Here is a 119658-nt window from a genome sequence, read left to right as displayed (position 1 = left end):
AGCTGCAGGTCCGAGCAGCTGGAATGTTTCTCCATAACAAATAAGCTGGGTTTGACAGTGCAAAAGATTTTTCTTCCTTTATTATTTTCTTGTTACATAGTGGCACACAGACAAAACAGCCAGACGCGTTTCAGCTGATAAACGGCCTTTCTCACAGCTTAACAGCACTATCACAAATGCAAACGCAAAAACCTTTAAAACCAAGTGCATGTCTGCTTTCAAGGAGTTCATTTAAATAAATATGCACACACCTTCTACCCCCGCCCTAATCCAGTACCATACATAGACACACATTGGTTTCAGATTTCAGTGCATAAAGGCAAATAGAATCTACTTTAGCTTATTATGAATGAAAAAATTTGCACACAGTTCATACCAGTGTATTAGATGGATTATCACCTGTTGTGAACCGCATACATATTCGCGGAAATATCCCAAAAATATTGCATTGATATCGCACAGAAATCATAAAGTTGACGCATAGCTGTTCTCTGCAAACAAAAATAACACAAATATTGCATAACGATCGCAGAACGATCATAAATATGCGCATATATCAGCTAGTAACGTATATAGACACTTGTTGGTTTTAGTGCATAAAGACAAACTGAATCTACTTTAGCTTATTATGTATGGAAAAATATGAACGCATTACAATTCAGTGTCTTATATGGATTATGTCCTGTTATAGACCACATAAATATTCACAGAAATATAGTTTTGCGATAGTAAGCCACTGATAAGACACTGACTTTAAATGTGTGCATACTTTCCCATTTATAATAAGCTAAAGTAGATCCAGTTTGTCTTTATGCACTAAAACCAATGAGTGTTTATATACGGTACTAGCTGATGTACCAGGCTTCACACGAGTTAATTTGGTACTGGTTTTTAGGTGTTGTTAGCATGGAAAATTTTTTTAAAATCATGGTTACTTTAAAGAGGAATAAACTATGTACACACATAGAGGAGCGTTAGATTCTTCTCAGGCTGCATGTACCGATGGCCATCTGCAGAATGTGCCACCCCTCCCACTCTCCTCACTTAGGACCTAAAGAATGCTTGCGCCAAATTTCATGCTTATACAACAACGGGAAGTTAAATTACAAAGGGGTGCACTTACTTTTGCAATTAGCATTGAATAATCGAGTAGTGACCCCTTTACTTTTCCTATTTAGGACTTAAGGAATGCTCCTGCCAAATTTTACGCTTGTACGACACAGCGAAGTTACATTACATAGGGGTGCACTTACTTTTGCAATTTTCATTGAATAATCAAGTTGTGAGCCCTCTACTTTTCCTATTTAGAACTTAAAGAATGGTCGTGCCAAATTTAATATTTGTACGACACCGGGAAGTTAGAGAATTAGATTAGGTCCATTACATATGGGGTGCCAATACTTTTGCAATTAACATTGAGTAATCAAGTTGTGACCCCCTTCACTTTTCCTATTTAGGACCTAAAGCATGGTTGTACCAAATGTAAGATTTGTACAACACCGGGAAGTTAGAGAATTAGATTATATACATTACATAGGAGCGCCAATACTTTTGCACTTGGCATTGAATAATCAAGTTGTGACCCCGTTACTTTTCTTATTTAGGACCTAAAAAATGGTCATGCCAAATTTGATGTTTGTATGACACCAGAAAGTTAGAGAATTAGATTAGGTACATCATAAAGGTGTGCCAATACTTTTGATATTCGCATTGAATCTAGTTGCTCCTGCCAAATTGTACGCTTGTACGACATCGGGAAGTTACATTACATAGAGGTGCACTTACTTTTGCAATAAGCTTTGAGTAATCGAGTTGTGAACCCTTTACTTTTCCTATATAGGACCTAAAGAATGGTTGTGCCAAATTTTACACTCATACGACCCCGGGAAGTTACATTACATAGGGGTGCACTTATTTTTGCACTTAGCATTAAATAATTGAGTTGTGACCCTTTTACTTTTCCTATTTAGGACGTAAGGAATGGTTGTGCCAAATTTCACGTTTATACAACACCGGGAAGTTAGAAAACTAGTGCCATTCAGTCAATCACTGAGTGAGTTGGTCAATGAGGGCTTTTACTATATATATATATATATATATATATATATATATATTTATATTTATGTGACAGTCGTGCGATATCCATGCATATATTTATAATCTTTTTGCGATGTTTATGCAATATTCACGCAATTTTTTTTTTGGGGGGGGGGGGGGGAGAACAGCTATGCATCAATTTATGATCTTTGTGCGATATTTATGCGATTTCTGTGCAATATTTCTGTGGATGTGTATGTTTTATTGCAATCCGTATGTGAAATTTTATGATTTTTGTGCGATACCTATGCAATGTTTTTGTGATATTTCCGCGAATATGTATGCGGGTTACAACAGGCGATAATCCATCCAATACACTGGTATGAACTGTGTGCAAATTTTTTCATTCATAATAAGCTAAAGTAGATTCTATTTGCTTTTATGCACAGAAATCTGAAACCAATGTGTGTCTATGTATGGCATTGGATTAGGGCGGGGGTAGAAGGTGTGTGCATATTTAATTAAATGAACTCCTTGAAAGCGGACATGCACTTGGTCTTAAAGGTTTTTAAGTTTGCATTTGTGATAGTGCTATTAAGCTGTGAGAAAGGCCATTTATCAGCCGAAAGGCGTCTGGATGTTTTATCTGTGTGCCACTATGTAACAGAAGAAAATAATAAAGGAAGAAAAATCTTTTGCACTGAGAAACCCGACTTACTTATTTGTAATGGAGAAACTTATCATAGCAGAGCTATATACAGTCCCCTATATAGTTTCTCCTATCACATCCATATAGCAGAAAGGCGCCGAACAATTTTCTGGCAACTTCTCACCTATGGAGATAGCCAAGACAGCGAATACCTACAGCTAGGTCGTGAATGCCTGTGGAATCAAACTCCACCTATGCTTCTCTTCCTCCACCTTACTGTCATTCCTCTTATCCAAATAACATTTTTCCAAAGGGAGGAGGGAGAAAATTTTCACGTACTCATCCATCCAAATTTTTTTTCACCTCCTTTTTCAGGTGCACCCCTAGCTGTCCCTCAAATCACCCATAGATTTTTCAGTTGAACCACTACCACCATGCCGGGTTTGTTTCTGTAGTGGCCCAGAGTTCATGGGGTCCCCTCCAGAGTTTCGGAGAGGTGGTCTGTTGTCCATGCCTGGGCCTAGCCTTAGCTGCCAGCTCCAAAGAAGTGAATGTACCCAGACTGAGAGAAACGCACGGAAACTGAATGAGTCCAGAGAGAGAGCAGAACCGATGATAAGGGAGAGAAGTGTGAGTGAAAGAGAGAGTTAACTCCTACAGGTAGCTGGGACTGTAAGGTTACAAAAACCCGGTGAGTCCTCTCTGCGCCACTATTGTAATAACTGTTGGACTGTTGGGGTTGATACCTGTTAAGTAAATGAGCAGAACTGAATGTTCCTGGTCCCTGTTCAGAAAAAGTATACTTTGTGCGTGGACTACTTTATTTCCCCGGAGTCAACATTGGAGGAGTCCACGGCAGATATCAGAACATTGGCGTCACGAGTGACAAATTGGACTACAGGTAACCATGGTTACTATCCATGTCATCTCCCCCAGCAGTAACGAGGTTAGGTCCTGAGCTACACTTAGGGAGGAGATGGTAGAGCCCGATCACAAAGTTAACAACTCTACCCCACTGTCTCCTTGGCTGAGGGTCTGTTCCTCGGACGCTGCACTTCCCCATCCCAACAAGGAAGGACCCACCTCTGCCCATCTTTCTGCTTTGCCACAAGGGGCTGCACATGCAGACACTGGAATTGGGCCCACAGATACCTCAATTCTACATTCACAATATTCAAGTAATTCCCTGATGCTCCATACCAATTCCCGCAAACCTTCGCTTCCTAAACCCGCCTCCTGCATTCCCATACTCCCCATTCAAATCCTGACCTAACCCACTCCCCCACAAAAAATTCTGGACAAACAAAGGAAACTGACAAACCATGGAGCCATGTTCATCAGGCTGTGCAGGACCTGTGAGCTAACCAGATGGACATGTAGAATCTGTAAGAGATTTGCCTACAGCAGTGTTTGTGCCAGCTGTTACAACCGTAACTTCACCATCCCTGAAGTCAGAATAGCCCTACCCTCATTCAGGTCTGATTATTGAGGAATCATTGTGTACATCAGGGGCCCGCTAAGGAGGACTATCTGAGGAGAACAAGTCAGCCATCTGCTGCTAGCTGAGAAAAGCCAATGCACCACTGAACTCAGGGCCAGAAACTGCAATCCTATGTCATTGACCGCTGGTGGAGTGTGGTCCCTCACTGGAATACCACCAGGACAGCCTGCCACTGATGTAATTGCCACTGAAGAACTGGTGAACACAAGCCCTGGTTCTGGTCTGCAACACGGCCCACCGTTAACTGTTGGATTTTACCGCTTGACTGGATTCCTCTAAGTCCGGGTTCGTCTTCAATTAGCCAGATGAACTTTTGGAAAATTACAGTCACAGTTTTTATCCATAAATGACAGGATATTCATAAAAGCAAAAATAAACAAAAAAAGTTTCACCACATAATGCCTTTGAAGGGAGTTGCATGCTACTGGCCTATGTTTTTTTTTTGTTTGTTTGTTTTTATGAATATCCTGTAATTCATGGAAAAAAGCTGTGACTGGAATTTTCCAAATGTTTCTTTGGCTCATTGAGGACCAACCCGGATTTAGAGGAGTCCTATCTGGCGCAGAACTCCTCTGTGAAGTAAGTTCTACTATCAATAACATTTTTTCACTATTCAGTCACCAAGAAGCACGGGAATTCCTACTGCGTGTCTCATTGTGTTTTACAACCGAGGTTATCTGCTCCTGCGGGTTTCCCCGTAAGGCCCATTTACACAGTATGAATGTTGGGCAAACAGATGTCTGACACTCGTCCCTGTGTGTACTCACTCCCGTGCTGTGGCACAGGAGCGATTATCACTGGCTCGCTCACAGAGCGGCCAGCAAGGAGCCGGAGCAGCTGGAGGAGATTTCACTCCTCGCTCTCCCCTGCCCCTTTCCATTCACTTTAGCAGCAGCTGTTCAGTACTGAATGGCCGCTGTGTTAAGTGAATGGAGAGGAGTGGGGGAGAGCGAGGAGTGAAATCTCCTACAGCGAGCCAGTGATACTCGTTCCTCTGCAGCAACCCGAGAGCGAGTACACACAGGAATGAGTGTTGGGCATCGTTTGCCCAACATTCGTTCTGTGTAAATAGAACTTAAAGACACGCTCCCTATGGAATAGAGATCCGTGTATTGGACAATACTTAAAGGGGTTGTCTCGCGAAAGCAAGTGGGGTTCAGCACTTCTGTATGGCCATATTAATGCACTTTGTAATATACATCGTGCATTAAATATGAGCCATACAGAAGTTATTCACTTACCTGCTCCGTTGCTAGCGTCCACGTCTCCATGGCTCCGTCTAGTTTTGCTGGCTTCTTGCTTTTTTAGACACGCTTGCGCTGTGCGGTCTTCTGCCTGGTGAATTGGGCCGCTCGTGCCGGAGCGCTGGTCACCGCGTCGTCATCGTAGTTCCGCCCCGTCACGTGTGCCGATTCCAGCCAATCAGGAGGCTGGAATCGGCAATGAAACGCACAGAGCCCATGGTGCACCATGGGAGAAGACCCGCAGTGCACCATGGGAGAAAACCGCAGTGCATCACTGGGAAAGGACCGGCGGCCATCTTTGGGAGAAGATTTTTTAAAGTTCTTATTTCGTCGGATCGGTGAGTAGCAAGCGGTTTAAAAACCGCTTTAATTTGCTATTTTATGCCAGGGGGGTGACAGGGGGAATGGGGTAAGGTAAATTTTTGAGGTTTGCCGCGAGACAACCCCTTTAAGGCCTCCTTGGACTGATGGTGTGAACGCCTCACTATAAATGTTGACTTATTTTCCATTGATTGGAGTGTGTATCCATTTATTTATATATTGATGTCTTGCTTAAAATGGGTTACTGCAAAAGGACATAAACTTAGTTCCTATGGATCACCGAAGGGAAAGACTAATCTAAAATATAACCTTTAATAAATAAATTAAAATTTCGGCGAAGTATATATCACACAGACACACATATACTCCACAGTGTCACTGTATCTACAGTGAAGAATGAGTGATTAATGGAGAGGTTTTTAGTGTAGAGACACCACATCAGTCCAAGTTTGGCTATTCACCCATATATTAGGGGGACTCTACTACATCTCTCATGCCTCTCATTAGATGATAGATCTCTAAGTAGTACACCTATGGGATGACTTCACTATTCGCTTAAATGATTCCTCAGCCTCCTTGATGGCTATCCTGAAGTCAGTTGTTGACTCAGCTATACTGAAGAGTCTGGGCTATTATGTCTAGTCACTACGTAATTATGCCTTCAGATAAATGAGAGAACTCCTAGATGATAAAAGCTATATAGATTCATCAAGCGACACATTAGGCTTAACACACTACCTCCTAATACTGATACTATGATAACACGTCCATGTCACCACATGGATGTCTCCGATGACCTAATTAGTGTGATCTATCAAAAAAGTGCATAGAATTCAGTGGCCTCCTGAGGATTATAGAAGTGGCCTGATCCTCAGTTAGGTAGTGGTATATAGTCGCGCATATTATATACCATAGTGGCTATCATTTAGTAACATAGTAACAGAGTTCGTTAGGCCAAATGAAGACAATGTCCATCTAGTTCAGCCTGTCTATCCTACTGTGTTGTTGATCCAGAGGAAGGCAAAAAACCCCAAGAGCAGAAGCCAATTAGCCCTTTTGGGGGAAAATTCCTTCCCGGCTCCCTAATGGCAATCAGACTAATCCCTGGATAAACCCCTAATAGTTCCTACCTGTCTGTATACCCAGATTAACAGTTACCTAAGATTTATATCCTGTAATATCCTTCCGCTCCAGAGAGACATCAAGTCCGCTTTTAAACTCCTCTATGGATTTTGTCACCACCACTTCCTCAGGCAGAGAGTTCCACAGTCTCACTGCTCTTACAGTAAAGAATCCCTTTTCTGTGTTGGGGATGAAACCTGCTTTCCTCTAGACGTAGCGTATGCCCTCTTGTTACCGTCGCAGTCCTGGGTATAAACAGATCATGGGAGAGATCCTTGTATTGTCCCCTCATGTATTTATACATGGTTATTTGATTGCCCCTTAGCCGTATTTTTTCTAGAGTAAATAATCCCAGTTTTGGTGCCTCTCTGGGTATTCCAGTCCCGTCATTCCATGTATTAGTTTAGTTGCCCTTCTTTGAACCCCCTCCAGCACTGTAACATCTTTCCTGAGCACATTTAAGCCCATCAGGATGAAGCAATCTTTGTTTAATTGATTGCGGAAACGCGTTGAAGGAGCAAGGGGCTAGAAAGGGGACAACATATTAGATCTCCAACAAGAACTGTTAGCTCCGTATATAAATTCTAAGAGGAATATAACGGTGTCTCCTATACATAAGAGGAACATATGTGGTTGGGCTTACATGTGCTGGGTTATCTATCCCTGAGCACAGTACAACACCATGACATCCGACGTCTTCTTGTGAATAGAATGGTTGTCTTCTGTGTGAACATCATCTAAATGATAGCCACTATGGTATATATTATGCGCGACTATATACCACTACCTACCTGAGTATCAGGCCACTTCTATAATCCTCACCAGGCCACTGAATTCTATGCACGTTTTTTGATAGATCACACTAATTAGGTCATCGGAGACATCCATGTGGTGACATGGACGTGTTATCATAGTATCAGTATTAGGAGGTAGTGTGTTAAGCCTAATGTGTCGCTTGACGAATCTATATAGCTTTTATCATCTAGGAGTTCTCTCATTTATCTGAAGGCATAATTACGTAGTGACTAGACATAATAGCCCAGACTCTTCAGTATAGCTGAGTCAACACCTGACTTCAGGATAGCCATCAAGGAGGCTGAGGAATCATTTAAGCGAATAGTGAAGTCATCCCATAGGTGTACTACTTAGAGATCTATCATCTAATGAGAGGCATGAGAGATGTAGTAGAGTCCCCCTAATATATCGGTGAATAGCCAAACTTGGACTGATGTGGTGTCTCTACACTAAAAACCTCTCCATTAATCACTCATTCCTCACTGTAGATACAGTGACGCTGTGGAATATATGTGTCTTTGTGATATATACTTGGCCGAAATTTTAACCCTTTGCAATCCAATTTTGGATTCAGGGTTTCCCAGGGGGCTTTCTCTTTCTGCCATTATACAATGGCGCCATCTGCTGGATAGAGCCAGTACTGCGGTATGGGACATGCTGGAGAGGCCCACGATAACAGAGCGACCAGTAATATGCAGTAAAAATACCCTGACGGATGTCTTTCGACATCGGAGCTGTACAGGCTTCAATCAAAATGTCTTCAGACGTCAGAAAGTGGATTGGAAAGGGTTAAATTATTTATTAAAGGTTATATTTTAGATGAGTCTTTCCCTTCGGTGACTTCTAGTTTTCCATTTTGGGAATTTCTCTGCCAACGATGACTAGTTCCTATGGATGGCTCAGAAACTGAGCCAGCACCATCCACAGCGTAAGCCAGCTGGTACTGAGAGCGGACTTCCCACTGCAGCAGTGGAGATCAGCAAGAACACAGATCCTAGCTGTAAACCCCTGGTCACTTCCCTCTGTGACTTCATCGGCCTTCTACCATGTACTTGTAGAGGGTAATGGATACCACGGCAACTAGATGCCAGTCAATGGCCTGTGATTGTAATGAAGTACAGAAGTACTGCAGTGTACTATAAGAGTGATCATAGCATTGCACAGGGGCATAAAAAATGTAAAAAAGCAAACACTTTTTGCGAACTTTCCCCTCTTGTTTAAAAACAAGTACTTTCCGGTTCCCCAAATTCCCCAGTCTTGAACTCAATTGAGCATCTGTGGAACCACCTTGATTAACATGTTTGCTCTCGAGATCCTATGCCATACACGCACCCTCCAGCAACTGTAGCATGCGCTGCAGTCAGGATGGCTCCAGATTCCTGAGACCACCTACCAGCACCTTATTGAGTCTCTCTCAGTCATTTGCTGCCTGGCGGTAACTCTGCATATTAGCTGGTGGTCAAAATAATGTACCTATAAAAAAGCCCACTGAGTGCAAACACTTCAAGACCAAAGTCTACCTACAAAATACAGTAATGTATATGTATAGCCAATGTTTTTTTCATTCATGTCTTGAAAAGCCCTTTATTTCATCAAAAGGGTTGTCCCATTTCTAGTTTTGCTGCTGCAGGAAACAGACAGCTCCGTATGTTGCACAGTGGCTGGGGTTGGTAGTGCAGTCTGTGTCCCTTTCACTTCAATAGGACTCAGCCTGCAGTACCAACCTTGTCTACTATGCAATGTATGGAACTGCCTGTTTCCTGCAGCAAAACAGCTAGATGTGGGACAACTCCTTTAACCTTCACTAGATTGTACCAATCCAAAACCAGGTCCCAACAACTTGGGGGTCCATAATGCATCCAACCATATACATGGTTGCTATCATAAGATAAAATATATTTTATATATACACAGTACAACTTTTCATTATGTATGGTAATGCATGAAGTCAATGGTGGATAGGTGAAGGATCCACAAGGAGCTTTCATCCCCAACACCTAGCGTGTAAATGTTACTCCTCTGTATGTATAAATGTCTGACATGCAACACCCAGCTTTTCTCCCCTATGTGCTCCACCCAAGACTAGAATAACCTGTAAGATTTGCATCTGGTAGCTACTCCTTTTTTACTAATTTACATGTGAAAATGGAGCTAATATAATAATCTTTATTTGTATAGCGCCAACTGATTCTGCAGCACTTACTGTATGATTACCACTGTTCATCACAATTTGTCATTAGTACTACTGCTAACTTGGTGTAACAGATTCTTCCTTAGATTAAGTCATCTGTGAACCAACTATATATTATAGGTTAGGTGACCAGATTTTTCCAGGGTCAAAGTGGTACAGAGGGGTGTGGCAAGGGGCGGGGCTTATCACACCATATGATTTTACCTGTGTCATTCTAAAATGCACAGGGCCATTTAAAAAAAGACAGAACAAATTTCGCAGCATTTCCGCAACCAAAAAACAGTCGAAATTTGTACCATTGGTGCGGATTTTGACTGGAAATGAGCTGCGTACCCGCAGCTGATTTCATACTATGCATCACTCCCCTCACCTCCTCCAAAGGCTTCCCACTGTCAGCGCTCCCCGGCTTCCGATTGACAGCGACCTGTAGTGGCTTCGCCTAACCAGCGGCGCTGGAAACTAGAAGTCGGGGAGCGATGATGTAGTGGCCCAGAGTTAGAGTGTCTCTTTATGTTTGCCTCTTTCTGGTGTCTTGTAATTGCATCCATGTACGTGTATTCATGTCTATCTATGAGTGTATGTTGTTTTGGTCTAGTTTGGTTGTGTGTCTTGTCTATATAACCTGGTAGATGTGTGACGTGTATGATTGGTTAGGAATGTTGGGGGAGGAGTTAGTGCGTGAGTAGTAGTCGCGACTTGAAGGAGAAAGGAGGTGTGATGTGGTGCTTCGGTGGTCTACGTTCCTGCAAGAGTGGAGATGTAGTTGGTAGCAGAGGACATGTGAGGAGGATACAGGAGATCTGGAGCTGGTCCTCAAGCCGAGTCTCGGGCCTATCCCCGTGGCTATGGGATATTACCCCTGCCTGGAGTGCAGATCCTGTTTTCCTGGAGTCGGTGAAGGCAAGTGTCTAGGTCCTCCGCATTACTACCACTATGTTAGGAGCGAGTGAGATATGAATAATCATGTTCACAAGTGTGACTGAAGTGGCAAAAAAAAGAATGTGTAAGGCAATGGAAGTGTATGTGGTACGTTCGCTGCAAGTAACAGAAGCACCCCTGGAAGTTGTCCGACAGATAACTGAGACTGCGGATGTTTAAAGGTTAAGAATGGAAAGAGTGACTTCTGGATACAAACTTGTTGAGGGGAGAAGAAGTATTAACGGGTTTGAAATGTCATGCCTACAACTGTTGTAATACTCTGTAATGTTAGAACTTAAGTTAATTTCACAAGTAAAAGAAAACTGTGTGCCTCCAGTTTAAAAACGATTCCTTTGACTGTGGACTTTGTCTTTGCGACGCCAGTGCCCCTTTTTTCCACATGCAAACCGAATAAGAAAAAGTTAATACAGTTATTCAGCACAGCTGCTGTTACCGGGTCCTGTATGCAACTGGGCCGACTATACTTTGGATTTTTCAAGGGGGGATGGTAAAGTCACACATAGCATAAGGTTTTACCCCAGCATCTTTCTCGGCTAAAGAATGGACTGAGTACGCTACACTGACAGCATGAAGATTTTGGAGGAGGTGAGGAGGAGCGCCGCATAATATGAAACCTTTGTAGTGATACCTCGGTTTTCGTCAATAATCTGTCCAAAAACAATCAGTGAAATCCGAAACCTACGAAAACTGATGCAATTATTTCCAAATGAATCAGCCAATCAGCAGCATTATAGAATACTGCAGGTTAGGTTGTTCTTTAGGTAATCCATTGTGATTATTCTGTAGCGGAGTCATGGAGCTCTAAAAGTCATACATTATTATGTGATAGAGCGACATAAGCAGTGCATGCTTGAAGCATACTTTATAAAAATGGATGAGAAGAAAAAATGATGTCAATATTCAAATGAATACTTGAAATATGGATTCATCTCTTCTTCTACAAACAAACAGCTTCCCTTGTGCCTCGGTTGTGAAAAGGCATTTTCAAATAAAGCTATGAAGCCCTTGAGACTGAGTGATCACCTTACAAAAATGCATTCAGACAAATCGGGTAAGTCAATTTCATTTTTCCATGGTTTAAAGTCAAAGTTAGAGAACCGCAGCACTGTAGGCAAGCTATTTAGAAAATCAGCTCTCAGTGCTGATGAAGGCCTCCTTGCTTCCTATTAGGTCTCTTTATTAATAGCACGCTGTGGCAAATTGCATACTATTTGGGAAACACTTGTATTAATCACAGTTAAAGAGATTGCTAGTACTATGCTGCAGCCTGCTGCGTATGGCATGGTGAAATCGATTCCTTTGAGTAATGACACTGTTTCAAGAAGGATTGATGAGATGGCTGCTGATGTTGAAGAAACGCTTTTGGACATGTTAAAGAACACAGAATTAATAATGCAAATTGACGAGTCAACAGTTAGAGCCAATGAAGCATTGCTGCTAGCTTACGTTTGTTTCATTAATCGAAATGAAGAGGTAGTGGAGGAACTGTTACTTACCAGAAATTTAACCACCGACACGAAAGACTCATCTAAATACAAAAGAGTGGAAGAATTTTTCCAAGAAAAAACATCACTTAAACAAATGTACTTGCTTGTGCAACAATGGAGCTGCATCCATGATCGATATCGCGGATTTATAACCAATTTAAAATCTGCTATACCTGACATAATGGCAGTCCACTGTGGGATCCATCGGCAGCACAATGGTTGCTAACCATTTATGTGAGAGATTGCATGATTCTCTGTGCTATGTAATTAATGCTGTAAACAAGATAAAAGCGCACTCTTTGAATGAACGTGTTTTCCACAAGCTCTGTCAAGACCATGACGAAGAATTTGAACGTTTACTCCTACACACCACTTGGACACATTGTTTTTGAACACACCAAAGTAAGGTGGTTGTCAAGAGGAAAGTGCTTATGACGCTTCTACAAACTTTTTGACACAGTAGTCGAGTTTCTTCAGCCGATTTACCCAAGCCTTTTTGATGCAATCGAACTGTGACATCTTGATGTTGCCTATCTTGCAGCCATATTTGACAAACTCAATGAGGTTAAAACAAAGTTACAAGGAGACAAAATGAATTTCATTAGGGCTAAAGGTATAATCTCTTCCTTCATTGCCAAACTGGACCTTCATACCAATAATCTGAGTCAATGCAAGCTCTGTCAGTTTCTGAGTTTTCAAGAAACTGCACGCAAAGAGACAAACTTCAAGATAAAGACTTAGACGTTTTTTGCTCACACCTCAAACAAGCCAAAGAAGACAGGCAAACTAGGTTACATGATCTATGTGCCCTTGGAATATAAATGTGGGTACTCAATCCATTTTCAGCACAGGCAGGAGAATTTCATTCCCCAGATTACAAGCGCAGTTGATCGACTTGAAACACGATAGCGAAGCCCAAGCACATTTTTTCAGCAATGTGGCTATGAATGTTTTGGGGTGAAAGTGAAGAATTCCTATCCTGTGGCAGGAAGTTAAGTTGCTTGTGTTTACCATATACATACTTAGTGGAGAGGGGCTTCAGCGCGGTTCAGCAACTCCTGACAAGAGCGAGAAATAAACTTCATATATGTGTAAGGGGAGACTTGAGACTGCGGTTGACGAAGATAGAACCACATATCACGAAATTGACGTCCGCTCATCAAGCCCAAGGCAGCCATTAATGACACAGATTGATTGTGGCAAACATTATTATTATTAGTCGAATTTCATTGTTCTTGCATCTTAATTAGTTATCTGATCATTAAGGATTAAGGTGTATCCTGCATTTTCCTTACATTCCTACCAAGTGTAATTCGTCTCTTGATCTCAGGTCCAGATTGCCCATCAAGGGACAGATTCTCAATTCTTAAAATTAGGATTCACTAATAGGGTAAATGATAAAAGAATTGCTACACCTTTAGCCCTTTCCAATCCATTTTTGCATTAAGGCACTACTTGGGCACTTGCTGTTTCTGCCATTATACAATTCAGTGGTTATGGCAGAAGACGTCTGACAGTGGATTGGAAAGGGTTAAAGGGGTTGGACCACGATTGCAAGCTATCCCCTATCCACAGGACAGGGGATAACTTATTGAATCGTGAAGGGAGTCTCACCGCTGAGATCCCAGGTGATCTGCAGAACGGGACTCTCATTTCCTATTTTGCCTGTCACTGTGGAAGTTGCTTCTTTACTCCACAGTAACGTCACTATGAATGGAGCGCTGGCCAAGCATGTGCTGTCAGCGCTCCTTTAATGTCAATGGGGGGTGCACTTGGCTATCTCTACACTTGATGGAGTCTCCTCCTCACTGTGGGGGGTGCAGTAACCCCGCAGTGAGGAGAAAGGGGGACACAGGACCCTTGTTCTCAAGATTGGCAAAGAGCTTCAGCAAGTTATCTCATATCCTATGGATATCCTGTGGATAGGGGATAACTTGCAATTGTGGCGCACCCCCTTTAAGAGAGACTGCCTGTATACAATTATTATTATAGTCATGTACTATATGGCCGCATTACAAGTCTATGGGACCATACTACATCTCTGTATGTGTCAAATATGAAATCCATATGATCTAAACAGGTGCAATGTCCCATCAGATGACGTATTATGGAGATGTTCTCCTAGGGAGCACTGCATCCAGGGTAAAATACCTTGGCAGAATGAAGGCATCAGGTAGAAGTACAGAGAGTGCCTATGGGTCTATAGTACAGAACATCAGGGACTTCATGTCCCGCCATGACGGACTTCAGTTGGCTTTACGCACGGGATCATAATGATATCTTTACATGGAAGTAATTACTGGTTAGGTTTGATGGACGCACACTCTGCAATAAATCATCATCTCGCATGTTACGCTGACATGCCGGAACATGTAATTAACGGGGATTATAAGTTTGGACCTCCGCCAGTTCCCATGCTGAACAGGTTACACTCAAGAATCGAAAACTCATACAAGTCTTCGACTCAAGTGCTTTCAGTCAGAGAGTTCCAGTCTTTCATTTGAAGACGTTCAAATATAGGACTTGAATCTTCATTTTGGGAATTGGCGGGAGTCTAAACTCAAGATCTGACTATAAAGACATTCGACCATCGTCATCGATACTATTGGAGAGTGTGAAGGACAACAATTGTTCTTGAAAGATGTCTCTGGGCGTTAAAGCACAGGGGCATTTTTTTTCTTTCCAATCCTAAAAAAAAACACTTTTTTTCAATCCCTTAGTGACCAAGCCTGTTTACGCCTTAAGGACCAGGCCAAATTTTGGAAATCTGACGTGTCACTTTAACATAGAATAACTCCGTAAAGGTTTTGCATATCCAAGTGATTCTGACATTGTTTTTTCACCACATGTTGTACTTCATTTAGGTGGTGAAAATAGTCTGATAGAAATTGTGTATATTTATTAAAAGTGCCAAAATTGGGCAACTGTCATTTTTTTTTACATTTTCAACTGCAATATCTCAAATAAGCGCAAACATATTATAGAAATTTTTGATAAATATTTTTCCAGCTGTTTCCTTTATTTTAGGCACAAATTAGAAACACTTTTGTTTTTTTTTTTAACCATTTAGGAGACGTACAAATGTAACATTAATTATTAACATTTTGAGGAACACTTTGTTTTCCTCCACCAAGCCAAGATTGTAACGCTCATAGGTGTCAGAATGATAGATACCCCTACAAATGTCCCCATTTTAAAAACTACACCCCTTAGTGTATTCACTGAAGGGGGTCAGGAGTATTTTGACCCCACAGTTTCTTTTCAGGAATTAATGCAATTTAGACAAAGAAAAATAAAATTTTATATTTTTGCAAATATGTAATTTTAAACACAGGATTTTTTCTATAGTGCACATGAAAATGAGAATTTGCACCCCAAAATAGATACCCCCGTTTGTCCTGTGTTCAGAAATATACCCATTGTGGCCCTAATATTATGTCCGTATGCACAACGGGACCCAAACCGAAAGGGGCAAGGGGTGGCTTTCAGATCAGACATTTTGCTTGAAGGTGTTTTAGGCCCCATTGCTCACTTGTAGAGCCCTTGAGCAGCCAAAACGTAAAGAATCCCGACAAATGACCTCATTTTGGAAACTAGACCCCTTAATGAATTCATCTAGGGGTGTACTGCGTATTTTGGCCCCACAGTTTTTGAATGAATCTAAGCAACACAGAAGTAAAAGAATTACGATTTTTATTTTTTTTAGCAATTGTGTCATTTTAAAAATAGTTTTTTTTGTACAGCACACATGGGAATGAAGACTTTCACCACAAAATAGATAACCACGTTTGTCCCGTGTTCAGAAACAAACCCATTGTGACATGTGATCTTATGTTTGTATGCACAACGGGGACCCAAACTGAACGGAGCATCAAACTTTAGCTGTCTTTTAACTTTTACGTGATCGCCATTATCCATGGAGAATGGCGATCATGTGACCAAGGAACACTCACCGCAGCCCCCATAGCATCTCCAAGCTCTCGGCTACCTTTAGTAGCCAGGATCAAGGCGATTTAAAATTTCCTCTTGCCCTCCCCAGCTTCTACGCTTGCGTCCGCCACTTTGGCGATGGGAGCATGCACCAAAGCTGGGGAATGATCCATGGATAAGGATCCCGTCGGGGGACATCGCTGGTGGCCTTGGTTAAGCAATATCACCTCCCCTCATAGATTGGATCTATGATGGTAGGTGAAACTTTAGCTTTTTTTAACTTTTACGTGATCGCCGTTATCCATTGGACACAACCATGTTTGTTGGTGTGAACAGAGATGTGTGTTATATCTGTGCAGGTGGCCAGACATGGACTGTCTCTGCAGCCCTGTTCTATGTGGTATGTGTAACCTGTTCTTTATGGTGTGTGTTGGTGTGAACAGTGACATGTTCTATTTGGGCAGGTTGCCAGACATGAGTGGTGAAGTGTCCTGTTCTGTGTTCAGTGTGTGTGCGAACAGTGTCGTGTCCTATGAGTATTTTGTACTTGTCTCCAGGTTCCTGATCAGGAATAGCTAGGTCCCAGATAAAGACAGTGGGGCCAACCTTATCAGGAGAATTACCCTGCTTTTAGGCAGGGGTTCCCCACTTTCCCTGATTAGTAAGGGACAGAGGTCCTTCCATCATTGCCTGGAGAGGTAAAATTGGTCCTTGCAATACTATGAGTGAGTGTTTGCGGTTTTAAATTCTTGCATCTGCATGGAGGCGTGGCGCTTTAGTGCGCTGAGCGGACAGAACACCTGGTCTCTTCTTCAATCAGATACACCAGACCTTTAGGAAATTCATTTGGAACAAGCATAAGTCACACCTGGCCTTCTCATATTTGGTTCAAAAAAGACAGCAGGGAGGTTTTGGCCTTCCAAATATACTGCTTTATTATAGAGCAATACACATTTCTAGATGGATAGCGTTGGTGGATCCTAAACTAGATTCCCTCTTGAGAGGTTCTTACCTTATCCAAATAATCATTTCCTTAAAGGGTCCAACAACTCATTCCCGAGCATGGCTCTAGTAATTAGCCCAATCACAAAAGGCATGATCAAGGTGCCCAGGTCCATACGATTAGAAGCCTCTGACCGCCTCAATGATACCTTGTATTTTGGTTGACAAACTGCTAAGTACAGTAGGCATGTGGTCAAAATTGAAGTCATTAATAGAGTTGAGCGAACATACTCTGCCGAGCTTGATGCTCGTTTGAGTATTAGCGTACTCTATGGTGCTCGGCACCCGGCATCCCACATACAAAAATGCTTGAGTCTCCCATTGTAGTCTATGGGGTTCATTACTCGAGTAGAGCTCTCGAATCTTACGAAAAGCTTGACTCGAATAACGTGGACTCGAGCATTTGTGTGCTCGCTCATCTCTAGTCATTAACAATTTACAACACCATTAAGAAACCTAGAATAAGTAGCTCAGAACAAATTGCCACCCTCGTCCCTAATAGCCAACTAAATTTTGTAGAGACATCTACTATTCTTTGAGGAAATTTCAGGAGACTGGTTAAAACAGAGTGAGAGACCCACTCTGGACCAAAAAAACTCATGACACATGTATGTAAGGAACTGCTGCTAGATTCCTCTCCGGAGAAACCATTGTTCCTAAGGGAGTGGGAGAGAGACTTTGGAATCAAATATGGTAAGGTGGATACAAAAAATTTGATGCAATTCGCATGGTTTTTCCAGATGCACTCCCATACAGGGGAACTCCTATAAGACACTTAGAAGGTGGTACAAAACCCCAGCCTCATTATCGAGAGACACCCTTGAGGCATCCGATGTTTGAGGAGTTGTGAGTCCCAGAAGGACACAATACTGCATATCTGGTGGCAATGCCGAAATATTATAGGCTTCTGACAAATAGTCTCAAATCATATAAACAAAATTTGTTTGTCCTCGTATTCGTTCACACCTGAGGAGGTGCTATTATGGAAACCCTCAGCTAAGTTTAAACCCTCGAAACATTCCCTGCCCACCATTTTAATAACCGTCGCAAGACTGCTTATCCCTTTATACTGGAGAAAGAAAGAAATACCCACATTGCATCAATAGAAATAAAGTGTCTCAGATATTTCGATTGAAAGAAATCTCTGCTTGGGAATTAGGTAATAGATCTAAATTTTTGACACTTTGGTCCCCATGGTTAGACTATATAAGAAATTAGCTGGTACGTACCATGTTTCCCCAAAAAATAAGACCTATTAATTTTTTGCCCCAAAAGGCACTAGGTCTTATTTTATTTACCTAGCAGGAGCGTCCCAGGTCCTCCTGCTGCTCTCTGGAGCTTCAGTGCATCCTGCAGTCCTTCAGCTACCCACAGAAGATCACTTCCTGGTTACAGGATGCATAAATCCTGCTTCCAGGAAGTGATGGCTCTGATTGGTCCTTGAGTGCTACTCATATAATCAATGCAGCTCTCATTGAACCAATCCGATGGCTGTGATTGGTTCATCCTGAGCTGCATTGATTGACTGAGCAGTGCTCGATGAAATCACAGCCATAGTGTTGTGGAGGCAGGATTTATGAATTGGCTAAGCCATGGCAATGATTAGTCAATTCATAAGTCCCGCTTCCAGTACACGATGGCTGTGATTTGTTCTTCGAGCACTGCTCAGCCAATCAATGCAGCTCTGGGTGAACTAATCACAGCCATCGCATTGGTTCATCAAGCCCTGCATTGATTGGCTGAGCAGCACTCGAGAACCAATCAGAGCCAATGCTTCGAGGAGGTGGAATTTAGAACCCCATAACCAGGAAGGGATCTTCTGTGGGTGGCCGAGGACCGCAGGACGTGCGGTGAAGCTCTGAAGAGCAGTGGGAGGACCCAGACCGAGCCTGCTAGGTAATGTATTCCTTTTTTTATGTAATGCAGCTAGAGCTTATTTTTGGGCTACAGCTTATATTTCAAGCCTCCCCAAAAAATCAGAGTAGGGCTTATTTTTCGGGATAGGTCTTATTTTCAGGGAAACAGGGTAATAGTGCGTTTAATCCCTCAGTGTAGTTCCACTACGTTAATCTTTCCTGAATTACAGCCTGCTTTAAGAAATATAACAGTTTTTTTCTACTCTAGAATGGACACCTAACTTTCTGCTGCTGTATCTTGACAAGGACCTGCGTGTCCACCAGCTTGTTTGTTCTCAGGACCATTTGTACGATTCACTATTTCTGTGCGATAAAAAGACATTGATTAAAAAAACATAGTTGTGTGAGGGCTTATTTTTTGTGGGATTTCTTGTAGTTTCCATTGGTACTGTAATGGATTGTAATCAAGTAAGATGCCTATTGCAAATATGTGACTCTCACATATTTACACTACTAACACAGCTTCCTGTCTGAAAGTGCTGACTAACTATTCTCTCCTCACCCCCTTCCACCGTGTCTCTGACATTTTGCTCAATATGGCGCATTCATCATCCAAGATAAAACCTCAGCTTCTGGAGAAAGAGACCCTTATAAGGGCAATAACCAATCAGCTACAGATTCATACTTCATGACCAGAGGTGTAACTTAAAGCTCCTGGGCCGCAATGCAAAGCCTGTAACATGGCCCCAACTATAATGCTTTATTCATAGTACTGGGCTCCCTATATGGAGAAAAGAGGCCTTATGGGCCCCCCAAGGCTCCTGGGCCCGGGTGCAACCACATCCCCTGCATCCACTATAGTTACGCCTCTGTTCATGACGTATTAACTAGAGATGAGCGAGCATACTTGCTAAGGGCAATTACTCGATCGAGCATTGCCCTTAGCGAGTACCTGCCCGCTCGGAAGAAAAGGTTCGGCTGCCGGCGGCGGACGGGGAGCGGCGGGGGAGAGCGGGGAGGAACAGAGGGGAGATCTCCCCCCGCCCCACCCCCCTGCTCACTGCCCCAACTCACCTCTCACCCGCGCCGGCAGTCGAACCTTTTCTTCCTAGCGGGGAGGTACTCGCTAAGGGCAATGCTCGATCGAGTAATTGTTCTCAGCAAGTATGCTCGCTCATCTCTAGTATTAACCCCTTAGTGACGGAGCTTTTTTGCTTTATTCCATTTTCGCTTTTTCCTCCTCCCTTTTAAAAAATCGTAACTCCTTTATTTATCCATGGACGTCGCTGTATGAGGACTTGTTTTTTGCGGGACGAGTTGTATTTTTCAATGGTACTATTTATTGTACCATATAATATACTGAAAAACTTTTAAAAAATTCTTAGCGGAGAGAAATGGAAAAAAAACGACATTCCACCATCTTTTGGTGCGTCCTGTTTCTTCGGCGCACAAACTGCAGCAAAAATGACCAAATAACTTTATTCTATAGGTCAGTACGATTATTACGATACCAAACTTACATAGTTTTTTTTTTGCTGTACTACTTGTAAATTTTTTTAAAGATATTTAATTTTTTAAAATTATTTTCTGTCTCCATTTTCTGCGCACAATAACTTTTTTATTTTTCTGTCGACATAGTTGAGTGAGGGCTCATTTTGTGCAGTGTGTCACTTCCGTTAGTACCATTTTCGCATAGAATTAAGTTTTTGATTGCTTTTTATTACATTTGTTCTCTGAGATAGGGTGACCAAAAAAGTGCATTTCTGGCGGGTTTTTTTTTTTTCGGACCACGTTCACTGTGCGGGGTAAATAATGCATTACTATGATAGATCAGACTTTTACGGATGCAGCGATACAAAACACGTATTTTTGGTTTATTATTTTGATTTTTTATTGCAAATATGGCAAAAGGGTTTTTTTTAACTTTTATTACTTTTTTTTAATAATTACTAAAACTTTATTGATCTTATTTTTACACTTTCTTTTAGTCCTCCTAGAGTACCACAACCAGCGATGCTTTGATCGCTCCTGCAGTATGACGTAATGCTATAGCCCCCGGCTGCCATGACACCTGTACGGCTCCCCCGATCTCACCACCTCCATAAAGGGTTAACAGCAGCGATCGGCCGATTGCGGCTATTGTCCGTGGGTGTCAGCTATCTCCCTCCATACACGTCCTGCAACAGCAGGACGTAAAAACACTATAGGACCGTCACTAAGAGGTTAACCATGTCCACTGTCTATAAAACCCCATGCAGCTTGATTAGAATAAAGAAGTTTCTTTTAGCTGAGCGTGATTCTTCCATGCATGCACAGGCCTCGGGCCTCACACCTTCTAATCAGGAAGGGGGCAGATATTCATCATTAGGTATATTAGTACCAATCTATATCAGTACCATTTTGTAGTTCATGTGACTATTTGACATCCTTTACACTCACGCACGACCCGAAGGTTGCAGGTTCAATTCCCGGTTCAGGTAGCGGCTCAAAGCCGCTCAAGTTCCCTCCTTCTGAGGTTGATAAAATGAGCACCCAGCTTGGTGGGGGGGTAATAAATAAATTACCTGAAAGCCCTGTGGAATAAGTTGGTGTTACACAAATAACGAGATTTATTTTTATTTTACAAGTCATACTACGTTAAAAAAAAGTATAAATTTGGTATCATTTTTACTGCCCCGTGAACGTTGTAAAAGCAAATGCTCGCCAAAAATTACGCACTCCCCACTTTTATAGCTTTCCAGTACATTACATGGTACATTAAATGGTATCATTGAAAAATACAACTTGTCCCGCAAAGCAATTTCTTCTGCAGCTAAATGACCGGATAAACAAAAGAGTTATGATTTTTTAAAAATGGGGAAGAAAAAAAAAAGGAAGTGAGAAAACAAAAAAGAGCCGCAACATGAAGGGGTATAATACTATACTAAGTATATTATGGTGTTTTCTAGTATTTTTTTTCTGTAGGTTGAGAGATCTCTCCTGTTGTTCTGGATTGGGGGAGTAGCGCCATCTGGTGGTCATTACCTACATCTACAGATAGCAAACCTGTAAGTCATTGGTCAGAAACGCTCTTTTCTCCTTAGGGAGAGCAACTATATACTATAAACTAAATGAGGAGACTCAAATGGCCACGCACGCCCCTCTGGGTAATATGCAAATAAGGGAGATGGAATAACTCCTCCACAGTGCCACCTATTGAAAGGCAGCGTTCCTTCGAGTCAAAGTGGGACTTTTTATACAAGTCTTGTTACAATGACTGGGAATCAAAGGCAAAGCCAGACTCCATGTACATACAGCTGTTTCCGGGTTATTGCCCATCATCAGTGTACAGTAGGAGTCTGGCTTTTGCTAGTGAGAGGCCAGGGACAGGGGTCAGAAACGCTCTTTTCTCCTTAGGGAGAGCAACTATATACTATAAACTAAGTGAGGAGACTCAAATGGCCACGCACGCTCCTCTGGGTAATATGCAAATAAGGGAGATGGAATAAATCCTCCACAGTGCCACCTATTGAACAAGACTTGTATAAAAAGTCCCACTTTGACTCGAAGGAATGCTGCCTTTCAATAGGTGGCACTGTGGAGGATTTATTCCATCTCCCTTATTTGTAAGTCATTGATCGCACCATACAAATCCTGTAAGAGCATCGCCTGTGACCTGAGCCCAGAGGGTGTGCGTATGTGCCATAATACTTTATGACTTTCTTCTCCATAATGTATGCCAGTGTTTCCCTTGGATGATATTTAACTGTGTATGAATTTAGGGTTTTCGTTTCTATAGAGATGACATTTTTCAGCCTCCGTTTGCTCCTGTCGCCACAGAATCTGATTTCACTTATACCTCACACGTTACATAGAATAATTAGATGCATAAGTATCCACCCCCATTACTATGATGGAAGGGGTATTTCGATGTGATGATGCTATGACATATCAATACTATTTAACTATTGGTGGTCCCATCATGGGCCAGACACTCTGCCGGAAAGTCAATGAGGTGCTATCGCTTGAATCACTGCTTAAGGCCGCTTTCACACAGCCAAGAAAATTGCACAAAATCGTTATGCGTTGCATAAAACTTCGCGCGAATATGAACCCGATTCTTTTAAATTGAGTAAAAAATATGAGCGATTTTCAAGCGCATCACCCATTGTTTTTATTGGTACAGTCACATGGCGTGTGAAGCGCACGCGAGTACAATGCAAGATTTCCCATTGAAAACAACGGAGGATCGCAACTTTACTGAAAGGATGGGAGGCGATTTTGCATCCCCGTGTAAAATGCACGCTGGCGAGCGCGACATCGGGCTGAGCTTCTCGGCCCAATATCGCGTTCGCCTGTGTGTAGGTAGCCTAAGGGTAAAATAAAAGGGTATTTTTAGTTTTACAGTCCTAAAAAAAATCAACCATTTTTTTGGTATGATTTTCACACGATTTTTACGCATTTCTGCAATTTTTCGGCACAACTTGCATCCGATTTTTACCTGCATAAAAAAACCTCACGATGAGATTCTGCACACTAAAAATGTACTGCAATCACATCAAACTAGTTCAGGGCCTATTTACACAGCCGCAAAAATGCGCATATACGCCGAGGCCGCAATGCCATGGGGCCTGGAGAGACATTCCCCCTTCCCTCACCGGGTCACCTTCTCTCTCCTCCCCTCCGGCCGTTTGCAATGGCAGAGGGTGGGACGGGTGTGGAGCTAAGCAACATGCTCTAATTTGTGCAGATTTGGCCCCCATAGAAGTGAGGTGCACACTCATGATCCGCTGCGCAATTCCACTGGAAAAACAACAAATCTGGGTCTCATTAGGCTAAATAGCTTTTAATACCATGGCGGTGGTGTGTCCCGCGCCCATGTGCACTGGTCCTGTGAGCGCAAAAAGTACAGCAATGTGTGCAAAAACATTTTCGGGAAAATGCACTGTTTTGCGCATATGCTTGTATGAAGGAGCGATTATACATTGTAGGAAATTAGTAGAAAGTTTTGTGTAGCTGCTGCTGATTTATTCAAGGGTGCATTTACATGAGCGAGTTTCTCGGACCAATATCGCGCTCGCTCGAGTAAATGCACCTCTACTAGAGATGAGTGAGCACCAAAATGCTCGAGGGTTCGTTTCGAGTAACAAACCCCATTGAAGTCAATGGGCGACTTGAGCATTTTTGTATGGGACCGATGCCCCGCATAGCTGATGATTTGTCAGACACCAGAAAACATCAGAAAGGGATGGAAACACCACAGAAACGGATAGGGAAGGGCAGGGGCAGCATGCATGGCTGCATCTGAGGCTCCCAGGTCCCACTATTAAGCCAAAATGGGGGCAAGAGCCTGGCAGTCACCCCCCTAACAATTTACTTGGGACAGACCCTCATTAGCAAGGCACACACGCTGGCACACCTTAGCTAAGCACCACACTAGCTGCAACCAAGGACAATTATTGCCTGCGGGTGACACCGCTGCCTCTTCTCCTGGGTTACATGCTGGCATTGCTGTCCAACCCCCCACACGACCCTGCGTCCACAGCGCACCCAAAAGTTTCCCTGCGCATTTGTAGCCACTTCTCGGCTGGAAGCAGAACTAGCTGAGTGCCTCTGAATGTTCTCATTCACTAATGGCAAAGTGCTATACAGAGAATGCTGAGAAACCGGTAGAACATACTGGTCCGAATTTGAGTTGGCCACTTTTAAGGGAGTCTTTAGAACCCCCCCCCCGTCCATAAGATATGATGGGCCATGTGACAAATATGTCATAATGCCGCCTCCATTGAAACACAGAGGCGGACATCTATTAACAGCTTTATGCCAGAATTATGGTGTTGCTAATTTTTGCACAAGCCCCGTTTATGTAAAAAGTTTTCAACTTTTCATGTTTCGGCACCAGCCTCACCTAGCCTCACATAGCAGATCCTGGTGACAATTATACCAGAAATGTATGCCAGGTCGGACCTGCTGTACATTTCTGTGTAGGCACACAGGTGAAGAGGCTTAAATAGGGTGTCTACTTATAAACTGTTATGGCCTATACTCAGGAAAGGATATCTACAGTTGATTGGTGGGGGTCTGCCCCCCAGAACCCCACTAATCAGCTGTTCACCAGGTAGATGTGCTCATACACTGTTATGTTTTCTGCAGGAAGCAGACAGCTCCATTCTTTCCGCAGTGGCCATGCTTGGTTTTACACTTTGCCTGTAATACTAAGCCTTTTCAGATATTACGCACACCTTTGCTTCTCTGTGCGCCCACTCAAAAAACTATACCAGCTAGGAGCTGACGTAGATGTCTGGTATAATTAATGCCAGTCTCTGGAGTAAATTATACATAAATGTGTTCTGGTTAGCCACGCCCATCCTGACAAACCACTCCTTTTTTTAGGTTTAGGTGGGTCTAAACGATGTCCGTCTTACGAACCAAAATAACCCATTGAAGTCAATGGGAATGCGCAAATACATGGGAGCGCATGAAATCAGTGGACCCTGCTTGCATTTTTTTTGCGCACGTAAATACGCAAGCCAAAAAAATGCATGGGGCTCCAAATACTCAAGAAATCAGCAAAGTTTAGGCCAATGAATGCACTGCGCATTCACGGACCAAAATCTGCAGATGCCCGTGTGAACAATCCTTCAGGCTTCCTGCACAGGAATGGGTCGGAATCCACATTTTTGCTTCCTTTTATGTGTTAAAATCGCGGATGCACTGCGTTTCGAATGCTCCAATAGATACCGCGTTTCACCGAAAATAAGACAGTGTCTTATATTAATTTTTGTTCAAAAAGGTTTAACTTTTTTACATGTATAGCTGCCTGGACACTATTTAAATTGACTTTTTTTAATTAACTGTTAGCAGGGCTTAATTTTGGACTAGGGCTTATATTTCGAGCATCCTCAAAAAGCCTGAAAAATCATTTTGCATCCTCAACACTTTTGGGAAATCATGCTATGTCTTATTTTCAGGGTATGTCTTATTTTCAGGGAAACAGGGTATCAATGCAGCCGTTCGCACGGAATTCATGCAAATCAAAGCATACTGAAATTCTTTTTCCGTGCAAAAAAAAAAATCACAATTCGCGTTCAATGCCTTCCAATGGGTGAATATTACAGCGGATCTTCTGCAAGGGTGCCGATCACGGATTCCAAAATTTCAATCCGCTCCTGTGCAGGCGGCCTTAAAGTGAGATTCTCATGTATCGACTCACATTCCATCCAGCCTGTGTACTGTAAACCTCTCAAACATTTATCCAGCACAGAGCGGGTTAACACAGCAGAGGAACAGGTCTGATGAGGCTGCGGGTTCGGAATGAGGAGACTCGGGTGAGACGGGTGACGCTGCGCACCTGACGATCTCTCACAAGGACAGGAGGCGTACTGATTATGATCAGTCGCCATTGTAGTTCCTGGACTTAAAGGAGCAGCAGTGATAATGTCCCCTTCGGGTTGGGGGGCCACTGACTAAGACAACGACATGTTTAACCCACTCAAGAAAAGGATAAGCGCATGGGCTGCGAAAGATCAGTCAGCGGAGGAGAAGACGGAGCTGATCCAGAGGAAGCGGTAGGTTGCAGGGTTCCCGCTCGTGCTCTTATATATGTTTTTTGTTCGGTCTTGTTCACACGAGCACGTCGAATATTGGTGAACATCGGACTAATTTTAATCTGTGTGTGCCGGTGTTGCATGCGTTCATCTTCCACTTACACATGTAGTCCGTCATACTTGTTGGAAAAAAAAACGGAAGGAGGTCCATTTTTTTTAGTGCCACTTAGTAACAATCCGGGAAAAACTGAGCACACGTAGATGTGAATCCGCGGGCATTCTGATTTTTGAATGGGCAACTGTCATCCAAAAAATTGAACAGGGAGCAATTTTTTTTACATGGACTGTCAGTGTGTGTAAAAAGAAAATGGCGTCTGAATGGCGCTATTGACTGTAATGGGTCTACGTGCTGTCAGTAGCGCAAATGGATGAGGCTTTTGTGAAGAAGCCCTTAGTAGAACGGGATGAGCTGGCGTATTTGGCACAACCGCTTGTACGGACGCGCCCTCATAAAGGGGACGGAGCACCACAGACTCATTGGTGGGAGGTGAGAGGTTAAAGCCCCAATAGTCAAGCATTGATAGTCTATCAGTCTATGATCACATGGCATTTCTTCATATAAGAATGTTGCCACGTAAGTCGCAGCAGAAACCAAGGCAGAGAAGCGGATTTTCATTCACAAATGCCGTGGAATACACTTTTTTCTAAAAAGAGGCCCAAAATCGGTGCAGGCACGGCATGGATTTTGCACAAAAATCTGCATCAAACTCCACCATGTGAACAAGAGTTTAGGGTATGTTCCCAAAACGGATTCTACCATGGATTTTTCCACCACAGTAGGTTGTGTTTTTGCCCTGGATCGGGACGCTGATTAAGCCCAGTCAATGGGAAACATCAAATTTCTGACGCGCTTCTATGCGGGTGAGCTTGAAGAGTTGATATGTCACATTAGTCTAATTAGCCATTTCATTGGCTGATAGCATCAGTGCAGATTTTTTTGAGGATTCATAGAGGCTACTCTTGTTGTGTGTAGTGACTCTTTTTCCACTTGTGTTGACCTTGTTGACCACTAGACACCCCTACAACGAGTCTGAGAGGGGCGCATTATTGGAATATTAGTAGCTGGATGGTCGTATCGATGAATCGTCCCCACCGGGCTGTTCTTACCAGACTGCTAGGAAGTGTTGGGTAGGGTAGCCTATAGAGATATGGCAAAAAATAAAGTGGCAGCCATGCAGCAAGACTCCTTCCCAATTTGTTACATCTGCTTATAGTAATGTTAGGGTAAAGTTTTAGTTTTAAATTCTACTGCAAGATGGCGCTCAAAACTGATGTATATTATGAGGAATGGCGCTTACGCACAAGATTTCCAATTACACAAACTGCAGGATTACTATTAACAATTTGGTTTTGAAAAACAACCTCTATACTTTACAACATTAAGTACTGACAGAGGCATTTGTCATGACGATCTACACATTTGTGCTGCTCCAACAAAAATACCTGAAAACATATGAAAATAGTCAAAATTACCACACAAATACTTGTCAGTCAGTGCCTAAGGACTGGACAGCAGACATCTTGGTAATGTGTCTTGGAACAGCCTTGCGATTTGCTTCCATGACTTGAAGCAGCAGTTGTTTTTCTTCTTCGTCATTAGTAAGGCCTCCTTCCCACGAACGGATTTCCGCCGCGTAATTCGCGGCGAAAATCCGCTGCGTTGCCCGCAGCTATTAGGTTCTATTGAACCTAATAGCACAATGCTCACGATGCGTAATTCCACCGCGGAATTACGCACCGCGATTTCTCCCGTCCTCACCCGCAGCATGCTCTATTTTCTGCGGGTGAGGACGGGCTGTACGCACTGACGGCTTCCATTGCAGTCAATGGAAGCCGTCCATTCACGCTATCTCCCGCTGTAACCAGCGGGAGATAGCGTGAAAAAACGCTTTCCCGCCCACCGCCGAGCGTCATATGACGCCAAATGACGCGGTCCGGCCGCGTCACGTGACACGGCCGCCCGTGCACGTGACACGGCTGGTGACGCGAGGGCGGTGGGCGGTGACAGGCGGTGACGCGCGGCGGTGGGCGGGGAAGCGATTTCACGCTATCTCCCGCAGGTAAGTATAGGGGCTCTGGGGGGCGCCGTAACGGGCTTCGCAGCGGAATATTACGCTGCGGAGCCCGTCACGCTCGTGGGAAGGAGGCCTAAAAAGTGTGAAAATTCTTGGTCTTTGAGCACAACCTTGTCGTAGACGTAAGAACCTGAAACTATGCCCCAAATAAAGGAACAAAACTAGAGGGTTTATTGCTTTGTAGTTGAAAGTTGAGTTTTTTGGACCACCCTAGTGTTAGGAACAGTGGATGTGTAAGGACACACAAGGCAACTGGGCTCAGAACCCCCGAAAGACCACCAGTACAGAGGATCATCTGATCATCCGACAAGCACAAACAGCTCCAGCTGTTTTGCTGTCCAGCATCCAGAGACAGGTGGCGCCATCGTTACATGTCTCTGTGTCTGTCGGATCCATTTCCAGGCACTTGGCTGAAGGACATTTGGTCTCGCGGTGCCCATTACATGTACGGCCTTTGATACCCACCTAATGTCACCTTCGTTTGCAGTGGAATCATGAACAATGAAACTGGGCTGTTGCAGTGGAACCTGGTTTTCTTACGCAATAAATCCAGGTTTAGTTTAGGCACTGATGGCAGCCGTGTTTGTGTCTGGAGATCTAGGGACACTGCCCCCACTGCTGGTGTGATGGTCTTGGGGGCCATCGCATGTGACAGTCGGTCGCTCCTAGTAGTGGTACGAGGGACAATGACAGCTCAGCGATATGTTCAGGACATTCTGCAGCCACGTGTTCCTCTCATGGCAGCTTTCAAGAGGCATTCCCAGCTAGATAAGACAAGAGTGTCACACGAATGCCTCCCAACATTGTCACATTTTTGTGGGTCCCCAGTTGCCAGATTTATTGCCAATAGACCATGTATGGGACCATCTGGGACATCAATATCTACAGATTACGAGTTTGCACGATCTAAAGTCTCAGTTACATCAAATGTGGAGTGATGTGTCGCAGGATACCATAGATAACCAGTATGCCTCCATGCCTGTCCATATGACATCTTCTATCAAAGTAGAGGCGGTACTAGAGCCATCATGCCTGCCTGTATCATAGCTTGTATTCAAGCTAGAGGTGGCCCAACAGGGTACTAGAGTCTCCATGGTCCCCAATATCACATCTTGTATCCAAGCTAGAGGCAGCCTAACAGGATACTAGAGTCTCCATGGCAACCCGTATTACATCTTGTATGGAAGCTAGAGGTGGTACAACAGGGTACTAGAGCCTCCATGCCCACTCATATCACATCTTGTCCGCACCAGAGAGGGTATAATAATGCACTTCCATAACATGCAAATGATGGTCCCCAAAAGCTGATCATTATCTCTATTGTGCAATTATAGGGCACTGACTTTAGTGCCTTTTCATAATCATCTCCTGCAGTAGGGTAGCTCATCAATGCAATGGGGCATAGCTGTGATTGGTGAATGCAGCTGAGCTGCATTGTCTGTTGGAGGTAGTGTTAAATTCACCACCTCATCAGAGGATACCGCTGCTCCAGTGTCCCATACCTATGCTTTACACTGCAGCTCAGCTTGTTCAGATTGGCTACTGAGTATATTCACAAGACCACCACAAACTCAATAGGAAGTCCTTGCATGTGGAACAGATTTCCATTGCAACTTTTAGAGCGAGCCATTCACTGCAGTAGATGAATGTTAGAGATGAGCGAGCACCAAAATGCTCGGGTGCTCGTTACTCGGGACGAAATTATCGCGATGCTCGAGGGTTCGTTTCGAGTAACGAACCCCATTGAAGTCAATGGGCGACCCGAGCATTTTTGTATATCGCCGATGCTCGCTAAGGTTTTCATTTGTGAAAATCTGGGCAATTCAAGTAAGTGATGGGAACGACACAGCAACGGATAGGGAAGGCGAGGGGCTACATGTTGGGCTGCATCTCAAGTTGCCAGGTCCCACTATTAAGCCACAATAGCGGCAAGAGTGCCCCCCCCCCCTCCCAACAACTTTTACTTCTGAAAAGCCCTCATTAGCAATGCATACCTTAGCTAAGCACCACACTACCTCCAACAAAGCACAATCACTGCCTGCATGACACTCCGCTGCCACTTCTCCTGGGTTACATGCTGCCCAACCCCCCCCCCCCGCGCGCGCGCGCGCGCGTGCGCACGACGCAGTGTCCACAGCGCACACCAAAGTGTCCCTGCGCAGCCCTCAGCTGCACTCATGCCACACCACCCTCATGTCTATTTATAAGTGCGTCTGCCATGAGGAGGAACCGCAGGCACACACTGCAGAGGGTTGGCACGGCTAGGCAGCGACCCTCTTTAAAAGGGGGGTGATAGTCCACAATGCTGTACAGAAGCAATGAGAAATCCAATCCTGTGCCACCTCCATCTGGAGCTGCACACGTGGGCATAGCAATGGGGAACCTATGTGCCACACACTATTCATTTTGTCAAGGTGTCTGCATGCCCCAGTCAGACCGCGTTTTTTTATAAATAGTCACAGGCAGGTACAACTCCGCAATGGGAATTCCGTGTGCACCCACAGCATGGGTGACTCCCTGGAACCCACCGGCTGTACATAAATGTATCCCATTGCAGTGCCCATCACAGCTGAGGTAACGTCCGATTAAATGCAGGTGGTCTTCGGCCCACACTGCATGCCCCAGTCAGACTGGGGTTCTTTAGAAGTGTACACATGGAGTTACAACTCCGTGTGGACCGACAGCATGGGTGGGTGCCAGGAAGCCACCGGCGGTACATAAATATATCCCATTGCATTGCCCATCACAGCTGAGGTAATGTCATGTTTAATGCAGGTGGGCTTCGGCCCACACTGCATGCCCTAGTCAGACTAGGGTTCTTTAGAAGTAGACACATGCAGTGACAACTCCCTGTGGACCCACAGCATGGGTGGGTGCCAGGAAGCCACCGGCAGTACATAAATATATCCCATTGCATTGCCCATCACAGCTGATGTAACGTCAGCTTTAATGCAGGTGGGCAAAAAATTAATTGGATTACACTGTAGGCGAGGGCCCAAAAAAATTGGTGTACCAACAGTACTAATGTACCTCAGAAAAATTGCCCATGCCCAACCAAGAGGGCAGGTGAAACCCATTAATCGCTTTGGTTAATGTGGCTTAATTGGTAACTAGTAGAGATGAGCGAACACCAAAATGTTCGGGTGTTCGTTATTCGTAACGAACTTCCCTTGATGCTCGAGGGTTCGTTTCGAACAACGAACCCCATTGAAGTCAATGGGCGACCAGAACATTTTTGTATTTCGCCGATGCTCGCTAAGGTTTTCATGTGTGAAAATCTGGGCAATTCAGGAAAGTGATGGGAATGACACAGTGACGGATAGGGCAGGCGAGGGGCTACATGTTGGGCTGCATCTCAAGTTCCCAGGTCCCACTATTAAGCCACAATACCGGCAAGAGTGGGCCCCCCCCCTCCCAACAACTTTTACTTCTGAAAAGCCCTCATTAGCATGGCATACCTTAGCTAAGCACCACACTACCTCCAACAAAGCACAATCACTGCCTGCATGACACTCCACTGACACTTCTCCTGGGTTACATGCTGCCCAACCGCCCCCCCTCCCCCCCACAGCGCACACCAAAGTGTCCCTGCGCAGCCTTCAGCTGCCCTCATGCCACACCACGCTCATGTCTATTTAGAATTGCGTCTGCCATGACGAGGGACCGCAGGCACACACTGCAGAGGTTGGCACGGCTAGGCAGCGACCCTCTTTAAAAGGGGGGTGATAGTCCACAATGCTGTACAGAAGCAATGAGAAATCCAATCCTGTGCCACCTCCATCTGGAGCTGCACACGTGGGCATAGCAATGGGGAACCTATGTGCCACACACTATTCATTTTGTCAAGGTGTCTGCATGCCCCAGTCAGACCGCGTTTTTTTATAAATAGTCACAGGCAGGTACAACTCCGCAATGGGAATTCCGTGTGCACCCACAGCATGGGTGACTCCCTGGAACCCACCGGCTGTACATAAATGTATCCCATTGCAGTGCCCATCACAGCTGAGGTAACGTCCGATTAAATGCAGGTGGTCTTCGGCCCACACTGCATGCCCCAGTCAGACTGGGGTTCTTTAGAAGTGTACACATGGAGTTACAACTCCGTGTGGACCGACAGCATGGGTGGGTGCCAGGAAGCCACCGGCGGTACATAAATATATCCCATTGCATTGCCCATCACAGCTGAGGTAATGTCATGTTTAATGCAGGTGGGCTTCGGCCCACACTGCATGCCCTAGTCAGACTAGGGTTCTTTAGAAGTAGACACATGCAGTGACAACTCCCTGTGGACCCACAGCATGGGTGGGTGCCAGGAAGCCACCGGCAGTACATAAATATATCCCATTGCATTGCCCATCACAGCTGATGTAACGTCAGCTTTAATGCAGGTGGGCAAAAAATTAATTGGATTACACTGTAGGCGAGGGCCCAAAAAAATTGGTGTACCAACAGTACTAATGTACCTCAGAAAAATTGCCCATGCCCAACCAAGAGGGCAGGTGAAACCCATTAATCGCTTTGGTTAATGTGGCTTAATTGGTAACTAGTAGAGATGAGCGAACACCAAAATGTTCGGGTGTTCGTTATTCGTAACGAACTTCCCTTGATGCTCGAGGGTTCGTTTCGAACAACGAACCCCATTGAAGTCAATGGGCGACCAGAACATTTTTGTATTTCGCCGATGCTCGCTAAGGTTTTCATGTGTGAAAATCTGGGCAATTCAGGAAAGTGATGGGAATGACACAGTGACGGATAGGGCAGGCGAGGGGCTACATGTTGGGCTGCATCTCAAGTTCCCAGGTCCCACTATTAAGCCACAATACCGGCAAGAGTGGGCCCCCCCCCCTCCCAACAACTTTTACTTCTGAAAAGCCCTCATTAGCATGGCATACCTTAGCTAAGCACCACACTACCTCCAACAAAGCACAATCACTGCCTGCATGACACTCCACTGACACTTCTCCTGGGTTACATGCTGCCCAACCGCCCCCCCTCCCCCCCACAGCGCACACCAAAGTGTCCCTGCGCAGCCTTCAGCTGCCCTCATGCCACACCACGCTCATGTCTATTTAGAATTGCGTCTGCCATGACGAGGGACCGCAGGCACACACTGCAGAGGTTGGCACGGCTAGGCAGCGACCCTCTTTAAAAGGGGGGTGATAGTCCACAATGCTGTACAGAAGCAATGAGAAATCCAATCCTGTGCCACCTCCATCTGGAGCTGCACACGTGGGCATAGCAATGGGGAACCTATGTGCCACACACTATTCATTTTGTCAAGGTGTCTGCATGCCCCAGTCAGACCGCGTTTTTTTATAAATAGTCACAGGCAGGTACAACTCCGCAATGGGAATTCCGTGTGCACCCACAGCATGGGTGACTCCCTGGAACCCACCGGCTGTACATAAATGTATCCCATTGCAGTGCCCATCACAGCTGAGGTAACGTCCGATTAAATGCAGGTGGTCTTCGGCCCACACTGCATGCCCCAGTCAGACTGGGGTTCTTTAGAAGTGTACACATGGAGTTACAACTCCGTGTGGACCGACAGCATGGGTGGGTGCCAGGAAGCCACCGGCGGTACATAAATATATCCCATTGCATTGCCCATCACAGCTGAGGTAATGTCATGTTTAATGCAGGTGGGCTTCGGCCCACACTGCATGCCCTAGTCAGACTAGGGTTCTTTAGAAGTAGACACATGCAGTGACAACTCCCTGTGGACCCACAGCATGGGTGGGTGCCAGGAAGCCACCGGCAGTACATAAATATATCCCATTGCATTGCCCATCACAGCTGATGTAACGTCAGCTTTAATGCAGGTGGGCAAAAAATTAATTGGATTACACTGTAGGCGAGGGCCCCAAAAAATTGGTGTACCAACAGTACTAATGTACCTCAGAAAAATTGCCCATGCCCAACCAAGAGGGCAGGTGAAACCCATTAATCGCTTTGGTTAATGTGGCTTAATTGGTAACTAGTAGAGATGAGCGAACACCAAAATGTTCGGGTGTTCGTTATTCGTAACGAACTTCCCGTGATGCTCGAGGGTTCGTTTCGAACAACGAACCCCATTGAAGTCAATGGGCGACCAGAACATTTTTGTATTTCGCCGATGCTCGCTAAGGTTTTCATGTGTGAAAATCTGGGCAATTCAGGAAAGTGATGGGAATGACACAGTGACGGATAGGGCAGGCGAGGGGCTACATGTTGGGCTGCATCTCAAGTTCCCAGGTCCCACTATTAAGCCACAATACCGGCAAGAGTGGGCCCCCCCCCTCCCAACAACTTTTACTTCTGAAAAGCCCTCATTAGCATGGCATACCTTAGCTAAGCACCACACTACCTCCAACAAAGCACAATCACTGCCTGCATGACACTCCACTGACACTTCTCCTGGGTTACATGCTGCCCAACCGCCCCCCCTCCCCCCCACAGCGCACACCAAAGTGTCCCTGCGCAGCCTTCAGCTGCCCTCATGCCACACCACGCTCATGTCTATTTAGAATTGCGTCTGCCATGACGAGGGACCGCAGGCACACACTGCAGAGGTTGGCACGGCTAGGCAGCGACCCTCTTTAAAAGGGGCGGGGCGATAGCCCACAATGCTGTACAGAAGCAATGAGAAATAGAATCCTGTGCCACCGCCATCAGGAGCTGCACACGTGGGCATAGCAATGGGGAACCTATGTGCCACACACTATTCATTCTGTCAAGGTGTCTGCATGCCCCAGTCAGACCGGGCTTTTTATTTCATAGACACAGGCAGGTACAACTCCCTATTGTGAAGTCCCTGTCGACCCACAGCATGGGTGGCTCCCTGGAACCCACCGGCGGTACACAGAAATATCCCATTGCATTGCCCAACACAGCTGAGGTAGTAATGTCGTGCTTAATGCAGGTGGTCTTCGGCCCACACTGCATGCCCCAGTCTGACTGGGGTTCTTTATAAGTGTACAGATGTAGTAAAAACTCCGTGTGCACCTACAGCATGGGTGGGTGCCAGGAAGCCACCGGCGGTACATAGAAATATCCCATTGCATTGCCCAACACAGCTGAGGTAGTAATGTTGTGCTTAACCCTTTCCAATCCAATTTGTATATGGTTTTCCTAGGGGGCTTACTGTTTTTCTGCCGTTATACAACGGCGCTATGTGCTGGCTAAAGCCAGTACTGCATGAGCTGACACGTAGGATAGGCTCCGACAGCAGAGAGGCTGGCAATATACAGTAAGAGAACCCCGACGGACGTCTACCAACAACGGAGCTGTACAGCCTTAAACCCTAATGTCTTCACAGGTCACACAGTGGACTGGAAAGGGTTAATGCAGGTGGGTTTCGGCCCACACTGCATGCCCCAGTCAGACTGGGGTTCTTTACAAGTGGACACATGTAGGTTAAACTCCCTGTGGACCCACTGCCTGGGTGGGTGCCAGGAAGCCACCGGCGGTACATAGAAATATCCCATTGCATTGCCCAACACAGCTGAGGTAGTAATGTCGTGCGTAATACAGGTGGGCTTCGGCCCACACTGCATGCCCCAGTCAGACGGGTTCTTTAGAAGTGTACAGATGTATTAAAAACTCAGTGTGCACCTACAGCATGGGTGGCTCCCTGGAACCCACCGGCGGTACACAAAAATATCCCATTGCATTGCCCAACACAGCTGAGGTAGTAATGTCGTGCGTAATACAGGTGGGCTTCGGCCCACACTGCATGCCCCAGTCAGACTGGGGTTCTTTACAAGTGGACACATGTAGGTTTAACTCCCTGTGGACCCACTGCCTGGGTGGGTGCCAGGAAGCCACCGGCGGTACATAGAAATATCCCATTGCATTGCCCAACACAGCTGAGGTAACGTCAGCTGTAATGCAGGTGGGCTAAAAATTAATTTGATTACACTGTAGGTGAGGGCCCACAAAAATTGCTGTATCAACAGTACTAATGTACATCCCAAAAATTGGCCATGGCCAGCCAAGAGGGCAGGTGAAACCCATTAATCGCTTTGGTTAATGTGGCTTAAGTGGTAACTAGGCCTGGAGGCAGCCCAGTGTAACGAAAAATTGGTTCAAGTTAAAGTTCCAATGCTTTTAAGCGCATTGAAACTTATAAAAATTGTTCTGAAAAATTATTTGAGTGAGCCTTGTGGCCCTAAGAAAAATTGCCCGTTCAGCGTGATTACGTGAGGTTTCAGGAGGAGGAGCAGGAGGAGGAGGAGGAGGAATATTAGACACAGATTGATGAAGCAGAAATGTCCCCGTTTTGGATGGTGAGAGAGAACGTAGCTTCCATCCGCGGGTGCAGCCTACGTATTGCTTACGTATCGCTGCTGTCCGCTGGTGGAGAACAGAAGTCTGGGGAAATCCAGCCTTTGTTCATCTTGATGAGTGTTAGCCTGTCGGCACTGTCAGTTGACAAGCGGCTACGCTTATCTGTGATGATTCCCCCAGCCGCACTAAACACCCTCTCCGACAACACGCTAGCCGCAGGACAAGCAAGCACCTCAAGGGCATACAGGGCTAGTTCAGGCCACGTGTCCAGCTTCGACACCCAGTAGTTGTAGGGGGCAGAGGCGTCACCAAGGATGGTCGTGCGATCCGCTACGTACTCCCTCACCATCCTTTTGCAGTGCTCCCGCCGACTCAGCCGTGACTGGGGAGCGGTGACACAGTCTTGGTGGGGAGCCATAAAGCTGGCCAGGCCCTTAAAGACTGTTGCACTGCCTGGGATGTACATGCTGCTCGATCTACGCACATCCCCTGCAACATGGCCCTCGGAACTGCGCCTTCTGCCACTAGCGCTGTCGGCTGGGAATTTTACCATCAGCTTGTCCGCAAGGGTCCTGTGGTATAGCAACACTCTCGAACCCCTTTCCTCTTCGGGAATCAGAGTGGGCAGGTTCTCCTTATACCGTGGATCGAGCAGTGTGTACACCCAGTAATCCGTAGTGGCCAGAATGCGTGCAACGCGAGGGTCACGAGAAAGGCATCCTAACATGAAGTCAGCCATGTGTGCCAGGGTACCTGTACGCAACACATGGCTGTCTTCACTAGGAAGATCACTTTCAGGATCCTCCTCCTCCTTCTCCTCCTCCTCCTCAGGCCATACACGCTGAAAGGATGACAGGCAATCAGCCGGTGTACCGTCAGCAGCGGCCCAAGCTGTCTCTTCCCCCTCCTCCTCATCCTCCTCATGCTCCTCCTCCTCCTCCTGTACGCGCTGAGAAATAGACAGGAGGGTGCCCTGACTATCCAGCGGCATACTGTCTTCCCCCGCCCCCGTTTCCGAGCGCAAAGCAGCTGCCTTTATGGTTTGCAGGGAATTTCTCAAGATGCATAGCAGAGGAATGGTGACGCTAATGATTGTAGCATCGCCGCTCACCACCTGGGTAGACTCCTCAAAATTACCAAGGACATGGCAGATGTCTGCCAACCAGGCCCACTCTTCTGAAAGGAATTGAGGAGGCTGACTCCCACTGCGCCGCCCATGTTGGAGTTGGTATTCGACTATAGCTCTACGCTGTTCATAGAGCCTGGCCAACATGTGGAGCGTAGAGTTCCACCGTGTGGGCACGTCGCACAGCAGTCGGTGCACTGGCAGCTTAAAGTGATGTTGCAGGGTGCGCAGGGTGGCAGCGTCCGTGTGGGACTTGCGGAAATGTGCGCAGAGCCGGCGCGCCTTTACGAGCAGGTCTGACAAGCGTGGGTAGCTTTTCAGAAAGCGCTGAACCACCAAATTAAAGACGTGGGCCAGGCATGGCACGTGCATGAGGCTGCCGAGCTGCAGAGCCGCCACCAGGTTACGGCCGTTGTCACACACGACCATGCCCGGTTGGAGGCTCAGCGGCGCAAGCCAGCGGTCGGTCTGCTGTGTCAGACCCTGCAGCAGTTCGTGGGCCGTGTGCCTCTTATCGCCTAAGCTGAGTAGTTTCAGCACGGCCTGCTGACGCTTGCCCACCGCTGTGCTGCCACACCGCGCGACACCGACTGCTGGCGACAGGCTGCTGCTAACACATCTTGATTGTGAGACAGAGGAGGAGGAGGAGGGTGCTTTAGTGGAGGAAGCATACACCTCCGCAGATACCAGCACCGAGCTGGGGCCCGCAATTCTGGGGGTGGGTAGGACGTGAGCGGTCCCAGGCTCTGACTCTGTCCCAGCCTCCACTAAATTCACCCAATGTGCCGTCAGGGAGATGTAGTGGCCCTGCCCGCCTGTGCTTGTCCACGTGTCCGTAGTTAAGTGGACCGTGGCAGTAACCGCGTTGGTGAGGGCGCGCACAATGTTGCGGGAGACGTGGTCGTGCAGGGCTGGGACGGCACATCGGGAAAAGTAGTGGCGACTGGGAACTGAGTAGCGCGGGGCCGCCGCCTCCATGATACTTTTGAAGGACTCCGTTTCCACAACCCTATACGGCAGCATCTCAAGGCTGATGAATTTTGCGATGCGGACGGTTAACGTTTGAGCGTGCGGGTGCGTGGCGGCGTACTTGCGCTTGCGCTCGAACACTTGCGCAAGCGACGGCTGAACGGTGCGCTGAACTACACTGCTGGATGGGGCCGAGGACAGCGGAGATGAGGGTGTGGGTGCAGGCCATGAGGCGGTAGTGCCTGTGTCCTGAGAGGGGGGTTGCATCTCAGTGGCAGGTTGGGGCACAGGGGGAGAGGCAGGGGTGCAAACCGGAGGCGGTGAACGGCCTTTGTCCCACCTTGCGGGGTGCTTGGCCATCATATGTCTGCGCATGGTGGTGGTGGTGAGGCTGTTGGTGTTGGCTGAGCTTTGCGCGACAAAGGTTGCACACCACTGTTCGTCGGTCGTCAGGCGTCTCTGTGAAAAACTGCCAGACCTTAGAGCACCTCGGCCTCCGCAGGGTGGCATGGCGCGAGGGGGCGCTTTGGGAAACACTTGGTGGATTATTCGGTCTGGCCCTGCCTCTACCCCTGGCCCTGGACACCGCACTGCCTCTTGCAACCTGCCCTGCTGATGCCCTTGACTCCCCCTCTGAAGACCTGTCCTCCTGAGTAAGCGTTGCACACCAGGTGGGGTCAGTCACCTCATCGTCCTGCTGCTCTTCCTCCGAATCCTCTGTGCGCTGCTCCCTGGGACTTACTGCCCTTACTACTACCTCACTGCAAGACAACTGTGTCTGATCGTCATCGTCCTCCTGACCCACAGAAAGTTGTTGAGACAGTTGGCGGAAGTCCCCAGCCTCTTCCCCCGGACCCCGGGAACTTTCGAATGGTTGGGCATCAGTGACGATAAACTCCTCTGGTGGGAGAGAAACCGCTGCTGCCCAATCTAAGCAGGGGCCCGAGAACAGTTCCTGGGAGTGCTCCCGCTCCTGAGCAGGTGTTATTGTAGTGGAGTGAGGAGGCTGGGAGGAAGGAGGAGCAGCAGACAGAGGATTCGGATTGGCAGCAGTGGACGGCGCAGAACTGCGGGTAGACGATAGGTTGCTCGAAGCACTTTCTGCCATCCAGGACAGGACCTGCTCACACTGCTCATTTTCTAATAACCGTCTCCCGCGTGGACCCATTAATTGGGCGATGAATGTGGGGACGCCAGAAACGTGCCTCTCTCCTAATCGCGCAGTAGTCGGCTGCGACACACCTGGATCAGGAGCTTGGCCTGTGCCCACACCCTGACTTGGCCCTCCGCGTCCTCGGCCACGTCCACGTCCTCTAGGCCTACCCCTACCCCTCAGCATGCTGTATTACCAGTGATTTGATTTCACAGGCAGGAAATAAATTGGCGCAAGACTGCAGGCCAAATATAATTTTTGCCCTTTTTGGAAAACGAAAGGCCCCACTGCCTCTAGTGAATGAATTATCTAAGTTTAATAACTGTGCTGTGTCCCTGCTTATGTGTCACAGAACGTGAGGGTAGCAGAGTTATTATAACTCTGGCAGAGCAGGTATTTTTTTCCCAATTAAGGAAAGCAAATGGCGAAGCCAGCAGTAAAGCGTAGCTGGGTGCGTATGATTTAGCAATGTTTTTCACGCAGCTCACACGTCTCCACAGGCGTAAGGACGGACAGAGGCTGGACAAATAGATTTGTTTTCAGTTTTTTCCCACCAACAGGCAGCACTGCGTATATTCAATGAACATGAGAAGTTTAATAACTGTGCTGTGTCCCTGCTTATGTGTCACAGAACGTGAGGGTAGCAGAGTTATTATAACTCTGGCAGAGCAGGTATTTTTTTCCCAATTAAGGAAAGCAAATGGCGAAGCCAGCAGTAAAGCGTAGCTGGGTGCGTATGATTTAGCAATGTTTTTCATGCAGCTCACACGTCTCCACAGGCGTAAGGACGGACAGAGGCTGGACAAATAGATTTGTTTTCAGTTTTTTCCCACCAACAGGCAGCACTGCGTATATTCAATGAACATGAGAAGTTTAATAACTGTGCTGTGTCCCTGCTTATGTGTCACAGAACGTGAGGGTAGCAGAGTTATTATAACTCTGGCAGAGCAGGTATTTTTTTCCCAATTAAGGAAAGCAAATGGCGAAGCCAGCAGTAAAGCGTAGCTGGGTGCGTATGATTTAGCACTGTTCTTCACGCAGCTCACACGTCTCCACCGCCCGTAAGGACGGACAGAGGCTGGACAAATAGATTTGTTTTCAGTTTTTTCCCACCAACAGGCAGCACTGCGTATATTCTATGAATAATAACTGTGTTGTGGCCCTGCCTATACAATTCTTTCCCTGCAGTATCAATGGAGGGTGGAATGCTCTGCAGAGGCGATTTTGAGAAGCCCAAAAAAAATGCAGCACAGCTAACAGCAGCCTGGACAGTACTGCACACGGATAAATATGGCCCTAGAAAGGACCGTTGAGGTTCTTGAAGGCTACACTCACTCCTAACACTCTCCCTGCCTATGCAGCACTTCTGTCCCTAATGCCAGGTGCAACGGTCTGCAGAGGCGATTTTGAGAAGAAAAAAAATTCCCACTGCTAACAGCAGCCAACACACAGCTATCAGTGGCCCTAATAAGGACCTTTGGGGGGTCTTGAAGCCTACACTAACTACCAATTCTTTCCCTACAGCAGCTCCGGTATAAACAGCACTGTCCCTCATCTAACTCACACCGCATCTGAGGCGAGCCGCGGGAGGGGCCGACTTTTATATTAGGCGAACACCTGATCTCGCCAGCCACTCACAGCAGGGGGGTGGTATAGGGCTTAAACGTTGCAGGGGGAAGTTGTAATGCCTTCCCTGTCTTTCAATTGGCCAGAAAAGCGCGCTAACGTCTCAGGGAAGGAAGTGAAAGTAACCAGAACACCGCATGGTGTTCGTTACGAATAACGAACATCCCGAACACCCTAATATTCGCACGAATATCAAGCTCGGACGAACGCGTTCGCTCATCTCTAGTAACTAGGCCTGGAGGCAGCCCAGTTAAAATAAAAATTGGTTCAGGTGAAAGTTTCAACGCTTTAATGAGCATTGAAACGTATAAAAATTGTTTAGAAAAATTATATGACTGAGCCTTGTGGGCCTAAGAAAAATTGCCCGTTCGGCGTGATTACGTGAGGTTTCAGGAGGAGGAGGAGGATGAATAGAATACACAGATTGATGAAGCAAAAATGTCCCCGTTTTTGATGGTGATAGAGAACAATGCTTCCATCCGCGGGTGCAGCCTACGTATTGCTTAGGTATCGCTGCTGTCTGCTGGTGGAGAAGAGAAGTCTGGGGAAATCCAGGCTTTGTTCATCTTGATGAGTGTAAGCCTGTCGGCACTGTCGGTTGACAGGCGGGTACGCTTATCCGTGATGATTCCCCCAGCCGCACTAAACACCCTCTCTGACAAGACGCTAGCCGCAGGACAAGCAAGCACCTCCAGGGCATGCAGCGCGAGTTCAGGCCACGTGTCCAGCTTCGACACCCAGTAGTTGTAGGGGGCAGAGGCGTCACCGAGGATGGTCGTGCGATCGGCTATGTACTCCCTCACCATCCTTTTACAGTGCTCCCGCCAACTCAGCCTTGACTGGGGAGCGGTGACACAGTCTTGCTGGGGAGCCATAAAGCTGTCAAAGGCCTTGGAGAATGTTCCCCTGCCTGCGCTGTACATGCTGCCTGATCTTTGCGCCTCCCCTGCTACCTGGCCCTCGGAACTGCACCTTCTGCCACTAGCGCTGTCGGATGGGAATATTACCATCAGTTTGTCCGCCAGGGTCCTGTGGTATAGCATCACTCTCGAACCCCTTTCCTCTTCGGGTATGAGAGTGGAAAGGTTCTCCTTATACCGTGGGTCGAGCAGTGTGTACACCCAGTAATCCGTTGTGGCCAGAATGCGTGTAACGCGAGGGTCTCGAGAAAGGCATCCTAACATGAAGTCAGCCATGTGTGCCAGGGTACCTGTACGCAACACATGGCTGTCCTCACTAGGAAGATCACTTTCAAGATCCTCCTCCTCCGGTCATACACGCTGAAAGGATGACAGGCAAGCAGCATCTGTACCCTCAGCAGTGGGCCAAGCTGTCTCTTCCCCCTCCTCCTCATGCTCCTCCCCCTCCTCCTCAACGCGCTGAGATATAGACATGAGGGTGCTCTGACTATCCAGCGACATACTGTCTTCCCCCGCCTCCGTTTCCAAGCGCAAAGCGTCTGCCTTTATGCTTTGCAGGGAACTTCTCAAGAGGCATAGCAGAGGAATGGTGACGCTAATGATTGCAGCATCCCCGCTCACCATCTGGGTAGACTCCTCAAAGTTTCCAAGGACCTGGCAGATGGCTGCCAACCAGGCCCACTCTTCTGTAAAGAATTGAGGAGGCTGACTCCCACTACGCTGCCCATGTTGGAGTTGGTATTCCACTATAGCTCTACGCTGCTTATAGAGTCTGGCCAACATGTGGAGCGTAGAGTTCCACCGTGTGGGCACGTCGCACAGCAGTCGGTGCACTGGCAGATTAAACCGATGTTACAGGGTCCATAGGGTGGCAGCGTCCATCTTGGACTTGCGGAAATGTGCGCTGACCCGGCGCACCTTTCCGAGCAGGTATGACAAGTGTGGGTAGCTTTTCAGAAAGCGCTGAACCACCAAATTAAAGACATGGGCCAGGCATGGCACGTGCGTGAGGCTGCCGAGCTGCAGAGCCGCCACCAGGTTACGGCCGTTGTCACACACAACCATGCCCGGTTGGAGGCTCAGCGGCAAAAGCCAGTGGTCGGTCTGCTCTGTCAGACCCTGCAGCAGTTCGTGGGCCGTGTGCCTCTTCTCTCCTAAGCTGAGTAGTTTTAGCACGGCCTGCTGACGCTTGCCCACCGCTGTGCTGCCACGCCGCGCGCCACACCGACTGCTGGCGACGTGCTGCTGCTGCTGACACATCTTGATTGCGAGACAGAGGTTGCGTTGGAGGAGGAGGAGGAGGAGGGTGGTTTAGTGGAGGAAGCATACACCACCGCAGATACCAGCACCGAGCTGGGGCCAGCAATTCTGGGGGTGGGTAGGATGTGAGCAGTCCCAGGCTCTGACTCGGTCCCAGCCTCCACTAAATTCACCCAATGTGCCGTCAGGGAGATATAGTGGCCCTCCCCGCCTGTGTTTGCCCAGGTGTCCGTTGTTAAGTGGACCTTGGCAGTAACCGCGTTGGTAAGGGCGCGTACAATGTTGCGGGAGACATGGTCGTGCAGGGCTGGGACGGCACATCGGGAAAAGTAGTGGCGACTGGGAACCGAGTAGCGCGGGGCCGCCGCCGCCATCATGCTTTTGAAAGCCTCCGTTTCCACAAGCCTATACGGCAGCATCTCCAGGCTGATAAATTTGGCTATGTGCACGTTTAACGCTTGAGCGTGCGGGTGCGTGGCGGCGTACTTGCGCTTGCGCTCAAACAGTTGCGCTAGCGACGTCTGGACGCTGCGCTGAGAGACATTGCTGGATGGGGCCGAGGACAGCGGAGGTGAGGGTGTGGGTGCAGGCCGGTAGGCACTCGTGCCTGTGTCCTCAGAGGGGGGTTGGATCTCAGTGGCAGGTTGGGGCACAGGGGGAGAGGCAGTGGTACAAACCGGAGGCGGTGAACGGCCTTCGTCCCACCTTGTGGGGTGCTTGGCCATCATATGCCTGCGCATGCTGGTGGTGGTGGCTCCCCAGCTGATCTTGGCGCGACAAAGGTTGCACACCACTGTTCGTCGGTCGTCAGGCGTCTCTGTGAAAAACTGCCACACCTTAGAGCACCTTGGCCTCTGCAGGGTGGCATGGCACGAGGGGGCGCTTTGGGAAACAGTTGGTGGATTATTCGGTCTGGCCCTGCCTCTACCCCTGGCCACCGCACTGGCTCGGCCTGTGCCCACACCCTGACTTGGGCCTCCGTGTCCTCGCCCACGTCCACGTCCTCTAGGCCTACCCCTACCCCTCAGCATGCTGTATTACCAGTAGTGCAGAAACAGAACGCTGTAATTAAATGTGCCGCTTATTGGCCTGTGGTTGGAGGCTGACTTCGCTTACAGAACGCACAGCAGAGGCAGGAAAGAATTTTGTGCAAGCCTGCTGTAACACTTAGCTGGCTGCGTATGAATTAGGACAACTACCCCCAGCAGAGACCCAGTACACTTGTGGACAGGAATACAGCGGTGATGTAAGAGGCAACACAGAGGCAGGAAAGAATTTTGCGCAAGCCTGCTGTAACACTTAGCTGGCTGCGTATGAATTAGGACAACTACCCCCAGCAGAGACCCAGTACACTGAGGACGGTCACAGGCAGCCCAAATAGATTTTTTTTCCAAAATGTTTTTGGAAAGGCCCACTGCCCATATACACTAAATATGTCTTCTGTCCTTGCCTCACCACTACTGGCCCTGGACAATGTAAAATTACTGCAGGACGCAATGCTCTGCACGGCCGATATACAAAAAAAAATGCAACACTGCAAAAAGCAGCCTCCACACTACTGCACACGGTTAGATGTGGCCCTAAGAAGGACCGTTGGGGTTCTTGAAGCCTAAAATAACTCCTAACGCTCTCCCTATAGCAGCTCCGGCATCAGCTGCACTGTCCCTGATCTCTGTCAGAATGCATCTGTGGCGAGCCGCGAGAGGGGCCGATTTATATACTCGGGTGACACCTGATCTCGCCAGCCACTCACTGCAGGGGGGTGGTATAGGGCTTGAACGTCGCAGGGGGAAGTTGTAATGCCTTCCATGTCTTTCTATTGGCCAGAAAAGCGCGCTAACGTCTCAGAGATGAAAGTGAAAGTAACTCGAACATCGCGTGGTACTCGTCACGAGTAACGAGCATCTCGAACGAGTATCAAGCTCGGACGAGTACGTTCGCTCATCTCTAATGAATGTCTATCAATGAGATTGGTGTTCATCTAACGAGTCTTAACAAAGGTAAATTCAAATCTAATAGGGGATAGAGTTCATCCCATAGAGGTTCATCATTGCCAGCAGCACTGCCATTCACTGGGAGTGATGTGCTATCGACAACGATCGTTATTTTGTGCCTCATAAACGATGCAATTGTTGGGTAATTGGCCGCCTATTCACATGGCCCGATGATCCTAGGAACATCATTGCCCGATCATTGGCCTATGTAAAACAGGCAAAAAGGGTTTTACCACTTTGATTCAAGGCTCCTTGCCCCGAGACCTGTTCTCAGCATAAACATAGATAGAGTGTGGACCAAAGATTGATCTCTGGTAACCCCAAGGAACCCAGATAGACACTGTCAAAACAGGAGCAAGTGCAGATTCCGTAAGTCTTCCATCCCTCCATAGACTAGGTTGCTTGATATTTTTTACCCATTTATGAGCAGTGAAATAATACTAATCCACTTTTTATCTAAGGATTCAAGACCTTCCGCTCCTACGAGCTGCAAAGAAAAATGATATTCTGCAATTAAAGAAACTTCTACAAGATGAGAATTGCGATCCATTCCAGAGAGGTGAGTAACCGAGAAATGAAAGAAGGTGGACTCTACAGTGACCAGTGCCAGATTCGAGTCAGGAAGGAATTTTTTTTTTCGTAAATGGGGAATATTGAGGGTCATAGGCAGAACTGGATGGACAATCATATGTCTTTTTTCAGCCTTATATACTATGCTACTGTGTTACCCGGGACCCCTGGCAATGAGCTGATCGTCTGTCCCGCTGTCAGTCATATTGAAATCAATGGAAGCTGAAGCCGGCTATTACACGTCCAGCTCTTCTGCCTTCGACACTGGAAGGCGGAAGGCATAGAAGTATAATAGACTGTTCAGCTCCCATTTATTAACCCCTTAAGGACCAGGCTGTTTTGTACCTTAAGGACCAGACACTTTTTAGGGATTTTGCCCATGTGGTAGTTTTACTATCCTATTTTTTTTCTTTTAGCTACCAAAATTATTTTTGCTGCGATTTTTTTTCCCATGACATAAAGGGCTATTTTTTAATATCTTTTTCACTGACTTTTTTATCTGTTTTTAAGTTTTATTGGGGGTAAAAAGCTAAAAAAAAATTTTTTAACATTTCTATTTTTTTTATTAGTATACTTACGCTAAAATAAGGTATGGGTCGGGTTCCTCATTTTGTTTTGGACATTTCGATGTATAATATGTATAGTTTTGGATTACAGAGCGCTTATAGCGACGGTTTTGGTTGGCGTCGGCTTTGGGTTATTTTCTTTCTTATGTATATATTGTTGTTTTATTCTGTAATTTTTTTTTTACTTATGTATATAATTATGTTTTTTTACTATCTATGTCCCCTATGATGTCATATAAGACCTCTGGGGGACATCCACTTGTTTTTTATTTATTTTTTATTTGATACTTTCCCACTGTAGCTGGGGCATCCATAGGAGCCCCAGTTATAGGAGAAAAAATCCCCTGTAATGACATTAGTCACTGGCAGAACTGATCAGGGTCTATTTCAATCCTGCAGCTCTGCCGTAGCAGGGAATCCCGGCGGTCACGTGACCCCGGGCTACCGTAGTGGAAGACACACTTCCTCTTTCACTTTAGTACACAGCGCTCATTGAGTGATGTGTACTGAAGAAAGGAGGAGGCAGAAAGGGTTAAAACCCACTTCTCCCTTCTCCTCCGGGTTATCAGCTGTGACTAACAGCTGGCAACCCGTTCTGCTTCTGATTTATTACACAAGCAGGGGGCTTTAATCCCCGCTATAATTTTACATATGGCTGGGCTTAAAGCCTGGGACCAGGCACCATATATTTACAGCGCTTGGTCCTAAATGGGTTAAAAAAGGAGTGAAGCCAGCTAGAGCACTTCCTCTCCCGTTTCCTATGATGCATGCCCAGCGCCCTGCGTTGACAGCAGGCTGAACGATCAGCTTATCAGCAGCAAGTACCCAGATATTAACTATTCATGACCTAGTCTGGGAATTCTATTGATATCTCCATCTGAAAGTCAATGAGTATCACATTTGTCCAGTATTTTGTGCAAAATTAATTGTACTCCATTAAAGTTGTTTAACATGGGTATTGAACTCCCTCTGAAATGTCACATGACGTGTGCAGATTTATTGCATATGGTCTTGGATTGTGTAAAATTGTGTGAATTTTGGAATGGGGAACTAGAGATAATTTAAAAATATATAGCTTGCTGATAATGGTGGTAAAACCAGAACTTGTATATTGGGTATTGCTGATGGGTGTTCTCTTATGGGAATTCGGAGAGCATTGTATCAGGTGCGGAAGCTGATTACTGCTCATTGGATGTAGCCTGCACCCCCAGGAGTAGGAGGTTTTGTTGCAAAGATAAGGGAGGTGATATCTTTGGAAAAGGGGTACATTAAAAAAGAGGCTGTTTGACTAAGTTTGAGGAAATTTAGGGAAGACGGTCTAATTTGATTATACATAGTTATGATTATTAGCACGGTTTGGTGGGATAATGATATGCTTTATGTATATTTTGCTTATGCGTGTATAAATAGGTCGAAATTAAGGGGTCATTGAATTCAAAAATATAATTTCAATAAACATGATCTGATTTAAAAAATAAGGTGTTTCACTCGAAGTAAAACCCAGAAATGTTACGACATTTGTGTTCAGGACAATGATATCTCACAGGAGTGAATAGCGACACCCACCTTGGTTCTTGGTGGAGTTTGAAGGAAGTGGCCACCGATGACCTCCAAGCAGTTCTGAACCCACAAGGACGGTCCAACTGCTTAATAGTTTTGACATGAGTTATCACTAAACACTGGACTTCTTAATATGAGTACAGTTCTACACAACCTATGAGCCGACATAAAAGTTAAACACTGTAACACACTGCAGGTTACTGGGTTCGCTCGCCTCATTTTATATGGATCCAGTAAATGTTTTATTTGTTTACAACTCTGGATATTTCAGATCGTAAAATCCTTATCTTCAAAGCCCAAAATAGCTTCCTGTAGAGCCAGTTTTATTATGATTTCTTCCTAAATCACAATTGGTTGAAGTCAAATAATTGCACTCAGCCTCCATTGTCTCCTACATGGCAAATAGGACCCCATTATATAAAGCACATCATGTAATATAGTTATAGGTCTAAATCGTTCATGACCCTGCCAGCTACACATCATATATGACTATGAAAGCCGGCAGTGCATGAGCAAACACAAGTGCACAACCTGAAGCCACGGACGACACAGTTTGACAGCCAAACTAGCTGCCGCTGGGATTCCACACTGCAATAACTCCATGTATTCTAAAACCCCACCCAATAGAAGCACAATTTTGAGGTTGAAAGGCAAGATTTAAAAACCAATCATGTGACCATTGACTGCCTCAGGTGGATGGGGTTTCAGATCAAGTATTCTTCTAGAACAATACATTCCATTGTAGATGTTTAAAGGGCCTCTCTGGTGAAAACACATTTGTCCATCCCTTACCCCTCATCTGATTGCCCGTCACATTCTGGAGGTCTCTTCTGTGTATTCCAGCCATTTCATTGCAGCGCAGCCTCCTGTCTGATGTTTAGCAAGCACCATCTTGATGGCAAGAGATTTTGGTTTCACTTTCACATCAATCCCATGATGCATGAGCATAGAATTAGCTAGAGGCTATACCATTTCTGCCTGCTGGGGAGACAGTTTAATTAAATCATTACTTTCTATATTCACATAAATAAGCTACAGCCCATAATTATCCTGTTAGGGGGATGAGCTGTGATCTCCATTATTATAACTGTGTGACAGGAGCTGTGCGATCATCAGCAGTCACATGACCATCTGAGGAAAAAGAAGCCAGGCGTTTTTTATACAGAAAGAAATAACTAAGCAACGTAACACCAGTATATATGTATATATATGTATATATATATATATATATATTATATATATGAAGGATAGCTACATAGTGGGAGAAAAAAAATCACCCGAGTGGCACTTTAATTAACTTTGGCCCTACAAATAGTTTTTTGCAATACCCTGTCTTTGTACCTTAATACATGACCACATAAAATTGCTGAACATGCATTTGTATTCCTCGCTTATCTTACATTTCAATGATGTTTGCTATTTATCCAGTTAGAAGAAAATTCACACCATCTGCTTTCAAATTATAAAGCGTTTGAACACAAAAACTTCCACAGAAACTACTTTCTGCAGTACTGTGAACACACTGAACGGGTCGGTCCACTGTTTACTAGTGATGACTAGAGATGAGCGAACGTGTTCTTCCGAGCTTGATATTCGTGCGAATATTAGGGTGTTCGGGGTGTTCGTTATTCGTAACGAACACCATGCGGTGTTCTGGTTACTTTCACTTCCTTCCCTGAGACGTTAGCGCGCTTTTCTGGCCAATTGAAAGACAGGGAAGGCATTACAACTTCCCCCTGCAACGTTCAAGCCCTATACCACCCCCCTGCTGTGAGTGGCTGGGGAGATCAGGTGTCACCCGAACATAAAAGTCGGCCCCTCCCGCGGTTCGCCTCAGATGCCGTGTGAGTTAGATGAGGGACAGTGCTGTTTGTACCGGAGCTGCTGTAGGGAAAGAATTGGTAGTTAGTGTAGGCTTCAAGACCCCCCAAAGGTCCTTATTAGGGCCACTGATAGCTGTGTGTTGGATGCTGTTAGCAGTGGCAATTTTTTTTTTCTCAAAATCGCCTCTGCAGACCGTTGCACCCGGCATTAGGGACAGAAGTGCTGCATAGGCAGGGAGAGTGTTAGGAGTGAGTGTAGCCTTCAAGAACCTCAACGGTCCTTTCTAGGGCCATATTTATCCGTGTGCAGTACTGTGCTGGCTGCTGTTAGCTGTGCTGCATTTTTTTTTGCTTCTCAAAATCGCTTCTGCAGAGCATTGCACCCTCCATTGATACTGCAGGGAAAAAATTGTATAGGCAGGGCCACAACACAGTTATTATTCATTGAATATACGCAGTGCTGCCTTTTGCTTGTAAAACAAGTGAAAATAATTCTATTTGTCCAGCCTCTGTCCGTCCTAAGGGCTGTGGACACGTGTCGGCTGCGTGTGCAACCTGTAAAAATCAGACGCACCCAGCTACGTTTTACTCCTGGCTTCGCCATTTGCTTTCCTTAATTGGGAAAAAAAATACCTGCTCTGCCACAGTTAATAACTCTGCTACCCTCACGTTCTGTGACACATTAGCAGGAAAACAGCACAGTTATTAAACTTCTCAAGTTCATAGAATATACGCAGTGCTGCCTTTTGGTGCCAAAAAACGGAAAATAATTCTATTTGTCCGGCCTCTGTCCGTCCTAAGGGCGGTGGACACGTGTCGGCTGCGTCTGCAACCTGTAAAAATCATACGCACCCAGCTACGTTTTACTCCTGGCTTCGCCATTTGCTTTCCTTAATTGGGAAAAAAAATACCTGCTCTGCCACAGTTAATAACTCTGCTACCCTCACGTTCTGTGACACATTAGCAGGGACACAGCACAGTTATTAATCTTCTCATGTTCATAGAATATACGCAGTGCTGCCTTTTGGTGCCAAAAAACGGAAAATAATTCTATTTGTCCGGCCTCTGTCCGTCCTAAGGGCGGTGGACACGTGTCGGCTGCGTCTGCAACCTGTAAAAATCATACGCACCCAGCTACGTTTTACTCCTGGCTTCGCCATTTGCTTTCCTTAATTGGGAAAAAAATACCTGCTCTGCCACAGTTAATAACTCTGCTACCCTCACGTTCTGTGACACATTAGCAGGGACACAGCACAGTTATTAAACTTCTCATGTTCATAGAATATACGCAGTGCTGCCTTTTGGTGCCAAAAAACGGAAAATAATTCTATTTGTCCTGCCTCTGTCCGTCCTAACGCCGGTGGACACGTGTCGGCTGCGTGTGCAACCTGTAAAAATCAGACGCACCCAGCTACGTTTTACTCCTGGCTTCGCCATTTGCTTTCCTTAATTGGGAAAAAAAATACCTGCTCTGCCACAGTTAATAACTCTGCTACCCTCACGTTCTGTGACACATTAGCAGGAAAACAGCACAGTTATTAAACTTAGATTATTCATTCACTAGAGGCAGTGGGGCCTTTTGTTTTCAAAAAAGGGAAAAAATTATATTTGGCCTGCAGTCTTGCGCCAATTTATTTCCTGCCTGTGAAATCAAATCACTGGTAATACAGCATGCTGAGGGGTAGGGGTAGGCCTAGAGGACGTGGACGCGGCCGAGGACGCGGAGGGCCAAGTCAGGGTGTGGGCACAGGCCAAGCTCCTGATCCAGGTGTGTCGCAGCCGACTGCTGCGCGATTAGGAGAGAGGCACGTTTCTGGCGTCCCCACATTCATCGCCCAATTAATGGGTCCACGCGGGAGACGGTTATTAGAAAATGAGCAGTGTGAGCAGGTCCTGTCCTGGATGGCAGAAAGTGCTTCGAGCAACCTATCGTCTACCCGCAGTTCTGCGCCGTCCACTGCTGCCAATCCGAATCCTCTGTCTGCTGCTCCTCCTTCCTCCCAGCCTCCTCACTCCACTACAATAACACCTGCTCAGGAGCGGGAACACTCCCAGGAACTGTTCTCGGGCCCCTGCTAAGATTGGGCAGCAGCGGTTCCTCTCCCACCAGAGGAGTTTATCATCACTGATGCCCAACCATTCGAAAGTTCCCGGGGTCCGGGGGAAGAGGCTGGGGACTTCCGCCAACTGTCTCAACAACTTTCTGTGGGTGAGGAGGACGATGACGATCAGACACAGTTGTCTTGCAGTGAGGTAGTAGTAAGGGCAGTAAGTCCGAGGGAGCAGCGCACAGAGGATTCAGAGGAAGAGCAGCAGGACGATGAGGTGACTGACCCCACCTGGTGTGCAACGCTTACTCAGGAGGACAGGTCTTCAGAGGGGGAGTCAAGGGCATCAGCAGGGCAGGTTGCAAGAGGCAGTGCGGTGGCCAGGGGTAGAGGCAGGGCCAGACCGAATAATCCACCAAGTGTTTCCCAAAGGGCCCCCTCGCGCCATGCCACCCTGCAGAGGCCAAGGTGCTCTAAGGTCTGGCAGTTTTTCACAGAGACGCCTGACGACCGACGAACAGTGGTGTGCAACCTTTGTCGCGCAAAGCTCAGCCGGGGAGTCAACACCAACAGCCTCACCACCACCACCATGCGCAGACATATGATGGCCAAGCACCCCGCAAGGTGGGACGAAGGCCGTTCAGCGCCTCCGGTTTGCACCCCTGCCTCTCCCCCTGTGCCCCAACCTGCCACTGAGATGCAACCCCCCTCTCAGGACACAGGCACTACCGTCTCCTGGCCTGCACCCACACCCTCACCTCCGCTGTCTTCGGCCCCATCCAGCAGTGTAGCTCAGCGCACCGTCCAGCCGTCGCTTGCGCAACTGTTGGAGCGCAAGCGCAAGTACGCCGCCACGCACCCGCACGCTCAAACGTTAACCGTCCGCATAGCAAAATTCATCAGCCTTGAGATGCTGCCGTATAGGGTTGTGGAAACGGAGTCCTTCAAAAGTATCATGGAGGCGGCGGCCCCGCGCTACTCAGTTCCCAGTCGCCACTACTTTTCCCGATGTGCCGTCCCAGCCCTGCACGACCACGTCTCCCGCAACATTGTACGCGCCCTCACCAACGCGGTTACTGCCACGGTCCACTTAACTACGGACACGTGGACAATCACAGGCGGGCAGGGCCACTACATCTCCCTGACGGCACATTGGGTGAATTTAGTGGAGGCTGGGACAGAGTCAGAGCCCGGGACCGCTCACGTCCTACCCACCCCCAGAATTGCGGGCCCCAGCTCTGTGGTGGTATCTGCGGAGGTGTATGCTTCCTCCACTAAAGCACCCTCCTCCTCCTCCTCCTCCTCCTCCTCCTCTGTCTCGCAATCAAGATGTGTTAGCAGCAGCATGTCGCCAGCAGTCGGTGTCGCGCGGTGTGGCAGCACAGCGGTGGGCAAGCGTCAGCAGGCCGTGCTGAAACTACTCAGCTTAGGCGATAAGAGGCACACGGCCCACGAACTGCTGCAGGGTCTGACACAGCAGACCGACCGCTGGCTTGCGCCGCTGAGCCTCCAACCGGGCATGGTCGTGTGTGACAACGGCCGTAACCTGGTGGCGGCTCTGCAGCTCGGCAGCCTCACGCACGTGCCATGCCTGGCCCACGTCTTTAATTTGGTGGTTCAGCGCTTTCTGAAAAGCTACCCACGCTTGTCAGACCTGCTCGTAAAGGCGCGCCGGCTCTGCGCACATTTTCGCAAGTCCCACACGGACGCTGCCACCCTGCGCACCCTGCAACATCACTTTAAGCTGCCAGTGCACCGACTGCTGTGCGACGTGCCCACACGGTGGAACTCTACGCTCCACATGTTGGCCAGGCTCTATGAACAACGTAGAGCTATAGTCGAATACCAACTCCAACATGGGCGGCGCAGTGGGAGTCAGCCTCCTCAATTCCTTTCAGAAGAGTGGGCCTGGTTGGCAGACATCTGCCATGTCCTTGGTAATTTTGAGGAGTCTACCCAGGTGGTGAGCGGCGATGCTACAATCATTAGCGTCACCATTCCTCTGCTATGCATCTTGAGAAATTCCCTGCAAACCATAAAGGCAGCTGCTTTGCGCTCGGAAACGGGGGCGGGGGAAGACAGTCTGCCGCTGGATAGTCAGGGCACCCTCCTGTCTATTTCTCAGCGCGTACAGGAGGAGGAGGAGGAGCATGAGGAGGATGAGGAGGAGGGGGAAGAGACAGCTTGGGCCGCTGCTGACGGTACACCGGCTGATTGCCTGTCATCCTTTCAGCGTGTATGGCCTGAGGAGGAGGAGGAGGATCCTGAAAGTGATCTTCCTAGTGAAGACAGCCATGTGTTGCGTACAGGTACCCTGGCACACATGGCTGACTTCATGTTAGGATGCCTTTCTCGTGACCCTCGCGTTGCACGCATTCTGGCCACGACGGATTACTGGGTGTACACACTGCTCGATCCACGGTATAAGGAGAACCTGCCCACTCTGATTCCCAAAGAGGAAAGGGGTTCGAGAGTGTTGCTATACCACAGGACCCTTGCGGACAAGCTGATGGTAAAATTCCCAGCCGACAGCGCTAGTGGCAGAAGGCGCAGTACCGAGGGCAAGGTAGCAGGGGATGTGCGTAGATCGAGCAGCATGTACATCCCAGGCAGTGCAACAGTCTTTAAGGGCCTGGCCAGCTTTATGGCTCCCCACCAAGACTGTGTCACCGCTCCCCAGTCACGGCTGAGTCGGCGGGAGCACTGTAAAAGGATGGTGAGGGAGTACGTAGCGGATCGCACGACCATCCTTGGTCACGCCTCTGCCCCCTACAACTACTGGGTGTCGAAGCTGGACACGTGGCCTGAACTAGCGCTGTATGCCCTGGAGGTGCTTGCTTGTCCTGCGGCTAGCGTGTTGTCGGAGAGGGTGTTTAGTGCGGCTGGGGGAATCATCACAGATAAGCGTAGCCGCTTGTCAACCGACAGTGCCGACAGGCTAACACTCATCAAGATGAACAAAGGCTGGATTTCCCCAGACTTCTGTTCTCCACCAGCGGACAGCAGCGATACGTAAGCAATACGTAGGCTGCACCCGCGGATGGAAGCATCGTTCTCTCTCACCATCCAAAACGGGGACATTTCTGCTTCATCAATCTGTGTCTAATATTCCTCCTCCTCCTCCTGCTCCTCCTCCTGAAACCTCACGTAATCACGCTGAATGGGCAATTTTTCTTAGGGCCACAAGGCTCACTCAAATAATTTTTCTGAACAATTTTTATAAGTTTCAATGCGCTTAAAAGCGTTGGAACTTTAACTTGAACCAATTTTTCGTTACACTGGGCTGCCTCCAGGCCTAGTTACCACTTAAGCCACATTAACCAAAGCGATTAATGGGTTTCACCTGCCCTCTTGGCTGGCCATGGCCAATTTTTGGGATGTACATTAGTACTGTTGATACAGCAATTTTTGTGAGCCCTCGCCTACAGTGTAATCAAATTAATTTTTAGCCCACCTGCATTCCAGCTGACGTTACCTCAGCTGTGTTGGGCAATGCAATGGGATATTTTTGTGTACCGCCGGTGGGTTCCAGGGAGCCACCCATGCTGTAGGTGCACACAGAGTTTTTAATACATCTGTACACTTCTAAAGAACCCCAGTCTGACTGGGGCATGCAGTGTGGGCCGAAGCCCACCTGCATTACGCACGACATTACTACCTCAGCCGTGTTGGGCAATGCAATGTGATATTTTTGTGTACCGCCGGTGGGTTCCAGGGAGCCACCCATGCTGTAGGTGCACACGGAGTTTTTAATACATCTGTACACTTCTAAAGAACCCCAGTCTGACTGGGGCATGCAGTGTGGGCCGAAGCCCACCTGCATTACGCACGACATTACTACCTCAGCTGTGTTGGGCAATGCAATGGGATATTTCTATGTACCGCCGGTGGCTTCCTGGCACCCACCCAGGCAGTGGGTCCACAGGGAGTTTAACCTACATGTGTCCACTTCTAAAGAACCCCAGTCTGACTGGGGCATGCAGTGTGGGCCGAAGCCCACCTGCATTACGCACGACATTACTACCTCAGCTGTGTTGGGCAATGCAATGGGATATTTTTGTGTACCGCCGGTGGGTTCCAGGGAGCCACCCATGCTGTAGGTGCACACAGAGTTTTTAATACATCTGTACACTTCTAAAGAACCCCAGTCTGACTGGGGCATGCAGTGTGGGCCGAAGCCCACCTGTATTACGCACGACATTACTAGCTCAGCTGTGTTGGGCAATGCAATGGGATATTTCTATGTACCGCCGGTGGCTTCCTGGCACCCACCCATGCTGTCGGTCCACAGGGACTTCACAATAGGGAGTTGTACCTGCCTGTGTCTATGAATTAAAAAGCCCGGTCTAACTGGGGCATGCAGACACCTTGACAGAATGAATAGTGTGTGGCACATAGGTTCCCCATTGCTATGCCTACGTGTGCAGCTCCTGATGGCGGTGGCACAGGATTCTATTTCTCATTGCTTCTGTACAGCATTGTGGGCTATCGCCCCGCCCCTTTTAAAGAGGGTCGCTGCCTAGCCGTGCCAACCCTCTGCAGTGTGTGCCTGCGGTTTCTCCTCATGGCAGACGCACTTCTAAATAGACATGAGTGTGGCGTGGCATGAGGGCAGCTGAAGGCTGCGCAGGGACTCTTTGGTGTGCGCTGTGGGGGGGAGGGGGGGGGGCGGTTGGTCAGCATGTAACCCAGGAGAAGTGGCAGTGGAGTGTCATCCAGGCAGTGATTGTGCTTTGTTGTAGCTAGTGTGGTGCTTAGCAAAGGTATGCCATGCTAATGAGGGCTTTTCAGAAGTAAAAGTTGTTGGGAGGGGGGGGGGGCCCACTCTTGCCGGTATTGTGGCTTAATAGTGGGACCTGTGAACTTGAGATGCAGCCCAACATGTAGCCCCTCGCCTGCCCTATCTGTTTCTGTGTCATTCCCATCACTTTCTTGAATTGCCCAGATTTTCACACATGAAAACTTTAGCGAGCATCGGCGAAATACAAAAATGCTCTGGTCGCCCATTGACTTCAATGGGGTTCGTTGTTCGAAACGAACCCTCGAGCATCGCGGGAAGTTCGTTCCGAATAACGAACACCCGAACATTTTGGTGTTCGCTCATCTCTAGTGATGACCTATCCTCAGGACGCCTGATTTTGTAGGGACACCATGTATAATAGCAGCCTTAACTCTTGAGAAATTGTAGTTTTAATAGGGCTTGGGGGGGGAGGTCTAATACAACTTCATGATTTAATAAAATTGTGCAAATATCGACAATCATCTCTTCCCTATTTAACAATGTGATATTTAAATGTACAGTTAGTTATTGTAAACACAGAACACATCTGATATAATCCTGGAACTTGTATGTGACAATGCAATGATTTGACACTCAGATGTATTGTATGTAATCCCCTATAAATACATCCACAGGAGCAGTGGGGGAGACAGCACTACACGTGGCAGTCCAGCATGAAAACCTGGAAGCTACTGAAATACTACTGGAAGAAGCCCCTCAGCTAATTAATGAGCCAATGACTTCTAACCTCTATTACGGTAGATTTTGCACCAATTTTCTTTTATGGTGGTTTTTAAATTTCATTGTTTAGATTTCACTACACAAAGGTTATTATACAACTACACAGCTCAAGCGACCAAAGGATTATCTTCCTTCCCCTCATACAAGAATATCACCTCTCTTGTAATCAACAATGGATCTGACATTAATGCTATCAACAGATCTTTAAACTGTTCTGCCTCCTATGTACAAGAATATAACTACTATAATACTGCCCCCTATGTAAAAGAATATAAATACTATAATACTGCCCACTAAGTACAAGAATATAAATACTATAATACTGCCCACTAAGTACAAGAATATAACTACTATAATACTACCCCTATGTACAAGTATATAACTACTATAATACTGCCACCTGTGTACAAGAATATAACTACTATAATACTGCCCCCTGTGTACAAGAATATAACTACTATAATACTGCTCCTATGTACAAGAATATAACTACTATAATACTGCTCCCTATGTACAAAAAATATAACTACTATAATACTGCTCCCTATGTACAAGAATATAACTACTATAATACTGCCCCCTATGTACAAGAATATAACTACTATAATACTGCCACCTATGTACAAGAATATAACTAATATAATACTGCCTCCTATGTACAAGAATATAACTACTATAATACTGCCCCCTATATACAAGAATATATTTACTATAATACTGCCTCCTATGTACAAGAATATAACTACTATAATACTGCCCCCTATGTAAAAGAATATAAATACTATAATACTGCCCACTAAGTACAAGAATATAAATACTATAATACTGCCCACTAAGTACAAGAATATAACTACTATAATACTACCCCTATGTACAAGTATATAACTACTATAATACTGCCACCTGTGTACAAGAATATAACTACTATAATACTGCCCCCTGTGTACAAGAATATAACTACTATAATACTGCTCCTATGTACAAGAATATAACTACTATAATACTGCTCCCTATGTACAAAAAATATAACTACTATAATACTGCTCCCTATGTACAAGAATATAACTACTATAATACTGACCCCTATGTACAAGAATATAACTACTATAATACTGCCGCCTATGTACAAGAATATAACTACTATAATACTGCCCCCTATATACAAGAATATATTTACTATAATACTGCCTCCTATGTACAAGAATATAACTACTATAATACTGCCCCCTATGTACAAGAATATAACCATTATAATACTGCTCCCTATGTACAAGAATATAACTACTATAATACTGCCCCCTATGTACAAGAATATAACTACTATAATACTGCTCCCTATGTACAAGAATATAACTACTATAATACTGCCCTCTATGTACAAGAATATAACTAGTATAATACTGCTCCCTATATACAAGAATATAACCATTATAATACTGCCTCCTATGTACAAGAATATAACTACTATAATACTGCCCCCTATGTACAAGAATATAACCATTATAATACTGCTCCCTATGTACAAGAATATAACTACTATAATACTGCCCCCTATGTACAAGAATATAACTACTATAATTCTGCTCCCTATGTACAAGAATATAACTACTATAATACTGCCCTCTATGTACAAGAATATAACTACTATAATACTGCTCCCTATGTACAAGAATATAACTACTATAATACTGCTCCCTATATACAAGAATATAATTACTATAATACTGCCTCCTATGTACAAGAATATAACTACTATAATACTGCTCCTATGTACAAGAATATAACTACTATAATACTGCCCCCTATATACAAGAATATAACTACTATAATACTGCCCCCTATGTACAAGAATAAAACTACTATATTATTGCTCGTATGTACAAGAATATAACTACTATAATACTGCCCCTATGTACAAGAATATAACTACTATAATACTGCCCCCTATGTACAAGAATATAACCACTATAATACTGCCCCCTATGTACAAGAATATAACTACTATAATACTGTCCCACTGTACAGGAATATAACTACTATAATACTGCCCCCTATGTACAAGAATATAACTACTATAATACTGCCCCCTATGTACAAGAATATAACTACTATAATACTGCCCCCTATGTACAACAATATAACTACTATAATACTGCTCTTATGTACAAGAATATAACTACTATAATACTGCCCCCCTATATACAAGAATATAACTGCTATATTACTGCCTCCTATGTAGAAGAATATAAAGCTAGAATTGGTAATTATCTCCTGACTAATATCTACAGTATGTTTCTTTCAGGGCAGACGGCATTACATATAGCTGCTGTCAATCAAAACATAAACCTGGTTGTTGCATTGATAAACAGAGGAGCCGATGTCTGCTCACCTCGAGCTATAGGAACTTTCTTTGCAGCTAATGCTAAAAATCTCTTTTACTTTGGTGAGTAGAGCATTCCTGCAGCTGAGTGACTCTCTGATGATTCTCCTTATTATTATCATAGAATGGTAGAGTTGGAAGGGACATCCAGGGTTATCGGGTCCAACACCCTGCTCCGTGCAGGATTCACTAAATTATCCCAAACAGATGTTTGTTTGAAGACTTCCATTGAAGAAGAACTGACCACCTCACCACTTATTCCACTCATTGATCACCCTCACTGTCAAAAAGTTTTTCTAATATTCAATTTGTATCTTCTCCCTTTCAGTTTCATCCCATTGCTTCTAGTCTTTGCTTGTGCAATTGAGAATAGGGCTGATCCCTCCGCACTGTGACAGCCCTTCAGATATTTGTAGACTGCTATTAAGCCTCCTCTTAGCCTTCTTTTTTTGCAAGCTAAACATTCCCAGATCCTTTAACTGTTCCTCATAGGACATGATTTGTAGACCGCTCACCATCTTGGTAACTCTTCTCTGAACTTGTTTCAATTTGATCTAGACTCTATGCTTCTTTTAATACATCCCAGAAATGTGTTTGCCTTTTTGGCTGCTGCATCACATTGTTGACTCATGTTCAGTTTGTGATCTATTAGTATACCCAAGTTTTTTCACAAGTGCTGCCGCTTAGCTTAATTCCTGACATTCTGTATGTGCACTTTTCATTTTTCGTGCCCAGATGTAAGACTTTGCATTTCTTCCTGTTAAAGACCATTCTGTTAGTCACCACCCACTTTAAAAGATTTTCTATATCTGTTTGAATACTCTCTCTTCCCTAGTGTTAGCTATCCCTGCTAGCTTTGTGTCGTTGGCAAATTTGATCAGTTTCCCCTCCTCCAGATCATTTATAAAAATGTTGAACAACACTGGGCCCAGGACGGAGCCTTGTGGTCCCCACTTGACACATTCTTCTACTTGGATGTGCAGTCATTTATGACCACTCTTTGAGTACGATCGCTCAGCCAGCTGCAAATCCACCTATCCGTTGCCTTGTCATTCCCATATTTGGTCATTTTTTCAGTAAGTATAGTATGAGATACTTCGTCAAATGCTTTACTAAAGTCAAGAAATACTACATCTACCACATTTTCCTGATCAACCCAATTGATGTTTCTGTCATAGATGGAAATTAGATCTGTCTGATATGATTTGTTTGTTACAAACCCATGTTGGCTCTGGTTAATTACTCTATTCTCATCCAAGTACTTGCATACATGCTCTTTAATAATTTGTACAAAGATCTTTCCTGATATAGAAGTCAGCCTCACAGGCCTGTGGTTTCCTGGATCCACCTTCTTCCCTTTTTTGAATATAGGGACAACATTTGCCATTTTCCAATCTTCTAGGACTTCTCCTGTTCTGCAGGAATTTTCAAATATTATGGCAAGTGGTCCAGCAATTACCTCCGCTGCTTCCCATGTATCCTAGGATGTAATTCATCTGGACCTTGAGATTTGAATTCATTTAAGTTAGCTAAGTGTTCCCTCACCATCTCTCGGCTTATAGATAGCCTGCATTCTTTTATTCCCCCAATAGCACAGGGAAGATCAGTTGATGTTCCATCTACTTTCTGAGAGAAAACAGATACAAAATAGGAATTTAAAAGTTCGGCCTTCTCAACACCATTCTTAACCAATTCACCATTTTCATCTTGTAAGCATCCTATAGCATCTTTGACTTTCCTTTTGCTTTTGACATACCCCTAAAATCCTTATTTATTGCTTTTGGCCTTTCTTGCAAGCTTCAATTTATTATAAGCTTTAGCTTTTCTAATATGTGCCCTACAGTTTCTGCAGACCACATTATATTCTTCTTTGAATATTCCTTCCTCTTTCCATTTGATAAACATATTTTTGTTCCTCTTTAACATGTGTGCAAGTTCTGTGCTCATCCACCCTGGTCTCTTTAAATGCTTCCCATTCTTCCTTATTTTGGGGGGTTTAATGATTTTGCTTTGAGAATCTCATTTCACAATATTTTCCAACCTTCTTGGACATTTCTGTCCTTAAGAACATCCCGCCATTGTTACGCCTGTCAGCTCATAGTTAATTGTGCCAGCACACCTTGCTCTGTCCAGACGAGCCAGGGTTAACAGTTCCCGTGCTTTCTAGTCAGGTTAATTACCCTGCTATGTGTCTGAGAAGTGTGCTGGTGATTGACAGGTCTATCTAGCTATCGGCTCCTCCCGCCTTCCTATAAGATCCAGCTCATGCTGCCTGGGGGTGGCCGATTATTGTGCAGTTTTTAGTGACCTCAGAGTAGACCAGCTGCTCTGACCTGCCTAGTGTCGGTCCTGTACTTTGTATTATGTTTTTCAGTTTGCTAGCCAGTCTGCTGAGTAGTCCAGCTGCTCTGACCTGCTGGTATTCTGTCCCTGGTACCTTGTGCTTTTCCCTCAGTGTGCTAGCCAGTCTGCTTTGTTTTTATCCTGCTTCAGTCAGCTTGTCTGCTAGCCCTCGGTGTTATCAGCCAGGGTTTTCCAGTCTGTCTGGTTTGTATCCTGCTTCTGTCAGCTTGTCCACTAGCCCTTGCTGTTATCAGCCAGGATTTCCAGTCTGCCTTGTTTGGTATCTTGCTTCATGCAGCTTGTCTGTTTGACCTTGCTATTGTCTGCTTTACTCTCTGTTATCAGCCAGGCTTTACCATCTGCCTCTGTCCTGTTTGTACTGTTCATGTTGGTTCTTGTCATCTGCCTTTCCTGTCTGTCCTAGTGGGTGTAGTTTCTTGCATAGGTACGGCGGTCCCTGCCTGTCCCCTCTAGGAAGCGTAGTGTCAGAGCTGGCGGCCTGGACATGTCCACCATCAGGGCTATCTCAAGGAAGGGACAGTGGCGTGGGTGAAGATCAGGGAGCCCCACACCATGCATACCTAGGCACCCCACTAGTACCATAACAGCCATTGGATCCAACCTTGAGGTCTGAGTCTTCTCAGGTCTTCTACCCTTGTTATCCAAAATTCAAGATTAGCATGATCACTACCTCCTAAGCTCCCAGCCACCCTTACTTCCTCAACCATTTCCTCCCTATTGGTAAGAATTAGGTCCAAGATAGCAGATCTCCTTGTTTTCTCTTCTATATTTTCGAAGATAAAGTTGTCAGCAAGACCTGATAAGAATTTGCTGGACACATTACTTTTGCCTGAGATAGTTATAATTTCCCATGATCACTATGTCGTGCTTTTTTGAGAGCTTGGCCATCTGATGTCGAAAGAGTTCATCCATATCTTCTGCTTGTCCAGGTGGCTTATAGTAAATGCCTACAATGGTGTCCTTAATGTTTTTCTCTCCTTGTATTATTACCCAAACAGTTTCTACAGAACTACCATGCTCTGAAGCTTAAATCTCTGTGGTGATGAATGTTTTCCTAATTATACAACCCAACACCTCCTCCTCTTTTTTTAGGTCTGCTTCTTATAAAAAGATTCTATCTTTCAAGTCTTGTATTCCAATCTTGTGTATCATTTCACAAGGTTTCCATGATGCCTATGACCTCATATTTCTCTTCCTGTGTCAGGAGCTCCAATTCCCCTTGTTTGTTTCACATGCTCTGGGCATTTGTGTAGAAACATTTTAGTTTGTGATCGGTGTCTCTTGCTCCTCTATGTTCGTTCTGAATTTTTTGTCTTTGTTCTTCCTTTCCATTTTTAATTGCAAGGTTCTCCATTGTATGCATTAGCTGTATATTCTTACCTGGGCTTTCACTTCTCTTCCAGTGTTGTTCTAGTCTAAAGCTCTCCAGATGAGTGTAGCAAGGCACCTGCCAAATATATTCTTACCTGTTTTTGTAAGGTGCAACCGGGTATAACAAGTAGTCCATCATATAGATAATTCACTCCATGGTCTAAAAATCCAAATCTTTACTGACAGCACCATTTATGTAGCCAGTTGTTCACCTCTAGAATCCTGTATCACCTCCTTATTCCATGGCCCTCCACTGGGAAGATGGATGAGAAGACCACCAGTGCTTCTAGTTCCTTCACTTTCTTTTTGAGTTCTTCAAAGTCCCTGCAGATAGTTGAAAGGTCCTTTTTTGTAGTGTAATTTTTACCTACATGTCTTAGTAGGAATGGGTGATGTTCTGTAGGACTGAAGAGTCTTGATACCTTATCAGACCCATCTTTGATTTTTGCACCTGGAAGACAGCACACCTCTCATGAGGTTGTCAGGTCTGCATTATCTTAGTTTCATACTATTTTGGATCAACAAAACAAGAAGTTTTGAGCAGCTGACATGGAGCAGCAACATGCATGCTCAACTACTGCTCCTTTCATGCGGGGGTGGGGAGGCTTTGAGACTCCTGTTCTCGGGATTGGTGGGGGTCCCAGCCATCAGACCCCCCCCCCCCCCCAATCATAAAGTTATCCATTATTACGTGGATAGGGAATAACTTTGTAACCTGACACAGCACCTTTAACACAAGGATTAAAAATTTGCTCCTGTATGTTCTAGGCGAGCACATACTGACCTTTGCAGCATGTGTAGGGGACATTGAGATTGTGAAGATACTTCTAGATCATGGAGCTGATCTCCAGGCCAAGGACTCTTGGGGTAAGTATGTTTTGGTTTCTGGAACTCTGACTATAAGTAGAATGTTGGTCATTATTAATATCTAATAAGTTGGTTGAAACAGTCAGTGACTCTAGTCCCTCTCCAGAATGTCCTCTCTTTTATCACAGTCCGCAGTCTTCTAAATTAGGCATTCTAGTTGGCTCTATTCATATTGCTGTGGGTCACCACACTTAAAATAGCTGATCTTCCCAACTCTATCATAAACTCTGCCATGTTTTTTTTTTTTTTTCATTGCAGAGAGGTAATAAATTGTGGTTAGACGCTTCAGAAATCCAGCATGCCCAATACCCCTGACATCCATCATAAGGTCTGAATTAAGAGAGCGCCATACACATTAGATCATCAGCCGATCCTGCCGGAATCACGTTTGGTTGACTTTCATCTAATGTGTATACATTTCTTAAATTTCCAGCTTAAATTTCTTATTTAAAGTGAGACTGTGCATTGGTAGTCCAAGGCATTACATGCTGCTCTGATTGGCCAGTGATACTCACATGACCAACACTAGCCAATCAAAGCAGCATGTAATGTCTTAGACTACCAATGTACTAGTAATGCACAGTGTGCATCAGTCAGAGAAGCAGTGTGCCATCTTGGTTTGTCTTGACCAGAGGATTGTTCTAACATCTCCACTTTGGCTAGCAGATACCTTAGAGGTTTGGTATAGCATGTGTGGGGCTCTTATAGAAGATGGTACATTTCAGAAGCTCCTGCCAAACTCTCACAGGTGGCAGGTACCATATAATGAATGAGGATTTTAACAACTTAAAGGGTCACTCCATCTAAAATACATTTTTCCACCCTTGCCCCCTGCACTCGATTGCCTGTCACACTCTTGCAGTCTCCTTTGTGTATTGAAGTCACCTCTATGTAGTTCAGCTCAATATCTGATACTTATCAAGCATCATCTTAATGATAAGAGTTTTTACTTTCAGTTTCATATCAATTCCATGATGCATCAGCACAGCATTAGCTAGAGGATATACCATTTGTGCCTGCTGGGGAGATAGTTTAATTATCATTTCCTTATATATTCACGTAAATAAGCTGCTAACCATAAATATACAGTCAGGAGAATGAGCTATGATCTTCTCTATTATTCCTGTGTGACAGGAGCAGTGAGATCATCATCAGCAACTGTAATAGGAGTGACTGTGACCCCCTCTTGGCAGTTTATATGGTACACTCCATGTAATAGCATCACACAGACTGAGAAACTGACTACTTTCAGACCCCAAGTAGATCTGAGGTGGTCAGAATTGACATCACATGACCATCTGAGGAAAAAGAGGCCAGGAGTTTCAGACAAAAAGGAATATCTAACCAAAGTAGCACTAGCTGACTTATATAATAGCTACAAAATGAATGAAAAAAATCACTGAAGGGGCCCTAAAAAGACCAGCAATTTCTCAAATTTCCCTTTACATTGTTTCATCCTCGCTTTTCAAGAGTTATAACTTTTTAAATTTTCCTGTCGACTTAGGCCTTAGTCAGACGGGCGTTTTTTGCCGCGATTTGCGGATCGCATGACGGATGCGCATCCGCAAATCGCGTGACCGGTGCGCGCAAGTCGCCCGCAAATCGCCCGAAAATCTGCTCCTAGCCGCGTTTCATTAGAAACGGGCCGGAGCTGTCCAGCGCATTGCATTCAATGGAGACGGCAATACAGCCGTCTCCATTGAAAGCAATGCGCTGCGGGCGAGCCCGGGATGAATTGTCGGTAAGGGCTTAAATATATAAGCCCTTACCTGCAATCCATCCTAAAATGTGTTAAAATAAAAAAAAAAATTGCATTCTCACCTTCTGCCTGCAGCTCCGGGCAGCCGTCCTGCAGTGGGTGTGAAGGGGGTGTGAGTCAGACCTGCCCCCTGATTGGCTCAGCGCTGAGCCAATCAGAGGCATGCCTCACTCACACCCATTCATGAATTCATGAATGGATGTGAGTCAGACCTGCCCCTGATTGGCTCAGCGCTGAGAGGCAGCAGTCACTCACCCATTCATGAATTCATGAATGGGTGTGTGAGTGAAACCGGCCTCTGATTGGTCAGGCTGTGACCAATCAGAGCAGATCATTCAGCAGGCGGGGATTTTAAAGCCCCGCCGGCTGAATAGTGCCGAGAAGCAGTTCAGGAGAACTGACAGCGGCCGCGGCTGGACTCCGGCTGCAGCGGAAAGGTGAGTATACAATTTTTTTTTATTTTAACACATTTTAGCATGAATTGCAGGGAAGGGTTTATATATTTAACCCCTTCCCGACAATTAACCCCGCGCACGCCGGCAGCCCATTGCTTTCAATGGAGCGGCTGTATTGCCGCTCCATTGAATTCAATGGGCAAACATCGTTCTTCTCTACCACAGCTGTTACAGCTGTGGCAGAGAAGAATGATTTGTCTTCTATATGTTCTCAATGGGGTCGGCGCTGCTGCCGCCGGCCCCATTGAGCGCATATACAGAAGCGAACAGGAATCGCAGATCGCAGATAGGTGCGATCTGCGATTTTTTGTTCTATAATTTTTCGGACGAGCGCATAAAAAGCGCTCATGTGTCCGATACCATTGCGAAGCAATGGTTTTTAAAAATCGCCGGACGCATGCGCATGCGCAAATCGCGGCAAAAAACGCCCGTCTGACTAAGGCCTTAGCCATATGAGGGCTCTTTTTTGCAGGATGTAAGCTATTTTAAATAGTATTATTTAATGCACTATATAATGTATTGAAAAACTTTTACAAATTTTTAAGGGTGATGCAATAGAACAATAACTATAATTGTGCCATTGTTTTTTGTGGTTTATCTTTATGGTGTTCACAGTGCAGCAAAAATTATACATCAACTTTATTCTGTGAATCAAGGTTGGCAAGACCAAATTTATACCGTTTTCTTATTTTTTTTTTACTTAAAAAAATAAAATAACATTTTCTTTTGAAAAATTGCTTGCCATCGCCATATTTTGAGACCCCTAATTTTTGTTTTTCAGTTGAAGGGTTTATATATCGTCTCATTTTTTGCAGGATTACCTGTACTTTTTACTAGTTGTAAAACCTGTAGTTGGTAGTATTTTGGGGTAAATGCAATTTTTGATCACTTTTTATTCAATTTTTTTAGACTGGGTGCCACAAAAAACACAATTCTGGCAACATTTACCATGTAGAAGTCGTGATAAAGTTAAATATATAGTTTAAGATATAGTAATGATTTTGTTTAATACTTTGGACTTTTAGAAATGCGGTGATCCAAATTAGGTTTATTTTTTCTTTTTTTTTTATATGAAAAATGGGAAGAAATGTTTTAACTTCTAATACAAATGTTTATTATTTTAATTTTTTTTATTAAACTTCTTAAAACTTTTTTTTAGTCTTCATTTCGAAATGGAATTTGAAATTACTTGATATCTTCTACAATATACTGCAATACTTCTATATAGCAATATATTGTGCATTTCAGTGTTTGTCTATTAAGCCCTGCCACAGGGCTTAATAGACTTCAATATATACCAGCCCTGGGAGCCTTCACTAGGCTTGGTGCTGCCATGTGATATCATTGGTACCCTGCAATTGTATGGGGGGGGGGGAGCAATGGGGAACCTGAGGTCTATCTCTCTCCAGCTAGCTGCTTAGATGTGCTGTCAACTTTGACAAGAACATATAAGTAGTTACTAATTAACAACCACAAATCAGATTAGCTCAGATCATGACTGCTATAGGCGAGTGTCAGTTGCCATAAACAGCTGGCGCCTGCTGGAAATGGAGTGGGCTCGCGGTGGTCATTGTGAAGTTCAGAAGAATCACTAAAATCCCAATAATAATATGCTTTTATGCATCGTAAATGAGCACATTGCAGTGATCTGGACTGGCACTACAGAATAAAAGTACTTTACCTGCAAGTTAAGAGCAAGTGTTCTAACTGCGAGTTCATTTAACAAAGGGTAGTTATGCTGGACTTCATTTATTAAGAAGAGGGAGTCAGGATAGGAACTAAAGAGTTAAGGATGTTTAGGCACAGTCGTAAATCAATTAGTTAGCAGAGCTGTGACAGGCTCCCTGAGAGGAAAAAATGAGAGGGCTTCTTTCAGCTTATTTCCTATGGTGCAGTTGTTTATGATAAAACAGTGTTAGAAGATGGAAGGGAAGAGCAGTGGGCAGTATGAAGTGAGACAGTGAAGCGCTCACTCGGAGGGGAGAGAGAGGAGCTGAGATGGACACAAGAGAGGAAGTGAATAGTCATGTGAAGACCCAGCTTCTTCCTTCTCCTCTGTCCTGCTGTAATTAGAAACACGTTATATAAACTTTCAAGAAATCCTGTGTGCAGGTGCTCATAAATTACCGTAATGATGAGAGAGGCTGTTTGTTTTTCCAAATCTGATGTCCATTCAAGCCAGTGCTGCTTTCTACCGGACGCCAACTTCAGACATGAAGTAGGGAATCTTCATAGAAGTTTGTGAGTACTAAAGAAAACTTGAGCACAGTGTTTCAGGAATGGCAAAACTGTTGGTGAGGTTTATAAGGGGTATTTCTTGGCAGTTCTCTTTTTATAGCTCTTCCGTAGCTCAAATGTTGCCTCCTCAAAGGTTGTTTATCTGTGTGTAAAGTGTTAAACAGTATATATGCAAGCTGTATATGCAATTTCTGGAGCTTGATCTTAATACAGACAACCACGGGTCTGAAAGTAAATGGTATGCCTGTCATTTACCTATACACGTGTGTTAGCCTTATTTCGCTACCAAGCGCTAATAATCCTGGTGCTGGTGTAACGATCACCAAGCTGTTAGTCGCCCAGATCCTGTTATATACCTTCAATGGTGCGCAAGATTACAAAGAGTGTGCTGCACTCATTGCCACCGTGACACAGCTCCTCAGTCGCATCTTAGTAACCGCTCAGAGAGTGTAGGTCTCTTCCCACTTGTCGCCCGTTGCAACATCATGTTTTTAGTTTTAACCTCCAATATGTTCCTCTGTCCTAACTGTTAGGTGCATTAGTTTGCTTCTGGTTATTATGGTGTTTCAGTAGTCTTTATGCTCCTTCTAGGTAACACTGTTCTACACATCCTTGTCCTTCAACCCAACAGAAGTCTTTCTTGTCAGATATTTGATTTCCTCATATCACAGGATTGTGGAGAAACTCTAACTGACATTCCAAACGCACAGGGACTTTCACCACTGAAATTGGCCGCCATTGAAGGAAATGTGGTTGTGAGTTTGTGTTTTTTTTTTCTTTTTCTCATCATATGTGTTCCATCTTATCTGAGAAAGCTTTCTCACACAATTGATTTCCTGTGCATCAACACACTACAGATGTTCCAGCATTTACTTCAGAAGAAGAGGAAAATACAGTGGACATTTGGTACTGTCAACAACACGATGTATGACATGTCTGAATTTGATTCTTATAGAGGTCAGCAGTCAATGCTTGAGTTAATTGCATCATCTAACAAAAGCCAGGTAAGAAATAGAAAGTATACTAGTTATAGCAACTAACATTCATTGCTACCAAAAAGCACACACCTTGTTTAGTATTCTCTATACTGACCTTGTACAATGGAAGTGTAGTCTATATTATATATTACAACATAATGTTGTAATAGTATATAACTGTTGTAATACTGTTCCCCTATGTGCAAAAATATAACTACTATAACACTGCTCCTATGTAAAAGAACACAGCTACCATAATGCTACCCAGATGTACAAGAATATAACTACTAAAATACTGCCCCCTATGTACAAGTCTAGATGATGCGAGGTAAATATCCCCCTCTACTCTTCCTTAGTCAGACCTCATCTGCAATACTGGGTCCAGTTCTAGGCACCCCACTTTAAAAAAGACATAGACAAACTGGAGCAAGTTCAAAGAAGAGTTACCAAGATGGTGGGCGGTCTGCAAATCCTGTCCTATGAGGAACGGTTAAAGGATCTGGGAATGTTTAGCTTGCAAAAAAGAAGGCTGAGAGGAGACTTAATAGTTGTCTACAAATATCTGAAGGGCTGTCACAGTGCAGAGGGATCAGCCCTATACTCATCTGCACAAGGAAAGACTAGAAGCAATGGGATGAAACTGAAAGGGAGGAGACACAGATTAGATATTAGACAGTGAGGGTGATCAACGAGTGGAACAGGTTACCATGGGAAGCGGTGAGTTCTCCTTCACCGGAAGTGTTCAAACAACGTCTGGACAAATATCTGCCTGGGATGCTTTAGTGATCCTGCACTGAGCAGGGGGTTGAACCAGATGACCCTGAAGGTCCCTTCCAACTCTAACATTCTATGATTCTAAGAATATAACTAGTATAATACTGCCCCCTATGTACAACAATATAACTAGTATAACACTGCACTCTAGGTACAAGAATATAACTACTATAATACTGCCCCTATGTACAAGACTATAACTAGTATAATACTGCCCTCTAGGTACAATAATATAACTAGTATAATACTGCCCCCTATGTACAAGAATATAAGTACTATAATACAGTCCTCCAATGTACAAGAATATAACTACTATAATACTGCCCCCTATGTACAAGAATATAACTACTATAATCCTGACTTCTATGTACAAGTATATAACTGCTATAATACTGCTCCTATATAAAAGAATATATCTACTATATTACCCCCTATGTACCAGAATATAACTTCTATAATACTGTCTGCTATGTAAAATAATAATAATCTCTATTTGTATAGTGCCAACTTATTCCGCAGCCCCCTATGTACAAGAATATAACTACTATAATACAATCCTCCTATGTACAAGAATATAACTACTATAATATTGCCTCCTATGTACAAGAATATAACTACTATAATACTGCCCCCTATGTACAAGAATATAACTACTATAATACTGCCTCCTATGCACAAGAATATAACAATTATAATACTGACTTCTATTTACAAGAATATTGATAGTATGATACTGCTCCTATGTAGAAGAATATAACTACTATAATAAATACCTCCTATGTATAAGAATATAACTACTATAATACTGCCCTCTATGTACAAGAATATAACTACTATAATACTGCCCCCTATGTACAATATATCACTAGTATAATACTGCTCCTTATGTACAAGAATATAACTACTATAATACTGCCCCCTATGTACAAGAATATAACTACTATAATACTGCCCCCTATGTACAAGAATATAACTACTATAATACTGCTTCCTATGTACAAGAATATAACTACTATAATATTGCCTCCTATGTACAAGAATATAACTACTATAATACTGCCTCCTATGCACAAGAATATAACAATTATAATACTGACTTCTATTTACAAGAATATTGATAGTATGATACTGCTCCTATGTAGAAGAATATAACTACTATAATAAATACCTCCTATGTATAAGAATATAACTACTATAATACTGCCCTCTATGTACAAGAATATAACTACTATAATACTGCCCCCTATGTACAAGAATATAACTACTATAATACTGCCCCCTATGTACAAGAATATAACTACTATAATACTGCTTCCTATGTACAAGAATATAACTACTATAATACTGCCTCCTATGTACAAGAATATAACTACTATAATACTGCCCCTATGTACAAGAATATAACTACTATAATACAATCCTCCTATGTACAAGAATATAACTACTATAATATTGCCTCCTATGCACAAGAATATAACAATTATAATACTGACTTCTATTTACAAGAATATTGATAGTATGATACTGCTCCTATGTAGAAGAATATAACTACTATAATAAATACCTCCTATGTATAAGAATATAACTACTATAATACTGCCCTCTATGTACAAGAATATAACTACTATAATACTGCCCCCTATGTACAATATATCATTAGTATAATACTGCTCCTTATGTACAAGAATATAACTACTATAATACTGCCTCCTATGTACAAGAATATAACTACTATAATACTGCCCCCTATGTACAAGAATATAACTACTATAATACTGCCCCCTATGTACAAGAATATAACTACTATAATACTGCTTCCTATGTACAAGAATATAACTACTATAATACTGCCCCTATGTACAAGAATATAACTACTATAATACTGCCCCCTATGTACAAGAATATAACTACTATAATACTGCCCCCTATGTACAAGAATATAATCACTATAATACTGCCCCCTATGTACAAGAATATAACTACTATAATACTGTCCCCTATGTACCAGAATATAACTACTATAATACTGCTCCTTATGTGCAAGAATATAACTACTATAATACTGCTCCTTATGTGCAAGAATATAACTACTATAATACTGCTCCTTATGTACAGGAATATAACTACTATAACACTGACCCCTATGTACAAGAATATAACTACTATAATACTGCCCCCTATGTACAAGAATATAACTACTATAATACTGCTCCTATGTACAAGAATATAACTACTATAATAGTGCCCCTATGTACATGAATATAACTACTACAATACTGCTGCTATGTACAAGAATATAACTACTATAATACTGCCCCCTATGTACAAGAATATAACTACCATAATACTGCCCCCTATGTACAAGAATATAACTACTATAATACTGCCCCCTATGTACAAGAATATAACTACTATAATACTGCCCCCTATGTACAAGAATATAACTACTATAATACTGCTGCTATGTACAAGAATATAACTACTATAATACTGCCCCCTATGTACAAGAATATAACTACTATAATACTGCTCCTATGTACAAGAATATAACTACTCTAATACAGCCCCCTATGTACAAGAATATAACTACTATAATACTTCCCTCCTATGTACAAGAATATAACTACTATAATACTGCCCCCTATGTACAGGAATATAACTACTCTAATACTGCCCCCTATGTACAAGAATATAACTACTATAATACTGCCCCCTATGTACAAGAATATAACTACTATAATACTGCCCCCTATGTACAAGAATATAACTACTATAATACTGCTGCTATGTACAAGAATATAACTACTATAATACTGCCCCCTATGTACAAGAATATAACTACTATAATACTGCTCCTATGTACAAGAATATAACTACTCTAATACAGCCCCCTATGTACAAGAATATAACTACTATAATACTTCCCTCCTATGTACAAGAATATAACTACTATAATACTGCCCCCTATGTACAGGAATATAACTACTCTAATACTGCCCCCTATGTACAAGAATATAACTACTATAATACTGCCCCCTATGTACAAGAATATAACTACTATAATACTGCTCCCTATGTACAAGAATATAACTACTATAATACGGCAACTGTTTTCAGTGAGTGTTTGTTTTTATTTCCCTTTCTGTGATACATTTATATTAGTGTAGGGCTCACAAAACAATAGGAGCCTGGACGATTAGCTTGTGAGCTCAAGTATTTTGGCCAAACTCAAACTAATACCTTGCATTTATTAAAGGAGATGTCTCGAGGAAGCAGTTAAATTTTTTTTTTGCCCAGTCCCCCCCATTAAGTACACATTACTAAGCCCCCCTGTAAATGACATTTCTAGCTAGTTTGTACTTACCGTTCCAGCGTTTCAGCAACTTATAAAAGTTTTCTCAAGATGGCCGCCGGCTCTTTCCCCGTCGCTCGCTGCAGCCCGACGTGCGCGCTCCCGAGACGCCGCCAGCTGTGTCTCCATGGCAACCGGACGCATCGCAGCCGCCGACCAGACGCCCCGCAGCCGCCGACCAGACGCCCACCAGACGCCCACCAGACGCCCACCGCCAGGCAGCAGGTAACCGGCGCTAGCCCCCGGCTCCCCAGCGCTAGACCCTCAGCCCAGGTGAAGGCCCCGGAGCCCAGCGCTAGGTTCCGGAGCCCAGCGCTGGTTCCCCCGGCCTAGCGGCAGCCCCCCCCGGCCTAGCGGCAGCCCCCCCCCGGCCTAGCGACAGCCCCCCCGGCCCAGCGCTAGTTCCCCCATCACAGCGGCAGCCCCCCCCCGGCCTAGCGACAGCCCCCCCGGCCTAGCGACAGCCCCCCCGGCCTAGCGACAGCCCCCCCGGCCTAGCGGCAGCCCCCCCCGGCCTAGCGGCTGCCCCCCCGGCCTAGCGCTAGTTCCCCTATCACAGCGGCAGCCCCCCCCGGCCTAGCGACAGCCCCCCCATCGCAGCGACAGCCCCCCCCGGCGCAGCCCGGCGCAGCGGCAGCCCCCCCCATCGCAGCGACAGCCCCCCCCGGCGCAGCGCTAGTTCCCCCCCGACCCATCACTTACCTGGGACGCTTCTCGGGGCTGCTGGGCAGGGCTGGGCTTCTCCGCTGGGCAGCTCCAGTTTCTGCACCTTCCTCTAACAGAGGAAGGTGCAGAATGGCCGCTGCAGCGCGCTTCCGAGCAGAAGAGCTGTAGCGGGGAGCACACTGAAGCGGCTCGTGCTGAATAGAGAAGACCGGACTGCGCAAGCGCGTCTAAAAAAGCAAGCTGCCAGCGAATTTAGACGGAACCATGGCGACGAGGACGCTAGCAACGGAGCAGGTAAGTGGAATAACTTCTGTATGGCTCATATTTAATGCACAATGTACATTACAAAGTGCATTAATATAGCCATACGGAAGTGTATAACCCCACTTGGTTTCGCGAGACCACCCCTTTAAGTAATATTCACATGCAGTGCAGCTTTTAAACGCCGGGGTAGCTCAGGGTGACAATACCAATGTGGATCACTTTTTGAGGTGCAGGGCAGCCCGCCGAACCTATTAGGAGGCTGTGTGGGTGGCTGTCTCATCAGTGTCCTCTACAGGTGTAACTAGCTGCCTCATTTGGCAGTTTGGGCGGCCTGCATGCTGAGGTTGTGCACATATTTACCCTCCTGTATCAGTAAGTATATGGTCGTTTTCAGTGATTGTTTGTGTTTATATTTCCCTTTCTGTGATACTCCTATGTACAAGAATGTAACTACTGTTATACTAACCTATCATTAGGTTTACTACACTCTAGAAACACTATAGTGGGACTTAAAATTAAATGCTACAGCCAACCTCTTACTTGCCCTGGTAATATGTTTATTTGGCAGTCATCATATCTTTTATCTCATAGGCTTATCAAATTCTGAACATTTCTCCAGTTAAGGAGTTACTGCAAAAGAAATGGCACTCTGAAGGGCGTCCATTTACCTGGCAGTTGGCCTTTGTCTATTTTTTATATATGATCTGTGTCTCCCTATGTTGTGCCAACCGTCCCCTGAAGAATCGAGAAGACAACATCACAAACCCCAGAGACATGACCTTACTTGTTCAGAAACCCCTGAAGGTGGGTCAAATAGGTTTTTCTTTTAGCAATAAATACCTACCGTAGGACAGATGTATTATGGTGTCCAACTGTCCCTGAATTGAGAACTGCCATAGTTGTTCTTCTATCTTAAAGCTTAAATACCACTTTAGGTACTAAGAGTAGTGGAGCACGTTCTGGCACCAAGAGAGTTTACCTGTCCCTAGCCCAATTATCGTGCCTGACAATACCTAGTATACCAAATTTGCATCCGTGACCATTTAAGTGGGTGACTACTGTGTAAATGCTGGTTTGGTAATAACCTGGTGTGATGCTTAGTAGGGTTACCTTGACCATCTCTTACTTGGAGTTTCTCTTCCATCCCTAGGAAGCTTATTTGACTTATGATGATCATCTAAGACTTGCTGGTGAAGTCATTTCGGTCATTGGAGCTGTTATACTTTTGCTGAGTGAGGTGAGCTTAGTTTCTGAATATGATGGAGCTAAGGGTCACTTTTCAAAAGACCACATACATCCCCTTTATATTTTCTTCCAAAACTTACCACATCATCTATAGGGTTTAACAGGTTATTTGTGCACACTTACCCCAGTTGAGACATTTACATTTCTACCTGGAAATTCCCAGGAGTGCCCCAAAATACCCATGTTTGTGGTAAATTTACATAAACCCCACCCCCTCATAGTTTATTTTGTGGGATTGTCCTGATAAAACTATTGCCAAGTACACTGAATGGTCACTGTATTAGAGACCCCCATTTAGTAGCTCATTGGACGTCCATTGGATTTCCAAATCACTTGGAAACCCTAATTGGAGCACCAGCATTGTATTCAACTGCCTGTTTTTCAGAATTATTCCTGACATCCTCCTCTGACCCCTTTCGGTAATGTTTCCATTCACAGGACCTCTTTTCACTTGATGTTTGCACATCCAATGAATAAATTAAATATGAAGGTGCACATAATCTATGGCTGTGACAATTAAAGTAACAGACACATGCTTCAGCACTCATGCATACTTAAAGGAAGTCTGTCATCTAAATTTGACCTAGTAACCCAATATACTGTTATGCATGCACTCTCATACGGAAACCAGCGTCACCTTTATCTTTTTCCAAAGTGTCTTCAATGCAAAGAAGTTTGTCCCATGCCATATGCTAATGAGCCCCAGACTGTCCAATGGGTAGTCTACCTCTGTCAGCAGTATTGGCCTCTTCTAGCATTTTCTGATAAAAGCTGCCCCCTTTCTTGCTGAATGACGCCTCCAGATCTTCCTGCTGGAGACGTTATACGTTTCACCTCCAATGCACCTGCACCGCACTGAGTGATCGGGCACATGTGCAGGGACTCGATCTCAGATCACGATTGACGTTATTACTCCGATCACGGATTGACGTTACACGCATGTGCCATCATCAGTGCGGTGCTAGCACATTGGAGGTGGAGCACATGTTATCTCCAGCTGGAAGAGCTGGAGGCATCACTCAGCATCAAAGAGGGTGGCTTTCAGCAGAAAAGGCTGGAAAAGACACGGACTGCTGGCAAAGGTGGATTACCCATCAGACAGTCCAGAGCTCATTAGCATATGGAGCAGGAGAATCTTATTCGCCAATATCTTTTCTTCGGAGACACTTTGGGAAAAGATAAAAGTTACGCTGGGTTCCTTATGACAGCACATACATAGCAGTAAATTGGGTTAATAGTCCAAATTTAGGTGACAGGCCTCCTTTAATATCTGCAGAAAAACTCACAACTGTTGTTTATACAAACCACATAAATATGCAAGATTCTTAGTGCATAATTTGATCAAATTATGTGGGCCCATCCGCCACGTCCAGGTGAACCTTAAGGGCGCCCACCCACTGGCGATTTTTTTTTCTTTGTGTTTTGCGTTTTTTCTCAAGAGCAATTAGAATTGAATGTACTCCTGTCCACTGGCGTTTTTTTTTGCGGTGCGTTGCGATTTTTAACATAGGAACTGTCAGTTGCATATGTGTCCTTATTTTTCTCCTAATGCACCCATGAGTGTCAATGGAAACTAATGGGAAAGGCGCGAAAACGCGGCGAAAACGCTGCGTTTTTCACGCACGAAAATCGCAAACACCAGTGGGTGGGCGCCCTTATGAATGGGTTTATGCAGATATTAAGTGTTTGGGCGCTGAAGCATGTATTTATTACTGGAATTGTTGCAACCATAATTTATGTGCATCTGCATACTTAATTTATCTGTTATATGTGTTTTTCATTGCATGTGTACTTGTGTAGGAGCGGATGCATACACATATCATGCACTCCATTTTTTCATCTGTCCAAGGTGGTTCAGTATATTCACGAGATATTCAGCTTTTCTATCCATGTGGAGGCTTTTTAGCCCAAAGAGAGGTGTCTATAGAGCTAGACAACTTTCCATTAAGGTTCGCCTGGACGTGGCGGGTGGGCTCATATAGTTTGATCATATTATGCGCCAATAACCCTGCGTTGTTTATGCAATTAAGATATTAAGTGTGTATGTGTGTGATCAGGCCTCGGAAGTCACTGAGATTACTAGAATTTCCCATCTAATGTGGATTCACACTGAAACTGATCCATGAAAAACTTGTCACGTGATTTTATGCTGCGCTCCGGATTCTAATTTCAATACCGGGAAGCACCAATCGTGAGCGAGCTAAGGGCTCCAATAAAGTAACTCTACTGTGTATGTTTGTGACCAACCCTGGAAACACATGTACTGGGGTCATGTTAGCACTTGGAACCACTGGAGCATAGATACATGCCCTTAAAGGGGTTGTCCCGCGGCAGCAAGTGGGTCTATACACTTCTGTATGGCCATATTAATGCACTTTGTAATGTACATTGTGCATTAATTATGAGCCATATAGAAGTTATAAAAAGTTTTTTACTTACCTGCTCCGTTGCTAGCGTCCTCGTTCCCATGGAGCCGACTAATTTTCGCCCTCCGATGGCCAAATTAGCCGCACTTGCGCAGTCCGGGACTTCTGCTCTCTTCAATGGAGCCGCTCGTGCAGAATGCCGGCTCCGTGTAGCTCCGCCCCGTCACGTGCCAATTCCAGCCAATCAGGAGGCTGGAATCGGCAATGGACCGCACAGAAGAGCTGCGGTCCACGGAGGAAGAGGATCCCGGCGGCCATCTTCACCGGTAAGTATAGAAGTCACCGGAGCGCGGGGATTCAGGTAAGCGCTCCGGTAAGCTTTCTTTAGGTCCCTGCATCGGGGTTGTCTCGCGCCGAACGGGGGGGGGGGGGGGGTTGAAAAAAAAAACAACCCGTTTCGGCGCGGGACAACCCCTTTAATTGGTCCAAAATTCATGCAAAGACTATAATTTTCTTTCAGCTCTCACATATTTACAGACATGGTTTGAAACACTTCATCGACCATACATTCTGGAGGGATCCATTCAACATAATCAGGTGAGATAATGTCTTATGGGGGTTGTCATATGTGCTATGAGAGATTTCCTATTAACTTTCTGTGATGATTCATTTTATAATATATCTTGGTATGAGCTGTTTGTTTTTCGGATACAGAGCTCACATCTGCTTGTTTCCTTTCAAACAGACATAGAATGAGTCCAGAGGGTTAATGGTACTCCTTATGGAGAGCAGCACAAGGGTGTAGGGATTTTTATAGGCCCTGCAGTGCACCCTGGGTAAAAGCTATGCAAATGAGTGATGGAATTATCCTCCACAGCACTACCTATGAAAACATAGTTACCCAATAGTCAATATCCAACCTTTTAAAAGGGATGCGAGCTATTTATTTATTACCCACCACCAAGCTGGAAACTCATTTTACTGATTTCAGAGGGATAGAAGGCTGAGTTGACCTTAAGCCGCTACCTGAACCATGTGGGGATTGAACTTGCAACCATCAGGTCGTGAGCGAGAGCTTAGGACTGCATTTCTGCTGCCTTAGCACTCTAAGCCTTGTGTGGCACAAGATTTATTTTCTTTATGTACATACAGCTGTTTCAGAGTTTTTGTCCTCCTCATCAGGGAAACAGCCATGGAGAATTGGGACTGTTTCCAACCACTGACACTTTTTACAAAATGTTTCCTATATTTACAGAATTTCCTGTTCTTGTCTGATCTTGGTTATCTTTGCTTTGCGTTTGACTGATTCAAAAGGAGAAGTTGTCCCCATGTGTGGGGCACTGGTACTGGGCTGGTGTTATGCCATGTACTATGCCCGCGCATTCCAAATGCTGGGACCTTTCACCATCATTATACGAAAGGTAAGATCATGTATGAAGTGCACAATATTGTGAATCTACTGTAAATCTCTGCATGTGCAAATTGCCATAAATTTAGGGGCCGGGGGTGGTGTCCACAGCAATCATAGTGGGTGTCAGCTTTATAATACCTCTGGCATTCTGCGTACTGCTTAGAATTGGAGATTACTCATATAATGGGGTTTTCTGGTAAATACTGTTGATGACCTGCCAACATGTCCCCACTACCATTTATTTCAGTGACAATAAAGCCGCCTCTGAGACGTTATGCCCAATGCACTAATAGCGGGCTGAGTGAACAGCTGATCACCAGAAATCCCAATTGGCGGATCCCTAGTGATGATCTATTGATGATTTATCCTTAGAATAGGTCAAGGATAGTTTTTGCCTCGAAAACCTCTTTAAACCCTTGAGTTCAATTAGTGACATTGGCATCTAAGTGATTTTATGGAGGAAGGGGGCTCACTCTGTCACCCCCTTTGACATCTGCAATGGGATCCCTGGATGATGATGAGTTTTTATGGCAGCTTGAAGCTTAAAGAAGGCCCATAGGTCTGCAATGTGTGTATAGGCTGCCTGTTAGTTTTACACTGTCTGTAACAATATACTGCAATGCAGAACTATTGCAGTGTATCATATAATCCACATATGTCAAACGCAAGGCCCATGAGCCGAATATCATTTCTTTTCTTCCACCTGTGCATGGTACAACTGCTCCTTGAGTCACGGAAAAAGGTGATTGCTATATTCTAGACTGTATAATAGACATAGTAAATGAACAAAGATCAAATGAAAAAAATCTAAAAAACTTCTATAACACAGCGAATGCAGAAAAAAAAAAAAAAAAAAAAAAAAAAAATATATATATATATATATATATATATATATACACATACATGTATATTGTGTTAATAATATAATTGTGTTATTTTGTTCATCTGTCTTCCAAAGAAAGCAGAAATGGAATGGAAGTTGATCAGTAGGTGTTACATACCCCAATATAGTTTTCGCTTTCTTGGCCCTCCTTCAACATTTTTGCTTTGGCTTGCAACTTGCGTTGGCATCGCATGTGAAAGGACTCCAGACTAGAGATGAGCGAGCACCGAAATGCTCGGGTGCTCGTTACTCGGGACGAACTTTTCGCGATGCTCGAGGGTTCGTTTCGAACAACGAACCCCATTGAAGTCGATGGGCGACCCGAGCATTTTTGTATTTCGCCGATGCTCGCTAAGGTTTTCATGTGTGAAAATCTGGGCAATTCAAGAAAGTGATGGGAACAACACAGCAACGGATAGGGCAGGCGAGGGGCTACATGTTGGGCTGCATCTCAAGTTCACAGGTCCCACTATTAAGCCACAATAGCGGCAAGAGTGGGCCCTCCCAAAAACTTTTACTTCTGAAAAGCCCTCATTAGCATGGCATACCTTAGCTAAGCACCACACTACCTCCAACAAAGCACAATCACTGCCTGCATGACACTGCACTGCCACTTCTCCTGGGTTACATGCTGCCCAACCGCCCCCCCTCCCCCCCACAGCGCACACCAAAGTGTCCCTGCGCAGCCTTCAGCTGCCCTCATGCCACACCGCCCTCATGTCTATTTAGAAGTGCGTCTGCCAGAGGAAAAGCAGGCACACACTGCAGAGGGTTGGCACGGCTAGGCAGCGGCCCTCTTTAAAAGGGGCGGGGCGATAGCCCACAATGCTGTACAGAAGCAATGAGAAATAGAATCCTGTGCCACCGCCATCAGGAGCTGCACACGTGGGCATAGCAATGGGGAACCTATGTGCCACACACTATTAATTCTGTCAAGGTGTCTCTGCATGCCCCACTCAGACCGGGCTTTTTAATTCATAGACACAGGCAGGTACAACTCCCTATTGTAAAGTCCCTGTCGACCGACAGCATGGGTGGCTCCCTGGAACCCACCGGCGATACACAAAAATATCCCATTGCATTGCCCAACACAGCTGAGGTAGTAATGTCGTGCTTAATGCAGGTGGGCTTCGGCCCACACTGCATGCCCCAGTCAGACTGGGGTTCTTTACAAGTGGAAACAGATGCATTTATAATTCCCTGTGGACCCACAGCATGGGTGGGTGCCAGGAAGCCACCGGCGGTACATAAATATATCCCATTGCAGTGCCCAACACAGCTGATGTAACGTCAGCTGTAATGCAGGTGGGCAAAAAATTAATTGGATTACACTGTAGGCGAGGGCCCACAAAAATTGGTGTACCAACAGTACTAATGTACCTCAGAAAAATTGCCCATGCCCAACCAAGAGGGCAGGTGAAACCTATTAATCGCTTTGGTTAATGTGGCTTAAGTGGTAACTAGGCCTGGAGGCAGCCCAGTTTAACGAAAAATTGGTTCAAGTTAAACTTTCAATGCTTTTAAGAGCATTGAAACGTATAAAAATTGTTTAGAAAAATTATATGAGTGAGCCTTGTGGCCCTAAGAAAAATTGCCCGTTCGGCGTGATTACGTGAGGTTTCAGGAGGAGGAGCAGGAGGAGGAGGAGGAGGAATATTATACACAGATTGATGAAGCAGAAATGTCCCCGTTTTGGATGGTGAGAGAGAACGTAGCTTCCATCCGCAGGTGCAGCCTACGTATTGCTTAGGTATCGCTGCTGTCCGCTGGTGCAGAAGAGAAGTCTGTGGAAATCCAGGCTTTGTTCATCTTTATGAGTGTAAGCCTGTCGGCACTGTCGGTTGACAGGTGGGTACGCTTATCCGTGATGATTCCCCCAGCCACACTAAACACACTCTCTGACAAGACGCTAGCCGCAGGACAAGCAAGCACCTCCAGGGCATACAGCGCGAGTTCAGGCCACGTGTCCAGCTTCGACACCCAGTAGTTGTAGGGGGCAGAGGCGTCACGGAGGACGGTCGTGCGACCGGCTACGTACTCCCTCACCATCCTTTTACAGTGCTCCCGCCGACTCAGCCGTGACTGGGGAGCCATAAAGCTGGCAAAGGCCTTGGAGAATGTTCCCCTGCCTGCGCTGTACATGCTGCCTGATCTCTGCGCCTCCCCTGCTACCTGGCCCTCGGAACTGTGCCTTCTGCCACTAGTGCTGTCGGATGGGAAGTTTACCATCAGTTTGTCCACCAGCGCCCTGTGGTATAGCATCATTCTCGAACCCCTTTCCTCTTCGGGAAAGAGAGTGCAAAGGCTCTCCTTATACCGTGGGTCGAGCAGTGTGTACACCCAGTAATCCGTAGTGGCCAGAATGCGTGTAACACGAGGGTCACGAGAAAGGCATCCTAACATGAAGTCAGCCATGTGTGCCAGGGTACCTGTACGCAACACATGGCTGTCCTCACTAGGAAGATCACTTTCAGGATCCTCCTCCTCCTCCTCCTCCTCCTCAGGCCATACACGCTGAAATGATGACAGGCAAGCAGCATGGGTACCGTCAGCAGTGGGCCAAGCTGTCTCTTCCCCCTCCTCCTCATCCTCCTCATGCTCCTCCTCCTCCTCCTGAACGCGCTGAGATATAGACAGGAGGGTGCTCTGACTATCCAGCGACATACTGTCTTCCCCCGGCTCTGTTTCCGAGCGCAAAGCGTCTGCCTTTATGCTTTGCAGGGAACTTCTCAAGATGCATAGCAGAGGAATGGTGACGCTAATGATTGCAGCATCGCCGCTCACCACCTGGGTAGACTCCTCAAATTTTCCAAGGACATGGCAGATGGCTGCCAACCAGGGCCACTCTTCTGTAAATAATTGAGGAAGCTGACTCACACTGCGCCACGCAAGTTGGAGTTGGTATTCCACTATAGCTGTACGCTGCTCATAGAGTCTGGCCAACATGTGGAGCGTAGAGTTCCACTGTGTGGGCACGTCGCACAGCAGTCGGTGCACTGGCAGATTAAACCGATGTTGCAGTGTCCGCAGGGTGGCAGCGTGCGTGTGGGATTTGCGGAAATGTGCGCAGAGCTGGCGCACCTTTCCGAGCAGGTATGACAAGTGGGGGTAGCTTTTCAGAAAGCGCTGAACCACCAAATTAAACACATGGGCCAGGCAGGGCACGTGCGTGAGGCTGCCGAGCTGCAGAGCCGCCACCAGCTTACGGCCGTTGTCACACACGACCATGCCCGGTTGGAGGCTCAGCGGGGCAAGCCAGCGGTCGGTCTGCTCTGTCAGACCCTGCAGCAGTTCGTGGGCCGTGTGCCTCTTCTCTCCTAAGCTGAGTAGTTTCAGCACGGCCTGCTGACGCTTGCCCACCGCTGTGCTGCCACGCCGCGTTACACCGACTGCTGGCGACGTGCTGCTGACACATCTTGATTGCGAGACAGAGGTTGCGTTGGAGGAGGAGGAGGAGGAAGGTGCTTTAGTGGAGGAAGCATACACCGCCGCAGATACCACCACCGAGCTGGGGCCCGCAATTCTGGGGGTGGGTAGGACGTGAGCGGTCCCCGGCTCTGACTCTGTCCCAGCCTCCACTAAATTCACCCAATGTGCCGTCTGGGAGATATAGTGGCCCTGCCCGCCTGTGCTTGTCCACGTGTCTGTTGTTAAGTGGACCTTGGCATTTACCGCGTTGGTGAGGACGCGTACAATGTTGCGGGAGACGTGGTCGTGCAGGCCTGGGACGGCACATCGGGAAAAGTAGTGGCGACTGGGAACCGAGTAGCGCGGGGCCGCCGCCGCCATCATGCTTTTGAAAGCCTCCGTTTCCACAAGCCTATACGGCAGCATCTCTAGGCTGATCAATTTTGCAATGTGCACGTTTAACGCTTGAGCATGCGGGTGCGTGGCGTCGTACTTGCGCTTGCGCTCAAACTGTGGCGCTAGGGACGTCTGGACGCTACGCTGAGAGACATTGCTGGATGGGGCCGAGGACAGCGGAGGTGAGGGTGTGGGTGCAGGCCAGGAGACGGTAGTGCCTGTGTCCTCAGAGGGGGGTTGGATCTCAGTGGCAGGTTGGGGCACAGGGGGAGAGGCAGTGGTGCAAACCGGAGGCGGTGAACGGGCATCGTCCCACCTTGTGGGGTGCTTGGCCATCATATGCCTGCGCATGCTGTTGGTGGTGCCTCCCCAGCTGATCTTGGCGCAACAAAGGTTGCACACCACTGTTCGTCGGTCGTCAGGCGTCTCTGTGAAAAACTGCCACACCGTAGAGCACCTTGACCTGTGCAGGGTGGCATGGCGTGAGGGGGCGCTTTGGGAAACAGTTGGTGGATTATTCGGTCTGGCCCTGCCTCTACCCCTGGCCACCACACTGGCTCGGCCTGTGCCCACACCCTGACTTGGGCCTCCGCGTCCTCGCCCGCGTCCACGTCCTATAGGCCTACCCCTACCCCTCAACATGGTGTATTACCAGTGATTTGATTTCCCAGGCAGGAAAGAAAGTGGCGCAAGCCTGCAGCCAAAATGCAATTTTTTCCCTTGTTTTTCAAAGGACAAGCCACACTGCGTGTATTCAATGAATACTACTAAGTTTAATAACTGTGTTGCGGCCCTGCAAAAGTGTCACAGAACTTTACTGTTGCAGAGTTATTAACTGTGGCAGAGCAGGTATTTCCCAGGCAGGAAAGAAATTGGCCCAAGGCTGCACTCAACCGTAGCTGGTTGCGTCTGATTTTATTACGTTCTCCACGCAGCACACACGTACCCAGAGCCCTGACGGCTGTCAGAGGCAGGGCAAATATACTTTTTTCCCTTTTGTTTAAAAGGATAGGCCCACTGCGTCTATTCACTGAATAATAATTGTAATAACTGTGTTGCGGCCCTGCAAAACTGTCACAGAACTTTACTGTAGCAGAGTTACTAACTGTGGCAGAGCAGGTATTTCCCAGGCAGGAAAGAAATTGGCGCAAGGCTGCACTCAACCGTAGCTGGTTGCGTCTGATTTTTTTACGTTCTCCACGCAGCACACACGTACCCAGAGCCCTGACGGCTGTCAGAGGCAGGGCAAATATACTTTTTTCCCTTTTGTTTAAAAGGAAAGGCCCACTGTGCCTATTCAATGACTGATAACTGTGTTGTGGCCCTGCCTACACAATTCTGTGCCTGTAGTATCAATGCAGGGTGCAATGCTCTGCACCGCCGATTTTGAGAAGAAAAAAAAAGGAACACAGCTAACAGCAGCCAGCACAGTACTGCAGATGGTTAAATGTGGCCCTAGAAAGGACTGTTGAGGTTCTTGAAGGCTACACTCACTCCTAACACTCTCCCTGCCTAAGCACCACTTCTGTCCCTAATGCCGGGTGCAATGCTCTGCACTGCCGATTTTGAGGAAAAAAAAAAATTTCTCCACTGCTAACAGCAGCCTGCACACTATTAGATGTGGCCCTGAGAAGGACCGTTGGGGTTCTTGAAGCCTACACTAACTCCTAACGCTCTCCCTACAGCAGCTCCAGCACGATACCACTGTCCCTCAGCTAACTCACAAGGCATGTGTGGCGAGCCACGGGAGGGGCCAACTTTTATACTCGGGTGACATCTGATCGCCCCAGCCACTCACAGCAGGGGGGTGGTATAGGGCTTGAACGTCACAGGGGGAAGTTGTAATGCCTTCCCTGTCTTTCAATTGGCCAGAAAAGCGCGCTAACGTCTCAGAGAGGAAACTGAAAGTAACCGGAACACCGCGTGGTACTCGTTACGAGTAACGAGCATCCCGAACACCCTAATATTCGCACGAATATCAAGCTCGGACGAGTACGTTCGCTCATCTCTACTCCAGACGCTTAGTGGTTTGTGACAGCAAGGTCCAAGTCTCTGAGCCGTACAATAATATTGGCATAATGCAGGTCTGGTAGAATCAAATCTTGGTCCTGAGTGTTATGTTCTGCCTCCCCCAGAGTTTATGCATGGACCTCATCGCCAAGGCTGCCATCGCTATTCTCCGCAGGATGTCCGGAAGCGCCCTCCTATTTGTGTGCTGAGCGCTTCCGAAGTACACAAACTCACTTCCAGAGGGCTTCTCTGTTGACCGAGTAGTATGCTGCCTTGAGATCGGCATACGCGACAAGGAGCGGTCTGTTAAATTCTCTGTGTATCTTTGAGAGGAGCCTAAGAGCGAGTATTGCATCCATGGTGGAATGGCCTGCCATGAAGCCTGACTGCTGTAGTCTCCGCTTGGAGGTCAGGAGTGGTTGTACCCTTGAGAGTAGAACGTGTGCGAAGACCTTGCCGGAAACCAAAAGGAGCTTTTTCGGCCTGTAGCTAGAGCATGCAGTTTTTGGGCCCTTCCCCTTGTACAGGGCGAGGATAATGCCCTCCTTCCATTCGATAGCAACTTTCCCACAGGACCAGAGACACAGAAATAGTTGATGTAGAGCAGTTCTTATCGGCTCAATTGCGCATTTCCGCAGTTCGGGTGGAATGCCATCTAAGCTGGCGGCGCGTCCATGTCAAAGTTTCTGAATAGCAGAACAGACCTCTTCCCGTGACGGAGCATCTATAGGCACAGAATGGTCGTCCACAGCAATGGATGCACGGTCGTCGAGGTCATGGCATGGATTAGCTGGTGGATAGTTTAGGGTGGATGTGAAATGTTCACACCAGCATTGGAGTGTCTCGTCATGTTTGGTACAAGGGCTGCCAACGGATTTGTGGATTGCCGTATGCCAGCTGGTCCCTGAGGACCCTTGGATTCTGGCAACAGCTTTGTATGCTGCTCTTAGATTGATTGACTTCAGACCCTCCTCAGCTTCATCAGTCAGAGCATTATAGTACCGCTCTCTGTCTTTTTTGGCCTTTGCCCAGAACACGCCCTTCAACCTCTTACATTCTGCTTGATCGTTCTTAAGATGGGCTTTCGCCTTCACTTGCTGGTATTACAAGGTGGCTATTTATCTGAATGACTGTCCTGTAATACAGCATCCCTCCTGCTGTTATAAGGGAAATGTGTGTCTGCCAACATCTCCACAACCAGCACAACATCTTCAAGGACCAACAATACTAAAAACCTCAGTAAGAGCGAATCCTAAGGGTGTGTTCACATGGCAGAATTCACTGCGGAATTTTTGCATCAATGCCACCTCTAAAAACTGCGTCAAAATCTTCAGCTTTTTGAGTGGTATTTGGCACGGATCCTCACGCGAACTCATCTCTGTCAGTGGGTAAAATCGATGTGTGGCATTTTGGCGTTGAAATGCTGGAATTTCGCATGCGGAGTATGCCCATTGACAGGCTAAAACCAATAGCAGATTCGCGCCAAAACCTCCAGCAAAAAGCCACAGAGTTTGATGCAGTTTTCAGAGTCGGAATTCACTCGAAAAATTCTGCAGTGAATTCCGCAGTGTGAACATACACTAAAGATGTACATTGGGCAATGTTGGTACGATGCGAACACCAGGCTTACGAAAATATATATTTTTTAATTTTAACAAATAACCTTGGACATGAAGTTTCCTTAGAAGCTTCTGTTCATAGGTAAGTAACATGTGGTTATTCAGAAGTGTTAGACAATCTAACTGACTCTAACTAAGACTATATCTAACGTGAGTGAGGCATGGTTACAATCTATATATATAAAAATGAATGTATGTCTGTGTGCGTGCGTGTCTGTCTGTCTGCGTGTCTGTTTGTCCTTTATGCGCTACTACACCATTCATCCGATCGCCGTGAAACTTTGGGAAGTTGTTGAGTACACTCCTGGGAAGATTATAGGCATAGTACAACTATCCTACGATAAATGGCGCGCGAGCGTCGTCGGAAGTTACGACCCCCCCACACGTAGATCGAATAAGTAAGCCACCTGCTATTGTGATGTCATCACTGATGTCATCAACATCGGACGCCCTTGAACATGCCCCAACATGTTCTATAAAGCTGCATTGTGAGACCTCCTGCTCATATACTAATATATTAACCCCTTAACGACCAGCCCATAGTGTTTTTACGTCCTCCCGAAGTGGGCTTTATTCTCAGAGGACGTAAAAACATGCTTCCTGCAGAGAATAATGCCCCTCGGGCTGTGGACGTGACAGCTCCATGCTGTCGGTGTCTCTGCACGTAGCTGACAGCATGGAGCTGTCATCCCGGGCTGTTCGGAGACCCCCCCGGCATTGCGATCGGCGCTATGCAATGGATAGCGCCGATCGCAAAAAAGTAAATAAAAGTGCAATAAAAGTTAAAGATTCAGCTGCTCTGATGGATCGGGTCCATCGGAGCAGCTGAAATTACTCACCGATGTCCGCCGCACGACTCCCAGCTGTCCCGATGCTCCGGGCGCCGTAGCCGTCCTTCTGCGCATGCGCGCCAGGCGGCATTACGTCAGCCGCATGCGCAGAAGGCCCGGCGGCGCGGGAGACTTAAAATCTCCTGGCTCCTGGCTCCTGTAGGTAGCCGGGAGGCAGGAGATGTCACCGGGGACCACGGTGAGCTGTCCCCGATACCGCGATCGCCATTATGCAACGGATAACGGCGATCGCGGAAAAGTGAAAAAAAGTGAAAAAAAGAAAAGTTTTCACCTCCCCACAGAAGTTGTTGAGTACACTCCTGGGAAGATTATAGGCATAGTACAACTATCCTACGATAAATGGCGCGCGAGCATCGTCGAAAGTTACGACCCCCCCCCACGTAGATCGAATAAGTAAGCCACCTGCTATTGTGATGTCATCACTGATGTCAATTTTATGTAAGGAATCTAATTCTCTCACTTCCTGATGTCATCTATATATAAAAACGAATGCATGTATGTCTGTCTTCGCAGCAACGCGCGACGGGTAAGCTAGTCTATATATAAAAACGAATGCATGTATGTCTGTCTTCGCAGCAACGCGCGACGGGTAAGCTAGTCTGTATATATAAAGCTGAAAGCCCTCACTGACTCACTGACTGACTCACTGACTGACTCGCCAAAAGTTCTCCGACTTCCCGATGTCGTAGAAACATGAATTTTGGCGCAAGCAAAGATTATCTCCAAAATAGAAAAAGTAATTGGGTCCCAACTAGAGATGAGCGAGCACCAAAATGCTCGGGTGCTCGTTACTCGAGACGAAATTATCGCGTTGCTCGAGGGTTCGTTTCGAGTAACGAACCCCATTGAAGTCAATGGGCGACCGGAGCATTTTTGTATTTCGCCGATGCTCGCTAAGGTTTCCTTGTGTGAAAATCTGGGCAATTCAAGAAAGTGATGGGAACGACACAGCAACGGATAGGGCAGGCGAGGGGCTACATGTTGGGCTGCATCTCAAGTTCACAGGTCCCACTATTAAGCCACAATAGCGGCAAGAGTGGGGCCCCCCCCTCCCAAAAACTTTTACTTCTGAAAAGCCCTCATTAGCATGGCATACCTTAGCTAAGCACCACACTACCTCCAACAAAGCACAATCACTGCCTGCATGACACTCCACTGCCACTTCTCCTGTGTTACATGCTGCCCAACCGCCCCCCCTCCCCCCCACAGCGCACACCAAAGTGTCCCTGCGCAGCCTTCAGCTGCCCTAATGCCTCACCACCCTCATGTCTATTTAGAAGTGCGTCTGCCATGAGGAGGAACCGCAGGCACACACTGCAGAGGTTGACACGGCTAGGCAGCGACCCTCTTTAAAAGGGGCGGGGCGATAGCCCACAATGCTGTACAGAAGCAATGAGAAATAGAATCCTGTACCACCGCCATCAGGAGCTGCACACGTGGGCATAGCAATGGGGAACCTATGTGTCACACACTATTCATTCTGTCAAGGTGTCTCTGCATGGCCCAGTCAGACTGGGGTTCTTTACAAGTGGACACAGATGCATTTATAATTCCCTGTGGACCCACAGCATGGGTGGGTGCCAGGAAGCCACCGGCGGTACATAGAAATATCCCATTGCATTGCCCAACACAGCTGAGGTAGTAATGTCGTGCTTAATGCAGGTGGGCTTCGGCCCACACTGCATGCCCCAGTCAGACTGGGGTTCTTTTCAAGTGTACAGATGTAGTAAAAACTCCGTGGGCACCTACAGCATGGGTGGCTCCCTGGAACCCACCGGCGGTACATAGAAATATCCCATTGCATTGCCCAACACAGCTGAGGTAGTAATGTCGTGCTTAATGCAGGTGGGCTTCGGCCCACACTGCATGCCCCAGTCTGACTGGGGTTCTTTTCAAGTGTACAGATGTAGTAAAAACTCCGTGTGCACCTACAGCATGGGTGGGTGCCAGGAAGCCACCGGCGGTACATAGAAATATCCCATTGCACTGCCCAACACAGCTGAGGTAGTAATGTCGTGCTTAATGCAGGTGGGCTAAAAATTTATTTGATTACACTGTAGGCGAGGGCCCACAAAAATTGCTGTATCAACAGTACTAATGTACCTGAAAAAAATTGGCCATGGCCAACCAAGAGGGCAGGTGAAACCCATTAATCGCTTTGGTTAATGTGGCTTAAGTGGTAACTAGGCCTGGAGGCAGCCCAGTTTAACGAAAAATTGGTTCAAGTTAAAGTTCCAACGCTTTTCAGAGCATTGAAACATCTAAAAATTGTTTAGAAAAATTATGAGTGAGCCTTGTGGCCCTTAGAAAAATTGCCCGTTCAGCGTGATTACGTGAGGTTTCAGGAGGAGGAGCAGGAGGAGGAATATTAGACACAGATTGATGAAGCAGAAATGTCCCCGTTTTGGATGGTGAGAGAGAACGTAGCTTCCATCCGCGGGTGCAGCCTACGTATTGCTTACGTATCGCTGCTGTCCGCTGGTGGAGAACAGAAGTCTGGGGAAATCCAGGCTTTGTTCATCTTGATGAGTGTAAGCCTGTCGGCACTGTCGGTTGACAGGCGGGTACGCTTATCTGTGATGATTCCCCCAGCCGCACTAAACACCCTCTCCGACAAGACGCTAGCCGCAGGACAAGCAAGCACCTCCAGGGCATACAGCGCTAGTTCAGGCCACGTGTCCAGCTTCGACACCCAGTAGTTGTAGGGGGCAGAGGCATCACCGAGGATGGTCGTGCGATCGGCTACGTACTCCCTCACCATCCTTTTACAGTGCTTCCGCCGACTCAGCCTTGACTGGGGAGCGGTGACACAGTCTTGCTGGGGAGCCGTAAAGCTGGCCAGGCCCTCAAAGACTGTTGCACTGTCTGGGCTGTACATGCTGCTCGATCTACGCACCTCCCCTGCTACATGGCCCTCGGAACTGCGCCTTCTGCCACTAGCGCTGTCGGATGGGAATTTTACCATCAGCTTGTCCGCCAGGGTCCTGTGGTATAGCAACACTCTCGAACCCCTTTCCTCTTCGGGAATGAGACTGGGAAGGTTCTCCTTATAGCGTGGGTCGAGCAGTGTGTACACCCAGTAATCCGTAGTGGCCAGAATGCGTTGAATGCGAGGGTCACGAGAAAGGCATCCTAACATGAAGTCAGCCATGTGTGCCAGGGTACCTGTACGCAACACATGGCTGTCCGCACTAGGAAGATCACTTTCAGGATCCTCCTCCTCCTCCTCCTCCTCCTCCTCCTCAGGCCATACACGCTGAAATGATGACAGGCAAGCAGCATGGGTACCGTCAGCAGTGGGCCAAGCTGTCTCTTCCCCCTCCTCCACATCCTCCTCATCCTCCTCCTCCTCCTCCTGAACGCGCTGAGATATAGACAGGAGGGTGCTCTGACTATCCAGCGACATACTGTCTTCCCCCGGCTCTGTTTCCGAGCGCAAAGCGGCTGCCTTTATGGTTTGCAGGGAACTTCTCAAGATGCATAGCAGAGGAATGGTGACGCTAATGATTGCAGCATCGCCGCTCACCACCTGGGTAGACTGATCAAAGTTTCGAAGGACCTGGCAGATGTCTGCCAACCAGGCCCACTCTTCTGAAAAGAATTGAGGAGGCTGACTCCCACTGCGCCGCCCATGTTGGAGTTGGTATTCCACTATAGCTCTACGCTGCTCATAGAGCCTAGCCAACATGTGGAGCGTAGAGTTCCACCGTGTGGGCACGTCGCACAGCAGTCGATGCACTGGCAGATTAAAGCGATGTTGCAGGGTGCGCAGGGTGGCAGCGTCCGTGTGGGACTTGCGGAAATGTGCGCAGAGCCGGCGCACCTTTACGAGCAGGTCTGACAAGTGTGGGTAGCTTTTCAGAAAGCGCTGAACCACCAAATTAAAGACGTGGGCCAGGCATGGCACGTGCGTGAGGCTGCCGAGCTGCAGAGCCGCCACCAGGTTACGGCCGTTGTCACACACGACCATGCCCGGTTGGAGGCTCAGCGGCGCAAGCCAACGGTCAGTCTGCTCTGTCAGACCCTGCAGCAGTTCGTGGGCCGTGTGCCTCCTATCTCCTAAGCTGAGTAGTTTCAGCACGGCCTGCTGACGCTTGCCCACCGCTGTGCTGCCACACCGCGCGACACCGACTGCTGGCGACGTCCTGCTGCTGCTGACACATCTAGATTGCGAGACAGAGGTTGAGGAGGAGGAGGAGGAGGAGGAGGGTGCTTTAGTGGAAGAAGCATACACCGCCGCAGATACCACCACCGAGCTGGGGCCCACAATTCTGGGGGTGGGTAGGACGTGAGCGGTCCCAGGCTCTGACTCTGTCCCAGCCTCCACTAAATTCACCCAATGTGCCGTCAGGGAGATGTAGTGGCCCTGCCCGCCTGTGCTTGTCCATGTGTCCGTAGTTAAGTGGACCTTGCCACTAACCGCATTGGTGAGGGCGCGTACAATGTTGCGGGAGACGTGGTCGTGCAGGGCTGGGACGGCACATCGGGAAAAGCAGTGGCGACTGGGAACAGAGTAGCGCGGGGCCGCCGCTGCCATCATAGCTTTGAAGGACTCCGTTTCCACAACCCTATATGGCAGCATCTCAAGGCTGATAAATTTGGCTATGTGGACGGTTAACGATTGAGCGTGCGGGTGCGTGGTGGCGCACTTGCGCTTGCGCTCCAACACTTGCGCTAGCGACGGCTGGACTGTGCGGTGCGAGACATTGGTGGATGGGGCCGAGGACAGCGGAGGTGAGGCTGTGGGTGCAGGCCATGAGACGGTTGTGCCTGTGTCCTGAGAGGGAGGTTGGATCTCAGTGGCAGGTTGGGGCACAGGGGGAGAGGCAGCGGTGCAAACCGGAGGCGGTGAACGGCCTTCGTCCCACCTTGTGGGGTGCTTGGCCATCATATGTCTGCGCATGCTGGTGGTGGTGAGGCTGTTGGTGGTGGCTCCCCGGCTGATCTTGGCGCAACAAAGGTTGCACACCACTGTTCGTCGGTCGTCAGGCGTCTCTGTGAAAAACTGCCAGACCTTAGAGCACCTCGGCCTCTGCAGGGTGGCATGGCGCGAGGGTGTGTTTTGGGAAACACTTGGTGGATTATTCGGTCTGGCCCTGCCTCTACCCCTGGACACCGCACTGCCTCTTGCAACCTGCCCTGCTGATGCCCTTGCCCCCCCCTCTGAAGACCTGTCCTGAGTAGGCGTTGCACACCAGGTGGGGTCAGTCACCTCATCGTCCTGCTGCTCTTCCTCCGAATCCTCTGTGCGCTGCTCCCTTGGACTTACTGCCCTTACTACTACCTCACTGCAAGACAACTGTGTCTCATCGTCATCGTCCTCCTCACCCACAGAAACTTCTTGAGACAGTTGGCGGAAGTCCCCAGCCTCTTCCCCCGGACCCCGGGAACTTTCGAATGGTTGGGCATCATAGTAACATAGTAACATAGTATGTAAGGCCGAATGAAGACATTGTCCATCTAGTCCAGCCTGTCTATCCTACTGTGTTGATCCAGAGGAAGGCAAAAAACCCCAAGGCCAGAAGTCAATTAGCCCTTTTGGGGAAAAAATTCCTTCAGTGACGATAAACTCCTCTGGTGGGAGAGGAACCACTGCTGCCCAATCTAAGCAGGGGCCCGAGAACAGTTCCTGGGAGTGTTCCCGCTCCTGAGCAGGTGTCATTGTAGTGGAGTGAGGAGGCTGGGAGGAAGGAGGAGCAGCAGACAGAGGATTCGGATTTGCAGCACTGGACGACGCAGAACTGTGGGTGGATGATAGCTTGCTCGAAGCACTTTCTGCCATCCAGGACAGGACCTGCTCACACTGCTCATTTTCTAATAAAGGTCTCCCGCGTGGACCCATTAATTGGGCGATGAATGTGGGGACGCCAGAAACGTGCCTCTCTCCTAATCGCTCAGCAGTCGGCTGCGACACACCTGGATCAGGAGCTCGGCCTGCGCCCACACCCTCACTTGGCCCTCCGCGTCCTCGGCCACGTCCACGTCCACGTCCTCTAGGCTTACCCCTACCCCTCAGAATGCTGTATTACCAGTGATTTGATTTCCCAGGCAGGAAATAAATTGGCGCAAGCCTGCAGGCCAAATATAATGTTTTCGCTTTTTTGCAAAGGGAAGACCCCACTGCGTATATTCAATGAACAAGAAGTTTAATATCTGTGGTGTGGCCCTCAAAAAGTGTCACACAACTATAGTGTAGCAGAGTTATTAACTCTAGCAGAGCAGGTATTTGCCAGTCAGGAAAGACAATGGCGCTAGGCTGCAGTAAAGCGTAGCTGGTTGCGTCTGATTTTTGTACGTTGTACACGCAGCACACACGTACACGGAGACCTTAGGACTGACACAGGCAGGCAAAATATATTTTTTTTCCTTTTTAGCTTAGGGAAGACCCCACTGCGTATATTCAATGAACAAGAAGTTTAATATCTGTGGTGTGGCCCTCAAAAAGTGTCACACAACTATAGTGTAGCAGAGTTATTAACTCTAGCAGAGCAGGTATTTGCCAGTCAGGAAAGACAATGGCACTAGGCTGCAGTAAAGCGTAGCTGGTTGCGTCTGATTTTTGTACGTTGTCCACGCAGCACACACGTACACGGAGACCTTAGGACTGACACAGGCAGGCCAAATATAATTTTTTTCCTTTTTAGCTTAGGGAAGACCCCACTGCGTATATTCAATGAACAAGAAGTTTAATATCTGTGGTGTGGCCCTCAAAAAGTGTCACACAACTATAGTGTAGCAGAGTTATTAACTCTAGCAGAGCAGGTATTTGCCAGTCAGGAAAGACAATGGCGCTAGGCTGCAGTAAAGCGTAGCTGGTTGCGTCTGATTTTTGTACGTTGTACACGCAGCACACACGTACACGGAGACCTTAGGACTGACACAGGCAGGCAAAATATAATTTCTTTTCCTTTTTAGCAAAGGGAAGACCCCACTGCGTGTATTCAATGAATAATAAATGTCTTCTGGCCCTGCCTACACAATTCTATCCCTGTAGTATTAATGCCGGGTGCAATGCTCTGCACAGCCGGTTTTGAGAAAAAAAAAAAATATGCAACACTGCTAACAGCAGCCTGGACAGTACTGCACACGGATAGAAGTGGCCCTAAAAAGGACCGTTGGGGTTCTTGAAGCCTACACTAACTCCTAACACTCTCCCTGCCTAACCCCCACTTCTGTCCCTATTGCAGGGCGCAATGCTCTGCAGATCCAATTTTGGACAAAAAAAAAATACTGTGCTAACACAGTACTGCACACTAGTAGATGTGGCCCTAAGAAGGGCCGTTGGGGTTCTTGAAGCCTACACTGACTCCTAACGCTCTCCCTACAGCAGCACCAGCAGCAGCACTTTCCCTCAGCTAAGTCACAAGGCATCTGAGCCGAGCCGCGGGAGGGGCCGATTTTTATACTCGGGTGACATCTGATCGCCCCAGCCACTCACAGCAGGGGGGTGGTATAGGGCTTGAACGTCACAGGGGGAAGTTGTAATGCCTTCCCTGTCATTCAATTGGCCAGAAAAGCGCGCTAACGTCTCAGAGAGGAAACTGAAAGTAACCGGAACACCGCGTGGTGCTCGTTACGAGTAACGAGCATCCCGAACACCCTAATATTCGCACGAATATCAAGCTCGGACGAGTACGTTCACTCATCTCTAGTCCCAACTCGATTATTCAATTATAGCGCAAAAGAATTGGCGTCGAAATTTAACGTACATAATCTAAATCTCTCAGTTCCCAATGTCATAGAAACGGGAAATTTGGCACGAGCATTGATTATGTCATAAATAGGAAAAGCTTATAGGTCCCAACTCGATTATTCAATTCTATGCGCAAAAGAATTGGCATCGAAATTTTACGTACGAAATCTAATTTTCTCACTTTCCAGTGTCATAGAAACGTGAAATTTGCCACGCGCATTGATTATGTCATAAATAGGAAAAGCTAATGGGTCCCAACTCAATTATTCAATTCTAGCGCAAAAGAATTAGCGTCCAAATTTTACGTGCGGAATGTAATTTCTTCACTTTCCGGTGTCATAGAAACGGGAAATTTGCCACAAGCATTGATTATGTTATAAATAGGAAAAGCTAATTGGTCCCAACTCGATTATTCAATTCTATGCGCAAAAGAATTAGCATCCAAATTTTACGTGCGGAATGTAATTTTCTCACTTTCCGGTGTCATAGAAACGTGAAATTTGGCAGGAGCATTGATTATGTCATAAATAGGAAAGGCTAATAGGTCCCAACTCGATTATTCAATTCTAGCGCAAAAGAATTGGCGTCGAAATTTTACGTGCGGAATGTAATTTTTTCACTTTCCGGTGTCATAGAAATGGGAAATTGGGCAGGAGCATTGATTATGTCATAAATAGGAAAAGCTAATGGGTCCCAACTCCATTATTCAATTCTATGCGCAAAAGAATTAGCGTCCAAATTTTACGTACGGAATGTAATTTTTTCACTTTCCGGTGTCATAGAAACGTGAAATTTGGCACGAGCATTGATTATGTCATAAATAGGAAAAGCTAACAGGTCCCAACTCGATTATTCAATTCTATGCGCAAAAGAATTAGCGTCCAAATTTTACGTACGGAATGTAATTTTTTCACTTTCCGGTGTCATAGAAACGTGAAATTTGGCACGAGCATTGATCATGTCATAAATAGGAAAGGCTAATGGGTCCCAACTCCATTATTCAATTCTATGCGCAAAAGAATTAGCGTCCAAATTTTACGTACGGAATGTAATTTTTTCACTTTCCGGTGTCATAGAAACGTGAAATTTGGCACGAGCATTGATTATGTCATACATAGGGAAAGCTAATGGGTCCCAACTCGATTATTCAATTCTATGCGCAAAAGAATTGGCGTCCAAATTTTACGTGCGGAATGTAATTTCTTCACTTTCCGCTGTCATAGAAAAAGGAGATTTGGCACGAGCATTGATTATGTCAGAAATAGGAAAAGTTCATAGGTCCCAACTCGATTATTCAATTCTAGCGCAAAAGAATTGGCATCGAAATTTTACGTGCGGAATGTAATTTTTTCACTTTCCGGTGTCATAGAAACGTGAAATTTGGCACAAGCATTGATTATGTCATAAATAGGAAAAGCTAATGGGTCCCAACTCCATTATTCAATTCTATGTGCAAAAGAATTAGCGTCCAAATTTTACGTGCGGAATGTAATTTCTTCACTTTCTGCTGTCATAGAAAAAGGAGATTTGGCACGAACATTGATTATGTCATGATTAGGAAAAGCTAATGGGTCCCAACTCCATTATTCAATTCTATGCGCAAAAGAATTAGCGTCCAAATTTTACGTACATAATCTAAATCTCTCACTTCCCAATGTCATAGAAACATGACATTTGGCACAAGCATTGATTGTGTCCTAAGTATGAAAAGTTAATAGGTCCCAACTCGATTATTCAATTCTATGCGCAAAAGAGTTAGTGTCCAAATTTTATGTATGTAATCTAATTCTCTCACTTCCTGATGTCATTTTATATAAAGGAAGCGTCGCATGGTTACCTCCACGTGGTGTTTTCTGGGTAACGCAGAGTACTATGCAAAATGGTGAACATATCTTTTGCCTCAGTATCTCTAAAGTAACCACGACTTCATAAGATTTTCCATGTGAACACCAGATAAACACCAGTACCAAATTAACTCGGGCGAAGCCGAGTATATCAGCTAGTCTGTTATAAATCACAAAGATCAGCAACACACTTCACTGCAGAATGCGTGGTATTGCCACTGAGCATTTAACCCACCAATGGTGGTCACCCGCAAGGTCTGAAAGTAATGTAGTGTTGTCCTATAACTTGTCCACAACTGGCAGATGAATATCTGTTCCTCTGGTGTTGGCAAGCTTGCTTTTATGTTACTACGCGTGTGTTCACTTCAGGCCTTTCTGTGAGGACCTACCTCACTTACATATCTCCAGCGTGTTCAGTACTGTAATATAGGTGACTTGTCTTTGGACATCTGTGAGGGAAGCCCGATTCATAGAGTTGTAGGATGATGTGAATCCTTTGTAGCAGCCTCTCTAGCTGTAGTCCATGCACCTTTGTTCTCTCAGGGACATTGGTTCTGGCACGTTATGGAGCTGTGCATCTCAAACATCGGCTGCCTCCTTTCTTGTGCCAATGTCCCTCTCTGACAGGTAGATTCTCCAGGACATGTCCTCCATGGCTCACCAAGACAACTCCTCACTCCTTTGGCAGCTTTCTTTCAGCAATGCAGTCTCTCTTAAGGCTCAGTACCACTGGAATTGCTCTACAGCTTGCAGCTCTCTATGATCTTACGTCCTTCAGATCTCCCACCTGACCTCTGCAGCCAATGGGAAGTCATATACAACACTCCCTAGAGAAATACATAAACTGCAGAAATGTATGACGGCCAGTAGAGGCCGCCCTTATACCACCTAGATTACATAATTATAGGAACTATAACAGAGCTCATTATAACACAAACCTGGGCTCCCTTCTTACAGCAACACACTAGTAAGATGTATTACAATATATTACTAAGTCTCTCTCCTTCTATCATATAGATGGCCGCCAGTGATCTACTGAAGTTTTGCTGGCTCATGGCTGTCGTGGTTTGTGGTTACAGTTTGGGTAAGTAAAGTTTTATAATTGTTTCATATGCTTATTAAAGGGGTTGTGGCAAGATGGCATCCTCTGCTCATATATCCTCCGTTCAGGACGCCTTCTGTCACCTATAACAAAGAGCTGTTCAGTAAGAGTGGCTCTCATTCTGGTGGACCATTTGTCATCCTGATATTGCAGGACAGCCTCTGCAGGGAGAATGTTCGGATTGTCATGATTTACCCTGGAAAAATCAACTGATTACCAGGAGTGCGGAAAGCGGGACCCAGGATGATCAGCTGCTCATCTAAGACCTTGCCTTCAGGGAGGGGTATTGCCTCTTTGACCACCCCCTTTAAATCTTATTTGATAGTATTTTATTACACATTTCTAAAAAAAAAATATAAAAAGGAGGGTCACAATCTCCTTTTTATGGTTTAATCACTTTTATTAAGCAACCAAGCAAAGAACATTATAGAGATGGAAGCACAGTAAATAATGCGTCATGCAGAACCGAATGAAACAATAACATACAAAATAGATCGATCCCAAATAGTCAGTTGTTACAACACTTCAGTAGCAGTTTAAATGCAACAACATGAAAAAGAATATACAACATAGCTAACCCCCCCCCCCCCCCCCCCCAAAAAAAAAAATGGGGAGGAAGGAGTATAGATAGGAGAAGAGAGGAGAATGAAAGGTGGTGGTGGTGGTGGTGGGGTGGGGGGTTACAATGCCCGATTATAGGCTACAAAGCCAGGTAGACAATTCAGAGGTATTCTGAAACATTATCCAAGGGCTGCATATGTGTAAGAATTTATTACTCCTGTCTCGGTTCTGAGCAACAATTTCTTCTAAGCGGTAAATCTCAGAGAATGTGTCATACCATTCTATGAAAGTAGGAATTACAGTGATGAGAGATTACCAAACTGGCCACTTGAAAGAAAAACTGTAACAACCTTTAGTGGGGTTACTCTCTAAAGTAAAACCCAAGTATCATGGAGTAAAAGCAAAACCCAGGTATCATAGAGAGTATGGCCCCCTCCAGAGACCAAGTAAGATGAGCACAACAAACTTTATGGTAAAGGGTCAACCTTTTCACACTCCAACCAGATGTGAACATAAGTACCTCACACTATCCCACAATGCCAACAAAGAGGGGAGCACTTGGGAAAGAGGTCAGGGAGCAGAGTGGGAGCTCTATACTGTCTGGAGAGGATTTTATAGTACAATCTCATTTTTAAAGAGTTTATCTATTACTCGTATTCCTAAAAGTAAGAAATAGAACTTTGTGGGGCTCCCGAACTGAGAACCAATATGTAACAGTGGCTCCTATTCTGACAGACATGGCCAGCCTATGTAATGCTACATATCCACAGCAGTGACCATACGCAACTTTCCTTAATATCAGCTTATTGCCAAGGAGTAGAGAAACCAGACCATTAGCAATGAGCTCCAGCTTTGTTTTGAAAAGAGAGGTAGGGAGGGGGGGGGGAGAGGCTTGTCAAGACAACATCTTTAAAGAGTTTTCAGTACTACAACATAAATGGCCTATCGTCCGGATAGGACAACAATATCAGATTGGTGCATTCCATTTTATGCAATAAATTCTGCTAATTAGCTGACTGGAGGGATACCAGGCACCAAAACTTTAACTTCGTTCGATGATATTGGCTTATTGCCCAGGATTAGAAAACTAGACTAGTGACAATGAGTGCTGGCTTCATTTTGAAAAAATGGGAAGTCTTGTTGAGAAAACCCCTTTAAGTGATTTTTTTTTCGCGATCACAACATGGATCACCTCTCCTTAGGATAAGTCATCAGATTGGTGGGGGTTATGTCGCTTGTCACCCACCACCGATCTACTGACTGGAGAGACACATGGCACCGCATCCCCTTCATTACTTACCAGGCACAGTTCTGTACATTTAATCCTTTCCCGCTCCAGGGCATAAGTTTACATCCTGGCAGCAGGGTACTTCTCGCAACAGGGTGTAAACTTACATCCTGGGGATAGCACAAGATCATAAGTGATCCTGCGGTATCCGGCAGCGAGAGCCGGCTGTCAGTGATAGCCGGCCTCCCACTGCAACAGCGGGGGTGCATCGGAGCAGCGACCCCTGCTGTTAACCCCTTCCCTGCCGCGATCTATGTAGATCGTGGTATGGGAAGGGTTCAGAGAGAGTGCGCTCCCTCTGTGACGTCATCAGGCTCTTGCAATATAATCGTGAAAAGCCCGACTGGTTGCCATGGCAACAGGACGCCAGATACCAGGGTCCTGTATTGCCACTGCCTATGATCGCTGTAATAAGTGATAAGGCATTGCAGGGCTTCTGTCCTGCAATGCCTTATCATAGCAAATCATCAGTGCTATTGTGAAAGTCCCCTACAGGGACACAGATGGTGTAAAAAAAAGATAAGAATAATGTACAAAAAATAAAAATGTAAAAATACCCTTTTTAGGTGCTTTTTCTCATATTAGCATAATTTTTTTTTTTATTTAAATCTTACATATTTGGTATCATCATGTTTGTAACGACATGTACAACAAGTTGCATATGCTTTTTATTCTGCACGGCAAAAAGCGTTTAAAAAAAAACGCTTAAAAACTGAGGCGTAATGCTAATTTTTAAAATGCATTGTGTCATTTATGCTGCATAATTTTTGCTGTAAAAAAAATGTAAGCAATAATAAAAGTTTTACAATATAGTCTATGTACCCAAAAAATGACACCGATAAAGACAATAGTTCACCATGCAAAAAACAAGCCTTTATACGGCAGTGTCGACGGAAAAATAAAAAATTTATGTCTTTTGAAAAACGGAGGTGAAAATCCGCCAAAAATCGTTGTGACCTTAAGCCCAAAATAGGCCATGTCCTTAAGGGGTTAATAGTGGCTGTGCCTCACATTATAGAACTTTGGTTAACAATGATCAGTTAGCTGATCAACAGGTGTGTTGGCACTTGGACCCCCACTGATCTGATATTCATGACATGACCTTTCCTAGGAATACACCATCAATGCCACAGTCCAAAAAAAATCCCTTTAAATATTAAGAGGATCAATGTGGTTTGCTCGTTCCCTCCACACCATCGGCACGCCCAATTTTAAGCTTCTTCTTTTCCCATTACTCCACTGTCTTAAGTGTTCAACACACAGTTTGCATACAACATGTGGAACCCAACTTTTGTCTTGATCACTAAGCTTTATGCCAAAGTATGCATGGTAGCCCTTTTTACAAAGTCTGATATAGGTTTTTTTTTTCTTGTAGGATATATTCTCCACAGATGTAGCAAAATACATTTGGGTGATTTAAACAACTTCTCCGACAGGAGGAGGCCATCCTGTGTATAAACGTTCAAACAACACAACCACAGGCATACCGCTCGGGGGAGCAGGGGTCGCGATTCCTACCCAACTTGCAGTCAGGGGGTCCAGTGGTCCCCCGCGATATAGACATTGCACGCTGAGTGCTTGGCTGGCTGGTCACCAGCAGTGTGTAGGAAGGGATGCAGGCAGAAGATCACCCCAATCATTCTGGAGAGGAGAGGACAGTCGTTGCTATCACTCATCTCACAGCCGTCTCACACAGACCCCACTGACAGAGCCAACAGCAGCTTCCAGGACCTGTGATGATGTCACCAGTGTTGGAGGAGTCAGTGATCACATAGTACCCTAGTGTGTGTGTACTCCAGTACTCTAATGTGTGTGTGAGAGTGGCCTAAGGGGCTACAAACAAATTTTCATGTAGCACAGGAAATGTGTCATATGTGGAAAGATTACACTAAGGGGCTAGATCACGTATGGAAATTTGTTTTGCAGCTGTATGCAGCATGATTTAGGAAGGAGGTGGGGGGGGGGGCAAGCTGAACTTTTGCACCTGCCCCTAAACACATCGATTGTATAGCTACAACATCCCACAACACCTCGGGCGACAAATGTACACAACTGTTCCTCACTACCGGTCGGGACAAACTAAAAGTACGAATAAGATTGGTGATGTGACGCGGCGTGGCTGGCCATGTGCATGCGCTGAAACTATAGCTGATGGAGAGAAACTGTTTGCATATTTGTAAAAAATAGGCCAAATATACACTAAATCAGTTGTAACATTCCCGGCACCAAAAAATTCTTTCAATTTTGTTGGCCAGTGTAATAGATCAAGATGAATTCTTATGGAGTCTTTACTTTTAACAATTAAAGGGGTTTTTCAAAATCAGAAAAAAAATTGCTACAGGGAGGAAATGCCATAAAATACCAAAAGAAAGACTTTATTATCTTACGGCATTTCTTTCGTTTAGCCAATTTTTTTCTGATCTCAGAAAACCCCTTTAATAGATCAATATCAAGGGTAGTTTGGGTGAAATGGTTCCATTGAACATTAGAATAGGGTTTATGCGTAAATGATGGTAGTTCTGAAGTCACTAACGTTTTTTCTTTTTCATTCACCTTTGTAGCTCTCTACGTAGCTTTTCAGACAGTAGACCCGCAAGCTTTTGGCTCTTTCTATCCCTTTATGATGACTGTGATCAGCACCTACTGCTTATTCCTCAATGTCCTCAATGGACCAGCCAACTATACTATCGATGCCCCGCAGATGTACAGCCCTATTTATGGCTCCTTTTGTGTCATTGCCTTTCTTCTCATGTTCAATCTACTCATCGCAATGATGGGGGATACACAAGCCGCAATGGCAAAGAGGAAAGAAGAGTTATGGAAAGCAGAGGTAAGGTATTGAGAAAAGTTAGTAAATGACAATCTTTTACTTTAAGTCTATCTTCAAGTGGGTAAATAGAAGAAAGTACTGATACGACTTTATGGTAGATGTCAAATATATTAAATGTAAAAAAATTCAATTTCAGTAAGAGAGCAAATACAGTTTTTCACATCTAGTGAAGTTAACGTGTCTTATGCCCATCTAAGAAAGGAAAAAGTTGGAGTGATTTGGGCCATATGCCTCTTGATAAATTTAGCGCATTTGAAGAAAAATACCTAAAAATCAAAAAAATTAAATCTACATATGCTGCTATAAATATGAACTTTTTTTTATCCTTCATAGAGCATGAATTGGCCTGTGTGAAGGCTGGCTAGACGAGTCTCCACTTTTGTTGATTGGCACTTGTCTGAGTTTTTAAATGTAAAAGGACCCTTGGGGAAGCTTTACACACTTCAATAAGACATACGAGTCAGAGATTCGACTGCATTAGAGATGAGTGAGTATACTTGCAAAGGCACATTACTCGAGCGAGTACTGCCTTAGCCGAGTATCTCCCCGCTCGTCTCTAAAGATTCGGGAGACAGCGGGGGCGGGGAGCAGCGGGGGAGAGCGGGGAGGAACAGAGGGGAGATCTCTCTCTCCCTCTCTCCCCCCAGCTGCCCGCCGCAACTCACCTGTCACCGGCGCTGGCCCCCGAATCTTTAGAGATGAGCGGGGAGATACTCGGCTAAGGCAGTACTTGCTCGAGTAATGTGCCTTAGTGAGTATACTCGCTCATCTCTAGACTGCATGTTTGACTGTTGCGTCTAGTTGTGAAGGAAACACTTAACACAACTCAGCATGTGAGATTATTCAATATTACAAGATTAGATTATTTTTGCATTACAACACTATTTTTAATTTTCAAGGGCACAAAGATTTGCTGATCTTTTGATCAAAATTTTCTGAAGAACGGAAAATGACCCGTTGAGATGTTCACAACTAACTATTGAAATTTGTAAAAAAAATGCAGTCGTACACATTATCAAAATGTGTAAAGACACCCTTGAAGTTGAGCTTCATTTATATTCTTATGAACATAATAATCAGCTAGTATTAGAGATGAGCGAACGTACTCGTCCGAGCTTGATATTCGTGCGAATATTAGGGTGTTCGGGATGCTCGTTACTCGTAACGAGTACCACGCGGTGTTCCGGTTACTTTCAGTTTCCTCTCTGAGACGTTAGCACGCTTTTCTGGCCAATTGAAAGACAGGGAAGGCATTACAACTTCCCCCTGTGACGTTCAAGCCCTATACCACCCCCCTGCAGTGAGTGGCTGGGGCGATCAGATGTCACCCGAGTATAAAAATCGGCCCCTCCCGCGGCTCGCCACACATGCCTTGTGACTTAGCTGAGGGAAAGTACTATCGTGCTGGAGCTGCTGTAGGGAGAGCGTTAGGAGTTAGTGTAGGCTTCAAGAACCCCAACGGCCCTCCTTAGGGCCACATCTACTAGTGTGCAGTACTGTGTTAGCACAGTATTTTTTTTTTTTTTCCAAAATTGGATCTGCAGAGCATTGCGCCCTGCAATAGGGACAGAAGTGGGGGTTAGGCAGGGAGAGTGTTAGCAGTGAGTGTAGGCTTCAAGAACCCCAACGGTCCTTTCTAGGGCCACATCTATCCGTGTGCAGTACTGTCCAGGCTGCTGTTAGCAGTGTTGCATATTTTTTTTTTTTCTCAAAACCGGCTGTGCAGACCATTGCACCCGGCATTAATACTACAGGGATAGAATTGTGTAGGCAGGGCCAGAAGACATACATTATTCATTGAATAGACGCAGTGTGGCTTGTCCTTTGAAAAACAAGGGAAAAAATTCTATTTCGCCTGCCTCTGACAGTCCTCAGGGCTCTGGGTACGTGTGTGCTGCGTGCAGAACGTAAAAAAATATCAGACGCAGCCAGCTACGTTTTACTGATGGCTTGCGCCAATTTTTTTCCTGCATGGGAAATCCCTGATCTGCTGGAGCCAATAACTTTGCATCACTGCAGTGCTGTGACACATTTGCAGGGCCACAACACAGTTATTAAACTTAGTAGTATTCATTAAGTACACGCAGTGTGGCTTGTCCTTTGAAAAACTAGGGAAAAAATTCTATTTTGGCTGCAGGCTTGCGCCAATTTCTTTCCTGGCTTGGAAATCACTGGTAATACAGCATGCTGAGGGGTAGGGGTAGGCCGAGAGGACGTGGACGCGGCCGAGGACGTGTAGGCCCAAGTGAGGGTGTGGGCACAGGCCGAGCTCCTGATCCAGGTGTGTCGCAGCCGACTGCTGCGCGATTAGGAGAGAGGCATGTTTCTGGCGTCCCCACATTCATAGCCCAATTAATGGGTCCACGCGGTAGACCTTTATTAGAAAATGAGCAGTGTGAGCAGGTCCTGTCGTGGATGGCAGAAAGTGCTTCGAGCAAGCTATCATCCACCCACAGTTCTGCGCCGTCCAGTGCTGCAAATCCGAATCCTCTGTCTGCTGCTCCTCCTTCCTCCCAGCCTCCTCACTCCACTACAATGACACATGCTCAGGAGCGGGAACACTCCCAGGAACTGTTCTCGGGCCCCTGCTCAGATTGGGCAGCAGTGGTTCCTCTCCCACCAGATGAGTTTATCGTCACTGATGCACAACCATTGGAAAGTTCCCTGGGTCCGGGGGATGAGGCTGGGGACTTCCGGCAACTGTCTCAAGACCTTTCAGTGGGTGAGGAGGACGATGACGATGAGACACAGTTGTCTTGCAGTGAGGTAGTAGTAAGGGCAGTAAGTCCGAGGGAGGAGCGCACAGAGGATTCGGAGGAAGAGCAGCAGGACGATGAGGTGACTGACCCCACCTGGTGTGCAACGCCTACACAGGACAGGTCTTCAGAGGGGGAGGCACGGGCAGCAGCAGGGCAGGTTGCAAGAGGCAGTGCGGTGTCCAGGGGTAGAGGCAGGGCCAGACCAAATAATCCACCAACTGTTTCCCAAAGCACACCCTCGCGCCATGCCACCCTGCAGAGGCCGAGGTGCTCTAAGGTCTGGCAGTTTTTCACAGAGACGCCTGACGACCGATGAACAGTGGTGTGCGACCTTTGTCGCGCCAAGATCAGCCGGGGAGCCACCACCAACAGCCTCACCACCACCAGCATGCGCAGACATATGATGGCCAAGCACCCCACAAGGTGGGACGAAGGCCGTTCACCGCCTCCGGTTTGCACCGCTGCCTCTCCCCCTGTGCCCCAACCTGCCACTGAGATCCAACCCCCCTCTCAGGACACAGGCACTACCGTCTCATGGCCTGCACCCACACCCTCACCTCCGCTGTCCTCGGCCCCATCCACCAATGTCTCGCACCGCACAGTCCAGCCGTCGCTAGCGCAAGTGTTGGAGCGCAAGCACAAGTACGCCGCCACGCACCCGCACGCTCAATCGTTAACCGTCCACATAGCAAAATTTATCAGCCTTGAGATGCTGCCGTATAGGGTTGTGGAAACGGAGGCTTTCAAAGCTATGATGGCGGCGGCGGCCCCGCGCTACTCAGTTCCCAGTCGCCACTACTTTTCCCGATGTGCCGTCCCAGCCCTGCACGACCACGTCTCCCGCAACATTGTACGCGCCCTCACCAATGCGGTTAGTGGCAAGGTCCACTTAACTACGGACACGTGGACAAGCACAGGCGGGCAGGGCCACTACATCTCCCTGACGGCACATTGGGTGAATTTAGTGGAGGCTGGGACAGAGTCAGAGCCTGGGACCGCTCACGTCCTACCCACCCCCAGAATTGCGGGCCCCAGCTCGGTGGTGGTATCTGCAGCGGTGTATGCTTCTTCCACTAAAGCACCCTCCTCCTCCTCCTCAACCTCTGTCTCGCAATCTAGATGTGTCAGCAGCAGCAGGACGTCGCCAGCAGTCGGTGTCGCGCGGCGTGGCAGCACAGCGGTGGGCAAGCGTCAGCAGGCCGTGCTGAAACTACTCAGCTTAGGAGATAGGAGGCACACGGCCCACGAACTGCTGCAGGGTCTGACAGAGCAGACCGACCGTTGGCTTGCGCTGCTGAGCCTCCAACCGGGCATGGTCGTGTGTGACAACGGCCGTAACCTGGTGGCGGCTCTGCAGCTCGGCAGCCTCACGCACGTGCCATGCCTGGCCCACGTCTTTAATTTGGTGGTTCAGCGCTTTCTGAAAAGCTACCCACGCTTGTCAGACCTGCTCGTAAAGGTGCGCCGGCTCTGCGCACATTTCCGCAAGTCCCACACGGACGCTGCCACCCTGCGCACCCTGCAACATCGGTTTAATCTGCCAGTGCACCGACTGCTGTGCGACGTGCCCACACGGTGGAACTCTACGCTCCACATGTTGGCTAGGCTCTATGAGCAGCGTAGAGCTATAGTGGAATACCAACTCCAACATGGGCGGCGCAGTGGGAGTCAGCCTCCTCAATTCTTTTCAGAAGAGTGGGCCTGGTTGGCAGACATCTGCCAGGTCCTTCGAAACTTTGAGCTGTCTACCCAGGTGGTGAGCGGCGATGCTGCAATCATTAGCGTCACCATTCCTCTGCTATGCATCTTGAGAAGTTCCCTGCAAACCATAAAGGCAGCCGCTTTGCACTCGGAAACAGAGCCGGGGGAAGACAGTATGTCGCTGGATAGTCAGAGCACCCTCCTGTCTATATCTCAGCGCGTTCAGGAGGAGAAGGAGGAGCATGAGGAGTATGAGGAGGAGGGGGAAGAGACAGCTTGGCCCACTGCTGACGGTACCCATGCTGCTTGCCTGTCATCATTTCAGCGTGTATGGCCGGAGGAGGAGGAGGAGGAGGATCCTGAAAGTGATCTTCCTAGTGCGGACAGCCATGTGTTGCGTACAGGTACCCTGGCACACATGGCTGACTTCATGTTAGGATGCCTTTCTCGTGACCCTCGCGTTACACGCATTCTGGCCACTACGGATTACTGGGTGTACACACTGCTCGACCCACGCTATAAGGAGAACCTTCCCACTCTCATTCCCGAAGAGGAAAGGGGTTCGAGAGTGTTGCTATACCACAGGACCCTGGCGGACAAGCTGATGGTAAAATTCCCATCCGACAGCGCTAGTGGCAGAAGGCGCAGTTCCGAGGGCCAGGTAGCAGGGGAGGTGCGGAGATCGAGCAGCATGTACAGCCCAGGCAGTGCTACAGTCTTTAAGGGCCTGGACAGCTTTATGGCTCCCCAGCAAGACTGTGTCACCGCTCCCCAGTCAAGGCTGAGTCGGCGGGAGCACTGTAAAAGGATGGTGAGGGAGTACGTAGCCGATCGCACGACCGTCCTCCGTGACGCCTCTGCCACCTACAACTACTGGGTGTCGAAGCTGGACACGTGGCCTGAACTAGCGCTGTATGCCCTGGAGGTGCTTGCTTGTCCTGCGGCTAGCGTCTTGTCGGAAAGGGTGTTTAGTGCGGCTGGGGGAATCATCACAGATAAGCGTACCCGCCTGTCAACCGACAGTGCCGACAGGCTAACACTCATCAAGATGAACAAAGCCTGGATTTCCCCAGACTTCTCTTCTCCACCAGCGGACAGCAGCGATACGTAAGCAATACGTAGGCTGCACCCGCGGATGGAAGCTACGTTCTCTCTCACCATCCAAAACGGGGACATTTCTGCTTCATCAATCTGTGTATAATATTCCTCCTCCTCCTCCTGCTCCTCCTCCTGAAACCTCACGTAATCACGCTGAACGGGCAATTTTTCGTAGGGCCACAAGGCTCACTCATATAATTTTTCTAAAAATTTTTTATACGTTTCAATGCTCTTAAAAGTGTTGGAACTTTAACTTGAACCAATTTTTCGTTAAACTGGGCTGCCTCCAGGCCTAGTTACCACTTAAGCCACATTAACCAAAGCGATTAATGGGTTTCACCTGCCATCTTGGTTGGGCATGGCCAATTTTTACTGAGGTACATTAGTACTGTTGGTACACCAATGTTTTGGGGCCCTCACCTACAGTGTAATCATAGCAATTTGTATGTTCTTCGCCTGCACTCATGGTACAGAAGTGTGTGTGGGGTTGGCCTACACTTTAGCTACATAAATGTAACTTGGGCCTTTGCTATACTGCAGCTACTGAAATGGAACTAAGACTGCGCTCCCACTATACTGCTGCTTCGGAATTGTTCCTGGGGCCTGTGTAGGCTGCTACTATTACTGAAATGGAACTAAGACTGCGCTCCCACTATACTGCTGCTTAGGAATTGTTCCTGGGGCCTGTGTAGGCTGCTACTATTACTGAAATGGAACGAAGACTGCGCTCCCACTATACTGCTGCTTCGGAATTGTTTCTGGGGCCTGTGTAGGCTGCTACTATTACTGAAATGGAACTAAGACTGTGCTCCCCCTATAATGCTGCTAGTGATATGTTAGTGGGGCCTGTCGCTAATGCTACGGCTGAAATGTTACTAATTCTGGGCTCTGCCTATACCGCTGCTAATGGTATGTCTCTGGGGTGTGGAAACAGAGGCTTCCCAAAGACATGATGGCGGCGAGGCCATTTCCCACCAACGCTGTTACTGTTAAGGTGCATATAACCACGGACACGTGGAGAGGACACGTAGTGTCTCCAAAACATCCCCCGCCACGGCCCACTTAATCCTGGCCACATTCAGAAAACCAACAAAATAAAACCGCGCTACTAGGTCCGCAGTCACCACCACATTACCACCAACGCGGTTACTGTTAAGGTACATATTACCAGTCTGACTGGGGCATGCAGTGTTGGCCGGAGCCCACCTGCATTAAGCACGACATTACTACTTCAGCTGTGTTGGGCAATGCAATGGGATATTTCTATGTACCGCCGGTGGCTTCCTGGCACCCACCCATGCTGTGGGTCCACAGGGAATTATAAATGCATCTGTTTCCACTTGTAAAGAACCCCAGTCAGACTGGGGCATGCAATGTGGGCCGAAGCCCACCTGCATTAAGCACGACATTACTACCTCAGCTGTGTTGGGCAATGCAATGGGATATTTTTGTGTATCGCCAGTGGGTTCCAGGGAGCCACCCATGCTGTAGGTGCACACGGAGTTTAACCTACATGTGTCCACTTGTAAAGAACCCCAGTCTGACTGGGGCATGCAGTGTGGGCTGAAGCCCACCTGCATTAAGCACGACATTACTACCTCAGCTGTGTTGGGCAATGCAATGGGATATTTTTGTGTATCGCCGGTGGGTTCCAGGGAGCCACCCATGCTGTAGGTGCACACGGAGTTTAACCTACATGTGTCCACTTGTAAAGAACCCCAGTCTGACTGGGGCATGCAGTGTGGGCCGAAGCCCACCTGCATTAAGCACGACATTACTACCTCAGCTGTGTTGGGCAATGCAATGGGATATTTCTATGTACCGCCGGTGGCTTCCTGGCACCCACCCATGCTGTAGGTGCACACGGAGTTTAACCTACATGTGTCCACTTGTAAAGAACCCCAGTCTGACTGGCGCATGCAGTGTGGGCCGAAGCCCACCTGCATTAAGCACGACATTACTACCTCAGCTGTGTTGGGCAATGCAATGGGATATTTTTGTGTATCGCCGGTGGGTTCCAGGGAGCCACCCATGCTGTAGGTGCACACGGAGTTTAACCTACATGTGTCCACTTGTAAAGAACCCCAGTCTGACTGGGGCATGCAGTGTGGGCCGAAGCCCACCTGCATTAAGCACGACATTACTACCTCAGCTGTGTTGGGCAATGCAATGGGATATTTCTATGTACCGCCGGTGGCTTCCTGGCACCCACCCATGCTGTAGGTGCACACGGAGTTTAACCTACATGTGTCCACCTGTAAAGAACCCCAGTCTGACTGGGGCATGCAGTGTGGGCCGAAGCCCACCTGCATTAAGCACGACATTACTACCTCAGCTGTGTTGGGCAATGCAATGGGATATTTTTGTGTATCGCCGGTGGGTTCCAGGGAGCCACTCATGCTGTCGGTCGACAGGGACTTCACAATAGGGAGTTGTACCTGCCTGTGTCTATGAATTAAAAAGCCCGGTCTGACTGGGGCATGCAGAGACACCTTGACAGAATGAATAGTGTGTGGCACATAGGTTCCCCATTGCTATGCCCATGTGTGCAGCTCCTGATGGCGGTGGCACAGGATTCTATTTCTCATTGCTTCTGTACAGCATTGTGGGCTATCGCCCCGCCCCTTTTAAAGAGGGTCGATGCCTACCCGTGCCAACCCTCTGCAGTGTGTGCCTGCGGTTCCTCCTCATGGCAGACGCACTTCTAAATAGACATGAGGGTGGTGTGGCCTGAGGGCAGCTGAAGGCTGCGCAGGGACACTTTGGTGTGCGCTGTGGGGGGGAGGGGGGGCGGTTGGTCAGCATGTAACCCAGGAGAAGTGGCAGTGGAGTGTCATGCAGGCAGTGATTGTGCTTTGTTGGAGGTAGTGTGGTGCTTAGCAAAGGTATGCCATGCTAATGAGGGCTTTTCAGAAGTAAAAGTTGTTGTGAGGGGGGGGGGCATCACTCTTGCCGCTATTGTGGCTTAATAGTGGGACCTGTGAACTTGAGATGCAGCACAACATGTAGCTCCTCGCCTGCCCTATCCGTTGCTGTGTCGTTCCCATCACTTTCTTGAATTGCCCAGATTTTCACACAAGGAAACCTTAGCGAGCATCGGCGAAATACAAAAATGCTCAGGTCGCCCATTGACTTCAATGGGGTTCGTTACTCGAAACGAACCCTCGAGCATCGCGAAAAGTTCGTCCCGAGTAACGAGCACCCGAGCATTTTGGTGCTCGCTCATCTCTAGCTAGTATCTATTTCCAAAATGATAGAAAGCAGTCTTAGGCTGGCTATACATGTCAGATGGTGTTAGGACAGCAGTTATTCCTCTGAACCTATCCATACACATTCACTCTTGGTTCAGCATGTTTTATGAATGGATGGAGTGGAGAAAACCATTTCTGGATAGCTCTGGTGGCAGTTTATCACCTCTGAGAACAAAAGAATCAGACATGTAGACATCCAACTATCCAATACTTCCTGGCCCAACATCTGTCGTTAGGGGAGAGTTGGGGATTCGTCACAAGTAGGTTAGGCTATGATTAATTTAATGTGTTTGGCCAACTTTACTCACAGGGATATCTCAGTTGATTTTTCAGAATTATGAAAAATTTACTTCAGAAGCCAACTAAAGGACATTTTTGGGATAAATTGATTAAAGATCTCCATCTCTGCTTATCTGATGAAACTAGACTTACAGCTTGTACTGTCAACCATTACTTCGCAGTAGCTGGTACGGCCCATGATATTGGTGATCCTGAACTGATATGAGGTCGTTGCTCCATGTCTCTTGAAGTGGCCCCTTCGCCCAACCTTTTTGAACTGGATTCAAAAGAATCCAGAAATTGAGTGCAACCACCATGAACATTCAACAGATGGGTTTTCCCATTTTTTCCAGTCTCTGTGACCTCTATCAAGGAGAGCAATGTACTCTTCTTCTTGTTCACAGCTTGATAGGTTAGCTCGCTAGGTGTGACTCTTCTGACTATGCCTGAATGTCTTCAGAAGGGTAACACAATCAAAAACTCATGGATGATTACCGTTACCAAAATAAATGGTCCTACTACATCTATTTTAAGGGTTCAGTATCCTTTAGGGCGGCATGTAACTTAACCCCTTAGTGATTTTATCTTATCTTGTTATTCTGCCCTGGGTTGTACTCTCTTTCTGCTTATGTAACATAGTTTTTTTCTCCTTTAGATCAGTGGTGCTACAGTAAAGATGGGGCATAGATTTCCAAAGTGTCTGAAGTTTTGCTCAAAATCCAGGGAACATGACTTGGAAGAAAAGCAATATATTAGGTACGTAACAAAGAGTCCTTGACCACCAAAGAATCAACCATGACTGTTTAAGGTCAAATACCATCAGTCTGTAACAAAGTCCTTTTAAGCTCTATTCATTGATACCAACCATGTCCATTGTCTTCACACTCAAATATGGTGGGAAATGGATGACCAAGTAAATCCAACTCAAGGTCTGAATGGCCCATCAGAGTTCCAGTGGCTTATCTGTTAGGCACTGCTTCTGACACCGTAAACGTCCATGTGAATCTGATATGGAGCCATAACTTGTTTTAGGGAGAGCTCAATGAGAGTCATTTTAAAGAGAAATTGCCCATTTTAAATAGATGACAAATTAAAGGGTGTATATCCTTTATGCTCCATGAATGAGAGTTATTTGACAGAGAAATGTCATAGACGTTTATAGTCTTCAGGATGTGATGACATATGGGTCCTCCACCAGAGGTCAGGATGTGATAGAGGTGGCTGCATGCACAACCTTATCTGGGTGTATAATCAGTCAATCAGGTCTTATCTAAAGATGACCATGTAACGACCAAATTAGATTGTGAGCCCAGCTAGGCACAACAACTGTTGTGATAACAAACTCTACAGAATATCTTGGTTCTATATGGGACATGCTAAATATTTTCTGAAATATCTGTTATGTCTTCTCTAGCGTGGAAGAGTGGAAATCACACCACACACATGAAGTCAATGAGTCGAGTGACAATGAATCAGATGAAGACATCCCAACTCTGAAGTCACAAAAGTGAAATCTAAAACTGGGTCCCCAACAGATCAGAAGAGCATTTTCACTGATCGAACTGAAGACAGAGGAAAAAAGTGATCACAATGACAATATTTGGACTGATGAGATATTTGAGTTCTAATCTATTTTTATATTAACCAATAATATGCTATACCGCTGATAATTTGTCCATTCTTGACCTTGATGAGGGTTTATATGCTTTATCATTAAAAGAGTTTTTGAACAAGATACTTCCTTTTTACTTCTATGAAATAAATTAGCTAGGCTATAAAAATAGTAGAAAGCTACTTGCTAAAGAACTTGGCTGAAAAGCAGGACAAGCATGCACTTTCCATCTTCTTAGACTCCAATCCAAGAATTCAACCATAAAGACCAAGATCCAATGCGCCTCAAAAATGTCCGACCATACCTATTTGGTTATTTCCAATGGCCCCATAAAAGTCTATGGAAAGCATGCTCATTCTGCTCTCCAACCAAGCATGCATACTAAGGGCCATTAATTCTTGGCAATGGCAGAGGTCCTAGTGGTTGGCCAACCCACCGTCTATCTATCTATTCTTCCTATCAAATTCTAAACCCATTCTAAATGGGATTCATGATGAAATTGAACCACAGGAAACATGTTACATGATTTTATGCTGCACTCCGGAGTCACGGGTCTAATTTCCATTCAGGGAAGCACCAATCATGAGAGGACAGGGGGCCCTAATAAAGGGGCCATTCACAGTATGATGAGCTATTTGAGAGCAATATATTGTCCTTGCAAGGGGTCTACTCTCCACTTCTGTTCAAGGTTTTAGGGAAAACCTTTTTTGTTTTTGGTGATAATAGATTTGGAATCATTTTATTTCACTGCAAGACATAAAGTGTTAACCTGGATATTGTGACAAAAAGTTTTGAGCAAACAAAAAATTTAACTATGTGATTAACTATCTTGGAGATGATAGAGTTCATTTGAGTTAGGCAGTGTCCTACAGCAAAGGTGGTGATACAGCTGTTATTCAGGTTATTCAGTCGATAGCTACTCCTCCCACCCCTCCCATATCCGTTACACATTACTCAATCGAGCGTGCTTTCAGTGCAGTGCTGCTGCCAAGCACCTCTGGCGGTAGCTCATCACCGGTAAGAACAAAGGATCGGGCATGGTTGAAATCCAACATGTTTGATTCTCCTTTCCCAAGAAATCAGCCATAAGCATAGAAAAAAAAGTTGGATCATCACTATACATATTGGATGGTAAGCCAAAACTGCCAAAATTGGCGGGTTTGGATGACATTCATGTAACGCGTATGACCCCCTTAAGATTGCCGAACACTTTGATCTTCCTCTATGCCATGGAAGTGAATTGAGCAGTGGTCACGCATGTGCACCACCACTCCATTCGCATGGAGGACCGGAAGTGTGCAGATGTCAGGATCGCTGCGGGTCCCGGCAGTCAGACTCCCAGTGGTCAGACATTTACCCCCTATACCAGGGGTGGCGAACCTATGGCACGCCTGCCAGAGGCGGCACTTAGAGCCTTCCCAGCTGGCACTCGCCACCGTCAGCTGCTCACCACATTAGTAAATACTACCGCAGCTTCCCTGCTGGTATTCACTCAGCAGCGCTGCTAGAGGCGCTGATCCCGGCGCACACTGTGACGTCAGTGTGCAGCCGGGATCTTTCTCCCCCTCCTCTGACGTCTCCTACTTGGTTCCGCAAGAGCAAGGGAGGGGAGGAGGTGTCCGTCAGCACGTCACAGTGTGCTCTTAGGATCAGTGGCAGCAACAGTGCCAAGCAGAGGAGGTGTGTGTGTGGGGGGGGGGGGGGGGATTTGGTTCTCAGAGGGGGTGGGGGCGCTATTACTACAGGGGCCACTGTGGGATGTCGCTATTACTACTGGCGATGCTGTGAAGTGTCACTATTACTACTGTGGACCACTGTGGGGTGTCACTATTTCTGCTGGGGCCGCTGTGGGATGTCACTATTACTACTGGGGACGCTGTGAAGTGTCACTATTACTACTGTGGACCACTGTGGAGGGTCACTATTTCCGCTGTGGTCGCTGTGGGATGTCACTATTACTACTGGGGGCTGCTGTGGGATGTCACTATTACTACTGGGCTGATGTGGGATGTCACTATTCCGACTGGGGCCACGGTGCGGTGTCACTATTACGCTGGGGCCGCTGTGCGGGGTCACTATAACCACCAAAGACGCTCTGGGGGGGTCACTATTAGCGCTGGGGCTGCTCTGGGGGGGGGGGGGGTCACCCTTACTGCTGGGGCCGCTCTGGGGGGGTGTCAATATCACTGCTGGGATATGTTTACACGAGGTAGAAATGCTGCAGAATGTCTTCAGCGGAAATTTCCGTGGCAAATTCCACAGCATTTCCGCATCCAAAAGAAGTCAAAATCTGCACCCGGTCTAGTTTGAAGCAGCCTTGTCCTTTTAAGAACGACGGAGGTAAAAATCATACATCGTGATAAGCCCCGCCCCCTGACATGTTGGCACTTTACAATAAATAAGTGGGTTTTGAGTTGCAGTTTGGGCACTCGGTCTCTAAAAGGTTCACCATCACTGCCCTATACTATTGATAGGGAATAAATGTCAATAATGTATTCTCTTATTTACAGTCACTTAAGGTAGCCCTGTAACGGTATGTTCAGATGGGGGCGGATACACTGTCAATTTTCTACAACGGTTTTTACGTGCAGAAAATCGGCAGCAAGATGGATAAGATTTTAACAAATTATAAATAATACACGTCATGCAAAAAATCAACATGAAAACCACATCAGAATTGGCCTGGAGTTTAAATCTACAGCACACCAGTTTATTATGTAGATTTCATCATTTGCATATGGTGAAAATCTGTGACAAAACACGTATTTTGCTAAAAATACGCAGTGGAAATTGCGCTGCAGAAAATCTGCTCTAACAGCTATGTCCTTTGTCCTCTGAAATGTCAGGCAGCACATCCGTAGCTACTGGGCATCTCAGTTACTCAAGTTGATAGCCCATATCTAAGCAAACACTCGTCTGAGAATAGAATAGACATACTTTAACTATACGCGAATACAGCTAAAAAGTATAGAGAAGGTTCAAAAATGATAAATGCCGCCATTTTGGTCTCCACTTACATCTGGGTGCAGCCTGTTGAAGCACATGGCCATTGCAGCAAACCACTGAACCCAATACCCATTAGGCTAGTGATTGGCCACAGTGATCACATGCTTTGATGGGAATGTCATTAATGGACCTGGAGGTGAGTACAGAACAAGGGAAAGCCTGCAGCCTGCTGGACTTGGGCTAGGTAAGAGTGGGTGGGGGGTTGCCACAAAAAATGTTTGGGGACAGAGGAGGAATGGGGAAATAATAAAGGGGGTCTTGTTTTAATACCCATGCACTGGTCCAACTTGAGTGTTAAAACTGCCCTGAAGACATAGATAATGTACAGAAGCTATTTCCCTTTTCTGTTGGGTTGGACATAGGTTGCAACACTAAGGCACATGCTATGGACTCCCTCCGTCCCCATTATGTCATCAATTGGGCAGGCTGTTTGGCTCATCTTAATAACTAATCCAGCTCCAGATGCAGAGACAGAGAAGGGGCTGGCTAAATTATTAAAATGAGATGTACAGCCAGCCTTGTAATCCCCCCCCCCCCCCCCCCCCCCCCCACACACACACACACACACAACCCACAACCCACCGGAAACCCCTTTAATCTCTCAATTCCTAGTTAAAAATACCATGTTGCCCCAAAGGGGAGGAGAGAGCAGGGATTCTGCCCTTTTTATGGATTCTGGGTGAGTCCGTGACTAAATGATTACATAGTTGCTAAAATGGCTGATGAATACTACAAATGTTGTGATTGTACTTGTCTAATAACTGAATTAGACTAAGTGATTCTGTTGCATCATAGAGGTGGCTCAGCACTTATTAATCACCTATTAATCATAAATAGAC

At 46.2% G+C, this 119658-nt stretch overlaps 1 protein-coding gene across 1 annotated transcript; it reads left to right on the top strand.

The window, feature by feature from the left end:
• Positions 1-26350: 26350 nt before the first annotated feature.
• On the top strand, positions 26351-115938 carry LOC136626351 (transient receptor potential cation channel subfamily V member 6-like). The gene is made up of 15 exons (XM_066601336.1): positions 26351-26621; positions 46513-46610; positions 58034-58156; positions 60442-60582; positions 65023-65121; positions 70165-70328; positions 70431-70577; positions 76198-76410; positions 76757-76843; positions 79738-79814; positions 80473-80638; positions 100350-100416; positions 104845-105113; positions 114857-114957; positions 115616-115938. Exons 1-15 carry the CDS (start codon positions 26533-26535, stop codon positions 115710-115712), a joined length of 1938 nt encoding a protein of 645 aa, XP_066457433.1. The 5' UTR covers positions 26351-26532; the 3' UTR covers positions 115713-115938.
• Positions 115939-119658: the final 3720 nt, after the last annotated feature.

This window comes from Eleutherodactylus coqui, chromosome 4, assembly GCF_035609145.1.
Source record: "Eleutherodactylus coqui strain aEleCoq1 chromosome 4, aEleCoq1.hap1, whole genome shotgun sequence".
NCBI classification, from domain to species: domain Eukaryota; kingdom Metazoa; phylum Chordata; class Amphibia; order Anura; family Eleutherodactylidae; genus Eleutherodactylus; species Eleutherodactylus coqui.
This window is presented reverse-complemented; position numbering and strand designations above follow the sequence as displayed.

Bases quoted from the DNA above. Each gene is read 5' to 3' on its own strand.
- LOC136626351 (XM_066601336.1), top strand. From the start codon at position 26,533: ATGTTTAACCCACTCAAGAAAAGGATAAGCGCATGGGCTGCGAAAGAT. The intron at 70,578-76,197 runs GTAAGAAATAGA...TTTATCTCATAG, and splicing joins CATCATCTAACAAAAGCCAG to GCTTATCAAATTCTGAACAT. The intron at 100,417-104,844 runs GTAAGTAAAGTT...TCACCTTTGTAG, and splicing joins GGTTTGTGGTTACAGTTTGG to CTCTCTACGTAGCTTTTCAG.